Genomic DNA, 144,179 nt, shown 5'->3' with positions numbered 1-144,179 from the left:
AAAAGCTTTTGACAAGGTACAACACTCTTTTATGTGAAAACCCCAAAAAGTATAGACATAGAAATGTTTTTAATAATTCTTTAGGATTAAGTTGATTTTTAAACCTTTTTTTGTAGCCCTTCACTTAAAATAATTTTATTGCATTGTGATTAGTAAGGGATGAGTAGAATGTTTCTACTTTTCTGCATTTGTGAGTTTTATAGGTCCTAAAACATGTTCAAGTTTTGTAAAGCTTCCTTACACCACTAGGAAATTGAAATCATCTTTTTGAAAATTGAAAGCCATTCATCTTTATCATGCTCACTGAGAGTGTAACTCCATACTCTGTCCTTTGTCATTTCTCTCCAGATTCACTTAGTGACTTGATCAACTTATATTGACTTAACTAAAAAGCATCTACTTATAACCAAAAGCAAGCATCATATGCAATGAAGATACACTAGAACCTTTTCCAATAAATAAGGAGGTCAAACAAGGATGCCCACTATTATTTGGTATAGTTCTGGAAATGCTAGCAATAGCAAGGAATAAAGACAAGTAAAGAGGAGGAAAACTTATACCTGTCTCCTGATGATATGATGGTTTACTTTAGAAAATCCCATGCAGTTAGTAAAGATACTAATTGAGATAAGTTCAGCAAAGTTTTAGGTTATGAAATAAGCCTCAAAAAATCAACAACATTTCTCTATAATAATGACAAAACACAATAAACAAATAATAGAAAATAAAATTCCATTCCAAATTACTACAAAATACATAAAAGTATCTGGGGATCAACCTCCCACTACACACAGAAGACTTGTATATATTCAATTATAAAACACTACTTAAAGAAATAAAGGAAAATCTAAATTGCTGGGAAAATATTCAGTGCTTGTGGCTAGCCATGCCAATGTAACAAAAATGACAATACTATAAAAATTAATTTGCATTTTTAATGCTATACCAATCAAATTACTAGAGGAATACTTCACAGAACTTGATAAAATAATTACGAATTTCATTTGGAAAAATAGAAGATCTAGAATATCAAGGGGAATAATGAAAAAAAAGAAAGAGGAAGGAGAAATAGCACTTTCAGATCTCAAACTGTACTGTAAGCAGCAGTCATCAAAACCATTTGGTATTGGTTAGAGAATCAAGAGCTAGATCAATGGAACAGAATAGACAAAGGAGATTCAGAAACAATAGAATCCAGATCAGTTTTTGACAAAGTAGAAAACAAATTAATTACCTAGGGAAAAACCCCTTACTTGATTAAAAAAAAAAACTTCTGGGAAAACTGGAAAGTCAGGTAGCAGAAATTAGGCTTAAACTAATATCTTACACCACACTCCACATAACATTCTAATTGACATGTGACTTTAATATTAAAGATCATACTATAAAAATTAGAAGAGAAACAGATCATGTACTTCTCACATTTATGGGTGGGAGATGTATTCTTCACCAAATAAGAGAAGCAACCATTATAAAGAATAAAAGAGATAATGTTGATTGCATGAAATTAAAAAAACTTCTGCATAGACAACATTTGTGTATCTCAGATAAGGGAATTGGTCAAATGGGAAAAATGTCTTCATATAAAATGTCTCTGATAGAGGTTTGATGTCCAAAATACATTTTACATGTATGCATACATGTGTTTATCATATGTTATGCGTCTCTCTAGGATAGAGAGGTAGAGAGATGCATGGGATACTCTGGTGATATAGAAACAGAAAATATCAATAAAAACTTATCAAAATAAATAAAAAGTAGTGATTTGGAGATTTTTTAATATTGCTAGAGATAACCTGGGGTTCTTCCCTTAAGAACTAGAACTGTTTGTTCATATTTTCAGATAATTTATCAATTGAAGAATCGATCTTTTTCTTATGCATTTGAGTTACTTATGTATCTTGGACATGAGAGCTTTATCAGAGAAGCTCATTGCAAATATTTTTCCCTGTTAATTATTTCTCCTTTAGTCTTAGCTTTTCGGATTTTTTCTTTGGTATAAACTTTTAAAAAATTTTATAGAAACATTGTTATCTATGTTATCTCCTATGATCCTGTCTTACTTTCTAGTCATGACTTTTTCTCCTATCCATAACTCTGGTAGGTATTATTTTGTGTTCCTCTAATTTACTTATGATGTGACCTTTTCTACTTAGGTCACATACCCATTTGGAGCTTATCTTTGTATAAGATATGAGGTGCTAATACAAAATTCATTTCTTTCATATTGATGTCCAATTTTCCCAACAGATTTTGTGGGTTAGTGAACTCTTATCCCAATAGCTGGGATCTTTGTGTTTATTGAATGTTAGAGTATTAGACACATTTGTTTCCATATGTTGTATACCTAGTATGTTCCACTAAGGAATCTGTTTCTTAACCAGTATCATGTTATTTTAAGAATAGCTGCTATGTAATAGAGGTTGATAACTAGAACTGCTAGTTCTTTGTTCACATTTCTTTTCAATTTCTCTAGAGATTCTTGACAGTTTTTTTCTATATGACTTTCATTATTTTTTCTAGTTCTAAAAAGTAATTCTTTGGTATTTTAATTGTAATGACATGGAATACGTAAATTAATTAAGGTCATATTGCCATTTTTGTTATATTGGCTTATCTTATCCATGAAAATTTAATTTTTTTCCAATTATTTGGGTCTGTTTTTATTACTTTGAACAGTTGTTAGTAATTGTATTTATATTATTCTTGTGTCTACATTGGAGGGTAAATGCTCAAGTATTTTATACTTTGTGTGATAATTTTAAATGGATTTCTCTTTCTATTACATTTTGCTGGCATTTATTGATATTATTTCATATCCTATAAATTGTTAAAGTTATTAATTATTAAATTAATTTTAGGTGACTCCTTTGGGTTCTTTAAGTACACTATCATATCACATGCAAAAGTGATAAATTTATTTCTTCTTCATGATTATTCCCACAATTTCTTTTTCTTATCTCATAGTGACAGTGGACATCCTTGTATCACCCTTCAATTTTTTGGAAAGGATTCTAGCTTGTTTGTATTCTTAGTATACTACTATTGAATATAAATGTGTTTTATATATACAAATATAACTACAAATATACTATTTATCATTTTTTAAAAAGCCATGATGTATTTTTTCTATTTTTTTCAGAAATGTGTGTTGTATTTTGTCCACAGTTCTTTCTGCATCTATTGATATAGTAATATTATTTTTCTTATCAATATGCTTAAGTCTATAGTTTTACCAATATTAAGCCAAACTTGTATTCATGGTATAAATCCAACCTGGTCATACTGTATAATGTTTGTAATATTTTGTTTTAGCCTCTTTGTTAATATTTCATTCAAACTATGTTTATCCAAATTTATTAGGGATGCTAGTCTATAGTTTCCTTTTTCTGTTTTGATTCTCCTTGGTTTATGTATCAAGACCATATCTGTGTCATAGAAGGAATTTTATAGGATACCTTCTTTTACTATTTTTGTAATTTATGTAACATTAGAATTAATTATTTTTTACTGTTTGATGGAACTCATTTGTGAATCCATCTAGTCCTAGATTTTTTTTCTTTGAAAGCTAATTTCCAATTAACTTTCAATTTCCTAGTGGTGTATGGAAGCTTTACAAAACTTGAACATGTTTCAGGACCTCTAAATGCAGAAAGGCAGAAAAGTAGAAACATCCTATACATCCCTTAATAATCACAATGCAATAAAAGTATATTAAGGATCACAAAAAAGTCAACTGGATATTAAGATAATCCTAATGCATCATTAGAACAAAGAACAAATCCTAGAAACAATTATTCAAGATAATCGTTAAATTATTAATGGTAATCATTAAAGATAATCGTTAAATGAAAATCATTAAAAATAATGACGAAAACTGGACAACAGTCCAAAATATGGAGGTTACAGTCAAAACAATTCTCAGGGATAATTTTTATTATCTCTAAACATCATTATTTAACAACAACAAAAGAAACATCCAAATCAGCGAATTGAGAATGTAACTAAATACTAGAAAAATCATCCAACTAAAAATCCTCATTGAAATACCAAAATACAAATCTTGAAAACTATAGAAGAAATTAATGAAATTCAAAAGGGAAGAAGCAATTGAATTGATAAGCAAAACTAGGAGCTAGTTTTTTTTTAAATAAAGAGTAGTTAGTCAATTTGATTAAAAGGAAAAGAGGAAAAACAAACTTTAGTATCAAAAATTAAAAAAGAGAATTCATGACAAATGAAAAAAGAAGTACAGGATATTATTCAAAAGTATTTTTCCTCTGAGATTGCCTTGTATTTGGAATCTTTATAATGATATTGTATATTCTTATATATACTCTTATTGTCTTCCCCATTATAATGTAAGCTTCTTGTAAGAAAAAAAAGTTTCATTTATTGTATTTGTACCCTCAGAAACTAGCATAATTTCTGACACATGATAGGCATTTAATAAATACTTGTTAATTAATTTCATTACACTATTCTATTGCTTTTCTTACTACCTGTCTGACCAGTCCTACTCAGTGTCCTTACTAAACCATCACTTTATCATGTTCCCTAAGACTATACCCCATTCTCTCTAGATTCATTTAGTAACTTGATCAGCTTATATTGACTTAATTATCATCTCTATGCAAATCTTCCTCAGAAAATGTAATAACAGAAATAACCATGTTGAATGAAAAACACTAAACAAGGAATAAAACAGGGAGATATATACTTGCCAAAGGTATTTGCTACTGCAATGGGTAGAAGTCCAGGTGGAAGAGGGAACCCCTAACAATAGTGAGGTCTTCCAGATTCTTGAGATTGTGATTGAAATGTTGATTGCATCAGCCACCAAGATATAATAGAGTCTCCTAGAAGAGATCTATAATTAATTAAAGGAGTTTGATTTATCCATCCTCATAGGAAATAACAAGTAGATGAAGAATGCATATTGCCCAGATTTCGACATAAATTTTGTTGAACATACATAGGCTTTTCCAACCATATAGATAATTAGCACAGACAGCAAATAAGGATAATAATCTGTTCTCAGTTTTATAAAGGAGGAGTGAGTTGGATTGCTTTTGAGAAATTGAAATGTTCTTTTATTAACCCCAAGTTCCTCACAAAAGCAAAGGTTGATCTTCATAATCTTAGCATTTTACTAGTGTTTTTGTATGGCAGAAAGAAATCAAACATTACTGCCTCTGAAGAGCTAGACATAAGTACTACTTAAAGAGCAATGGAAAGGCACATGGTAGGTGTGAGCAGGCTACAACATATAATCCATAAAATATTCTAAAGATGAACAAGAGCCAAAGGTGTTATCAAATATTATATAACAGAAAGATAAATGTACTGGACATGTGCCAAGAGCAAGAGATAACAAGTGGGTATCCCGAGTGGCCCACTTGTACCTTCCTGATGTTGGGGAAAAGTAAGGAAGTCTCACAGCATGTTGGGTGGGTTCCTTATGGTGAATTATCATTGTGAGAATGTGTAAGAATTATACAGAAAAGGCAGACATGAATGTGTTGCAATCTCACCACTGGAGAAAACTCCCGAATTGATGAGATCATAGATCCCATTGAATATTTGTTTGTAAGAAAATTATTCCTAGATCTACATATCATCTCCAGTCTCTATGTTGAATTCCAGAACCACATTACAAACTGTCTATTAAAATTTTGAATTATATATCTCACAGACTGTAATGTACCACTTTAATAGGATAATATGAATAAATGTCAATTTAGTATAACTGATAATGTAGTGAGAAAAAGGTCTATTATCTTAATAAGATGTTCCTCAACTTAGCATAACTTAATCTATTTAGTTTGAAACCCCATTTTGTGACCCAGGTCTTAGTGTAGTGACTGGCACAGTGTAAGCACTTAATAAATACTGATTGATTGATTGATTGATTGAGCTATCTTGAGTAAGTTATTTTTCAACAATATGATAAGCACTATGTGGTATGTTGTTATAATAATGTGTATTCTTAAAAACAACTGATAACTGATACATATAATAACTGATATGTATACCTTAAGATAAGACAGACCACGTAGGTGAAAAAGTATAAATAACTTCATCAGTAATTTTGTATTAAATTATTAGTCAAATTACGTGGTAAACATTTTAGCTAAAAGCACAAAAACCCATCTGAGATTATATACATCAGTATATATTATATACATTATATACATCCTAGCTAGGTCGGGTTCTGATGTTCCCCACACTTGATACTCCGGTAAATCCATGTTGCTTGATGGTAGTGCTGATTGGTTCATGGAGATTTGGAAACTTTCCAGAAGACCATCCCTGAGAGAGATATTCAACCTTCAACTGGGCAGAGAAAGAACATTTAGTTCAGTAAAAACGAGTCTGTAAAAACCTCTAAAATGTCATTGTGGTTTGTTTTTAAAATACTTTGATTAATAAAGTTTATTGCGTGCATTAAATAGTATAAAACTAATCAGTGTTTCCATTGCACTAATTAGCATATATAACAGTAAATCAGACAGACATATACTATATGTTACACAGGCATTTCGAATTCAACATGTCCAGAACCAAACTCATTATCTTTGCTCTTAAATCTTCCTGTCTTCTTAACTGTTGAAGGCATCATGTCTAATACATGGTCAATTTTTGTAGAGGTACTATAATAGCTGAGAAATATGTATACTTTTTTCCTGTTCCCATTCAGTAATCACCAAAGAGTTATCATATCTAACTTTAAAAAATTTTTATTCAGATCCTTAACTTTTTATTGTTCATCTTTTGATTTGACTTTTCAAGGTCTAAGAGGGACAAAATGAGATTCCCAACAATTTATTTCTCCATGCAATGCAATTAACGCTTCATTTAGACATTTAGATGCTATTCCATTCAGTACATTTAGATTAAGATTTGATATTAATTCATTGCCAATGGTGCCTTTATGTATCATGTACTTTCCTTGTTTATCTCTTTTAATTGTCAATTTTTATTTTTGTGTTGTCTAAGGTCATGGTTGCTACCTTTGTCTTTTTGTTTTTAGCTCACCTATAACATAATAAATAAATAAATTGTATATTTGTTCCAGCCCCTCATTTTAAGTCCATGTGAATGTTTCTGTTTTCATTATTTCTTTTAAATAGCATATTTTACTTTCTAATCCATTCTTCTGTCACGATATGGCTCAGTTATATAATGAACACATCACAGAATGCACGAACTGATTAAGGTACTTCTCACAGGGAGATGATTAAAAGTTTGCTTGAAGGTAATCATACAGGTCATCATGTCCTCTTGAGGAGTATAAAAGCATTACTCTACTTACCATTCTTTAGCTTCTCAGACTTGAAAGGTTTCCTGGTGCCAAGTGTTCAATCGTGTTGGATTTGATTTACATTTGAAACAATAAATTTCCTCACACCTCTTTCAAATACAGCATCTCTTTTAACAAAGAATTAAAAAGAAAGAGAAAAAAGTAATTGAGACAATGGAGGTCTGTCAAGGGTTTTCTTAAGCCATCTTGTACCTGCCTATGAGAACCAATTATTAAATTTTTGATGTGAGTGTTTATACCTCAGAAATCATAAAACACTATAAATTAGGTCTAAATTTATTGTTTCATTGATTATATAGATTCAAGAAACTGATGGAAAATATTAACAATTCAGATTAAACTTTAAAATATGTCATGAATACTTTCCCCCAGAAACTGGTTGGCCAAGTCCTGACTAGACATTCTCTCTGATCCTCACAATCTCTCAAAACTCACTAAAATATGAACTGTGTGCAAAAGATATAGCACTTTCAGCTGTCTGCATAGTCTAGAACCCTAATGAAACAACAACCCAGTGAAATAATAGCAGAGAAAATCTCTAATGTGTAACTTAATCACTCAGCACCTTTTCATCCCTCTTCAAACCTCTCACATCTCCCCTACTTTTACTCTGTCATCTGAGAACCTTGCTTCCTACTTCACTGAAGAAAAAATGAAGCCATTCACCAAGAGCCACTTCTTGTATTCTCACCTCACATCACTCAGATATTTCTGCAACTCTCTCTTACTTTAGTTCTCTCTTACATGCAGAGATGGCCCATACACATGTGATCTTATTACTTCGTGTCTTCTTCAACAGATTGCCTCAACTATCACTTATCTGCAGTCTCCCCCTATCTACTGGCTGCTTGCCTATAAACATGCCTATGTTTCCTCCCATCCTTGAAGAATCCTCATGATCCACCCATTTCATTTGTTCCATTTTGTATCTCAACTCCTTTTTTATTTTTTATTTTTTTAAACACAAATTTATTTATTTTTAGTTTTCAATATTGACTTCCACAAGATTTTGAGTTCCAAATTTTCACCCCATCTCACCCCTCCCCCCCACCCCAAGATGGCATGCATTCTGAATACCTCTTTCCCTAGTCTCTCCTCTCGTCTATCTCTCCCCGCTTCTTTTATCCCCTTCCCCTTCTATTTTCCTGTAAGGCAGGATAGACTTCTGTACCCCATTTCCTGTATTTCTTATTTCCCAGTAGCATGTGAAAACATTTTTTTAAAACATATGTTTTTAAAACTTTACATTTCAAATTTTCTCCCTTCTTCCCTCCCCACCCACCCTCATTGAAAAGGCAAGCAACTCAATATAGGTTATACATGTGCAGTTATGCAAAACACTTCCATAGTAGACATGTTGTGAAAAACTAACTCTATTTCCCTTAATCCTATCCTTCCCTCCCATTCATTCTATTCTTTCTTTTGACTCTGTCCCTCCTCAGAAGTATTTGCTTCTGATTACCCCCTTTCCCAATCTGCCCTCCTCTCTATCACCCACCTGCTCTCTTCTCCCCTTCTCCCCCTATTTTCCTGTAGGGTAAGACAGATTTCCATACCCAATTGAATGTGTATGTTATTCCCTCCTTAAGCCAAATCCTATGAGAATAGGATTCACTCATACCCTCTCAACCTTCCCCTGTTTCCCCTCCACTGTAAGAGCCTTTTCTTTTCTGGTTTTTTTTTTTGTGAGATAATCTACCCCATTCTACCTCTCCCTTTCTTCTTTTCCTAGTATAATCCTCTCTCATCCCTTAATTTTATTCTCCAGATATGACCCCTTAATCTTCAACTCACCCTGTGCCCTCTATCTGTCTATCATCTATCTATCTATCTATCTATCTATCTATCTCTATCTATCTATCTATCTATCTATCTATTCATACATATATTTTTTCCCTCCAACTACCCTAATACTGACAAAGGTCTGATGAGTTATAAATATCATTTTTCCATGCTGGAATGTAAACAGTTCAACCTTAATAGGTCTCTTATGATTTCTCTTTCCTGTTTACCTCTTCATGTTCCACTTGAATCTTGTATTTGAAAGTCAGATTTTCTATTCAGCTGTGGTCTTTTCATCAAGAATGCTTGAAAGTCCTCTATTTCACTGAATGACCATTTTTTTTCCCTGAAGGATTATACTCAGTTTTGCTGGGTAGGTGATTCTTGGTTGTAATCCTATCTCCTTTGTCCTCTGGAATATTATATTCCATGCCCTGCGGTCCTTTAATGTAGAAGCTGCTAAATCTTGTGTTATCCTGATTGTGTTTCCACAGTACTTGAATTGTTTCTTTCTGGCAGCTTGTAATATTTTCTCCTTGACCTGGGAACTCTGGAATTTGTCTATAATATTCCTAGGAGTTTTCCTTTGGGGATCTCTTTCAGGAGGAGATTGGTGGATTCTTTCAATTTCTATTTTGCCCTCTGGTTCTAAAATATCAGGGCAGTTTTCCTTGATAATTTCTTGAAAGATGATATCTAGGTTCTTTTTTTTGATCATGGCTTTCAGATAGTCCAATAATTTTAGAATTCTCTCTCCTGGATTTATTTTCCAGGTTTTTCCAATGAGATACTTCACATTGTTTTCTAGTTTTTCATTCTTTTGGATTTGTTTTACAGTTGCTCTATTTTAATTTTTAAGGAAGTATTTTCTTCAGTAATCTTTTGGACTTCTTTTTCCATTTGACCAATTTTTCTTTTTAGGACATTTTTCTCCTCGTTGGCTTTTTGGACCTCTTTTGCCATTTGGGTTAGGCTATTTTTTCAACGTGTTATTTTCTTCAGTATTTTTTTGGGTGTCCTTTAGCATGCTGTTGACTTGTTTTTCATGATTTTCTTACATCTCTCTCATTTCTCTTCCCAGTTTTTCCTCTACTTCCTTTACTTACTTCTCAAAATCCCTTTTGAGCTCTTCCAAGGCCTGGGACTGATTTATATTTTTCTTGGAGGCTTTGGATGTAGGAGCTTTGACTTTGTTGTCTTCTTCTGGTTGTATATTTTGATCTTCTTTGTCACCAAAGTAAGATAATATAGTCTGACTGTTTTTGTGCTGCTTGCTTATGATCCTGGCTAATTACTTGAGTTTTAAACTCTTTGTTAAGGTACAAATCTGCTTCCAATGTGGAGAATGTACTGTCTCAAACTTTGGGGGTTTGTACAGCTGTTTTCAGAGATACTTGCAGGGACCTGTAAATTTTCAGTTCTTCCAAGGTGGTATGATAAGGGACAAGGTGTTTACTCCTCTCCTGGCCTGTGATCACAAGTACTCCTTTCTGTCCTGTAACTGTGAGGAGGGCTCCTCTCCACAGCCACTACAAGCTCCACCAGGCCAGTGCTCCTCCTCACCCCAGGACCACCGCCCAGAACTGTGACCCAGATCCAAGCACGGGCTCCTGCCTCAGTGCTCCCTGCAATCCGTCTCTGATCAGCCACTGGATTCCCCCCTCAGTCTATGGGCTGGAAGCTCAGGAGGCAGCTGCTCCCCCACGGTTATGCTCTCGGGGAACTGGATCTGAGACCCCGCATTCCTTTCTCAGAACCGCAGAAACAGACTTTTCCCACTGACCTTCTAAGTTGTCTTTGGCGTTTGTGGATTGAGGAATCTGGAAACTGCCACAGCTGCTCCAGGTTCGCTGAGGCCTGCCCGCCCACACCGCACTGAGCTCCTCTCCCAGCCAGGTGTGATATACCTCTCTGATCAATCATCTAGGTTGTCTTGGGCTGGAAATTTGTTTCACTCTGTCTTTTTGTGTGTTCTGCTGCTTTAGAATTTGTTTAGAGCCATTTTTATGAGTATTTGGAGGGGTTTGGGGGAGAGCTCAAGCAAGTCACTGCTTTCACTCTGCCATCTTGGCTCTGCTTGTATCTAAACTCCTTGAGAAGGTGATCTACAATCAATACTTCCAATTCCTTTCCTCTCTTCTTAGCTCTACTGGCTTCCAGTTTCATCGTTTAACTGAAACTGTTCTCTCCAAAGTTACCAATGATCTCTTAATTGCCAAAGCTAATGGTCTTTTCTTAATCCTCAGTCCTCCTTAACTTTTTCTTTTTAGGCAATTGAGGTTAAGTGACTTGCTCAGGGTCACACAGCTAGTAAGTGTCAAGTGTTTGGTCTGAGACTGGATTTGGACTCGGGTTCTCCTGACTTCAGTGCCAGTGCTCTATCCACTGTGCCACCTAGCTGCTCCTCTCCTTGACTTTTTAATAGCCTTTCACATGGTAGATTATCCTAATCTCTTTGTTAGTCTTCTTTCTAGTTTTTTTTTAGATACTATTGATTTTCCTCCTTCTGTCACCTCCAAGATCAAATACAAAATCCTGTTTGGCATTCAAAGCCTGACCCTCCTCCTTCCAGTCTTCTTACATCTTGTGACTCCCTACACCCTCTGTGATCCAGTGACACTGGTTTCCAAACTGTTCCTTGAACAAGACACTTTGTCACCCAACTTCAAGCATTTTCATCGGCTGTGCCCTATGCCTAGAATACTCTCCTTTCACATTTCTACTTCCTGGCTTCCCTGGTTTTCTTTGAGTCATAGCTAAAATCTTACCTTCTACTGGAAGACTTTCCTAATCCTTCTTAATTCTAGTGCTTTACCTCTGTTGATCATTTCAAATTTATCCTATGTATAGCTTATTTGTAGATAGTTGTTTGTAGGTTGTCTTCCCCATTACACTGTGAGCCCCTTGAGTTCAGGAGCTGGCTTTTGCCTTTCTTTGTGTCCCTAGTGCTTAGCACAGTGTTTGGCACATAGTAGGCATGTAATAAATGTTTAACCAACGGACTGGATAAACGTAATTAATCCAGTGACTAGAAATTATGTAAGTGACCAGGAGAAAGGCCTGTAAATACAAAGGAAAGAAAATTCTAATAACACAAGACTATTCTGTATCTACCATGTTCCACAGGAGGGAATGGAATACTGTATCCTCAATAGCAAAGGAGTTCAAGATGCAACCCAAGGACTCACACCTTGAAAATCTGAGCTTAACCATTAATGGGAAAGGATAAATGTTCAATAAAAAGGAAGCACTTGAAACATTCCTACTAAAAAGAAAAAAACAAAAACAAAAACAACCACCCAGATATGAATAGATTACTTGCTTTGTAAATACCCTAGATCAGGGCTTCTTAAATTTTTTCCACTTACTACCCCTTTTTGCTTTTCAGCAGTGTTAATTGGCATTGCATGACTTGAGGGCATATTCAGTGCAAAATGTACATGCTTTGTGTTCAGAACCAAGGCTGCAGTGAAGTCGCATGATGCAACATGGGCAAATGCTACCAGAAACATCTCAGATTCATTATGTGTTTGATTTTTAATTAATTTTTTGTAGTTGTGCTTCCAGACATCTTTTGCTGTTGCCAAATTTTTCATGACTCCATATGAGTTGTGACCCACTGTTTAAGAAGCACTGCCCTTGATAACCTAAACAAGAATGATTTTTTTAAACTACAATAACCACATAAGACATAAGCAATGAAATAAATTACTCCAGGGGAAAAAAGGGAAAATAAACTAAAAAAGTAAAGACATGAATGGAGTTAAAGAGAAAATGACACCCACAACAAAATAACAACAGAGAGACCACTAACAATTTCTTTCTAAAAGTATACAATGGTGAAATTAGAAGTCAAATATAAGTAGCAATGGTGGAGAAACAGGCTTGAAGTATCATGAATTAAACCTTACAGTACCTCTTCTACAGGTAAATCAAATTTATTTGTGGAATGAAACTGCAGAATGAGAGGATATATAAATGAGGAAGAAGAAAAAAGATAGAGAACTAAGATGTATCTTAATCAATCAATGATTAACAATGAAGGGGAAATTACCCCTATATAGTCTCTTAAGAAGAAAAGGGTTTACAAGTGAATGAGTGAGAAGGCAAAGAAAAAGACTGAAAGATTGGGGGGGGGTTGTCTTGATTTAGTGGTGGGAGGAGTTACCACTGAAAAAGGTTCCCATGAGGGAAGAGATTGTCTATAATTGGAAATGGGGCCTTTTGATGTGTATAATATGCAGGGATCTGTAATTTCAATCTCTCATCTTACCTCAGGAAAAGGAGAATTAGAACTCCTGGGGGAAAATGGCAAACAGAAAAATAGGAGGGCCTGGACCCAGGGATTATACTTCATGATAAATGGGAAATAATCATGAGCAGGACAAAAGTCAGTAAAGACCTACACCATCAAGGATACAGGAAAATACTTCCTGTTGTTGTTCAGTCATTTTCAGTCATGCCTGACTCTTCATGACCCCACTTGTTTTTTGCTTGTTTTTTTGACAAAGATACTAGAATGGTTTGTCATTTCTTTCTCCAGCTCATTTTACATATGAAGAAACTGAGGAAAATAGGTGTGACTTACCCAGGGTCATACAGCTAGTAAGTATCTGAGGCCTGATTTGAACTCAAGTCTTCCTGACTCCAGGTTCAGCAATTTATCCATTGAGCCAATTAGTTGCCCAGAAAATTTCTATCATGGGGCAACATTTCTACATTCCTTATTAACTTCAGGAATTGGTATTTCTAAGAAAGAGACACAACCAAAAAAAAAATGGAGGCAGGGGCAATATTTACAAGTCAATAGCATAAAAATAGCATAGAAGACAGAACTTGTAAGACAGCAGAGTAGCAATAAGAAGTATAGTCAAGTTCACACCACATCTATCCGTCACAAAGATCTAAAAAATGGACGAAACCAAATTCTTATTGGGAACTCGGAGGAAAAAAAAATCACACTGAATCATTTTTCAAGCCTAAGTCAGCACAGGGAGTCAGACAGAGGTCTAATGATAGTGAGGATGGGGTCTGAACAGGAGTACACAGGGCATGAGATCAGAACAGAAAGCAAGAGGTAAGTAAGAGTAAGAAAGTAAGAGGTCCCAAGGGGGTCTCTGAACTAGTGCAGGGCATGGGAAGCAGAGCTTTTTGGAGACTTGTGACTCATTATCCCACCCCAAATTATAGATTCAGGGCAAATTGAGGAAAGGGCTTGAACCTAGGGGTGCAAGAGAGGAATGAACAGTTGCTATCATGGGCCCTGGATATGTACTTCATGAGAAACAAGTTAGCAAGTAAACAGTAGCTGTGTAGCTCTAATTCCAGGAGCAGAGAAGGGACTCTGGCCTTCAGTTCAGATTGAAGCCCGTAGTGGGAAGGAATACTATGGGGGCCAAAGCAGAGGCTGCAGTTTGGTCACTGTTTTTTGTCACTGAGCCTACAGAACCTCCTAGCTGGCTACTGAAACCTCCAACCAGGGAAAATCCAACAAATGTTGACTTCAAATCCAAATCTAGGTCAGGATCTTGCAGTGCTCAGACACGAGAGAAGTGAACATATGTCTCTCTAGATCACATCACTCTGGGAGCACTCAAAGACACAGATTCCAAGTCGTAACTGTCTCTGAGATTCTGGAATGATACAATACTTAATACTTTCAATAAAGCAGGAGGACAAAAACTCTGCCCAGACATTCCCTTAGAAGTGCATAAATCCCAGAACTAACATAAAGTCCAAAATCAAGAAGTATGTTGGAAGAATGGGGGAGAGGGGAATAATCCCACAATAAAAAAGTCATAGCAACAGGGAAACTCAAGACAAACTTAGATGAAGAAAATATATGTATGTATGTATATACATATGTTCAAAGCATGTATGTACAAGAAAAGCCTCAAAGCAAAATGAAACTTGGATGCAAGTTCAACCAGAATTCCTGGAAGACAGAAAATAAGAATTTTTAAAGAGCTAAGAAATTATTTTATAAAACAAAGAAGAATGGTAAAAGAAAACAATGAGAAAGAAATGAGAACTATGAAAGGAAGATACAAAAAGAGAATTAACAGCCGAGAATAAGTACAAAATCTTACTCAGGAAAAAAAACTCACAGAAAAATTTTCATTATTGCTTATGAGTTGTTGCAGTCCAGTCTGACTCTTCCTGACCCCACATAGGGTTTTCTTGGCAAAGATATTAGAATAGTTTGCCATTTCCTTCTCCAGCTCATTTCACAGCTGAGGAACCAAAGCAAACTGGGTTAAGTGACTTGCCCAGGGTCACACAGCTAGTAAGTGTCTGAGGCCAGATTTCAACTCAGGAATATGAAATCTTCCTGACTTTAGGCTTTGCACCTCATCCACTGCATCATCTAGCTGCCCTGAAAATTAGAAATGGTCAAATAGAAGGTAACAACTGCATAAGACATCATGAAATGTTAAGACAAATTCAAAAGTCTGAAAAATAGAAGAAAATGTAAGGTATTTCACTGCAAAATCAACTGACTTGGAAAACAGATAAATGAAACATAATTTAAGACTCATTGGACTTGGGGCAGGTTGGTGGCACAGTGGATAGAGTGCTGGCCCTGAAATCAGGAGGACCTGAGTTCAAATCCGTGTTTGACACACACTAGCTGTGTAACCCTGGGCAAATCACTTAACCCCAAATTGCCCAGCCAAAAAAAAAAACATTGGGCTCCCTAAAAGCCATAAATATAAAAGAGCCTGGACATAATATTTTAAGAAATATATTTTTTAAAATTTCCCAGATCTCTTAGAACCAGAAGGCAAAGTAGAAATTGGCAAAAGCCACCAGTCATATCCTGAAAGAAAATCTCAAATGAAAACTTCCAGGAATATTAGAAGTAAAATACAAAGCTCCAGGACAAATACTACAAGGAGCCAGAAAGAAAGAATTCAAGTGGCAAGAAGTCAGTATCAGGAACACATAAGATTTAGCAACCACTGCTATAAAGAAATGAGGAGCTTGAAATAATGCAGTGTAGAAGGCAAAAGATCTAGGCTTACAAGCATCACTAACTAACTCAGCACAACAGCATATAATCCTGCAGGAGAAAAACGGATCTTAAATAAAACAGAGGATTTCCAAGCATTCTTGATGAAAAGATCAATCAGAACTGAATGAAAAATCTGACATACAAACTCAGGAGTCAAGAAAAGAATAAATACATAAACATGAGCAAGCATCCAAAAGAGACTAAAAAAGGATAAACTATTTAGATTTTTGTACAAAGTGATAAATGTATTCCCAGAGAACTCTATCATAATCAGGGATCATAATGGGAGTCTAATTAGATAGAGAGACTGGGAGTGGTTCTGAAATGATGTGATAATCTTAAAAGAAGAATGGAAAGGGAGGGGAAGAAGAATATGGTGGGCTGGGAGGAGAGGAAGTATAGGGGAACATTACTTCATATAGTATACCAGCAGAAGGAGAAGGTAGTAGGGGGAGGGGAAGGGTTTGGGCAACACTTGAACATCACTCATATAAACTGCTCAAAAGAGCAACTCTCTCTCTCTCTCTCTCTCTCTCTCTCTCTCTCTCTCTCTCACACACACACACACACACACACATACACACACACACACACACACACACACACACACAGAGTTATTAATAGAAATGCATTTCACCCACTGGGGAAAAAGGAGAAAAGAGGGCTAAGGGAAAGGAAGAAATAAGAAAGAGGGTAGATTAAGAAAGGAATTAATCATAACCAAAACAAACTCTGAAAGAAAGTGAGAGAAACAGAAAGAAAGAAAGAAAGAAAGAAAGAAAGAAAGAAAGAAAGAAAGAAAGAAAGAAAGAAAGGAACAGGAGGGGGTAATACACACAACAATCATAACTGTGTGAATGGGATTAACTCACCCATAAAACAGAAGAGGATAGCAGAATAGGTCACAAATCATAATCCTATAATATGTTGTTTACAAGAAACACACTTGAAACAGACAGATACACTTAGGGTTAAAATGAGGAGCTCTTAATATAGAACTCAGAATCTACTATACTTCAGCTTAAGAAAAAAAGCAGAGCAATAATCATGAGATCAGACAAAATAACAGCAAAAATATACCTAGTTAAAAATAATAGGGGAACTATTTTGCTGAAAAACATGAGAGAATTAATATGAAAACTAAACATATATGGAAAAATGGCATGGCTTCTAAATTCTTAAAGGGAAAGGGAAATGAATTGCAGGGACAAAGAGAATAAAACTTTAATGGGGATGGACCTCAGTGAGTGAATAACCCTCTCAAACCTAGATAATTTATATATATACATATATATATATATGTGTGTGTGTGTGTGTGTACATATACATATATAGGACCTAAACAGAATCTTAGAAAGTTAGATATGACAGACATATGGAAATTACTAAATATGAATAGAAATGAGTATGTTATTTCTCAGCTAGGCAACTTCATAAAAAAATTGACCATGAATTAGGGTATTAAAAGCCTCACAAATAGTTGCAGAAAAGCAGAACATTAAATGAATGTTTTACTGACAATGATGCAATAAAATTAAATTCAATGAAGAATCTTTGAAACAAAGATAAAACAAAGTGGAATGAAATAACTAAAGAATATGTGGGTCAAAGAACATATAATAGAAATAATCAGCAATTTCATTAAAGATAATTACAACAATGAGAAATTATACCAAAATTTTTGAGAAGGTGTCAAAGCAATAATTAGGCAAATATTTTTGTCTTTAAGTATACCAATAAAAGAAACACCAGATCAAGAAATTGGACATATAAGCTTTTTTAATGATAGTGTCAACAAGTTATAAACATCCAATTAAATTCCAAAATATAAATCCTGAAAATCAAAGAAGAGATGAGCAAACTTGAAAGAAGAGAAACCATTGAATAAATAAATAAAAACTGGGAGCTAGTTCTTTGAATAAAAACAGGAAAATAGAAAATATTATAAAGCAGCAGTCATCAAAATCATCTGGCATTGATTTTTTTAAAAAACTACAGAAGTAGGTCAATAGTACAGACTAGACAAGGGAGAATCAGAAACAATGGAACTCAGCAATAAATTGGAAAACGTAAATTACTTAGGAAAGAACTCCCTCTATTTGATAAAAATAGCTGGGAAAACTGAAAAGCAGCCTGGCAAAAGTAAGGTTTAGAAGACCACTTTATACCACATTCTACAATATATTCTAAATTGATATGTGATCTTAATATTAAAGATTATGCCATAAAAATTAGAAGAGAAATATATGCATTTCCCAGCTATTGGTAGAAAACATTCTTTTTTTAAATTAAAATTATATTTTTTCCAATTACGTGTAGAAACAATTTTTAACATTCATTTTTTAAAATTTTGAGCTCCAAATTCTCTCCCTGTCTCCCCTTCCTTCTCACTGATATGGCAACCAATTTGATATAGCTTATACATGTGCAATCATGCAAAACATATTTCCTTATTGGTCATGTTGTGAAGGAAAACACAGACCCCCAAAAAAACTTTACAAAAAATAAAGAAAATGAAAAACAGTATGCTTTAATCTGCATCCAGACTCCATCAGTTCTTTCTCTGGAGGTGGATAGCATTTTTCATCATGAGTCCTTTGGAAATGTCTTAGATCATTGCATTGCTGAGAAGAGCTAAGGCATTCATAGTTGATCATCATAGAATATTGTTGTAACTGTGTACAATGTTCTTCTGATTTGCTCACTTCACTCTGCATCAATTCATGTAAGTCTTTCTAGGCTTTTTTTTTTTTCTGAAAGCATCTTGCTCATCATTTCTTATAGCACAATAGTATTCCATTATAATATACAACATGTTTAGCCATTCCCCAATTTATGGACATCTCTTCAATTTTCAATTGTGGTTGCCCCACCAAAAAAAAAGTTGCTATAAATATTTTAATACAATTAGGTTCTTTTCTATTTTTAAACATTTCTTTGGCATACAGACCTAGCAATGGTACTGCTGAGTCAGAGGGTATGCACAGTTTTATTGCCCTTTGAGTATAGTGGTAGGAGACATTCTTAACCAAATAAGCAGTAGAGGCAATTAAAAATGATAACTTTGATTACATGAAACTGAAAACTTCTGCACAAATTACTGAATCTAGAATAAGACGGTGGTTTAATGATTTAAAAATATGTATATTAAATTTATTTGATAGAGGTTTGGTATCCAAATATATATAAACAATTGACATATGTATATATGTCGTATATCCAAAAGCCATTTTCTACTAAAGGAGAGTTCCACAGAATCTCAAAAAGATTTACTAACTATTAAGGATTATATGAAAGAATGCTCAAAAATCACTAAAAGTAATAAGACAAATGTTAATCAAAATAACCTTGAGGTTTTCCCTTATATCCTACAAATTGGCAAAGATGACAAAAGATAGGACTAGTCGATGATGGAGGGATTATGGGAAGATAAGCACACTAGTATGTTTTTTTGGTAGAGCTTTGAATCACTACAACAATTTTGGAAGGCAATTTACAATTATACAAATAAAACAATTAAAATGTCCATACATCTTAACCAAGATTCATTCTACTACTAGCTTTATACCCCAAGGAAAACATTGATAAGAATGCTATACACTAAAATATTTGTAGCAGTACTTTTTGTGACAGTAAAGAATTGGAAACAGAGAATATTGTTGTTGATTGAGAATGGCTAAACAAATTGGTATTAATTAACAATATTACTGTGATGTAATAAATTATGAATATAATAAATATAGAGAAAATGGAAAGATTTACATGAATGAATGCAGTGTGAAGTACATAGAATAGTTAACACACACTGCAGTCAGATAATCAAATAATATTTATTAATAACCTACTTTCTGCCAGGTATTGTGCTAAGGGATAATGGTATAGGGAAAGGCAAAATATATTTCCTGTTCTCAAGGAGCTCATAATCTAATGGAGTAGACAACATGCAAACAATTATGTACAGACAAGACATACATAGGATAAATTGAGGGTAGTCTCAGAGTGAGGGCACTAAGATTATAAAGGATTGGGAAAAGTCTTCTTGCAAGAAACATTTTTTACTATAATTTTTAAAAGCTATTTTAAAATATCAATCAATCACTTTCCTTCTTATCCTAGACTAATTAATTTATGAATCAGTACAACCTTTTTGGAAAGCAATTTGAATTATGCAAATAAAGTGACCAAAGTGTCTGTGTTCTTAACCCAGTGATTCATTCCACTACTAGGTTTATATTCCAAGGAAGACATCATTTAAAAAGCTATACAGTAAAATACTTATAGCAGCACTTTTTTTGTGACAGTAAAGAATTGGAAACAAAGCTGATTGCAGAACTTTAGCTGAGACTAGAAAGAATCCATACAACCAAAGAGGCAGAAATTAGGAAAGAAACCATTCTGGGCATATGGGCAACCAATGAAAATGTTCAGTCCAGAGATGGAATGCGGAGTGTGAGTAACAGCAAAGGATGCCAGTGCTATTGTACTCACAGAAAAGGGCCAGGTTATGCAAGACAGTAAAGGCCAGAAGGTTTTATATTTGATCCTGGAGGTGACAGGAAGCCACTAGAGTTTATTGAATAGGGAGGAGAGTGATACAAACTTACATTTTAAGAGATCAATTTGATAGCTACTCAGCTATCAAAGAGGATTGATCGGTTTGGGAAGAGGTGAGGCAGGAACACCAAACAAAAGGCTTTTGGAGTACTGCAGCTATGAGGCGATGTGGGACTGCCCAAGAGTGATTGCAGTGTGAGAGGAGGGAAGAGGTTGTTTACAAAATGATGAAGAGGTAGAATCAGCAGAATCCGGCAACTGGTTGGATTTGGGTGGGGTGAGAAGCAGTAAGGAGTCAAGGATGATAACTACCTACATTCTGAAACTAGGTTACTGGAAGGATGAGGGTACTTTCACTGGTAATAGGAATGTTAGAAAGAGGAGAGGGTTTGGGGGAAAAGATAATTAATTTGGTTTTGGACATGCAAGGTAACCATAAAGAACCACCACCAGAAAAAACAATCAGAAGTGTCATATCAATAGATCTCTCAAATAATAAACTAAGCTTGGAGCCCTCCTCAGTTCATAAAGTACTGTATATTTAATGAACTGGAGAAAGTGTTTTTTGCAATCCATAGTCTCACCCAGTTTGGGAGGGTCACAGTTAGCTTAACCTAGGCCAGTTTAGTTTCCCCTTCCACCAAACAGTACACACAAGACAATCACAAGTATCAAAGAAAACGTTACAGTGGGAGGTATACATATATGTATACATGTATGAAATACATGTTCAGGTTATAGAAAATAAAGAGGCTTTGTGACTGACTCTGAATTGAGATGAAATCTAAGCTCAACCAAAGGGAGAAGAAACTCACCCAGGAAGTCTGCTTTTTGGAGTCTCTAGGAAAGGCAGGAATTGGAAATCAAGGGGCATGTTGGGTTACCAAATTTCCGCATATTCATGTGACTGGCCTCCTGTTCATGCCAGCCTTTTTATACACAGTGCACAGAATGACAGTATTCTTCTTCAGGGGACTGTCAAAAATATCTGGGGTGAGAATGGGGCTGCATTCCTCTTACACAAGTATCTACTAAGCATAGTAGCAAATAGTATGCTAAGCCCATAATAGTTAGTCATCTCTCTACATATTCAATCCTTTATTCTTCAAGGACTAGAAATTTTAAAGTTGCTGAATATACAATTTATTAATAATGAAATCAATAATTAAAAACTGCATTGAGAGCAACTTTGAGAACAACTAATCACAGCCAGAGACACCTCAAATCCTCAGTATAACTGCAGGTGATTTTTTTTTCGTTTCTGGGAACAAATAAAGTATTCTGTGCAATGATCCTCTGTTTTGCAATGTAAAGGTTCAATAGTTTCATAAAGAAGAATGATATCTTCAACTTCTTTCTTTCTTCTCCAATTTATCTTGCAACATGACAGGAAAACAGTCTTAAGGTTATCTAAAGCAATCACTCACTCATAAAATTGTTTCTTCACAAAATAATAGCTGACCGATCTAAGATGAAATGTTTCTCTTCATTTTCTTTCTTCTCTCTGTTTTCTCCACAACTTCTCGCATACCCTGTAGTTCAAAGTTAAGAAAATATATACTCTTCTTGACTCTATAAGGAGAAACATCTCCCAGTCTCTTTCTTAAAGAGACATTAACATGTTTTTATTTTTTAACCAAGAATTACATATATTATTTATTCTGTCTTTACTTATCTATGAACAGTAGAATATAAGTTCTTTGAGGGCATATGCTGTCACTTTGTTGAGAGACCATGTGGTGCAGAGGAAAGAGCAATACCTCTGAAACGAAAGGAAGAATGTGTTCAAGTACCACCCCTGAAGCTTAGTACCTGTGTGCTCTTGGGCAATCCACTTAATTCCTCTGGGCCTCAGCTTCCTCATCGGTAAAATGAGGAGATTGGACTAGATGACCTCTGAGGTCCTTTCCAGATCTAAATCTATGATCCTATATTATCCTTGACACTTAGCACAGTGCTTGTTGATTGATTGAAAAAGCATCAATAAAACATTTTTAAAAAAGAAGTCACTTTATTTCTCTGGGCCTCAGTTTCCTCATCTGTAAAATTAAAGCATTGGAACAGATGGCCTGAAATGCCTTTCTGCCTCTGTATTTATGGTGATAGCTGATGGGAAGAAGGAAAGCTAGAGGATATTCCGAGATGTTTATTACTGTGAGGACCCATCTCCCACACTTTGTGTTACTCAATCAGCAGCATGGCTGCCTTCCCAATGCCACTGATGTGGGAAGTAGTGGAGAATTGGGTGAAAGGAGACATCATCTTGGAGGGTGCTACGAAACTAAAGTAGCAGCAGGCTTCCTCTATGCCTTTTCCTACAGCATATGTAATTTCGACCCAACTGTTAAAGTTAGTGTTTGGGCATGCTACAGAATCTGACAGCAACAATGCACTACCCTAGGTGACTCAAGTTGAGTCTATTCTTGGCTTGATTTGGTCCTAATATTAATGATTTCACAATGATGAGAAGGTACTGATATTCTTGAGAATCATTTTTTAGGTCAGTCAGAAGGGTTCAGACTAACACAATATTTTCAAGCATCAAGGTGGTACAATAGATCATTTTGGACTTGGAGTTAGGAAGACCTGAATTCAAAATTCTGCCTCAGACACTCACTAGCTTTGGGATTCTGAGCAAGTCATTTAACTTCTCTCAGTCTCAATTTTCTTATCTGCAAATTGGTAATGATAATAGCATCTATGTAAAATACTTTTCAAACCTTAAAATCCTCTTAAAATATTAGCCATTATTTCAATTTTCTCTCTTCTAAATGGCTTGATTCTCCTAATAAGGTTCTAGAAACTCATGGCCTTTCCTCTTCCAGTGTGGGGTCCACTTTCGTTGGGGTCCACTAAATTTCTGTCACAGTTAAGTGAAAAATTTGTCAGGAAATAAAATTTCTTATGAATGAAGTTTTGTTTGTATCTTTGTTTTACCCTCCCTCTTTCAGTTCTTTCACCATTAAAACGACCTTGGAACCTCCTTCCTTTGGCACCCCCTTCTCTATTATAGACAAAATAGATTGCTACTTCACTGTTCACAGAGTTGATAATTGGAAGGTAAGAAGTATTGGCATGGAGGAGCCATTTGCTATGAATCATGCGGAAAAACTGCTAAGATAGAAAGTATATTTCCTTTCCCTTTAAAAATAAGAGAATAATTGTGCTCTTCTGCCCCCACTCCTACCCCCACCCTAGCAATAGTACTCAGGACCGTAGGTTTTTTTCAGAGGGAAGAAAAGGGAGAATGTGTGAAGGCAAATGAAGAGTATTTAGAAATTATGAAAAAACAAGTATATTTAAAGAGTTAAGTCTTCACCACCCTGCCCTTTGAAAAGAAAGGAAATTGCAGACACCGTGAACTAAATGACAGATTGTACGGAATAATGAAAGGCTTATTTGAGAAAAGGAGGAACCTAAGTTCCCACACAAAGGGACAGAGTTCCCAGACTCTTCAGCTGCCTGGCAAATGTGGCATGTACTGCCTTGAGCTGATGGGAAGGGAGCTGCGGTCAGGGGTGGAATATACTCTGTACAGCCAATTAATGTGCCAGGAAACCCCTTGTAAAAATCCCAAACAAGGGATTTGACTGAGAGTGTGGCTTGGGGGGAAGGAGAAGGAAGGGGAAGTGGGGAATGGAGAAAGTAAAAAGGAGAGGAGGGAGAAAGGAATTTTGCGTGTTAGGTAGAAAAAAAAATCCAATCCTTTGTGCGGATTTTACACTTCCACTCAAGCAGGAGATCAAAAGGGTTACTGGACGCAGAAAGAAAAAGTTCTGCAGCAGCAATTGCCTACAAAAGGGTGGAGGGAGGGAAAGAGGGAAGAAGAAGGAAAGAGGGAGAGCTCAACTTAAAAACATACTAATAACTATATCAAGCATTCATCAAAACATCCTTGCAGGAGATGAGGTAAGCAAAGACCAGGCAATCCCGATTGGTTGCGAAATACAAAATAATCCTGAGAACACTATGATTGAAAGGAAATTGAGTTTTTCTTACCAAAATATTTTCACTTGCTCCCTCCCTTCTCTATCTCTCCACCCCTCGTCTTTCCTCTTTCTTTCCTCTCCTTTTCTCTCCCCTCGCTCTTTCTCCAATCGTCACTCTTCACCCCACCCATCCTGTTCTCTTTTTCCCCTCCTCTCTATCTGATTAAATGAGATGGGAGTGTGGGAGGGGTGGTTTTGAAGCTCTCCCTTTAAGAGGCAGCCTGCAGTGACGAATTCTTGAAATTGCCCTTGCAGGATGGCATTCCACTATAAATTCATTGTTCGACCTCCTCTCATCTTCACATTTCTCTCTTCTCTCCTTGCCTGTATCGACCAACTGGGGATAACAACAAAAATGAAAATACAGAGCCACGGGGGATAAAGTGAGGACATCTTGCCATCTCACCAAAAACGATCTGGGTTTTCCTCAGTCACCTCAGGTTCTCAAGAGACCAAATGGAACCAACAAATTAAAAAGAAAGAACTGCTGGAGCTTAGTTCGGAAAGTGATCATTCTTAGCATCGATGATCCAGGGGAAGAGAGGAAATGCTGAAAAGTTGCCTGCTTTAGACTCTGAATCTTACTTCTTGTTGTGCATCTGTTTGCTGTATATGGCTTTGGGATTTTATGCTTTCTCTACCTTTCTCCTTATGCTGACTCTCCTCTTCCAGCTTTTTCCTAGCCAAAATCCAAATGTTATTATTATTATTATTATTTTAGAAAAAAACCAGTAAAGAAAAGTTACACACTAGGACCTCAGCTTTGACCATCCATAAACTTTTGTTGGTAGCGTTTTCTGCTTCCCTCCTTCTTACACTTCATTTAACACTACAGGCAACATAGACGCACACATACATATATATTAAATATACATATGTGTGTATAGAAAGATATAGATATAAAGATATGTGGGTAGATATGTTTATTTTAATCCATGGTAATTTGCATTACTGCTTATTCTAAGGGGGGGGAAGACCCTCTCTTTCCAATTTTTTTTCTCCCTTCATCTATTCCAACGCTCTGAGAGAGCAATATGGTCTTGAAGTTGGTTTCTCTGCTCATTTTGGCTTTCGAATCGCACTTTGCTTCTGCTGGAGTCCGGGCTCCGCCAACACCTAAACATAGTCAAACCCATCAACTTCCACCAATTGCAGTAGAGACAGCTGAAGCTCATCTCCACTACCAGCAGCAGAAGGAATTGCTGCAGGAGCAGGAGCAGCAAAAATACTCTCAGCAGCCCCCCTACACTCCCCCTATCAACCGCAAGACTAGAGGTCTAGTGCAAAACATTGACCAACTTTACTCCGGAGGAGGCAAAGTGGGATACCTCATATATGCGGAGGGCAAGAAATTTCTCTTGGATTTGGAACAAGATGGATCAGTGGGCTTCCCAGAGCTTTTGTATCCTGGTTTTGACCAGAGCAGTCATCAGGGGACATTGCCTCCAGCTCAGCGCCACCGGGATCACTGCTTCTACCGAGGCACTGTGGATGGGAGCGCTAGCTCCCTGGCCCTCTTTAACCTTTGTGGGGGGATGAAGGGCTTCTTCGCTATTAAACACACTCGTTACACCGTAAAGCCGTTGTTGCTGGGGACAAGGGAGGCTGAAGAGGGGCGGCTGTTTGGGGACCAGTCTCTTCGGGTGCCGCACGTTTTCATTAAAGAGAGCTTCAGTTTCAAAACGCTGAAGCTTCGCAGCAGCTGCGAGACCCCTAGTTCTCCCAGGACAGGCCATAGACAACCAGAAGCACTCCCTACTCAGGCTAACCAAACGTCCCAGATCGTGCCATCTCCGCAGCCCTTTGCAGCACCAGCTCCCGAACCACAGAAGGGGTGGCGACGTCAGCGGCGCTCCATATCCAGGGCCAGGCAGGTGGAGCTGTTGCTGGTGGCGGATGTATCTATGGCCAAGAAGTATGGCCGGGACTTACAGCATTACCTGTTGACTTTGGCTTCCATCGCTTCGCGGCTTTACAGTCACCCAAGCATCGAGAACCACATCCGCCTAGCGGTGGTGAAGGTAGTGGTGCTGGATGACAAGGAGAAAGGCTTGGAGATAAACAAGAACGCGGCCACTACTCTCAAGAACTTTTGCAAGTGGCAACACCAACACAACCAGCTGGGAGATGACCATGAGGAGCATTATGATGCAGCTATTCTCTTTACCCGGGAGGTAAGTTTAAGGCCAAACCAGGAGAACCACTGTCAAAAAGATGATTACCCTCTGAGCATCTGTATAGTAGCCTATCTGTGGTGTAATTTGCACAGTATGCATTTTGGAAAATCTGGGGAGCTATAGGGAGGATTAACAGAGAGGCTGCGGCAGCTTACTTCTTCCTCCCCCCCAAAAAAAAAACCCAACTGTTTTGAGACTTCATGGAATTTAATCTTATTTCATTGAAGTATCAGATTTACAGCTGGGAGCAACAAATAAATACTGACCTTGGATTAGGTACTGAACCTGGAAAATCTCTGACTTTAAATAGCTGGGAAGGTGGGACCTACATTGGTAGAGCTAATTTCCACTTGCTGTAGTTCCTTGTACCAATGAGATCACTCATCTAGTTAGTCCAGTGCGATCATTATTAACCTCTCTGTCCGTACACATTCTCAACAACTTCCTGCCCTGGTGCCATCTGAGGAAATCTAGGGTATCTAGCATTTAGGGATAGCTAGAGCTAATAGCTAACTGAACTAATAGCTAGGTGTATTAGAAGCTGCATGATATCTGTATAGATGTATCTAATAGAGCTATTGCTGGATCTATTAGAAGCTGTGTATATGTATACAAGCATTTAGTTTGAAAGGAAAGATAAAAAGTTTTTAATCTTAAAATCTTTCTGCCTCTCAATAAGCCTAGAGCAACTACTTGCCTATGTGAGTGCATTAACTTGATAATTTATATATTTTTTTGTGATTGGTTACTGCATTTATCAGAGTTCTGAATTATTTCTATATTGTTTTCATTTACATTATTATGGTTCTGTAAATTGTTCATTTTGCTTACTTCACTTTTTTTTCAGTTCTCACAAATCTTCCCGAGTTGCTCAGAATTCTTCATGTCCATTATTTATTATGGTGTAGGAGGATTACATTACATTCATGTACCAACATTTGTTTGACCATTCCTCAATTGATGGACATGTAATTTCCTTCCCATTCTTTGCTGTTACAAAAAGGGCTGCTCTGTTTTTTTTTAATATCTATAATTTATATTTCTTAATCTCTTTCATTCCTCTCCACTCTTCCTTATCATCTGTCAACTAACAATTTATTAAGCACTTACTTGTGTGTCCAGAAAGGAAGGCCTGACTTCAAGAAGCTCACATTTTAATGAGGGAGAGAATACGAAAAATAACAAGGTACTTACATATACATGGACAGTAGATAGATATAAGGCCATTCAATAGAGGGAAAGGCACTAGTAGCTAAGAGGAGGAGGGACTCAGAAAGGACTCCTGCAGAAGATGGGATTTAAGCAGAAAGAAGCCAGGAAAGCTAAGAGGCAGAGGGTTGAGGATGGAGAACATTCTTGGCATGGGGGACGCCCATTGCAAAGGCATTGTTTTTTGGAAAGGCAGTAGTTTATAGTGTTATAGAAATCTGGTCTCAGAGTTTTAAAGACCTGGATTTCAAGGCCTGACTGGACAAATATTTGGCTATGACCTTGGGAAAGTTATTTAATCTTTCTGTACCCCAGGCAGTTCCCCTATACGTTGCATGAGTTACTGCTCCAGATTGGTAAGAGTACCCTCACCTTGAGTTCCCTACACTGAGGAAACATCACAGGTCTGGACCAAAAATCAAGTAAACAAAACTGTTTCCTTCTCTTCTGTCCCTTTTATACCTAGTGGTGAAGGAATTTCAGGCAGCATGATGTCCAATGCTGGGAATCCAGAGACCTGGATTCTAATCCAGGTCCTGACCCTAACCCAGCAGGGTAACTTAGGCATGGCACCTAAAATTCTTGGACCTTGTTTTTCTTATGTGTGGAATGATGGAGTTGGTCTAGAGGGACTAAATTTTTTCCTCAAATATTACCTTATATGATTCTATACCTTGTAAATGCTCTTAAATATTATGAGAATCCAACATATGGTATAATCTGTGAAGCTGTTGTCTCAGCTAAATATTTCCTGATAACAAGTCCTTCTCTTGGCAGCAAATATTCAGTTAATGTTTGTTTAATTAAAAAGGACAAATGAATATGGGAGAATTGAGATGATTAAAGAGTCATTTATTAGACATTAAAAACCCAGTCAGTGAAGGAAATAAGGATTCTAGGTATTCTAGTGTCTTTTAAAAAAACAGTTTAGTCAATACTTCATATATTTATATAATTCATCTTTGATCTCCCTTTAAGGAATATAGCTTATTTATATGGTTTTTGGTATAGTAAAAGAGTGCTTTAGAGGTTCCAATGCTGAATAGTCTTTGCATAGTCTTTACAGCTGATTTTCATTCTGGGCTTTCCTTTTTATTCTCAAATTCAAATGTAACATTCTTATTTATATTTTCAAAAGAAAAATATGTAGGGTTTTGACATTTTTGTTTCCTTTTTTTAAAAATTATAGCATTTCAGAGCATCTCCTATATTGGAGAGTTATTTGGAATGGCCATGCATTGACTGGAGATCTAATCTAGTGTCCATGTGGTATGGTAAACAGACTTGGAGTTAGAAAGACCTGTGTTCAAATCCTGCCTCATACACTTCCTAGCTCTGTGACTAAGTAAAGCGCTTAACTTCTAGAAATGTTTTCTCATTTCCAAGATGATGAAGATGGCCTTAATGACCACTGCATTCTAATCCTGGTTTGCTCACTATCTGTTTTACTTTAAATAGGCCACTTTATGTCTCTGGGCCTAGATTTCCTCATCTGTAAAGAAGAGGTTTGGACTCTTTAATAGCATCTTGGTCTTATAGTCCTTTGAGTCTGTAATAAGAAAATGAGGCTTTGGCTTCATTGGGCTTAAGGGAAAACAGCATATAAACAATATCAGAGCTCTTCATTGGAAGAAAAGCAATACAGAACTTCCTAGTGTCAATTCACAATTTGCCTGAGATTCAGGTTTTACATATATAAATTGGTGATATTATTAATATTTGACCTCAGGTGACAATTGACTTATAAGCTCATTCTTTGAATGTCTGAGGAAAACACAGGTAGAGTTTTTGTGATTGTTTTATTTATTTATTTGCTTATTTATTTAATTTATTTATTTAGATTGTTTTTAACAAAACTAAAAATAACATGCAAGGCACAGAGGAGAGAAAACAGTCATTTAGGAAACTGAATGAAGTGTTTCAGGACACTCAGAATCAGCTAACTCTACTCCTCCCGCATTCTCTCTCCTGCTCCCTCACAGGGCACCTCTGCTTTTGAAGAGAGGGATCATTGGTTGTTCAAGGGCTAGGCATAAATGTAAACCAAATGTAAACAAAGAGACAGGTGTTAAAGACAGCAGTTTTAAACGAGAATGGACAGCATATTTCTTCGTATACAATGAAAAATCTTTCCCTTAATGAAATGATCCTCTGAAATTCCTTCTTGAAGGACATCTGTTTGTGTAACACTACCACAGCAGTTCTGTGGTTATCCTTTTGAAATAAAATACTTTAAGTCTTTTTCTAGTATGGGTTCCAAGTTTGGGAAGTTCCCCCCGCCAGTCGTCTTTCAAAGTAGTTTATGACTTTTCATGAATTCTTTCTTTGCTCTATTATAGGAAGATGCACAATAAAGACATCTAAGTCAGTTGTCCTGTTGTTGCTAAACTGCTTCAGGCAGCTGATTTTCATTCTGGGCTTTCCTTTTTATTCTCAAATTCAAATGTAACATTCTTATTTATATTTTCAAAAGAAAAATATGTAGGGTTTTGACCTTTTCATTTCCTTTTTTAAAATTATCGTTTTGCTAACTGAATCTGAGTAAATTGATACAAGCTTTTGACTCTTTTTGACTCTAAATGTTTTAGACTCTAAATGTTTGACTCTAGATGTTTTAATGAGTATTAACTCTATGCTATTTTAATGAGTAATTACATTTTTTTCTGAAGCGTTGGAATATAGCACATTTTAAAAAGATGAAAACATAAAAATTATAATAATTTTATAGTATTCTTAACTTTTTCAATTTGACTTTAATTATTGAAACAATATACTGCATTTATCCACAAGTGAAAAATTCTATCAGCCCTTACTAAGCAAAAACATACTTTCAGGAGGAAATTGGTTTTCTGGCATTTATTTGCTATGTAATATGGCAAAAAAATTCAAAAACCACATGTACTTATTTGAAAACCGCATTCAAGCTACCGATGAGTTCAGTTTGTATATGGTCTAATTTTAGTGAAGAATTGAGGAAAGTACTTAAAGACTTATTAAGGCTTAATTTGGTGGGGGTGAGGGGATGTGAAGTGTAAGAAGAATGAAAAGGTGGGGAGGGGAACAGGTCATAAAGGGTTTTAAATGTCAGAGGATTTTATCTTTGATCCTGGAAATGATAGGAAGCCACTGGAGTTTATGGGGGCGACATGGTAAGACTTATGCTTTGGGAAAATCACCTTGTTACCTCAATGGAGGATGGATTGTTATGTGGAAAGACTTGTGACAGGCCTACTAACCAGCAAGCTGTTGCAGCAGTCCAATTGTGAGTTGCTACACCAGGACAGTGACAGTATCAGAGGAAAAAAAGGGGTGCATTAGAGAGATGTTGCAAAGGTGAAATCAACAGGTCTTGGCCACAGATTAGATGGGGAGTGATCAGAGGAGTCAAGGATGACATCTAGGTTGAGAGCCTGGAGTACTGGGAGGATGGTGGTGTCCTCAACAGTAATAGGGAAGTTTGGAAATGGGGAGGGTCTAAGGGAAAAGATAATGAGTTCAATTTTGGAAGTAGTGAGTTTAAGATGTTTACATCTAGTTGGAGATGTACAATAGACAGTTGCAGCTGCAAGACTGGAGTTTAATAGAAAGGTTAATACTGTATAAGTAGATTTGAAAATCATCAGCATAGAGATGGTAGTTGAATCTTTGGGAACTAATGAAATCACTAGGAAGACCTAGGACAGAGCCTGGTTAGCAGGCATGACCTGAATGAAGATTCAGCAAAGGCTATTGGGTTATATTGGTAGAAGAACCAGGAGAGAGTAATGCCCAAAAATCTGGAGAGAAGAGAGTATCAAGGAGAAGAAGATGATTGAGAATGTCAAAGGTTGCAGAGAGGTCAAGGAACATAAGGACTGAGAAAAGGCCATTGGATTTGGCAATTAAGAGATCATTGGATAGAGCAATTTCCATTAAATGATGAGGTTGGAAGCCAGATTTTAGAGATAAGAAGAAAGTGGGAGGAAAATAAGTGAAAGCACGTATCTTAGTTGGCCTTCTCAAGGAATTTAGACCCAAAGGGAAGGAGAAATAGGGGATGATAGCAGGGATGGAATGATCATGTGAGGTTTTCTTGCTTGTTTGTTTTGAGGATGGGCTGACATGGACATATTTATAGGTATTAGGGAAACAGCCAGTAGAGACTGATGATGAGTGAGAGAGTGAGGGTGCATGAGTGGACAATCTTTGGGGGAGTAAGGGATAGAGTGGCATCATTTGTACAGATAGAGGGCTTGCCTTCCCAGGCAGAAAGGATGCCTCTTCCTACGAGAGGGCTGAAGGAGAAAATAGTAGTAAAAACCCTGACCAATATGAAATGAGGGGAGAAGAGGGAGCTCTAGATCAATGTCATCAACTTTTCCAGGAAAATATAAGGCAAGTGTCTTATCTGAAGGAAGAGGGGAGGAGCCATGGGATGTTTGAAATAGGTTGCTTAGCAGTTAAGTCCATAATTTGATGGGTTGTGAATACTGCTCAAATTTGATGTTTCAGATGTCTTCTAAATGGCTTGTTTTTCAGGCATGAAATAAAATTTGAGATTATGTTTTCTATGCTTATTTACTAGATGGGGTCACTATGGATTTTCTGTCATTATGCTAATAAGAATAAAGATTAGCAATTCATCTATCAAACTAGCCCATTTCACTATTTTGAGTATTGTAGTACTTACTAAGTATCTACATTAAAAAAACATAAATATGCAATTTTCTGATTCAAAAATGTTTTCCTCCTCGAATAGTATTGTTGCTAAAATTCACATCATTTTTGCCCTAAAATAACAGAAACATGATTTCTTTAAGATTAAATTTTGCCTTCCAGAATCAGTTCTTTGCTCTTGGTTTCCACTCCTACGGCATGTTATTCATTGTTCCTAAGAAGCAAAATGTCCATCTAGACTGTTTACAAAACAGAAAATTATTCATATTTTCCCACCCTGCAAATATTGATCAAAAGCTATTTCTGCGTTATAAATATCGTAAACCAAGCCACGTGAGTAAGAGGTTAGGTAGGGTGGGAGATTAGTTAACATTCACTAATTATCATACATTTGTGCTCAAAGCTCATCAAGGTCAAAAGTGAACCTTATCAAGTCATTAGAGCCTACATTTTGGTCCCAATCTCAAAAAAGCTAGGCAGTTTAGACACAAGAAGACTGCTAACAGATTAACTAGTCATAGTTGAGAGCCTAAGGCTGAATTGTTAAGAATTTTATGAAGCAATATAATTCCCTGAAGAAAAGAATTTTATAATATAGTTTTTTGTTTCTTTTCACCATTAAGTTTCCCTAATAGTTCCATTTTTCCCCTATCAAATTTTCTTGTCCAGAGTATTTTATATATATATATATTTTTGGTGAGGCAATGGAGTGAAGTGATTTGCCCAGGGTCACATAGCTAGTAATTGTCAAATGTCTGAGATCACATTTGAACTCAGGTCTTCAAGAATCCAGGGCTAATGCTCTATGCATTGCACCATCTAGCTGCCCCAAGTATTTCATAATTTCAATGTGGTTTTATCCATCAGGATTTTTAAGACAACTATTAGTTCTGCCTAAAATTTTTCTGATGGATATACTTGTTGCATCTAAAAATGCATACCCATCTAAAAACTCAGAGGCAGCTCCAGTATTATTGTGGCAGCTAGAATAAATGTTGCAATCTTTTTATAATTCTTAGACCTATGCTACATAATTTTGATTGGTTTAAACTACATCCAATAGAATCAGAATTTGAGGGACTAATTTTTTAAAAATTAATTTAAACTTTATTGAGGAGTCCAAATCTGTTATTTCATTAGTATTCCAAAGTCCCCATATAGAACCTCTCCATTGATCATTAGGTTGTCTGTAAACTTAGAGCTTTAAAGAGTTGCCTGGTGCACTGAGAGGATAAGCAATGTGCTTATAATCACAGAACTAATATGCCAGAATCAGGACTTGAATACAGGTCTTCCTGACTCCAAGGCTGACTCTATCCACTATCCTCTTATATAAACCTTATAACAAGCAGTTTAGCACACTGGAAAGTCAGGCTCAGAGCAAAAACCCTGAATCAAGTAGGAAGTTTATGGAGAATGTTCTATAAGGACCAGAAAAGTCCATCTCTATTCCTGATGATATAATGAAGAGGAATCAGAGAAAGCTGGAATGTGAACAGAAGTCATAGCAGGTCTCCAATTCTGTCTGTTGATAGGGTATGTGTGAGAGAATGAGATGTCAACACATCTTGTTCTCCTTCAGTGGTTATCGTCAGGAATATTATTACTGAAATGTAGCATGGCAGAAGGGATAACAAACTGGAGATGGGATTTAAAAACTCTGATACTAGCTTTTGGACCTGCGGGAAAAAAAATCATTTAAACGCTCAGTGTTCCCTAGAAACTCTTTAACACAAGCTTGCAATTCTAATTATTTCTACATTGTTTATAAATATTTAACATTTTATTTTTATGAAGCTTTGCAAGTTAGTACTTTTTTTTAAAGATGAAAGCAAGAAGGAAAATAGAATAATTTCATACTGTTTTTAATATTATCAATTAGATTTTGATGCTGAACTATATTTGTCTGCATGTAGAAATATTTTATACTGTAAGTTTATTCTTTGATTATAAATTGAAAAACAGTTGTACATCTTAATTGAATTTCCTTATACTGATGAAATTTCGGGTCCAAGAGTAATAATAACAATTACAATAACACATTTGTTTGGCACCTTAAAGCTTGTACAACACTTATCTTTATTAGATAAGTAAATGTAGTGATATCTTTGTTGCCTCTAGAATGACTGTACTATGTAACACTGATTTAAATGAACTCTGTACTGAATAGGGCCTTCATAAGGTTGGAATTCTTTCTACACATATGATTTGGTTTAAACAGGTTATAAAACAAGATTGATGTGGTTATAAAATGAGGCTGATCAACAGTTAAAAACCGGTAATTTGCAATGTTGTGACTAATTGCTAACCAGTTGTTTAACTAAATAATTCAGAATACTTTGGTACTTTAAAAAATTGGTTTATGTTTATTTTCATAACCTTATACAAGAGTTGTTAACCTTAACTAGTTATCCTTCACACCATCACCAACATATAGGGTTAAATTATTTTGTGGGGGGAAGTGATGTCAAACATTCTAAAATAATGAGCTGTTATTAAATTTTAGGGAGTGCATCAGAACAATTATATTTTCATGATACCTAACTTTTTAAAATGGACTACTCAGTGATTTTAGTGTAAGGAAATGATCCTTGACAATTTACTTGTTTGGGGCTTAAGTATTTAACATTCTGGAGAAGTAATTACTAAGTTGTCTGACTCCGAGTATTGATATAGCAATTTACATGTGATGAGCTGTAGAACATTCGAGTGAATGGAGTGTGTAGTCTTCTCAAATGATTTGCATATAAAAAATTAGAGAACTTTCAGGATAATACCTGAAGAAATATGGACACAAACATCTCCACGATTATGGGACAAATGTAATGTATCTGATCAAAAACAGACTATGAAGATACGGTTGGTTGCTAAGGTGAGGTTGCAAAGAGGACCCAGCTGCAGATTATTTGTTGGAGGTGAAAGGACGGATTTAAAAACTCTTTGTTAAAGGGAAAATGTAACTCTTTCTCTGCCCTGTCACTTGTTGGGCAGTTTGGCCAATGAGAGGCTAGAGGGTTTTCTACTTCCACCTGAAGAAAGAATAGAGAAAATGTTCTCTGCTCTCTATGTTGACTCGTTGCTGAGAAGATGAAGATCGAGAAAAGAACAAAAACAACTCACAGGGGTTACTCTGAGGACCCAGAGAGAGTAGTAGCTACATGGCTATCCCTACTGGAAATCCCCCTAACGTCTGTATTGAGTGTAAGTCAGGTGAGTGAGAAACCCACAGCTGAAGAAGAAAGTGAACCTGGGAATATTTGGAGAGGAAGTCTATACCATATACAGCACATGGACAATATTAGCCAAAACAACAAAAAAATTAGAGCTGTAGGGGACCTTAGGCATAATGTAATCTAGTCCCTTTATTTTATATGTGGAGAAACTGAGGGTAAGAGAAGTAAAATGACATGTTTAAGGTCATACAACTAATTTGTGGCAGACTCAGCACCAGAACATAGGCTTTCTGATTTCCAAACTAGTGCTCTATTTGTCCACTATACAATGTTGCCTCATTATTATTTCAGAATACCATATTAACTGAATTCAGTTCAACTAACATTTATTAAGCAACTGCTGTGTATACAGCACTAGACTCAGTCCTGAGTACAAAAGTAATAAGGTACGGTTGCCTTCAAGTAGCTTGTAATCTTGTAGAGGAGAGATAGAATATAACTTTGGATTTTGATGTTCTAAAAACATGTCTGAAGACCTCAAAAAATTTGCAGTTATGAAATTGCTCTGGTCTGAGTCTGAATCAGACCAGTCCCCTGGTCTTTCAGGTTCAATATTAAGTGCCTATTGTGTGTCAGGCACAGTGTTATATGTTCTCCATAAATGGTAATCATCTTTGCTTTTATGTTTAAATTTCCCAGGTTTTAAATTTTTTAAAGGAGGCCTTCTTTTAGTGTAAATAGTTTCCCTTATTGACAATATTTTCCATATTGACATCAGTAAAAAAAAAAAGCATATGGTAATATTTAAGCAATGTTACCTTTATAATGTAATTCATAAATATTTTAAAGATCACTTAAAATACTACTGTATAATTTAATATTCTAGGTTTATAATACTGGAAGGGATCTTAAAGGTCACCCAGTTCAATCACCATTTTTATCAGTTGAAGAAATTTAGAGAAAGGATTAAATGACTCGTCCAAGGGCAAACGAGCAGCAGAACCAAGATCTGATTCCAAAGCCATACTTTTCCACTGACACTTTAAAATAGTAAAATTATTTTAAAAAAAAAGATTCTCATTAAAAATAAAAATCTGGCAGCTAAAAGTAGATTATTTTAGAATCATCAGATTAATATGATTGTAATTTAGAACCTTATGTATTTACAAAACTGACCGTCTCTGCTGCTACTATTGATTTCTAATATTTCTTTTCTCTTAAAATTCATATTTCAATAGTTTTTCTTGTGTTTTTTCCTATAGAGCCAAGATTTTTTAAACTGATATTTTGACTGAATGAAAGAGCATTTTGTTAATTTACAAACATCACCCACTTAATAATTCCCTATAAAATTACAACTTCCTTTAGAAATGGTCATTCATTGAATTGTTCTTTATAGATGCAAATTTAGAATAGATAAGGTTGGATTTTTTTTTCTAACTTACTAGAATATTTACATTCCAAGATATATTGTAATTTGTACCTGTAGTGATGAATCCTTTGACAAATTCATCAGGTTAAATACAAAATTGAATATAGAGGCCTTTCCAAAATGAAATCTAACTATTCTGTATGTTAAAGAATACATGTATTATGGCTTTACTAATGCTACTATTGTAAAATGAAAAATAGAGCTTAAGGTGCCTTTCTAAATATAATTGAACCTCATTATACAACTTCTGCGCTTCAGTAGCCCAGAATAGTTCTGAAAGCCTGATACTCTCAGATCATTCTTGGAAGACTGCCATGGAGGAACAGGTGACATATACATTTATCCAAATTCTTGCTGTTTGGGAGAGCAAGTGACTATTCATAGTGGCTTTTCCTGCATGTAAATTGATTTTGATGATTTCTTTTTTTCTCCCTTGTAGGATTTATGTGGACATCATTCATGTGATACTCTTGGAATGGCAGATGTTGGGACCATATGTTCTCCTGAGCGCAGCTGTGCAGTGATCGAGGATGATGGTCTCCATGCAGCTTTTACAGTTGCTCATGAAATTGGTATGCATTGCCTTTTATGATCATTTGCCAAATCAAACACTTGTAACAGCTGCATTAGGAACCAAAAACACTTAATAATTAATTCCAGATTTTCTCTGGTTCAGTTGTACACTTGAAGATTACGTCTATGTGGGTGTTATCTTTCTGATAAGCAATCAGAAGACAGGGGAAGGCACAGTAGATGTTTATTTTTTTTTGAAAGTATCACTTTAAATGGGTAGTTGAAGAGAAAAATCAACTAACTCTTTTATAACATTAAAATATAGCTCTTTCAGATGAAATTTGGAAGTTTTCTATGGTGTATTCCCATACACATTTTATTAATGATTTAATCAAAAGTCATATTGAACCATTACTTCATATACATCAATTGGCTAGGAAGGGCAGCAAATAAATTGTCATAGATAATGATGAGTAATCATATCAGTGAAGTAAAAACTTGTCATGCCTTGTTTTCTTATAAAAGAAGTGAGTGAAATTAAACATTTGACACAGAATTTTGATTTTAAACATCACTCAACTGATTATTTGCCATTATGATGAAATAATTTTCACAAAAATCTATGTCAATAAAAATAAATTTCTGTTCATTAGCATTATTTCCAATCTATTTGTTTTCATAGGCTACTTATGATGATAAGCTCTTGAGTTTAGCTGATGACTTGAATACTGAAGGCTTCAAACACTAACTTCATCTTTTTTCTGTATCATGAGGGGAACATTATGTTGTTTATGTTTTTCTTTTCTTTTTTTTTTTATTGCATGTATCATAATTTTAAAATGAAAAGTTAATCATAAAATCCCAGACTTAGAAGTGACAGTGGATTGTCTAGTGACTGGCTATAAATTAATCTCTTATTCACAGTCCCAAAAATAAAATTTTCTGGGTTCACCTTATTAATGATGCATTTTTTTTTCTATTTAGATTGTTTATACATTTAGAATGTATTGTGGTGTATGGTTTAAGTGATGGTATAAACACATTCTTTGTCATTTTATCCTGTTTTTCCAGTAGCTCCCCCCCAATACTTTGTCTTCTTGAATTAATCAAAGATTAGACTGCTGTATGCTTTTCCCAATAGGTCTTGTTTATCTAATCTCTTCAATTGATTAACTTTTCTATTTCTTATCTGGTACCAGGAAATACCAAATGATTATGCAGTTAGTAAATCCTCACCTGCTAATAGATAAAACTTATTGTACGTTGTAAGTACAAGGACGTGGAGTGAAACGAGCGCTCCCACAGCAGTTCAGAGTAAATGTGTACAGCTTCACCCCACTCTTCCAGGGGTACTTAGTGAAGCTGTAGAATAAATTTGTCTGATGATGGTGAAAATGGCATAGGCATGATAGAAAGAGAAGGAAATTACTCACTCTAACTCAAATGTGAGGTGACTAAACAGGAGTTTCCATTCAAAGTTTGTTTTTTTAAGAAAAGATAGATTTTACTTTAAGGGACTTTTTGCTGTACGTATTGGGTATATAAGGCTGTGGTCCTAATTCACATAATAATAGCAGCTAGTGTGAGTATACATATATACATACGTGTATGTATGTATACCATTAAGTGGGCTCAAATTCATATATATATAAAATACATACATACATACATATAGTGCTGTAAGACTTGGAAAGCATTTTAAATGTATTTCATTCGATCTGCACAACTCTAAGGCAAGTGCCATTTAGTACCCTCATTTTACAAAAGAGAGGCTGAGAAAGGTTAAGTGACTTGCTTAGGGTCATATTGCTATGGCAGGATTCAAATTCAAAGTCTTCCTGACTCCAAGTCCAGTGATTTATCCACTGTACCATGTTGCTGCCTCTCATGAGACCTAAAATAGCCTGAGGTATGGGATAGCTTCAAATAGTAGAACATCATTTTGCCCTCCTTGTCAGGGAAAAGCTATCTAGCCTTGGTAGCTCAGTGACAAAACAACTTAGCATCCTTTGAAGGCTGAAAGGTGTTCCAGCTAGGATGTGAATGAGAGCATGAATTGTCTGGGAAGGAGAGTCTACTCTCTCTCTCTCTCTCTGGCTAGGCAATGGGGTTAAGTGACTTGCCCAGGGTCACACAGCTAGGAGGTGTTATGTGTCTGAGGCCAGATTTGAACTCAGGTCCTCCTGAATCCAGGGCCGGTGCTCTATCCACTGCACCACCTAACTGCCCCCTCCTTTCTCATTTTTGACGTGTACCTTGTATACATTGGGTGTTGTGAGGCAGGGAAAATCTTACTTAGTATTTACTTTGTTATTCTATTTTATATAATTAATTTTTGCTTTGAATTAATGTATAATCTGATTTTATCTGTTAGAGCAGCACATTATGTGGATTTGAATAGGTGCTGACCTAATGAGTATTTGAATTATAGCATACATTTTGTGGAGGAAGGGATCATATTGTGAGGACCCTATAATAATAAAACATATAATATTATACATCTTAATCACAACCCCCATTACTTTTCCTGTCAACAGCAGAGACAGAGAGATCCTGGGACTCCACTTCTACTGGTATAATTTTTTTCTTTTCTCTCACAGTCAAGGATGTTATGGGAATCACTCACTCTTCTCACCTTCTTTAAGATTCATTTGTGTCCCCCATTTTAGGATAAATTATTTTAATCCACCTTGCTTTCTCTTCATTCTTCCATATGATCAAGTCTTGCTTGTTCACTTTCTGAATCTCTTCCTTAAATTCCCTCTGTATTTAAACTGACTTAGAGTAGGTATGATATTAAGGCTACAGTAGGTATGATATTAAGCTTAAAGTAGATTTGTCACTTCCCTATAACAAGAAAACATTAAATCATCTTTTAATTTCCATTGCATTCAAGTCTAAATTAACCTAAGTTTTATGTATTTCATATATAACATGCATGACATGCATGTCAAATGCTCGCTATGGGTCAGGAGAGATCGATTAACTCCCCAACAAACAAGGTGATTATATTGTCTTTGAAAGTCTCTGAGTACTCTCCTTACTATCTTAATTGGCACATTGCCAAGTCTTTAAACGACTTCATATGGGATGAATATATTGAACTCTTCATTGGCTAATGCTGCTACACATTCCTGGCAGATCATATCAAGCTTGGCACTGGTCAAAATGTAGGTCAATGGGTAGTTGTCTGTCCTTACTTTAAATCTGGCTTCATATGTGTAGTCTTTGAACTTCTCATTAATAACCCAATTCAAAGCCAAGGACTCTAGCTTTTATTCTATTATATTGAGTCTTATTGTCCATAAATCCTCCATTAGAAAATTGTGTAGGTTCCTGATTACATTCATGCTTCAAGTATAAGATTGTTCCCAAGTATTTTGGGCTAGTTATGCCTATATAGGACAAAGGGTTTGCTCAGGTCCACATGGGTCAACATTGGTTCATGAGTGAAGCAGTTAACAAAATCTTTGGAAGTTTGTTCATCCTCCTAACCCCAGTGATCTCCAAATGGTACTGAAAGGGTCAAGCCAATTTGATCTTTCTTGCCTTTCTGCCATTGGTTCTTCCCAACTACATGTGGACAAGTGAAATTGAGTGTCATAGCAAAGATAGCAAAATTCTTCTAATTTTTTTTTCTAGCAATTATACCCTCAAAAAACATAGTTCATAGTAAGCCCTTCTCTGGATCTGTACTCACTCCCTATTAAGACACTGATGCATATACCAGACAGAGGCTTTGCCAAACTAGCATTTGCTAATTGACAGTTTCAGACCAGCTTCCTCTAGCCAACCAGACACTTTGATTAGTTTTTCCTCGTGTTCTTCCAAGGTCTTTCAATAGACAATGGGAACTTCTGGCTGATATGGTTGCCTGAGTGAAGACAGATGATGTGACTGCCACATACCAACTCCAGGAGAAAGTTGAAATTCACATCAGATCGAATAATGAGTAAGATATTCTATTGAGAAACTAGAGTATATGACTTCTTCTAACCCAAAACTGCACAAAAAGTTAGCCAGAAGCTATTGAGCAAAAAGAAAGGGTGTCACAGCAAAGACTCTGTAAGCCTCTGTGACTACAGGAAGCAAAAACAGAGGGACCCCAGAGAAAGCCCAGACAGCAATCAGAGCCACATGGCAGCACTCAATCAAGAACTGCCCAGGTTCCCAGGGGATATGAAGTCCCTGGCCATTTGTATTAAGATGCTGTAGAAGAAAGACCCAATGCTCTGAACATCAAAGATCCAGAAGGGTCTAACCTTGGGAGGTGGAAGTTAATCCAAAACCCCAGGGAACCCAGGGTGAGACCAATAGGACCAAAGTTCAATAGGGAGTGGATCCCCATTCTGATAAAAAAAAAACAAACAAACAAACCAAAATCTCAATTTAGAAGCTAAAGCAAAAAATTTGTAAATTCAAGAAAACACCAACCAATATAAACAAATTATTGTAGATGTTGAGACTCTTAAATCAAAATTAAAAAAAAAATCAACTGCATTACATAGTAAGAAGTCCTTGCACAAAATCAAAAGATTATAAAGAACAAAAATATAAAATATCTGATATTTTTAAAAATTAGCCTAGAAAATAGATCAAGAAGAAATAATTTTAAAACTACTGGACTTCTGAAAGCAATTTAAAAAACCTATACACAAATGAAAACTATTAGAAACAAAGAGCGAAGTGAAGATACAAAGAATTTGCTGATTCTTTTCACCTTAAAAAAAAAAAAAGAACTAGCAACATAAAGGCCAAAGTCCAGAGGCCTCATGTCAAAGAAAAAATACTGCAATCCCAGAAAAAAGTAGTTTGAATACCAAGGAATCACAGTAAGTATTGTGCTGCTTTGGCAGAAAAACTGGCAGTATCTACAGTGAATGAAAGGAGATCCTGGAATACAGTAGTTTGAAGTGCAAAAGATATGGGCTCACAATCATGAATAACTTACCTGGCAAAGCTCTGTGTGTGTGTGTGTGTGTGTGCACGTGCCTGCACACACACACACACACACACACACACACACACACATAAACCTTTAATGGAAAAAAGGACATTCAAGCATTTCTGAAGAAAAGACCAGAACTAAGATATTGAAATGCAAACTCAGGAGTCAAGGAAAACCTAGCAAGGTAAATTTATCTGAGAATTTGCCAAGGGTTGTGAGGTGTAGAATGAAAAATATATTTTTGACATAGCTTCTCTATTTATTTATTATAAGTTTGTTTTGCTTTCTTTCAGTTTTTAATTGCAGGGGGAAATATTTAAGGATATGAATGGATTAGACATAATGATGTTAGAAAAAAAGAGTAATTAAGACATTTTAAAAATTCACAGAAAGGAACAGAAGGAAATTCAGAGGGAAACACAAATCAACATCTTTCTTAATATCTGATATTTAGAACTGAACAGAATGTTCAAAGTGTCTAATTGCTAATACTGATATTGCATTAACTGTTTTGGCTACCATAAGACTTCTGAATCTGCCTCCAATTTATCCTTCCATGCTTATAGAATATTAATCTCCTTCATTTTCTAGGTCAAATTTTCAGAGGGACAGGTTTGAAAGTAATGTAAGAACTCCTTATATATCTTTTATTTTTAAAAGTAAGTGTTAGGAAATGAAGATATACAGTTTCATACACAATCTTCTTTCTTGTGTTCTGCTGTGTACATAAAATGCTTCATAATAAAAGTAAAGTCAAATATACAAGCATTTAGTAAGCACCTACTGTATGTCAGGCATGGTACCAAGCACTGAAGATACACAGAAAGGCAAAAAAAAATAGTCCCTGCCTTCAAAGAGCTCACATTCTAATGGGAGAGACAATATGCAAACATCTGTGTACAACAAGGATATGTACAGAATAAATTGGAGATGATCTCATTAAAGAGGACCAGTAAAGACTTCTTACAGAAAGTAGGATTTTAACTAAGAATTTAGGGAAGCCAAGTGGAGGAAATAATGAAGAAGAAAGTTCAGGCATAGAAAATAGGCAGTACAAATGAAGTCAAGGGTTGGAGTGTCTCATATGAGGAACTGTGAGTAGACCAGTGTCATTGGACCACAGAGTATGTGGGTGGGAGGGTAAAAAGTAAGAAGACTGAAGAGATAGGAAGGGGTCAGGTTATCAAAGGATTTGAACACCAATCATAGGATTTTATATTTGGTCCTGGAAGTAGCGAGGAGCCACTGGAGTTTATTGAATAGACTTGAATAAAGGAGGCTAACTAAAAGGTTATTGCAGTAATCCATGCATTATACGTTAAGAATCTTTATCATGATGAGGAAGCTAAGTGGCGCAGTGGATAGAGCACCGGCCCTGAATTCCGAAGGACTTGAGTTTAAATCCAGCCTCAGACCAAACACATGACACTTACTAGCTGTGTGACCCTGGGCAAATCACTTAACCCCGACTGCCTAACAAACAAACAAAAAAAACCCCTTTATCATGACAGTGACTGTGTGAGTGGAGAGAAAAGACATATATTAAAATGTTTCAAAGATAGAAATGGTAGGACTGGGCAACAGATTGGATTGAGGAGTGAATAGGAGTAAAGGACAGAGGATGACAGCATCACATCATAACCTTGGGATTGTGAGCTTTGGTAACTTGGAAGATAGTGATGTCATGGATAGTAATGAGAAGTAGGGAAGAAAGGAGGATTGGGGAGGAAAGATAATGAGTTCCATTTGGAACATGTAAAATTGAAGATTTCTTTAGGACATTCAGTCTGAGATAGCTAATAAGCAGTTCATGATATGAAATCGAAGGTCGGGCTGGATAATAGATTTGAGGATAATCTGCATAGAGATAATCATTGAATCCATGGGAGCTGATGAGCTCACCAAGCAAAATAGTGTGAAGGAAGAAGAGAAAAGGGCCTAGGAGAGAGCCTTGGGCTTTCTTTTCTTTTCTTTTTTTTTTTTTTAAATCATTTACTACTATGAATGGCTTGCTGCAGAGGAGTGGGAGAAGAGATATATTTGGAATTAAAGGTGATAAAGAAACAAAAAGTATCAATAAAAATAAGATTTTTTAAAAAAATGAAATATTAGTTGGGAAGCTGACAAATGCCAATTTTTGTTATTACAATTTTAATCACTAAAAATCCTATTATGTAGAGCCTATTATATATCTTTAGCTGGACATGACCTGGATGAAGATCTAGCCAAGGAGACTTGGAAGTGCCTTTCATAATTCTGTTTTCCTTCCTCTGGGCACCATTCAATCTATCAATGTCCTTCCTAATATCTGATATTTAGAACAGAACAGAATGTTCCAAGTGTCTAATTACTGGCATTCTGATATCGCATTAACTGTTTTGGCTACCATAGCCCTTCCAAATCTGCCTCCAATTTTTCCTTCCATGCTTATAGAGCATTAATCTCCTTCATTCACTCTATTTTTTCAGTTAAACTGGACTACTTGTTTTTCTCCATACATAATATTTCATTTCTGTCTCTGAGCCTTCGTACAAAATCTTCCTCATGCTTACAGTAAGGTATAGTAGAACTAGAAAAGTAGGAGAGGGCCAGATCATGAAAGGTTTTAAAAAGTCAAACAGAGGATTTTATATTTGATCCTAGAGGTAATAGGGAGTCACCAGAGTTTATTGAATGGGGACAAGAGTGACATAATACCTGCATTTTAGGAAGATAAGTTTTATAGCTGAGTGGAGAGAGGATTAAATCAGGGAGACCAGTCAGAAGGTTTCTGAAATAGTCTAGGAGTAAAGTATGAGGACCTGCAGCAGGGTGGTGGCAGTGTTAGAGGAGAGAAGGTAATGTATACAAGAGATTGGAATAAGAAAATTTTGAGGGGCAACTAGGTGGTGCAGTGGATAGAGCATTGACCATGGAATCAGGAGGACCTGAGTTCAAATGTGACCTCAGACACGTAACACTCACTAGCTGTGTGACTCTGGGCAAGTCACTTAACCCCAATTGCCTCACCAAAGGAAAAAAAAATTGAAAAGATAGTGCAGTTATCTAGATACATTTAAATAGTTCATGTCTCCTACCACTTTCTCTATAAGCAATTGAAATGTGTTTGGTACCTTTGAGATTCCTTACGGCATACACTCAAACTGGAAGAACCAGACCAGGCAGGCTGTCTTTACTTTGTGTTCTTCTATTCTTAAAATGTGGTAAGACTGTGCAGGTCCAGTACTGGAAAGTACTGTCTGGGTAGTACTTGATCCAAACAGATCCTGGGAAAATAGCTCAGGGCATCTTGGAATCATGGCATGATATACTGGACCATTCTAGTTGTTAGATTTCTTTAGTAAAACCACTAAGGGTGACATGGACTTTTCAACTCTGATGCTGCCATTTACTAACACTTTCAAATAATTTCTGAGGTCTTCTGTATCTGAGAAGTCTATCTTCTGAGATTACTCTTGAATGGGCTAGGAATTTTTGAACAGGATTTTGTGTCACTACTCAGGCATACCTCACATCCCACTATACAGTGACAACACACTACTCTTCAAACTATGCCTCACATATAGCAGATAGGGCATTGGGCTTGAGGTGGGGAAGACATGGGTTCAAATCCAGTTTCAGACACTAGATGCATGATGCTGGGCAAATTGCTTAACCATTGTGTGTCTTGGTTTCTTCATCTATAAAATGAAGGAGTTGGACTCAATAAACTTCTAAGATCCCCTTTCCAACTCTAGATGTAGAAATATCTGATTCTCTTCCTTAGCCATTGGAGACTGGTCAAACTCACACATTTATGGATCCACTGTTGAGATGGAGGAGCCAGTGTGTCCAGTGTTCTCTGTAATCATTAGTTTCTATCTTCCTATAGGCTTCTACCCAGAAAGAATGTATGGGTTATAAAGTGTCTAGATGCTGGATCTAAGTTTGCTGCCTGCAGCATTCTGCTAGTACTGTGAAGAGACTGGATTTGGTTCCAGTAAATGTTTATGTGCCAGAGATATTTTCTGGCTCTGCACACATTGGAGCCACTGTGTCCATCTTCTCTCTGACTCAGATGTCTTCCTTAGAGAACTCAAAGTTCATACCGGTATAGCCCTAAAGTGGGTAGTCCTTCTTATACAACCTGAAGAATTCCAGCCCCTACATAGACTGAAAAATGATCTTTTGTGAAGGTTTCTTATAGAGGTACTGAAATGCCACCATCACTTGTGATCCACTCCAACACAGCAGAATACTATGTTTTCAGTTCCCAAAGTCAGCACTTTACAGGGTCCCACAAGCCAGAGTAGGTAGGATGTCGCTTGGCTTTGACAAGGTCTAGGAGTGCCCTTTATCCTCAACCATTCAGATTTCCTGATGCTCTTTCAATGATGTTTGGTTTCAGATATATTAATTCTAGATTACCCACTAAAGTAATTCACCATATTTATTAGGTGTCTACTATTTGCCAGGTACTGTGCTAAACACTGGGTATATTGAAAGGGAGCAAAAAAAAATTTTTGCCCTTTTATAACTGAATGGGGGAGACAACATGTAAATAAATAAATACAAAGCAAGTTATATGTAGGATAAATAGGAAGCAATTAACAGAAGGAAAGCACTAGAATTAAGAGGGATTGGACAAGACCTCCAGTAAAAGAAGAGATTTTATTTAGGGCTTAAAGGAAATCAAGGAGGTCAGTAGTCAAAGATGAGGAGGGAGAGTGTTCCAGGTGGGGGACAGAAGCAACAACAACAACAACAACCAACAACCCAGAGCCAAGAAATGGAGTGTGTTGTTTGTTGAACTGCTAGGAGGCCAGTGTCACTATATCAGAGTATGTATCTAGGAGTAAAGCATAAGAAAACTGGAAAGGTAGGAGGGGACTAGATTATGAAATGCTTTGAATGCTAAACAGAACTTTTTGTATTTGATACTGAAAGCAATAGGGAGCCATGTGACTTTGTTAAGTAGGGTGGGGTGACTTGGTCAGACCTGTGCTACAGGAAAGTCACTTTAGTGGCTGAATGGAGGATGGATTGCAGGCTCACCAGCAAGTTATTACAATAGTCCATGTAGGAGATGAAGAGGGCTTGCACTAGAGAGGTGGCAGTGTCACAGTAAAGAAGGGGATATATTCAACAGATGTTACATAGGTGAAATCCATGGGCCTCGGCAATAAATTTTTTATGGAGGATGAGAGATAGTAAGGAGTCCAAGATGATGCCTAGATTAGGAGCCTGAAGAACTGGGAGGATATTGTTGCCCTCTACAATAACAGGGAAATTAGGAGGGGAAGATAGTTTATGGAGAAAAATAATGAGTTCCATTTTGGACATGTTAAGTTTCAGATTTCTACTGGACCTCCAGTTTAAGATGTCTGAAAGGCAGTTGGAGATTGGATATTGCAGAGAGATTCAGGTGGGATAGGTCAATTTGAGATTCATCAACTTAGAGATGGTAATTAGATCTATGGGAGTTGATGAGATCACCAAGCAAAGTAGTATAGAGGGAGAAGAGAAAAACAGCCCTGGACAGAACTCTGAGGGACCCCTGTGGTTAGAGGACATGATATAGAATCTAGGATCCAGCAAAAGAGGTAGAAAAGTAGTGGTCAGATAGATAGGAAAAGAACCAGGAGACAATGATGTCCTGAAAACCTAGAGAGAAGAGAATACCAAGGAGTAGAAAGTGACTGACACTCAAGGAGACTGTGATAAAGAAAAGGCCATTGGATTTGGCAAGCTAATAGATTATTAGTAATCTTGAAGAAAGCAATTTTGATGAAATGATAAGGTCAGAAGCCGTATTGTAAGGTGTTAAGAAGAGAGTGAAAAGTGGTGGCACCTATTGTAGACAGTCTTTTTGAGGAGTTAAGCTACAAAGGACAGAAGAAATCTAAGATAATAGTCAAAAGGGATGGAAAGATCAAGTGAGGATAGGGAAGATGTAGGCAAGAGGGAATGAATCAGTAGACAGGAAGAGGTTGAAAATAAGTGAAAGATTATCCCGCCTGAATCTCTTTGTTGACCTCCAGTCTTGCATCTCCAGCTGCCTTTCAGACATCTTGAACTGGAGTTCCAGCAGAAATCTTCAACTTAACATAGAGGGGTTAGCTTTGTTGAGGAGTAAGGCCACTTCATCTTGTGAGAAAGGGGCAAAGTAGGATAAAGTAGCAAAAGGCACCTGAGTGATAGGAGATGAAGAAATGAGAGCTCATTTTTTCTGTAAAGCATGAGGCAAGAGATGAAAAGGTTTGGAAAAGCCACTGTGGAGAATTAGAATAGTGAGTTGATAAGGGAGCTATACTGGGATTGCCTAGCAGCAGTGAGAGCCCAGTCAAGGATGCGTAATATGTTGTGACTATCCAGTTCACCTGTGTAACCAACCAAAGGTAGTTCTTTTATGGGCTCTGAAATAGTTCTTTCAGCATCAGGCTGCTTTGACCTCAACTTCCAAGCCTGTTTCCCATTTCAGGAGGGAGGATTTGCCCACTAGTCCATTTCACAGAAGACTTGAATAAATCTCCTGAAGTGGAGCCTGGATGATCAGGGTCCTTTCTCACTTGACCTCAGTGGCTCATACTTAGGAAGTTGTCTAGGAACACTGTAAGATTATTTTCTATTGCTTCATCATGATCCCCTTGTTACAGATTCTTCTCTCTGCCAAATAAGTTGTTCAGTTATTTTACCTATGGGATTGATTCTTCATTTGATAAAGCTTTAGCTGCATTGGTAACAAGATATTGTGGGGGTAAAGTACTCAGTATTTTGAAGCTAGAAGTCCATCAGAGACAAGCATCTCTACTCAGAAAGAAAAAGGATCAAAGGGACAGAAATCTGTTCTGTTTTTGAAACTTTCTTTGATCCAAGCCATTGTCTACCAATAATTCATATGGCTCAAAAACAAAGATAAAATTTCACAATCAAAATTTTAAAAGGGTGCAAAGTTAGATAACAGTTTAGATTCGTCAAACAGAAAAATTGAAACATCTGGTTCACTCTAAAGAATTATTTTCCTAAAATTATTCAATCTGGTCAATGTTGGGGAAAATCAACCAATAAACATTTATTAAGTGCTTACTATGTGGCAGGCACAATGCTAAGTGCTAGGGATACAAAAAGAGGCAAAAGACAGTCCCTGTCCTCAAGAAGCTCACAAATTTAATGGGGGAGACAATAAGCAAACAAATATGTACAAACAAGCCATATGCAGGAAAAAGTTAAATAATTAAATTAGGAGAGGCACTTGAATGAAGAGAGGTAGGGAAAGGCTTCCTGTAGAAGACAGGATTTTAATTAGGATTTAAAGGAAGTCAGGGAAGCCAGGAGTTAGAGATGAGGAGGGAGAGAATTCCAGCCAGAGAGAATGCTCAAAACTGAGAGCTGGAGAGTCTTGTTCATGGGACAACAAGGAGTTCCATGTTACTGGATTGAAGAGTATGTAGCAAAGAAAGGACAACTGCTCTTTATTAGATTAACTTAGGGCAGTTGCAAGGATGGGTTCCTGGACTGATCAAGCCTCTTCTGGTTAGGCTTTCAATAAGAATGAAGCAAAAAGACTTCAGTGTAGGGCATTGTCTCTTCAGAATTTTAAAGTAAAGATGTTTTTTATTCACATGACATCAAAGACTTTATTCAAAGCCACTGAGAAAATATGATTTATCAATACTTATGAAAAAGGAAATTGGTGAAGGGGGAGAGTAGGGAACGATCTTTACTGTGCTTCCAGTATCATATGCCATAATACACAGTCTCCATGAATACTTGAGCCACCCTGACATGGTACATGCCCTCCACATGCACTGTACCCCTCTTCATTTTCCTTTGTAGTAGCTTCTCCAATCTTAACATAAAGTCAAAGATCATCACTCCCGCCTACTCATAGGTGCTTTCTTTATTGCCAAACTGGCTATCCAGCACTTTTAAACATTAAAAAAAATAATTATCACTGGACATTGTATTTCCAATGTATATAACCAGCCTCTAAGGGTCTCCATAATCACTCACATTTCTCATCCTTGATGCTTTGTCATCTCTGTAACTCAACAGTGGAAGGAAATCATTAATCAGGAAACAAAAGGTTTCTTATTCAGCAGATAGAATTTTTCCCCTGGAAAGGACAACAGTTTTCCATATTAGTATTGGTACGTTTACATCCTGTTTGTTGTTGAGCTGTTCCAATCACATCTAACTCCCTGTGACCTCATTTGGTTTTTTTTTTTTTGGCAAAGATACTGAAGCATTTTGCCATTCCTTCCTAGCTCATTTTACAGATGAGGATCTGAGGCAAACAAAGATTCAGTAACTTGCTCAGGGTCACGTAGCTGGTAAATGTCCGAGGCCATATTTGAACTCAGATCCTTCTGATTCCAGGCCTAGCACTTTATCCACTGTGCCACCTAACTGCCCTAATATCCCGTACTCTTCTTAAATGATGATATTCATCTAGAGCTACCAGGGTTGATGCTGTCCCTATACCTTGATCCGCTGAAGATGATATGTAAGTTTATATAGGTGATATGCTATTTAGTAATAACTTCCCTTACTTTTTCCTCTTTCTTTTGCCAGGAATGCCTCCAACTTTCTCATTTTCTGGTTATCAGCAGCAGCAGAGATTCATTAATTAAATTGATTAACTGATTTACTAATTAAAATGATTAACAGTTGCTTCTTTGTAAATGTTAGATTGTATCACTATTTTAGGCAGCATAGACAATATATATAATATAATAAATTGTTCCTCTATCCGTGGCCTATACATCACATACCTCAACATATTTTCAGCATGGTGCAAAGCCTACATTATACCATCTTGCCCAGTCACAAGGTATTTCCACAACTTTGGAGTCAATCATTCTTGTGAAGGAGCACCAAAGCCATGGTTGTTAGAAAACCCAACACTCAATCATGATGTACAGCCTAGACATTATGTCTCAATAAATTATAAAAGAGAAATACCCAGATCTCTTAAAATCAGAGGGCAAAGTAATAATTGACAGAAGCTACTGATCACCTCCTGAAAGAACCTGTAAAATGAAAACTTTCAGAAATATTATCGGCAAAAGCCAGAGCTTCTAAGTCAAAGATAAAATATTGCAGGCAGGCAGAAAGAAAGAATTCACATACCTAAAAGCCACAGCCAGAATCACACACAATTTAGCCGTCCCCAGCGTAAGAGGAGTAGAGAGCTTATTGGAGAGTTTTTAACCTTCAAAAGGTAAAAGATATAGGCTTACAGCAAAAACTCACTTACCCAGTAAAACTAAGCATAATCCTACAGGGTAAAAATGGACTTTTAATGAAATAAACTTCCAAGCATTCCTACTGAAAAGACCAGAGCTGCATAGATTCTTTGAAATAGAAATAGAAACAGAAGAAGCATAAAAAAGGTAAACATGAGTGAGCATGTAAACATAAGGGACTAAATAAGGATGAACTATTTACATTCTAATATGGACAGATGAAATATATGTCTCTTCAGAATCCTATTATATTAGGCATCTCATCCAACTTGCCTGGAAGTAGTTCTGTTATATCCTGGTGCTCTTAAAAGAAAAATTGAAAGAGAGGGGAAGTGGAATACATTGGGAGGAAAGTAAGAGAAAGGAAGGATAGGGAAAGTTTTTTTTTTTCACAAGTAGAAGTCAAAGACGAGAGGATAAGAGGAGTGAGCAAAACTTGAATCTCATAAATATACAGAGTTGGATGTGGAAATACATTTAATCTAATAGGAAACAAGGGGGAAAGGGAAAGATAAGAGGGAGGGTTAAGGTTAAGGGAGGAATTAGTCAGAAGCAAAACAAACTCTCAAACAAAGAGAAATAATTGGAGGGGAAATACATAATTAACAATTATAACTGTGAATAGGATGAGCTCACTCATAAAACGGAAGATGATAGCAGAATGAATTGTAAACCAGAATCCAGCAATATTGTTGCTTACAAGAAGCAGACTTGAAACAGGAACATTCACACAGGAATAAAATGAGGGGCTCAAGCCAAAAATAATGTTTTTTATGCTGTAACTGAAGTTTTTTTTAAAGGCTAGGGTAGCAATTATGACTTCAGACAAAGAAACAGCAAAAATAGACCTAATTAAAAAATATAAATGAGGAGACTATATTTTTCTGAAAAGCATCATATAAAGTAAATTAATATCCACAGTAAACATGGAAAACAAATGGCTTAAATTTTTTAAAGGAAAATTTAAATGAATTACAGGGAGAAATAGATAGTAAAACTAATGTAGTTGGAGACTTCAATTTACCCTCTCTGAGACCTAGATAAATGTAACTAAAAATCAAGAAATAAGTACTTCAATAGAATTTTTTTAAAGTTAGATATGATAGACCTCTGGAAAATATTGCATGAGAATTAAAAACAATATATCTATTTTTCACCTGTGCCTGGCACCTTCACATAAATTGACCATATATTAAGTCATAAAAACTTCACAAACAAATGCAGAAAACAGAAATATTAAGCATATCAATAATCCATATCAAATTGCTTGCTTTCTCAGAGTTGGGGGAGGGAAGGGAAGGAAGAAAGGAGAGAATTTGGAACTCAAATTTTTAACAAATGCTTTTACATGTAACTGGGAAAATATTTTAAAATATTAAGCATATCAAAAGATATGAAAAACAGTTTTTAGAGGAAAACATCAAGGTATCAACAACTCTTTTTTAAAATACCCTATATCACTAATAATTAGAGAAATAAAAATTTACCTAGTCATAATTGATTATAATTCCAAATTCTTTTGTTGTTGTTGTTCAGTAGTTTCAGGTGTATCTGACTCTTCATGACCCTATGTGGGATTTTCTTGGCAAAGATACCACAGTAGTTTGCCATTTTCTTCTCCAGCTCATTTTGCAGATGAAGAACTGAAGGAAACAATGTTATGTGACTTGCCGATACAGTTAGTAAGTGTCTGGGACCGCATTTGAACTTGGGAAGATACATATACATATGTGCACACACACACATATATCTTCGTATATGTTATATATGTACATACATAGTGGGGAAGGAGAACACATGGTCAATAGGGAAATTTGTTTTGCTTGACTATATATGTTTGTATTGTTTTTTGTTTTTCTTAATTTCTCAATGGCAGAGGTGGCAGGTGAAAGAAAGAATTTGGACCAGAGAATAAAATAAAATCGAATAAAATAAAACAAAGTCAGTTATTTCTTGGTTGATGAGTTTAAGCTAGTTCCTTTAAGCAATCAACCTGATAAGTATACCAAGAAATAGTACCAACAGTTCAACTACCATTTGAAAATGCAAATGTAAACTGTACAATATTTATTATAATTATGATAACAGCTATAACTTGCATCTTGAAATTGTGGTCTTGACTTGTTCAGTTATATTTAGATTGAGTTACAATGATAACTCTTTCAGTCCCAGATTGACTAAATTAACTTTAAGGTCCTTTGGACTCTGGGATGAGTGCTTACTGATATTGGACAATTTTCCAATTTGCTATGTAGAAATGGAGGAAAAAAATATGATGATTCATATATCCTCATATGTGATTATATTTAACAAGTCTGTAAATTTCAAAGGTTCTTGAAATATCCTATACTGAAAGCCAGATTTGTAGAATCAAATATCAAAACTCAGCCCATTTAAAGCAAAGAGAGAATGGACCTGAATTTTTGTTTTTCATTTAGGAGAGTGTTTTCCTTTTCCCCTAACACTACTGTTTTAATTAACATGCATTAAATTTTGGGAGAATACACTATTTCTTGGTACAAAAATTTAAAAATATATAGATTAGGCTTTCTTTTATCTTTAGAGGACTATTTGGAAATATAACCTGTGTCTGTTGTTATTTTTTCTAAATGGAGCTTTTAGCAATATTAAAAGCAACATACAATTTAATGGAAATTCTAATTGTGACTGGAAACTTTCTACAGGCTTGAAGAGAGTATACAAAATGTGAAGAAACACAAGGCAGGAAGGAGAAATGTATATATCAGATACTAGTTTCAGTGATTACAAAATAAAGATAATCATTCCTCAGACCTCCTACCTCTCCAAAGAATATTAGAAAATAGAGGACAGTATGGTACAGTCCAAGCAATTTGGATTTAGGGTCAAAGACTTGCATTTGATGCCAGCTTTGCCACTTAATACATTTGTGACTTGGGGTTTGTCCCTCCATCAGCCTCGGGACCTCAACTTCTTCATCTTAAAATGGGCTTCTTCTGGATTCAAATGATATGATACTCTGCTATCAGAATTTTTTCAAGATTAACAATGACTTAAATGAGTGTTCTTGGGGTATGAGAAACAATAACAACTGGAATATTGGGTGGGATCTCAACCTTTATCTCATCAGGAGTCTCTTCTACAGCTTCCCAACAGACTTCATAGCAGTTTTTACCTAAAGACTTTTCTAAAAGGAGACCCCCTATCTCTAGAGGGAGTCATTTTACTTTTAGATTGCTAAAATATCAAGCCTAAATCTGCCTCTCTATAACTTCCACTCACTACTCCTAGCCCCCAAGGGCCAATCTACATGGGCCTTTCCCCACATGATAGCTTTTAGTATATGCTTCTCCTCTTCAAGCTAAAGAATTTCCAAATCTTTTAAAAAATTTCCCAACTCTGTAGCATAGTTTGGCTGTCCTCTTCCATCAAGGTCTTGAACAAACCTGGCTTTAGATGCCAAGTGAGCTACTGACTCACTGTGCAACCCTGCAAGGCTTTATCTTTTTGTATCTTTAATACTAGCTGGAAAACATGTGCATGGGAGCATGCATGTGTTGGGGAAGGATGAGAGGAAAGAGACATGACCTTATTGAAAAAAAGAGTTCATATGAGGTATATCCCCCTAAATAAACAATTAACAGAATTTCTTGTTTTTAGGATGTTTGCCAATGTCCATGTCTAATTCTTGATTTAGGTTCATAAATACAAACCTAGAATTCTGTTTCCAGGCCAATGTTTTAAATAATAGGTTACTTTCTTGAGTCTAAAACTTAGTCCTAAATATAATGTTATTTCACCCAAATTAAATCTGTCATTGTGGTTTCTATAATCCTATCATAAATTACTTTCCAATAATTGGTTGTTTATCAGAATATGCACTATCAAACACTACCAGGTATATTTTCATCTTTGCATTAAAACAGCAGAGTTAACAGTATTTTGTGAATTCTAAGTAAGGTATGAAATTTGTTAACAACAAAGGATTTTTTCCCATTTTCATATGTTAGTTGTTTAATTTTTTTTAAGAAAGAACTAGAAATTTCAAGAGATCTAGATCCTACATACCACAGTGACATTTTTACTTTTTGTTGTTCTGTCATTCAGTTATATCCAATTCTTTGTGACTCCGTGAACTTGTCCATGGGGTTTTCTTGGCAAAGATACTGGAATGGTATGCCATTTCTTTCTCCAGTGTGTCCCTGTTTTTCAGATGAGGAACTGAGGCAAACAGGGGTTAAATTACTTGCCCAGGGTCACACAGCTAGTAAGTGTCTGAGGCCATATTTGAACTAAGATTTTCCTGACTCCAGGTCCCATGCTCTATCCATGGTACCACCTTGCTGCTGACATGTTTACTATTCAGTGCATTAATTTATCTAATTAAATTCAATCCTCTTTTTATTTATATTTTTTGGACACCTTAGCAGAACTATCAACATCAAAAAATTATTTTACTTGATGAAAGAACTTATCAAATTAAATCTTAATTAGCTATCTGTTAAATCTCAAATTTGTTATAGTAGCATATAAAGTTAACCTTTGAGCATTCACTTGTTATCAAGAACAAATTAAACCAAACTTCAACATTGTAGTCAGCACCACTTAATAACTATATTATGCTACTTATATGATTTCTTATGTTTATTTCTTTGCCTATTGAAAACATTTTTAAAAATACATGTAGATAAAAGCTTTTAGTCTTTCATGGCTATCAGCAGTCACCCTACAACAAGTCACTATCTTTGATATTGTCATTGGGCATGTTCCATCTATTGGTGCAATAGCATTCCATCCCTACCCATTTATGGGTCTCTTTTCCTTGTTCTTGCATAAATCCCACATAGGGCACCACACAACATGTGGGAACACCGTTAGGTCTTTTAACATCATGTGAGTACCAGTTCAGCACACAGGCTGTCTGTTATCATTTGTTCTAGCTACAGGATTAGCCCACCTCCTTTTCAGATGCTGCATTTCATGAGTGATAAGATGCTAAATCCTATCTGTGTACTCTTCTCCTTTGTCCCACAGTTTTGATTCCTCAGGAATTACATAATTCTTTGTTTTTATAAATTTTATATCCTTTTAAAAATATTAACCATAATTTATCCCAGTATCCCTTTCTCTACCCCTCCTAGAGAGCATCACATATTACAAATAATATCTTTTCTTTTAATAAAAGATAAATTTGTTATTTTTTAAACATTTTTTCTCTTTAAAAATTGAATTCCAAATTCCTTCTCTCCTTCCCACCCTTCCCATAACTACTGAGAAGGCAATCAAAATTATATCAATTATAAATGTAAAATTATGTAAAACATATGTCCATATTAGCTATATGGCAAAAAACACAACACAAATAAAGAAAGTGAGAAAATTATATTTCAATTTGCATTCATAGTTCTCTCTCTGGAGGTAGATAGCATGGGTCATTTGGGTCGCTGTATTGATCAGAGCAGCCAAGTCTTTCACATTTGGCCATCATTACAATATTGCTGTTACTGTGCACAATGATCTCCCATTTCTTCTCACTTCACTTGGCATCAGTCCATGTAGGTCTCATCAGATTTTTTCTAAAATCCTCCCCACATCATTTCTTATAATGCAATAGTGCTTGATCACAATCATATGACACAACTCGTTCAACTCTTTCCTAGTGGATGAACATCTTCTCAATTTCTAATTCTTTACCACCATAAAAAAACTGTTACAAATATTTTTTACACATAGGTTCTTTTCCTTTTCCTTTGATCTCTTTGGGGTACAGACCTAGTAGTGGCATTACTGAATTAGAGAATGTGCACAATTCTATGTAGTCCTTTGGGCATAGTCCAAATTGCTCTCCAGAATGGTTGTATCAGTTCACAACTCCACCAACAGTACATTAGTGTCTCAACTTTTCCACATGCCCTCCAACATTTGTCACTTTCCTTTTCTGTCATATTAGGCAGTCTGATAGGTGTCAGGTGGTATCTCAGATTTATTTCAGCTTGTGTTTCTCTAATCAATAATGATTTAGAGCAATTTTTTCCTATGACTATAGATAGCTTTGATTTCTTCTTCTGAAAACTGCCTTTGATCATTTATCAGTTGGGGAATGTCTCTTATTTTTATATATTTGAACCAGTTTCCTATATATTTGAGAAAAGAGACCTTTATCAGGGAAGCTTGTAAAAATTTTTGGATGTTATTTCTTTGTCTATGGTACCTCTTAGCAAAGTGTAGTTTCAATTATTATCTCTTTTAATTAGGTTTATTTTTGCTTTTGTTTTATCTGAGGTCATGTTTACTACCCCTGCCCTTTTTTTAATTTCAGCTGAAGCGCACTAGATCCTGCTCCAAACCTTTATTTTAACACTATATGTGTCTTTCTATTTCAAGTGTATCTCTTGAAAACAACATACTGTTGGATTCTGGTTGCTAATCCATTCTGCTGTCTGCATCCTTTTTATCGGTGAGCTCATCCTATTCACATTCATAGTTAGGATTATTAACTGCACATTTCCTTCTATCCTATTATATTTATCTTTCTCTCTTTTTTTATTCTATCCATCCTCAAAAGTCTGTTTTGTGTCTGATCATAACCTTCTTTGATCCTCCTTCCATTTTATCACCCCCCATATCTCTTATCCCTTCCCCTCCTATTTCTCTATTGAGTCAAATAGATTTCTATACCCAATTGAGTATATGTGTTCTTCCCTTTTTGAACCAATTCAATGAGAATGAAGTTCAAGCACTGCTCACTCCCCCATTTTCCTCTCCACCATAAAAGCTCTTCTTTGCATGCCTCTTTTACGTGAGAAAAAAATATCCCATTCTACCTCTCCCTTCCCCCTCTCCAGTATATCCTTCTTTCTCACTCTTCCATTTTTTTTTGAAAACTATCCCAACATAATCAACTCACACTCATGCCATCTGTTTATGTAGACCCCTAATATGGGTAAAGTTCTTAGGTGTTTTAAGTATCATTGTTCCATACAGGAATGTAAACAGTTTAAACATATTAAGTTCCTTATGATTTCTCTTTCATGTGTACCTTTATATGTTTCTCTTGAATCTTGTGTTTGAATGTCAAATTTTAGTCTCTTCATCACGACTGCTTGAAAGTCTGATATTGCATTAAATATCCATTCCCATCCCCCCTCCCAAAAGGATTATACTCAGTTTTGCTAGATAGGTTATTCTTGATTACAATCCTAGCTCCTTGCTTTCTGGAATATCATATTCTAAGCCTTCTATTCCTTTAATGTGGAAGCTGCTACATATTTTGTGATCCTGACTATATCTCAGCAGTATTTGAATGACTTTTTCTGGCTGCTTGAAGTATTTTCTCCTTGACCTAGGAGCTCTGGAATTTGACTATAATATTCCTGGGAGTTTTCATTTTGAGATTGCTTTCAGGAGGTGATCAGTGGATTCTTTCCATTTCTATTTTATCTTCTGCATCTAAGAAATTAGGGCAGTTTTCCTTGATAATTTCTTGAAATATGATGTCTAAGCTCTTTTTTTTTTTTGCTTATGGTTTCAATAATCCTCAAATTATCTCTCCTTAATCCATTTTCCAGGTCAGTTGTTTTTCCAATGAGGTATTTCACATTTTCTTCTATTTCTTCCATTCTTTTGAATTTGTTTTATTGTTTCTTAATGTCTTATGGAGTCATTAGCTTCCACTTGAACAATTCTAATTTTTAAGGAATTATTTTCTTCATTGAGCTTTTGTACCTCTTCTTCCATTTGGCCAATTCTCTCTTGGAGGAATTCTTTTCTTGAGTGAATTTTGGTACTTCCTTTTCTATTTGGCCTATTCTGGTTTTTTTGTTTTGTTTTGTTTTTTAGGCAATTGGGGTTAAGTGACTTGCCCAGGGTCACACAGCTAGTAAGTGTCAAGTCTGAGGCTGGATTTGAACTCAGGTCCTCCTGACTTCAGAGCCAGTGCTCTATGCACTGTGCCACCAAGCTGCCCCTTGCCTATTTGGTTTTTTAAGGAGTTCTTTTCTTCAATGAAACAAAAATGACCATTAGGCCAATTCTATTTTTTAAGGTGTTATTTTCTTCAGTATTTTTGTGCCTCTTTTACCAAACTATTAGTTCTCTTTTCATAATTTTCTTGCACCAGTCTCATTTCTTTTCTCAATACTTCTTCTACCACTCATCTCTTCCATTAACTCTTCCAGAAATTCTTATTGGGCTGGAGTCCAATTAGCATTTTCCCCTGCTGCTTTGGTTGTAGTTGTTTTCATGTTGTTATTTTAGGAGTTTATGTCTTGGTCTTTCCTGCCACCATGGTAGCTTTTTGTGGTCAAGTTCTTTTTGTGTTGTTGTTGTTTGCTCATTTTTTCCAGTCTATTTACTGACTTTGAACTTTTTGTTAAGGTTGGGCTTTGTGTACCTGGTGGTGGGGAGGCATGTGCCAAGCTTCAGGCTTTTTTGTACTGCTGTTTTCAAAGCTAGACCTGAGAGTCTGCAAGTTTTCAGTGCTTGTGGTGGTGTGATGTGGAGAGAGCTGTACTCACTGCTTTCCTTATCTGTCTTCTGGTCTTTACCCAAGAAGGGCTCCTAGTCCCCTGTAGCCACAAGTGCTAGTGCTCCTCTTTGCCTTGGAACTTTGACCAGTGTCCTTGCTTCCTTGTGAATGACCCTAAGCACTCCTCTCCACACTGGAACTATGACCTAGAACTGCTTATGGGCAATAGAGATGCCAATCAGTGCCAGCTACACCTAGTGCCAATGAAGGGTTACTTGTAACCTTTTTGTGACCAGTTGTCCAACCTCCTTACCATCTGTAGGCTGAGAGCCCCAAAGCTGCTACTGTTGCTGCAGGTGCCTTCAAAGCCTATTGCTGTTGCTGCTGCTGCATGCATGTGCTCCAGATAGACCTCTACCTTGGTGTCATAGACCTCTCTTGCCAACCTCCTAAATTGTCTTACACTAGAAAAACGTCTCACCCCAATCTTTTATTGGCTCTGCCAATTCTATTATGATTTGAGTTGTTATTTTAAAGGTTTTTTGGTGGGGAATGTTGGGAGAGTTCAGCTGAGTTTCTGCTTGTACTCCACCATCTTGGCTTTGCCCCAACAAATAATATTTTTTTAAGGAAAAAGATCAGCATAACTGATCAATACATCAGAAAAGTCTGAAAAAATGTATGCAATGTACCAGTCCTGTGAACTCCCCACCTCTGCAAGGGGATGCTATTGGGAATTTTTCTCATTTTTCTTCTTCGGAGCCATGAATCTTCTTTGCAATTTTGTAATATTCACTTTTGATTTGTGTATGTTTCTTTCTATTTCCATTGTTGTTAAGTTATTGTGTATGTTATTTTCTTGGCTCTGGTTTCTTTACTCTGCATCAATTCACATAGGTCTCTTTATGCTTCTCCATATTCACCACATTCATAATTTCTTACAGCATAGCAATATTCTAAAGGAATTAGTGGAATTCATATAATTTTTGACCATTCCCCAATCAGTGGGTATCTACTTTGTTTCCAATTCTTTACTACAAGGTAAAATGTTGCTATAAATATTCTAGTGTATATGGGAGTATGAGTTGTGTAGTAGAGACTCAGTCAAATTTTATGGACATTTTGATCACTTTTTTGAAAGAATTATAAATTGCTTTCCAAAATGGTTGTACCAATTTGCAACTTCACCAACAATGCACTAGTGTACATATTTTCCCACAATCACTTCAGCATGAATGGTTTTTTATGCTTTCCTTATATATCCCTGATTTCATCAATTGATGGTACCAGTTCCACTGCCCCATATTTCTTCTCCCTTTCTAAGTTGTGCTCCATGATCAAGTCAAGTCAGTAAACTTTAATTAATTGCCTACTATGTGCTAAACACTGGAGACACGAAGAAGGACAAAGACAGTCCACGTCCTCAAGAACTTTACAATCTAATGGTGGTAGCAGAAAAACAAAAAGCTGTCTTATACTAGGTACCTTTATTTCCTCTCCACTTTGTCATCTAAATCAGGAGTTCTTCATCTGGAGTTCATGAACTCGGTTTTCTTTTTAACATTTTGATGACTTTCTCAATGTAATTAGAAATTCTTATAATCCTAAATATTTCATTTTATGCATTTAAAAACATTATTTTGTGAAGGTGTCCATAGGTTTCATAGCTAAAGGCATCCATGACACAAAAAAAGTTTAAGGACTCTCATTATAAACCCTCTGCAATCTGACTTCCAACCTCATTATTCAAATGAAATTGATCTCTCCAAAATTACCCAAAATCTCTTAATTACCAAATCTAAGGACCTTTTGTCAATCCTACCCTTGACCTGTCTGAAGCATTTGATAAAGTTGATCACCTTCTTCCGGAAACTCTTTCTAGGTTTTTTGTGATACAATCCTCTATTTGTTCTCCTATCTCTTTGCCTTCTTAGTCTCCTTTACTGAATCTTCATTGATGTCATAACCACTAACCATATGTGTCTCCCAAGGCTTTGTCCTGGGTTCTCTTCTCTTTTTGCTCTATTTTAATTCACTTTGTGATCTCATCAGCTCCAGTGGGTTCAACAGATCTCTGTATCCATCTATGTGTAAATATGTATGCACAAACACATATGCATCTATATGTATATGGAACTAAAATCCTAAATCACCAATTGCTACTTAGACATCTTAAAACATGTCCCATAAACATCTCAAACTTAATATGTCTAAAACGGAACTCATCATCTCCACACACACCCAATTTTCCCCTCTTCCAAACCTCTGTATTATTGTTGAGGGCACCACCATCTTACTGCTCACCCAAGATGTTAAGTTGGTGCCATCCTCTGCTCTGTATTCTCACCCCACATGTCCAATCCATTGCCAAATCTTGTTATTTCTACCTTTATAACATCTCTCTTATATATACACCCTTCCATTTACACACCTACCACCTACTTCAAGCCTTCATCACCTCTCATCTCAGCTATCATAATGCCCTAACAGTTAATCTCCCTGCCACAAGTATCTCCTTCCTCCAAACCATCTTCCAATCTGCTGCCATGGTGGTATTCCAAAAGCATAGATCTGACTACATCACTCTTGTGGTATGACAGCAGTGTCCTGATGCAGCTCCCTTTACCCTGATGCAGCTTTCTTACCATACACAAACCCCACACGACTTCTTTTGGTTCCATCTTCCCTAATAACTTCTCTGGTAAAGCTTCCTTCCCGCACAAAATCTGACTGGCTCCAGCTTCTCTGATGTGGCTTCCTGACTTAGGGCCAATAAAAAGCTTAAGCCATGTGGGCTCTTGGCCTCTCAAATGTGGCCCAGTATTATGCAAGTCACTATACCTGATGACTGACTGATCAGATGGGTTTCCAGATACAGCTGAGGGGGGACTGTGTCCAGAGAAGCTATGTGCCACAGTATCCTTGTTGAATATCCTTGCTATGTTAGGGCTAAAGAAACTTCCTCTGTTCTTAAATGTTCACTGACTCATTTCTTCACAACATCAAAGCTGAACTAAGAGCCATGCCTACAACTCCTCTACTCAATTAACTCCAGTAGCTCCCCATTGCCCTCAAATATAAAGTCCTCAGTTTGACATTTAAAGCTCTTAATGATCTAGGGCCCTCCTACCTTTTCTGCTTTCTTATTTTTCTCTCCTTCACATATTCTAAAATCCAGGTACAGTGGCCTATTTGCTGCTCTCAGCACAATACTCCATCTTTCATCTGTATGCATTGGCTGCCTTCCCCCTCCCCCAGCCAACACTTAAAAAGCTCTCTTTCTTTACCTATGCCTTTTGCCTTTTAGTTTCCCTAACTTCCCTCAAGTCTCAGTTCAAATCTTGTGTTCTACATTAGGCTTTTCCCAGTTTCTTCAACTGCTAATGTCTTCCTCTTTGAGAATATCTACATAATACATAATAACATCTACTGTGTAAATTTCTTGCATGTACCTAGTTATTTACACATTATCTACCCCATTGGTTTGTAAGCTCCTTAAGAGCAGGGACTGTTTTTTATCTTTCTTTATATCCCCACTGTTTAGTATGGTGGCTGGAACAAAGACTTAATAATTATTTTTTGTTGAGTTATAGCCTAATTTTATATCCAGATATTTTTAGGTTTGACCTTTATAATTATACTATTTATGATTTGTGAATGAATGAAAAAGCATTTATTAAGCACTTTCTATGAAGAATCAACATTTTCAAATTGTGGTACTAGAGAAGACTTTTGAGAGTCCCTTCAACAACAAGGAAATCAAATCAGTCAATACTTAAAAAAATTAATTCAGGCTATTAACTGTTAACAGAATTTTAAATGTAGTCCTGACAGAACCAACCTCTAACCTGTAAATAGCTGGAGCTGCACAAAGCAGGCTAGAGACAGGAATGCCAGAAATCAAGTAGTGATTTAATTAATTACTTCCATACTGGAGAATGTAGTATGCAGACTTTTATAGTTCTCCTGAGAAGGAGGGCTCCACATACTGGAATGAAGGCACAGTTTATATACATAAATCACAAGTGAGAAAGGAGGGGAAGGTAGATTACCACACAATCATTTCTAGGGCCTGAGTGGTTTCCCATGACAAGCCCACAAATACAGGACAATGCAAGTGTTCTTGAATCTTGTGGGAACAATTCTCAAGTTCATCATTTCAAGTCTTATGGGTCGTTACTTGGTGGGGTACAGAACCAGAGTTCTGTGATGGGAACAGGTTCTACATTCTTTGATTCACTTCACTTAACATTCACAGGCACAGTACAAGCACAGGAATGTGAGAGTGATTAATAATTCTAAGTTGCATTGTGAATCTCTGACTCCCAAGTGAGAATCTGCTGGTGAAATAGTGGCTCTGAAAAATCTAAATTATTATTATATTCATAACACATATCATACCGATTAATATGAAAATAATAAATCCCTTCATATCACTGAAAAGTCAAATACTGAAGCTGAAGCTTAAATACTTTGGCCATATGATGAGAAGATGGGACTCACTGGAAAAGACCCTGATATTGGGAAAGATTGAAGGCAAAAGGAAAAGGGGACAGCTGGAAACAAACGAACATGAACTTGAAAAGACTTTGAGAGATAGTGGTAGATAGAAGGGCCTGGTATGCTATGGTCCATGGGGATACAAAGAATTCTTCAAGACTGAACAGCTAAACAGCAAATGTACCAAGCCCTATGTTAAATACCAGGGATACAAATAAAAATGAACATCAGTCCCTGCTCTCAAGAAAGTTGCCTCCTAATGGGAGAGGACACTTATAGGAGAATCATGCCTAGGGAAGGGTATTTTGATCAAGAAAGTTATAAGTATACTGAGTAGCACAATAAGACATTCAATTGTTGCACCCTTTCTGGAAGCAATGGTAGTATTGATATGTTCACTGTCTTCAGAGCAAGAGGTAGAAAATAGGAAAGAGGGTGCTATGAACATGGCAGCATAGCAGAGAGATGATCAGGGTGAAGCATGATAAGGGGTCTAGAGGTGGCTAGCTAGAGTGGGCAGCCCCCAGTGTTAATAGTGTAGATAAGATCCTCTATTTAACAGGTTTTAGACAAAGTTGTTTTAGAGGACCTTATAATAGAAGTTGAATACACATAGTGCTAATATCAAATGAGTTTAAGTATTTGCTAAAGGAGGCCCTTCACAGAACTTCATGTCTTTAAAAAACATTTTCATTAATTTGTATAGGACTTCCCTCCAAATAATAAGATTTTAATGGAAAATACTTTAGAGGAAAAATATAATACTGTATATTAAAATTTTAATGGCATAATTATTGTTTTACATTTGTATTATAGAACACCTTTTCCCCATACCACCGATGGTAATGGGTTTTGTTTGATGGGAAGGGGAGGCATTACTATTGGAGTTAAATCCTTAAAGGTAAATTGTATCTGGGCAAGTGACTATAATTGACCTATGGTATTTAGACACTATGCCACCAGGTGGTTTGGTTGAATTAAAACTACTTTGGGGAGAGGGAAGGGAGGATGGGTGTAGGTGGTCCATGTACCTCAATCAGTTGATGAATTGATTCCCTGCTGCCCCACCTCCAAGCCCAGTTGATATACTAACAGAAAATATAACAAAGACAATGATGTGTTAAAGTTTTAAACAGAGTATGCAGGAGGACTCATATTCTTTATTATCCCTTGATGAGATATACATTTGTATTCAAGTCTGATGGTTTTAGAAGGGTAGCTTGCTATTGGCTGGCCCAAGATCAGCCTGTCCTTGTGTGGCCCTTAAATAGCCAGCTTGCCAGCTGTGGAGACAGAAGGAGGTGCAAGAAGTGTGATCACTGGCAGTCTATAGGAGAATCAGGAAGGAAGGAAGGAAGGAAGGAAGGAAGGAAGGAAGGAAGGAAGGAAGGAAGGAAGGAAGGAAGGAAGGAAGGAAGGAAACAGGCATTTATTAAGTGCCTACTATGTGCCAGGCACTGTGCTAAAGGTTTCATAAATATTATCTCATTTGATCCTCACAAAAACTTAGGGAGGTAGGTGCTATTATTATTCCCATTTTTACAGTTGAGAAAACTAAAGTAAAGAAGTAACTTGCCCTGCATCTCATAGCTAGTACCTCGAATCTTCCTTAGTGTTCTAGCCTGGCACTCTATCCACTGTACCATCTAACTGCCTGAAAAGAATAACCCCTATAGGCAGTGAGTCAACTATGGATTCAAGGGAAAAGTCCTGGAAGATGGGAAGCAAGCCCAGATGTTCCAGCTGAGTAACCCACCCAGCCTGAGGACACTACAAAAAGAGAGAGGACATCAGAGTACTGAAATGCCAGAGGCAAGAGTGGACTTGACCACGTGTATTCTCTCCACATGTGCTTCACAACCAGTGTACTAAAGTTTGTGCCTGTTGTTCCCACTGTCACTATTTGTATTTATGGGACAGCAAGCCCAGGGCTTTTAGGGGGAATGTCTTGTTGGTGCTATTATTATTATTCTGTCTTAGGAAATGTGTGCCTGTTTTAAGCTATAGCTTGAGGAGTAAGGACCCACAGAATTACTTTGAGTCTGGCACCCCGATCTATAACCTTTTAGCATGCACACTGGTGGCATGGAATCTTCAGAGGCAGTGCTACACTAGCTGCCAGCCATCCAGTAGGAGTTGAAAAAGTTTAGCATAAGGTGATGATGATTTAACAAGTTAAAGAAACAATTTGTATACTATTTTTTTAATTTTTAAGAATTGCAGGGTTTTTTTTAAACTTGTGGTTCCTTTCAGCCATTGAGTCCATTGCTTTGCCACTCATGTACATAAACATGAGAGCTCAGACCAAAGTATTTTCTTCCTTTTCAGTGAACAATGGTAAGAATCTGAGTTAGTTAAGATTTTCAGGAAAGTCAATCTATTGCTATAGCAATGGATGCTGTATATTTTTAGATTTTTATCAAGTCTACTATCCAGGTTATTGATTAGAATTGGGTTATTTTTATAGCATTTTAATTCCTTGAAATATCAGAATCTGTGTTGAATTATTTTTTATATTCTCATAAGATTGTGTTATTATACTGGCTCTTTGTACCTTCTGCATCATGGAAAACCAGTAATAAGAGCTTACCTTTGCAAAGTGCTTCAAATACAGTATTTTGGTTCATTTTTATTGACTAATCTATAAGTGAGGTAGTCCTAATATTATTAGTCTCAGTTTTCCAGATGAGTTAATTGAGAATCAGAATGCTTGTGAACTTCCTAAGGTCACAAAACTGATAAGTGCAGAGCTTGGATTTGTACCTAGGCCTTCTAACTCAAGTGCTCAAGTATTTTTAAAATTATTATTATTTCATACTTTCAGCATCTACAAATTGAATTTTTTTTTATTCTCATAGGACATCTACTGGGACTATCTCATGATGATTCTAAATTTTGTGAAGAAAACTATGGCTCCATGGAAGATAAACGCTTAATGTCTTCCATCCTAACTAGCATTGATGCTTCCAAACCCTGGTCCAAATGTACGTCAGCAACCATTACGGAATTCCTGGATGATGGTCATGGTATGTATTGTTTCAGTTCAAACTGTATATAAGATCAACCCATTTAGTTTCTCATAAGCATTGTATTATTTTATATCCATGTAATTTGAAATTTTCAATAAATCCAATTTGAGTTAATCATTACAATAAATGATAATGGAGGAAACATAAAATACTAACCTCACTAGTTATATAATGATGATAATTTTACTTTTAAAGTGGAAAATTTGAATGGAATCAGTAAATACCTCAATATTCCTTTGAAAGCCAGGATTTTATTCTCATCTTCACCACTGTCTTCCTTTGAGAGTTTTTACAGATACCAGAGAATCACATAAACTAAAAGTTGTTAGGAACCTTAAAGACTGTGTAGCTCTACTCATATCTAAGCAATAATTAATTTTATAGCATCACAGGTAAGTGGTCATTCAGTGTCTGTTTGAAGAGTTCCTATGAGGTACTTAATATATATATATATATATATATATATATACACACACACACACACACATATAGATATAGATATACATATAATATATATATATTCATTAAATTAAACTGAAGTCTAAATAAGCCCATCAGTAACTTTGTTTTGGATATGGTGTGTCAACAGTTCTGGTACTTGTCACTTAGCCCACATCTATCCATTGCAACACATGCCCTGAAGCTACTATCCCAACTCCTACCCACAGTAATGAACAGAGTCTCAAAAGTGTGGCTATTAGGTCCCCTCATTACTCAAGGGGTGCCTTTGAAAGGTTGTAGGGTATTTTTTTTCTAATGCCATGTAGCTCAAGTTCCCACCTGTGTACTTCCATCTATAATCATCATTCAATATCAATTAGTCAACCAGATTTAATTAGATTTTAGAAAGAGGTATTTACTAAGTTGTTAGTAAGTGAATTACTAAGTAAGTTACTAAGAGCATCAGTAAAAAAAAATATTCACCTACATTTCCTTAAAAAAAAAAGTCTGTAACATACTCTCCCACAAATACATAACAAGTCCAGGAGAAAGAAGAATCAAGCTTAGAGTACACATGGAGCAAAAGGGTAACGCAGCTCCTGGAAGTCCTTTTCCTGGATTCCACAAGATATTCCCCTGTGTGTGGTGTAGATCTTCTGTATCAGCTCTTTGTAGAGCCTTGAATCTACATCCAGCATGTCCTTGGCTCCTGATGTAGCCACCACTATCTGCTGATCTGGTCCAGTGACTGCCAGGACACCAATGGAAAGATGAGGCATTCTCCAGATGACCAGAGTTTACAAGGGCCTATTCTAGTCAAGAAAGTAGGGAGGGAGTGAGGAGGAGCTAAACATCAAGATAGAGCCTGGGGCTCTGAGAGGAGTCAGTTCTTTCTCAGGGATTAAGTAGAAATACATCTTCACTTGCTTAAGTCTCTAAGCTTACTAAATTAGAATAGACTTACTCTCTTACCTATGTTTTATTTTTATTTATTCAAAGAAGTGGGGAGGGGGAAGGGATTGTTCACACCTAGTGAACAAAAAAGATAAGTTCTCACCTAACAAGTGTATCAGGAATAGCATTTTCTCATTTCCTTTAAGTGAGGTTGGGGAACTGATGTTCAGTAGCTTTCCTTTTTTTATACCACCCAGTCCATGATAATGGCACTTTGAAAACATCCAAGCATACTATCTAAAATCTAAGCATACACTGTTACTGATGTGACTTAGAGCTATTTGTCACATATATTATAGTGAACAGATAGAAAACAATTTTGCTTCTCTGACCCAACTGTTGTTAGCTATCAGAATGGTTTAACTCTAGTATGGAAGTCATTTATGGGTATGCCTGTAGGTTGCTAAATTAGCTTCTTTCCTGCCCTCTCCCTAAGAAAAATAAAATGGAAGATTTGCTTTTCAAAATGACTTACAAGAAAGTTTTGTGGGCTTCAAAGAATAGAAATGGAAAAAAAAAAAGAAGCCAACACATAGTTTGAATGATTGCAAACACTTCAAGTTTTCTCAATGAATTTTAGGTTTATCTTGTTGAGTACAAAGGCAGAACAAACCACAGATCTAGAATTGAACAAACCATAAATAAATAAAGAAAAACACAGATCGTTCTCAAGTTCAACTAGAATTTCTGAAAGAGATGAAGCAAGAGATTTTTTTAAGAGCTAAAAAGTATTTAAAAATCAAAGGAGAATTAATGGATCAAAAAATGGGAAGAGAAATTGGAGCTATGGAAAAAAGATATGTAAAGAGAATTAACAACTTGGCATAAGAAGTACAAAACCCTCTTCAAACAACAAAAGTATGAGGGGATGATAGAGAGGAAGACCCAATTAGCAATAATTACTGTGAATACTAATGGAATGACCTTACCTCTGAAACAGAAGAGGATATCAGAATGAATTAGAAACCAGAATCCAACAATATGTAGTTTAAAGAAAAACATTTGAAACATAAAGATTTAGATGGAGTTAAAACAAAAGCCTGGAGCAAAATCTGCCATGCTTCAACTTAATTTTTTAAAAAGCAGAGGAAGCAATCATGATCTCAGGCAAAGAAAAAGCAAAAATAGAGTTAAAAAAAAAGATAAATGGGGGAATTACATTTTCCTGAAAGGTACCATAGACAAGGAATTAATATCAACATTGGACATTTGTAAATCAAATAACATAGCATTTCGATTCTTAAAGGAAAAGCTAAATGAGTTATAGGGAAACTACAATAGTGAAGATCCTAAACATACACCTTTTGGAGCTAGATAGATCTAACAAAGAAATGAACAAGATAAAAGAAAAAATTGAATAGAATTTTTGAAAAGTTAAATATGACAAACCTATAAAAATTGAATGTGAATAAAAGCTTTATGCCTATTTATCAGCTATGCATGATGCCTTCACAAAACTGACCATATATTAGGACATAAAAAACTCATGACAGTGCTATCGCAAGTAGAAAATTTTAAAATATTTTGTAGATCATAATGTATTAAAATTATATTCAATGAAGGATTACTAAAGCAAAGATTTAAAATTAACTAGAGAATAAAACTTGATCCTAAAGAATGGGTGGGTAAAAAAAATCATGGAAACAATAATTTCATTAAAGATAATAACAATAATGAGAAAATATACTAAATTTTTGGGGATATTGCCAAAGCAATCTTAAATGTGTACACCACTAAACATTTTCATCAGTGAAAGAAAGAACAGATTAGTAAACTGTATGAAACTGAAAAAAAAAAGAAAGCCAACAAATTAAAAACCAAAATAGAAATACTGAAAATTCAAAGAAGTGATAAAATGGAAAGCCAAAAAAACCCCAACACATTGAATTAATAAAACTAGGAGCTGTTTGGTTGGGTTTTTTTACCTCAATAAAGTAGATAACCATTGGCTAATTTGATTAAAAAAGGAAGGAAGAAAATAAAATTACCAGGATCGAAAATGAAAAAGATGAATTCACAAACAATAAAAAAGAAATAAAAGGAACAATCAGAGACTATCTTGGCCAATTATATGTCAATTAAAATAACAATCTAAATGAAAAGGATGAATATTAATGAAAATATAAAATGTCAAAGTTAGCAGAACAAAAAAATAGAAAACAACCCAATCTCAGAAAAAGAAATTGAACAAACCATAAATAAAGCCCTATTTTTTAATTTTTTTCTTTCCCCCCCTCAAAAAAATTCTGTTACTGGGTGAATTTACAAGGGAATTCTATCGAACATTCAAAGAACATTTAATTTCAATATTATATCAATTGCTTGAAAAAAGAGGAACAGGTGTAATGCCAAATTCCTTCTATAATACAAATATAGACTTGATACCTAAAACAGGGAGACTCAAAGCAGAGAAAGAAAACTACAGATCAATATATCTAATGAAAATTAATGCAAAAATTTCATGTAAACTATTGGCACAGAAACTACAGCAACATAGCAGAATTATACACTATGACCAGGTCAGAATTATATAAGGAATACAAAGTTGATTCGATAGCAGAGAAACAAATATAATTGAACATATTAGTAACAAAAAAACCAAACATCAACAGAGGCCAAAAAAAATGCTTTTGAGAAAAAGTACCCATTCCTGTTTTAAAAAAAATTACAAGACAGAAGAACAAATTGATTTTTTCTTATTATTATTATGAGTAAAGAATCTTTAGCATGCACAGCTACCATACTCCAGTAAAAACCATCTTGGCAGACAGGCCAAATCAGGTTGAGAGTAACTAGCAGGCCTCAAACCCATCAGTGAGTTAGGGTAGACTGTCTATCTCAAGCATGTGAAGACTTCCCCTGGTGGAATGGGCAGATGAGAACAATTTGTTCCAATGGCCATGAAGGCAGCTAAAGCAGACCCTGTGGAACACTTACAGCTTGGTCAGACATTGAAGATACCAAGGTAATCCATTGTATCCTGGGCCATCACAAGTCATTTTGACTTTTGTCTTACAACTGGATTTTGATGACTCTGGAAGAGGGTGTGAGGCTGATGACTTTGTGCAACTCTGGCTCACTTTATTTCAATTCATGCTCAAGTGAAGACATTACCTCAAGATGCTATTGGTCCCCTTTGAAAACTTATCTAAAATTAAGAGCCTGCATTCTATGTAATAAGGATAAATTAGAGGCTTTTACAGTAAAATTAGGCATAAAGCAAAAGTGATCATTATCACCATTACTATTCAATAGAGAGATAGTAGTGCTAGCTCTAGAAATAAGACAAGAAAAAGAATTTGTGGTACAAAATGACAATTTTTTGCTGATTATACAATGGTTTATTTTGAGAACTGTAGAGAGTCAACTACTAAACACTAAACAACTTCAATAAAATTGCAAGATCTAAAATAAACGCAAAAATCATCAGTACTTGTGTATATGCATTTAACGAATGTTTATTGGATGATTGCATATAACCAACAAAATTCAGCTAGCAGTAATAGAATTTAAATTTCATTTAAAATAATTATAGGAAGTATAATATACTTGAGTGTCTACCTGCCAAGACACCAGGAATGCAATTACAAATTACCCATTTCAAAAATTCAGACATTAAATAACTGGAGAAATATGAATTGCTTATGCAAAGACTGAACCAGCTTAATAAAAATGACAACATTACCTAAATTAGCTATTTCAATGCCATACCAATGAAACTATTAAATTACTACTTTATAGAGCTAGAAAAAATAATAAAATTCAACTGGATGAATACAAGGTTAAGATTCTCAAGGAAAATAATTTTTGTTTTTAAAAAGTGGTAAGGAAGAGGTCCTAGTACCACCAGACCTTAAACTCTACCACAAAGCAGTAATTATCAAAACAATTTGGTATTGGTTGAGAAATAAGAAGTTTGATTAGTGGAGCATATATTTGGTACACATTTTACAGAATCAAATCAGCAGAGAAGCCTTGTGTTGGATAAACCCAGAGATTCCAGCTATTGATGTAAGAATTCACCATTTAATAACTGTTGAGAAAACTGGATAGCAATCCGGCAGAAACTAGGTATAGACCAACATCTCAACTGTATACCAAGATAAGCTCCAAATGGGTACTTGACTTAGACATGAGAGGTGATATAACAATCAAATTAGAGGAGCAACAAAGAAATTACCTGTCTGATCTATGGATAAGAAAAAAGTCCATGACCAAACAAGAGATAAGGAAGTACACAGGAAATAAAATGGATAGTTTTGATTAGATAAAATTAGTTTTTGTTTAAACCGCAGGTATGAAATTAAAATTAAAAGAGAAGTGGATAAATGGGGGCAAACTTTTGTAGCAAGTTTCTCAGATAAAGGTCTCATTTCTAAAATATATAGGGAACTAGTTCAATTTATAAAAATAAGAGCCATTCTCCAATTGATAGACGGTCAAAGATGTGAATAGGCAGTTATCAGAGGAAGAAATCCAAACTATCAATAGCCATATGGAAAAAAGTTCCAAATTACGAATATATAAAGAAATGCATATTAGAATGATTCTGAGGTTCTTCCTCATACTCCTCCAATTGTCATGGATGACAAAATGGTAGATGACAAATCTGGAGAAAAACAAGTACATTAATATACTGTTGGAGCTGTGAGCTGATCCAGACATTCTGGAAAGCATTCTGAAAAGTTGGAACTATGACCAAAATGATATTAAACTGTGAACACCTTTTGACCCCATGATACCACAACTAAATCTATACCCCGGAGAGATGAAAAAAAAGAGGAAAAGGAACTATGTGTGTTAAAAAAAAAACAGTTATAGCAGCTCTTTTTTCCCCCAGTAGCAAAGACTTAGAAACTAAGGGCTGTTCATTATTGGGCATTGAGAAATAGATGAATGAGTTGTCATATATGAGTATGAATGAACATGGGCTGTAAGAAATGATGACAGGGAAGTGAGCAGAACCAGGAGACAAATAACTTTGAAGTCTTAGGAACTCTGATCAATGCAATGACCAACCAGAATTCCAGATGATTCATGATGAAATGTGGTAACTGCTAATAGAGAGGTAGTTGAGGCAAACAGATTAAGTGTAGATTAAGATGTATTTTTTTGGACATAAGAAATGCAGGAATTTTTTTTTTCAACTACACAAGGTTGTAACAGGAATTTTGTTTTTCTTCCTATTTCAGTGTGGGGTATGAGAAGGAAGAAAAGGTGAACTTTCATGATTAAAAATTGAAATCAAATTTAATTCAAAAGCTTATTTAAAAATAAAACATATGGAGGGAGAAAAAGTAAAATGAAATATCAGAAAAAAAGATCAAATGGAGGAGGAGATTCCCTACGGGGATCCCCTGGGATCAGTGATGAAATCTTCTAGATGTTATTTTCAGATAACGTTATAATGATTCCATAAAGCCCTGAATCACTACCCACCCCCCTGAGATCTATTTTTTTAAAAAGCATCTTTCAGTTGACGTGTTCAAGGAGATAACCCTTTATTCCTTGGCATTGATAAAATTTCAAGAATCCAAATATCTATTTTGTTAATCATAATATATCTATAATATTTAAATAGCTGGTTACCAAATTAACTGTATAGACAATTTTTTCTAGTTTTAAAAATTCAGATTCTATAATTCTTCCTTGTTTTGGTTGTGGTAATTGCAAGGAGATAGTCTTCTACTCTTTTATCTTTTGCTTTGTGTATATTTTTATTCATGTCTTAATTTTGAAGACTATTTCATGAGATTAATTCAGAATGACTTCTGAGAGTAGGGATTCTGGAATGTAACAGATTCTATTTTAAACAAGATATATTTCCACAACACAATGTTCTTAAATTTTAAAGTGACAGAAGTATTCCTGATGCTATTATTCACAATTTTCTTCAATTAATTTCTAAAATGGAACAAAAATATTCTATTTTATGGATCAAGTTACATGTAAGAACAATTATGCTCTTAGGTACATTAAAACAATTTTGATGATAAATGAACCTCAGCTAGGATTTTAACAGGTCATAATATCCATGAACTAAGGTTCATCTACCTTATTCAAACAAAACCCTCTAGACTCTCACTCATAACTTACTTTTTATCACAAATTAACTTGAGGAAACAACAGCCAATATCTGAGCAATTGAAAAGCCAATAATTTGATATTGAAAAGCCAATAATTTGATACTGGAGACAATATAATGAAATATAACTCCCTACTCTTTAGAGAGAAGGGAGACTTTTAGGTCAGAATTTTGTTTACATTGTCAAGCTTGGTGACCATATGGGATATAGTTCTACTTAATAGGTTTTTATTGGTTATAAGTTCAGTTCAGAAGAAGAAAAAGGTCTCTGAAAGCTCTATGGTTAAAAAGAAAAAGCTATAAAGATGAAACATTAGTACCTTAATATGAAACTGTTCAGACAAATTGATGCAAACTCATGTCAAGTCACTTCACTGGGACCTAGTAAACCACTGCATTTTGCATATGCTGATTTTACCAGGTTTCAGCTCCAAGGAATAAAATTGCCCCTCCCAGGATAAACGCATCACTTCCAATCTCATCACCATGCTGATAACACAAACCTTAACTGACACTACTTCCCTCAGCCTCCTCTCCCCTCGCATCACAGAACTGAAGGGTAGAGTACCAGATTCCTCCCAATGCCTTTTTTTTTAAATTTGAGGGTAGATATTGGACTCCGCCTACTACAATGGCTGAGTCTGGCAGGTTATAAAAAATCCTGCTCTAGTAGTCCCATTTGTTCTACTGGGATTAGGGAAATGTATTTCATTATATAATCTCCAGGACCATTAATATTTTTTGGTCGCTTGGAGTTTGACTTCCTTTTAATGATCTGATCTTTTAATTCACGTAGTTGTTCTTTTGTATATTATTCTTTTGGTTTCACTTTTTTTATCCTATGTTAGTTCATATGAATCTTCCCATGTTTCAGTTATTCAGGGATCATTTCCTCCTACTCAGTAGCATTTCCTTGCATTCATATACCAATGATTTCCAATCATTTCCCAATTGATGGGAAGCCAATTTGTTTCCAGTTCTTTGCTACCCCAAAAAGTGCTACTATGAATATTTTATTTCTGTCTTTGACTTCTTTGAGATATAGGCCCAGTAATGGGATCACTGAGTCAAATGACATCAATAGTCATTTTTATTGCATAATTCTAAATTGATAACCAGAATAATTGGACCAATTCATTGGAGCAAAAAAATATATTAGTGTGGCTATTCCAATAGTTCCCACAACCTCTGAGAGATTAACTATTCTCATTTTTTAGTCATCTTTGTCAACTCGTGGAATCTGAAGTAAAATCCAAAAAATTATTTTTTTCTTTCACTATTAATGATTTCAGAAAGTCAGTCAATGAACAATTATTAAGTGCCTCCTATGTGCCAGGCACAGGGCTAAATGCTAAAGATGGAAGAAGAGACATAATAGTCCCTGCTTTCAAGAACTTCATAGTCTAATGGGAGAGACAACTTACTACATGCAAATAATTATGCACAAACAAGATAAATACTAGATAAATTAAAATAATGGACAAAGGGAAGACATTAGAGTTAATGGGGACCAGATCTAGGCTTCCTGTAGAAAGTAGAATTTTAGCTGGGACCTGAAGGAACCCAGGGAATCCAAGAGATGGAGATGAGAAAGGATCACTTTCCAAACACAGGGAACAACCAGCAGAAATCTCCAGAGCTGGGAGATAAGAATATCTTGTGTGAGGGAAGAGCAAGGAAGCCAACATCACTGAATCATAGAATACATGGGAATGTGTAAAGTGTGTAAAGACTAGGAAGGCAGGCTATATGAGAGATGTCAAATACCAAATAGAGGATTTAATTTTTGATCGTGGAGGTGTTAGGGAGCCACTGGAGTTTATTGAACAGGAGGGGTGACATGGTCAGACCTATGCTTTAGGAAGATCACTTTGACAGGTGGGTCAGACCAATCAGCATGCTATTGCAATAGTCCAAACATGAAATGATGAGGGCTTGAATTTCTTCATTTCCCTCTTGGATGTGCCCCCTGAGACTTGGACTTCTTCCTCTTCCCTCCTCCCCCACCCTTTTGTGAGTTGTCTTTCCCCATTAGATTTTAAGAGTCTTTAAACACGGGGATTATCTTTCTTTTTCCAATTTGAATCTCCAGCACTTAGCATACTATGCCTCGCACGTACCAGGCACTTAATAAAGGTTTACTGACTGACTGATTTTACCAGGGTAGCAGTGGTGTCAAGAGAGAGAAGGAGAGTATATGTGAAATATGTTATAAAGGAAAAATAAACAGGCCATGGAAACCATTGGAAATGGGGGTGAGAGAGTGAAGAGTCAAATGGACAACACCTAGGTTGTGAGCCTAGGTGATTGGGAGGATAATAGTACCCTCAATAATAATAGGAAAGTTAGAAAAAGGGTAAGGTTTGGTAGAAAAGATAATGAGTTTAGTTTTGAATGTATTAAGTTTTAGATATCTATGGGACATCCAGTTTGAGATTTGGAGTGTATTTTCATACTATCATTTATAGTTTGCAATTCTTCTTTTAAAAACTGCCTATTCATATCCTTTGATCACTTAAGTGTTGAAGAAGAGAATATACAGGGTGTTCCAAAAGTCTGAGTGCAATTTAAGCTATTAAAAACTTAAGCTAAAACTGGAATGCTCTATATTTGTGTCAATTATGTATCTATTTTGTATAACAGATTTTTATCAGTGATATTTAACACAAAGATTTGTTTTCCCACTCAACTATCTTGATTTTTGTTAGTATAAAAGCTTTTTAATTTATATAATCTAAATTATCTAATCTAGCATTTATTGTTATATCTATCCCTTGTTTTGTTGGGAATTCTTTCCCTAGCCACAGTTGTGAAAGGTACCTTCTTCCTAACTCCACCTTTTACAATGATGTCACCTTTTACATTCAGGTTATGAATTAATTTGGAGTTCAGTATGATAATTGGTATTAGATACTAGACTAGAACTAATTTCTATCAAATTGTTTTCTATTTTTCCCAGTAATTCTTGTCAAATAGGCAATCCTTCCCCAAAGTAATTTATGATATCAGATTTCTCAACTGCTGGATTATTGTTTTCATTTTTATTCTAGTTCTTGCTTATATATTCTTTTCCACTGGTTTGCCTTTTTACTTTTTAACCTATAATAAATAATCTTAACCATTGCTACTTTATAATATAATATAATATAATATTATAGTAATGATATAGCTCTTTCAATATTTCCCTTGAAATTCTGTTCCTTCATTTTTCTAAATGAATTATATTACTAATTTATCTAGTTCTGTAAAGCATCTCATTGGTCATTTGACTGCCAGAAATCCATAAATCTGTTTAAGTAGTATTGTTGCTTTATTATATTGACACAGTATTTATCTTCCTTTACATCTGCAAAGAGTATGTTGTAGTTGTCTTTCATTCATCTTAGAGGGTTAACTCCCAGATATTTTATCAATTTTGGAGTATTGGGAATGCAGTTTCTCTTATTTTGTTTTCTCCTTCCTGATGTTTACATATATTTAATTTTGTAATGTCTTGTTTCTTTTTCTTATCTTTTCTAATTTCTATTTCTATAGCTTACATTCTGGATTTTCTAGAACTATGTTATATATTAACGGAGAGAAGGGAAATCCTTTCTTTATCCTTTTTTGTAGAAGGAAAACAACTAGTGTTTCTCCATTGCAAATAATGCTAGCCCTTGGTTTGAGATACTTACTTTTGATCATATTAGACATTTACATGGCATCACACATATGCGTACTGGGTTTGGAGCCAGTAACATTTCAGTTCAAATCCTCCCTCAGACACCTACTAGCTATGTGACCATGAGCAAGTCAATCAGCCTTTCAGCCTCAGTTCTTTTCTCTGAAAAATAGGAATAATAATAACATCTACCTCATAGAATTGTTATTAGAATCATATGAGAAAAATGTGAAGTTCTTTTCAAATCTTAAAGCACTTATATAAATACTATCACCATCATCATTGTTATTATCATCATTATATGAAGGAGTGGCCCTTATAGGATGATATTTTTCAAGGTTTTTTTTTTTAAAGATAAAGACTGGTTTTCCCTGGGCAAGTCTCTTAACCCCAATTGCCTCACCAAAAAAAAGAAAAGCAAGAAAAAAAAATAAAAAACAAAAAGACTGGTTTCTAAAATATATGTTTGTTCGTTAAAATTCTCATTTAGATGTCACCACAAGGTCACTCAAATCGGACTTGTTAAACAGTCAACATATTCAATGCTGTATTTTCCTTCTTGTTTATTTTTATGTTAGATTTATGCATCCCTGAGAGAGGAACATTAATATCTTCTAATATTATTATGTTTTCATATATTGGGTTTTTTCTTATATTAATTATTATGAAGGTTTTCCTAAACATTTCCCCCTGTTTTACCAACCTTGGTATGAATTCTAATTGGTGGTAGTGAATTATTTTCTGGGTATATTGCTGCAATCCCCTTACAATGATTTTGTTTACATATTTCAATTTTTTTTGGTCTATAGTTTTCTTTCCTTTGCTTTTTCTTGGTTTGGAAATCAGAATGATATTTCTTTCATAAAGAAGTTTGGGTAAGTGCCTTCTGTCTCAATATTAAGGTAGCTAGATGGCTCAGTGCATAAAGTACTGGGCCTAGAATCAGAAGGACCTGAGTTCAAACGCAGCCTCAGACACTTACTAGTTGTGTGACCATGGGTAAGTCACTTAGCCTCTGCTTGCCTTGGAGGCAGCTAGGTGGCTCAGTGGATAGAAGACCTGAGTTCAAATCTGGACTCAGACACTCATTAGCTGTGTACCCTGGGCAAGCCCTTTGACCTCTGTTTGCCTTAATTCACTGGAGAAGGAAATGGCAAACCACTCCAGTATCTTTGCCAACAAAACCCCATATGGGGCCACGACTGAATGACTGAATAACAACTATGTGCCAGGCACATTGTGCCAGGCTAAGCAGTAGAAATGCAAAAACAAATTTTAAAAATCCCTTGCCTTCATATTCTACAGGGGAGTAGTAATGTATCCACAGAAAATTAAATAAACAATACATACAAAGCAGATTCAAAGTAATTTGGGGAAGGAAAGATTAGAAACCAAGAGCACCAAGATATAAGCTTCCTGTTGGAAATGATACTTGATCTAAGCCTGAAGGAATGCCAAGGTTTCCATGAGACAGAGCCAAGGAGGCAGAGCACTCCAGGCAAGGGGCACAGCCTGTGCAGGTTGGCGGTAGAACATGCAGTGTTTTGTTCTAGGAGCAGAAAATAGGACAATTTGTCTGGAAGGTATATGGGTGAAGGGGATTAAAGCAGAATAAATCTGAAAAGAAGGGCTGGTGCCAAATATAAAGGGTTTTAAAAGCCAACGCAAAGAGTTTATATTTTATCCTAGATGGAAGAGAAAGCCACTGGAGCTTCCTGAGCAGGAAAGTGACGTGGCAGCTGTGTGGAGCATAGACTAGATGGAGAGGGAGAGAAAGTGGATGTAGGGAGAATTGGCCTGAAAAAAAAGTGGTTACTCTGCAAATAGAGAGAAGGGAACAATTGGGAAGGACAACCAAGCAAGATTTGACCATTGATTGGATATGATTGGTGAGGAAGACAGAATAGTTAAAGATTGTTTACAAACCTGAATGCTCAAAAGCATAGTAATGCCCCCAACAGAAACAGAGAAGTTAGAGATTTTTGACATGGGATTGTGGGTATAGATAACGAGTTCTATTTGAGACATGTCAAATTTGAGATGCCTCTGAGGCATTTGGTTAGAAATATCCAATAGACAGTTGCTAATACTGTACTGGAATGCAGATGAGATACTTGGGCTGGACATAAACATCTGCAAACCATGGGATCCATCCAGTCGAATCCATGGGAGTTGATGTTATCCAGAGAGAGGTTTCAATAAAGAAGAAGGTCCAGGACAGAGACCTGGATAATTATCCAGCAAAGGAAACTGAGGAGTGTCCAGACAGGCAAGAGGTCAGTTAGGAGAAAGGAGTGTCATGAAAAGCCAGGGAGAAGAAAGTGCTTAATAAGAATGGGTGGTCAACAGTATTAAATGCAGCAAAGACCAGATGAAGAGTGAGACACTCTTTAAATACTGGTAAAATTTAACTGCAAATCCATCTGGCTCAGGATTTTCCCCCACCTTTGCTTGATTGATTTATTTTTCTGACATTGCTCAAGACCTCTACTTATTGGTCAATTTTGATATTTTAGATTTTATTAATATGTCTCTACTTCATTTGAATTCCAATTGTTATTGGCACATGTTTGCCTATCTTTTTTTTTGTCAGTCAACAAGCATTTCAGTGCTTAAAATGTGCAAGGCATTGTGCCTGATAATTCTTCATGTTTTCTGTCTACTTGCTATGAATTTATCTTTTCATATTTTATTTGGATAATTTGATGTTCTCTCTTTTTCTTCATCAGATTAACTAATGGTTTATTGGTTTTGGTTTTCTTTGGAAATTTTAGTTTTGTTTGTCAGTTCTATCACATTTTGATTTTATAATTTCTCTCTTTAATTTTGCATATTTTTTTATATTTGTTTTAGGAATTTTAACTTCACTGTTACTAGTCTTTATGATTGAATGTTAAGTTCATTGATCTCTTTTTCTACTTCATTAATTTTTTCAGAGATAAATTTTCATCCAACTGCTTTAGTTGCAACTTTGCTTTGCTGTCTCACTGTTATTATTTTCTCAACATAATTGTTTATTGTTTCTATAGTTTATACATTGTTATGATTCCCTTAAGCCATAGTATTTGTTCATTTAAAAATAATAAAGCTGCCATTGAATTCTGAGATATAAGTGTATTCTTTAAAAATCCCTTTTAGAAGTCACCACAAGTCATTCAAATCTAATTTGTTCAGTGGTTTGCAATGCCATATTGTCCTTCTTGTATAGCTTTATGTTGGATTTATGGAGTTCTAGGAAAGGAGCATTGATGTCTTTTAATGTTGTGTTATAATCAATCTTTTTGCAACTTAATCTTTTCTGTTATTTTCTTTTTAATCTGCTTATTATTTGTATAATTTTTACATTAACTTGATTTCAAAATATATGTCTTTCCCTTATCCTACCCACTGAGCCATCCATTATGACAAAGAACAACAAAAAAGAGAAAAAAATCAGTTCAGCAAAACCAACCAACACTTCAACTGTGTGACATTAAGAGTAGTATGGACTTACTAAATGTTTCTTAGTTGATTCATTAACATAGGGATTATTCAACACTCATAACTGTCCACCTTTGTGGCACAAAAAAGAAAATAAAGGAAGTATGTGCATTTTAGAATGTCTTCTCTAGGGCCATGCTTGGTCATTATAATTACACAGTCAATAAACATTTAATAAGAACCTACTATGTGTCAGACACTGTGCTTTGTGCTAGGGAGTTGTGTCTGCCTTCAAGGAGCTCACAGCCTATGAGGGTAGACAACATATAAAATGAAGCTAAAAAGAAAGGAGGGAAAAGAGTACTTTGGAGTGTGGGGGGAGAACAGGCAGGGAAAAATAAAGACCTGCATCTGGGCGAGAAAGGATGAGGTGGCTGTGGTGGGCTGCTTCCTTAAGCTGAGATATCTGGGAAGCATTCTCTGCTGCTCACCCTCCACTCTCTCCCATCAGAGGGAAGGGTCCCAGGGCCAGGGGGTGCTGAGGAGGTTTGAGTGTCAGAGTTGATTCAAACTTGCAGGAAGATGATTTATCAGAGATAATGATAAAATCAGGACATCAGTCTAGTGGGAAATGATTTTTCAGTTTCATTGTTGTTCTTTCCATTTACAATGTTGTAGTTATTTTTTATATTGTTTCCTTGGTTCTTCTTATTTCAGTCTATAAAATTTGCATAAACCTTCTCTTGTGTTAGAGGTGACTCTAATGCCAGCACTCTCTTAGTTTAGATTTGATGTTGGGCCAAAAGGATGTTCTAACAAAGCAAGGATATACAACAAAAATTGCAGTGGTATTTAGCTTCTTTGGACCTGTCTCACTCTCTCCCTCTGCGCCCCATCTCTCATCACCATACAGAAACAAGTCTGGTCATCATGTTCAGCTATGGTGAAGAACATGATAACTCAGTCTTTAAAAATGGTTGGGATTTTTATGCATTTCAGTGACCAGGAAGCTGTGTCAGGAAGCCAGAAACAATCAGTACCTGAGGACAGCTTTGTCTTCTTTTAGGGAGAGATGATCCCTAAGGATTAAGGAAGGAGGAGGGAACTTAGCCTCCCATATTGTTGGTGTGGGGAAGGAAATTGAATCAGGGAAATGTTGGTAAACGGTAGCCTTGCCACACCATGTTCCTCTGAGTTCATCATAGTCGTTATTTCTTATGGCACAATAAAATTCCATTACATTCATACACTGTACCTTCTTCAGCTATTCCATTTTGTGAACTTCTCTTTTGTTTTCTGTTGTTAGATACCACATAGAATGGTGCTATGAATATTTTGATGAATATTCTATTTTTTTTCCTTTAAGTCTTTAGTGTTTATACCTAGCATTAAGATGTCTGGATCAAAGGACATAGATATTCTCCTCTTTCTTTTTCTGTTTTTTAAAACACAATGCCAAATTGATTTCCAGAAAAACTAGATTAAAAAGTAACTTAGATCCCATGAGCTATGACATTTCATGCACGTGTCATTAGTGCTTTAAGAGTTTCTATACACCTTGAGAAGAAAAACTATTGCACCTATATAAGACATCAGCAAGTGAGAAGAGCCATGAGCCTAGAGGGATTGTTAATACATACTGTCCATACCACACTTTACCTCTTGAGGGGAGAAGTCATCCAAAAAGAATGATAATTTTATTTCTTCTTTTTCTGTGCTTATTTTCTCAGTTTTTTTTTCTTGTTTTACTGATTGCTTTGCCATTAATCTTATTGGAAAGGACTCTTCCCATGCTTCTCTGAATTAAACATGTTCATCATTTCTCATATCATAATATTATTCATTCACATTCATGAACCACAGTTTGTCTATCCATTTCCCAATTAATGGGTATCCATTTTATTTCTGTTTTTTTTCCCATCATAAAAGTGCTAGTATAAATATCTGGTATATATTGATGTGCCTTTTTTTTTGTCAACTTCCTTGGAGTAAATCTCTTGGTCAAAAGGCATGGACATTTTAGTCACTTTATTTAGATAATTCCAAATTGTTTTGTAGAATAGTTCCACCAATTCACAACTCTACCAGTAATGAATAAGTGAGACTGTCTTTCCAGCACCCCTCCAATATTAGTCACTTCCATCTTTTGTCACACTTGTAAATTTGCCAGATGTGATATGAAACCTCAGGGTTATTTTTATTTCTCTTGTTATTTGTGATTTAGACTTGGCATATTCTTTCATATAGCTGTTAATGATTTGCAAATTTTCTTTTGATAACTTCATAAGTGAATGCCTTTTGGTCATGTATATTTTCTATTGTCTATATACATTATATGTAGGAAAACACCTTATAAGAAATACTTGAAACAAATGTGTTTTCCCTTCTTATTTTCTATTTTAGTTTGTTTTTCCCTTCTTGTTACACTAATTTTGTTCATAAATTTTTTTTTCCAATTTTGTGTTCTCAAAATTATCTCTTATCTTGCCTCCATCTCTTCTTTGGATAAGAATTCGTTCTTTATTTATTGCTGTGAAAAGGTATGTGATTTGCTACTCTTCTAAATTTTTATGGTATGCTCTTTAATGTTTAGGTCACATAACCATTTTGAATTCATTATGGAATATTGTTTAAGATATTGATATAAATCTAATTTCTGCCAGACTGCTTTCCAATTTCCCCATAAGTTCTTGTCAAATAGGGAGTGCTTTCCCAGGTATTTTTTGTTTTAAATATATTAAACATGGAGTTATTGAGGTCAAGTATTATCTGATTCTTCCTTGGCTAATGAATTGTGTTCACCTAATTTTCTAGTTTTTTTTAATAAGTACCAAAAGGTTTTGTTAATTGCTGCTTTATAATATAGTTTGAGATCTGGAAGTACTCCCCTTTCTAATTTCTTTTTTTCATTTTTCTCCTTGATATTCTAGATCTTTTTCTCCAAATAAATCTCATCATAATTTTGTATAATTCTGTAAAGTATCCATTAGGTATTCACAATAGTACAAAATTAAAGTAACTTCGGTATTGTTGCTATTTTTATTATACTGACATGGTCCAGTTATGTGAGCACTGAATTTTCTTCCCACTATTTAAGTTGCTCTTTCTTTCTATAAGAAGTATTTTCTAATTGAATCTGTGCAAATATTGACTTCCAAATTTTTTTTTGAATTAGGCTTCCTCTTCTATTATTGCCTCCTAGATTTTGTCATTACTATGTAGAAATGCTATTTATTTATTTATGTATTTATTTTGTAGCCTACAACTTTATTGAAGCTATTAACTGAATCAACTAATTTCTTTGCTAATTTCCTAGGATTTTCTAAGTAAAACATCATATTAACAGAAAATGTTATTTCATTTTGTCTTCTTTACCTGTGCTTGTGCTTTTAATTTCTTTCTCTTTTCTTACTGTTATTGCTAGCATTTCAAGACTCATATCAAACAATAATAGTAGGACAAAGAGTTATCATTACTTTATATCTACATTTGCTGAGAAGTGTATAGTGTTTCCTAATGCATACAAAGCTAGCTTTTGATTTCAGCTATCTACTTTTTATCATATTTTAAAAAGTGCCTATACTCTGTAGGATTTTTAGCATAAAGGAGTGTTGTATTTTGTCAGCAGCCTTTTTTTCATCCATTAATGTAATCATGTCATTTTGAATAGTTTGGTTTTTAGTAGTTAATTATTTTCCTAATATTGAATCATTCTTGTATTCCTGGTACAAATCCAACTTGATCACATCATTTTTTATCAATTGCTATAGTCTGTTTGACATGATTTTATTTTAAAATTTGATTCAACATTTATTAAAGATTTTGGTCTACGTATTTTTTCTTTAGTCTGTCAGTAAGCGTTTATTAAGTACTTGTTATGTGATAGGCATAATGTTAAGTGTTGATAATACAAATACAAATAGAAAAAAAGATGAAGGTCTCTACCCTTAAAGAGTTTACATTCTAATGGGGGAGAGCAACACATAAAAGGAAGCTGAAACATAGGAATGGGAGAGGAAAAAAAAATCCAGGAAGTCTGGAGTGGAGCCTAAAGGGTAATGGTCACATTACTGGCCTGGTCACTTTTCTTAAAAGGGAGGCTCTGGGAAGAACTGACTATTCAGAGGAAAAGGCCACAGGGGAGGAGTTTATTTTACTGTGAGAAGCCCAGGGTCAGAGTGAAGTGCTGAGAAAGCCTCAGGGGCAGAATGAACTTCCTGAATATACTAAAATGCTTTCTTTCTCAATTTTTAGGAATTTTAAAAAATATATCATATGGCTATTGACTGTTTAAATGTTTGATAGAATTCTTCTACAAATCTCTGGACTCCAAATCTTTTTCTTTGGTAGCTCCTTTACAGTTAAATCAATTTCCTTTTCTGAGATTGCATTATTTAAGATCTTTAATTGCTGTTCTGTTAATTTCAGTAGTTTATGGTTTCTTTTGTGATCCACTTCTACCCCCTCCCAATGATCATTCTCTGCCCCATTTGCCAAGGCATCTATCTCATTTCTGAGTCCAAATCTCTCCCACCCTTTTGGGTACCAGCTGTATCTAAGACAGGTTATCATCCATGAAGGCACAATACCCTCTCTAAAACCCATTAAAAAATCTCCATCTTCCATCACATGCATTCACATCTTCCCCCATGGCAGTATTCTTCAGTGGGACTCCTTCTCCCAAAAACTCTTCCTCTAATTCCACCATTTTCAACTCTCCCTTGTGCTGATGAGGATGGGATCTGAACCCCTAAAAGGAAAAGACCATGTCTTTGGAATCTGGACCCCCCCCAAAAAAAAAACCCTGGACTTTCCCACATGGCCAAATCTCTCGCATTTACCTGAGGCTATAATCCCATCAACTGGCCTTTCTTTATCATCTATGCCCAGTCTCCCAATTCTCTGTTACCCTAAACCTAGCCTAGCCCTCCAGTGTCCATTACCTCCTGATGGCTGCTGGCCACTTCTCACCCTTAATCCTTTCTAGGCTCCATTCTGCCTTGGCCACCTGGTCCAGGTCCCTGGTTCTGTTACCTCACAGTTACCCCAGCTTATTGGCCACTCCCATCCAGATCCTCCTTAGACCCCTCCTCCAGTCACCCCAGACTACTTGGCCATTCCTAGATCCCTCCCACAGTCTTTCTGTATATATGGTCCATCTGGCCTTCAAACTGCTCAGATTTCTTAAGAATCTAGCCAAGGGCTCAGATTCTTAAGATCTAGCCTGTGCTTAGATTCCTTAAAAAAAAACTCTGTTTTTGACTGAAAGAAGGCTTGGGTTGAATTCATTAGGGCAGGACCCACATCTCTTACTCTCAATATTTTGGGGTCACAGCACCCCTAAACCTCAATATTGCCACTTCTCCTATTATCCTATAACTCCTTTCTTGTTGAGAGACTATAGAAGTTAACAATGTTTTCACTGTTCACCCATTCTTCTCTCTCATATATGCATCCTTTCCATCTATAATTCCATCCCACTTGATACATTGATCCACCTGAAGTGGGGTTGTGGAATTTAGACCCTGTTGCTTCCATTTTAGTCTATACTTTTACCTCTCTATTTCTTTATATTCCACTTACAACTTAATTGCCTCGTATATTTTATGATCTGATTTTTATCTACTTTGTTTTTTATTTTACCCTGTAAATCATTCTTTCTCTTAAAAAAATCCTATAAATTTGGGATGATGTATTCCATTGATGACTGTTTCCTTAGTAATTGTGTAACTGTATTTGACTTATTTGCAAGTGACTATTCTGCTCAAATATGTTGCTGGATTGTTGTCCCCCCCCCCAAGAAATGTCTCTCTTTTGTTGAATGTCCATCATATTTCTTTACTAGATAGGCTCAGATTTACAGTGTGTATGATTTTTAAAATTATTTATTTTATTTTTAATTTATGAAATAAAATAAGCATTTCCATAACATAGTAGAATAAAAAACGATTGCCCATGAAACTGCAAATCTATTTTGTACAACTTGCTATTCCTTTCAAATATATAATAAAATTATCATGTAATTTTCTTTTTTCCTTTTTTCTTCCCTCCCCATTCCCACTCTAGAGATGGCTACCATTAGACACAAATGTGTGTATGTGTGTGTGTGTGTGTGTGTATACACAAATGTGTGTGTATATATATATATGTAAAATAATTCTATACATGCTTCTATTTATCAATTCTTTCTCTGGATGCATATAGGATCTTCCTTTATAGGTACTTTGTAGTTCATTTAGGTAATTATAATAGTCAAAATGACTTAGCTGCTCAAAGTTGTTCTTAAATCAATATGATGTTAGTCTATACAATGTTCTCTTGGTTCTGCTCGTTTTGGATTTCATATTGAGCTCCTTTATTTTAGAAAATGTTATTTTATTCCCTTCTGTATTTTTAGTGAGGTTGGAAGTCTTGGGTTGTTTGAATTTTCTTTCCTATATTGAGATCTTTCTCCTAGGTACTTATAGAATTTGTTATTTCTCATTGGAATTGTTAAATTTAATTATGGTGTATCTTGTAGTTGGATGTATAAGGTATTTTTCAAGGCAATTAATGGATTCTTTCCATTGATGCTTCATTTTCTACATGCAGAAGTTCTAGAAGGTCTTTTATTACTCTTTATAATATCAAAGTTTTTTTTATTTATCATTTTTTTCTGGAAAAACTATAATTCTTAAGTTGTCTCTGCATATCCTGTCTTTGAGGTCAATGGATTTTGTTTGTATAAAAATCATTTGTTCCATTAATATTGTTGCCTTTTGTTTCTCTTTTGCAAGATTTTCCTCCACTTTACTATTTTTAAATCTGCTATTAATTACCTTTTTGCTCCAGTGAACTCTCCACAGCAGAATAATTTGTTTTCCTGATCTGCTAATTGAGTCTTTTATTTCTGCTTTGAGGCTTATAAATTCTTTAACATTTGCTCATTCCTAAATTCTTCTCCTACAGATTTAAACAATTCTAGAATTTCTTTTTGTTGTTCCAAGCTCTGTTAAAATCATTCAGGTTTTTGTGTTTCATGAGGTATTGGTTTATTTTTCTTTGTCTGATAATCTTGTAGTATTTGTTAAGTGAGCTTTATGATCTCCTTGAGGACTTAGTACCCATCTTTCTTCCTACTTTTCTCATTCTCTCTGTTAATTTAACTACCTATGCTCTGGATTTTTATTGAATATTCTTCCTTTTGAAATTTTTGATGTCTTTGTATTTTTCTTTATATTTCCATATATCTTACTTTTTGGTGGTTATACCTCCTGGTTTGTAATGAAAAATTGCCTCAAACTCCATCTGTTGGGGGATTTATGGCTCATTGACCAGTACCCTTGCCCTAAGTAGCCTGAGGGGAGGTGCAGAGAAAACTATCCCCAGTTATGTTTCAGTCTTTCTTTTAGACATGATACATCTATTCATGCTGGTCACCTGCCCCAATTTTCCTCTGGTAGTTTTTTTTTCTTTCTCTGGATGGAGTGAATCAGCATTTGTTATGTTTTGTAAGGCTAAGGAAATATAATAAGGATATCTTGGAAGAATCTTTACAGCCTTGGGAATCTGTATGCTAGGGGCTACCCCAGGCATAAGGCAACATGCTTATTCTCCCTACTTCTCACATAGTTGGGCCTTCTGAGTGGGAGGCAGGTGCCAGTGAAAATATGCAAGCAAAGTCTTTATAGCATGTGAAGATACCATGTGGCCTCTAAGCAAATGCCCATGAGTTAGTCTATGTATCCCTTTTGAGAGTGAGGAGTCTGGTGGGGAACTGGTGTTGAATCAACTCATATGGCTTCTAGATAACAGAGTTTCTCTCTTTCACATCCTATGAATTAAGCTGTAATTGCTCTGAATCTGGTATATGATTCCTCTTTGAGAGTCCTTTTTAGAGTTAGTAGGGACCTGGAGGAAAGCCCAATCCTTCATTTTATTCTACATATCCATTTTAAATACTTTTCCTGGTATTTCTTAAGAACCTATACCACTTCAAACACTTTGGCTCAGTACATAAAAAATAATTGGGCTCTCTTTATCCATTTTTTTTATATTGCTATAATTATAGTTTGATAAATACATGGATATGTGATTTGAAGAAACTTGAATAAAGTTAAAACATTTCAAATCAACTCAAGTCAAAAAGCACCTATTAAGTATTTACTATGTATCATGCATTAGTACTTGAGGAAAAAGAAAGGCAAAAAATAAATAAAACCAAAAATACAATACAAAAAAAAAAGATACATATAGGTTAAACATAGATAACCAACAGAGGGAAGGTATTAGCATTAAGAGGGATTTGTAAAGGTTTCTTGTAGATGGTGGGATGAGACCTGAAGGAAGCCAGGGAAGCTAGGTAGAGGAAATGAGGAGGGAGATAATTCCATGATGGGGAACACTCAGTACAAATGTACAGAGTAAAGAGATTGGAGTTATTTGAGGAATATAAGGAGGCCAATGTAACTGGATAGCAGAGTGTTTTGGAAGGGAGTGGTAGGGAGAAATGTAAGGAATAAGAATATTGGAAAGGTAGGAAGGGGCTAGGTTATGGAGAGCTTTAAAAGCCAAGCCATGGATTTTATATTTGACCCTGGAGGGGAAAAGGAATCATTGGATTTAATCGAATAGAAGAGTGACAGATCAATTTGACAGCTGAGTAGAGAATGGGCTGGAGTGGTGAAAGACTTGAGGTAGGGAGACAAAGCATCAGGCTGTTGCAATAGTTCAGGAATGAGGTGGTGGTAGAGGCAGAGGAAAGAAGGTGGAGTAAATAAGAGATGTTGTGAGGGTAGAAACAACAGGACCTGGCAACTGATTGGATATAGGGGAAGGGGGAGGTTTGAGACTGAGGAGTGAAGGACAATGCCTAAGTTGTTTGTGACCCTGGATGAGTGGGAGGATGGTGGTAGGTTATAGACTAATAGGAAAGTTAGGAAAAAGGGATAATGGGGAAAAAATAATAAGTTCCATTTTGGACATGTTGAATTTATATGTCTTATACAGTTTGAAATATCCAATAAGGAACTAGAAATTTGAGACTGGAGGTCAGGAGAGATGTTAGGGCTGAAAAAAACAAATCTGAGAATCATCTGCTTAAACATGATAGTAGAAACCATGGAAACTGATGAAATCAACCAGTGATATGAGAAGAAAAGAGTCCAACACAGAATCTTAGTTGATACCTGCAGTTAATGGGTATGACATAGATGAAGATCCAGCAAAAGGAAATGTCAGACCGGTAGGAAAAACAAGAGAGAACAGTGTCACAAAAACCTAGAGTTATAAGGAGAAGAGGGTGATTGGCAGTGTCAAGAAGATTGAGAATCTCTGAGATAAGGCCATTCGATCTGGCGTTTGAGAGATTATTGGTAACTTTGGGTAGAGCAGTTTTAATTGAGGGATGAGGTCAAAAGCCAGACCTTGGAGAGTTAAAAAAGGAGTAAGAAGAAAGGAAATTGGAAGTATCAATTGCCTTCTCTGGGATTTTAGCCAGAAAAGTCTTTGATAGTATCAGAGGGTGCAGAGAGTTCAAGAATGAAAATTAAGAAAAGATCATGAAATTTGACAATTAAGAAATCACTGGTGACTTTGGAGAGTTATTTTAGTTGACTAATGAGATTGGAAGCCAGGTTGTAGAGAGTTGGGAAGTGGTGAGAGGAAAGGGACTGCAGTCACCACTTGTAGATGCCTTCATCAAGAAGTTTATCTGGGAAATAGAGGAGAGCTATAGGATGATAGGCAGTGCAAATTAACAGATCAAATTAAGGTTTTGAGGATTTTTGGGTTTGTTTTTTGATGGGAGAGATATGATAACATATGTAGTCAGTACAGAATCAGCTAGTAGGGAGATAATGAAAGTAAACAAAATGGCAAAGATGTTAGCGGAGGGGGTCCCAAAATGCGCAGTCTACAACAAAAGAAATTGAGCTGGAGTTCTGAGCCAATGACCATTTATTAAAGGGACCTGGCCACCTTTAATGAATAGAACCTCGTATCTTCCTCACTATCTGAGATGCCTCCTGTCTCCAGGGCTTTACTTTTATAGTGCTTGATAACCAGACACACGGAAGAGGCAAAGTAAAACTTTGGAGTCTCATTGGTGGCTCTTGACCCTCTAGGAGGGCCAGAAATGATGCATCAGCATGGGTCATCACAGAATAGGCAAGGCAAAGATCATCTCCACTGACTAAGTGGTCATAAGATGGGCCTCGCCTCATGTTGGGCAAGAGAGGGTGGTCTGGAGGTACAAAAATAGGTTGGGGAACTTTCCATATCACGTCAAGACATCCACACAGGACATGGTCAAGGTAATTAATCAAAAGAGGGTGGAGGTCCAAAGTCCTACTCTCTTCACACCCATGTTGGCCTTGCTCCTACAGGCCAAAGGGTGGAGGTACCCTAGCCAGCATTCTTGTGGTTAAGCAAGTGAACTTTACAACAAGTGTACTTCTAGCTTGTAGTTTAAAGTGATCTTACAGAAAGAACCAATCTTATCTAATTATCCCTAAATATATGTAAAATATGAATTAATAGAGTTAATTCATATACTAGCATTAGTTGACTAGACTGACTAAATGTATATTAATAGATAAGCATATCACTATAATTACTACCACTGTGGAATAACACCAAACTGATTAATACTGATTGGAGTAAAATAGGAAAAAATAGGGGTCTGATTAAAATCATCTATCTCAAGAGGAGTCAATCTGATGGAGAAGATGGGATGGAATGGGATTACTTGTGTAAGCAGAGGGGTTTTGCCTTACCTAGGAGAAGCTCCATCTCTTCCTGAGAGAAAGGGGTAAAGAAGGAGACAGTGATCAAAAAAAATCTGAGTGATGTGAGATGAGGAGGAGAGGAGAAAATGGAGCTCTTGATGAATAACCTCATTTTTTCAGTCAAATATGGAGTTGAAATTCTTGCCTGAGAGGGTAGAGGAAGTGAGCCATGGGAGATTTGAAGAGGGGTAAAAAGGTACGGAAAAGCTTCTGATGAGTGGGATAGTGAATTGATGAAGGACGTCAGGATTGCTGAAGCGAGAACCTAGTTGATGATATATAACAAGGCTGTAGTGGACCCAGCCTATGCAGTTTTTTGGTTTTGGGCTTTTAAAAAAATTTTTTCTTTCATTCAGCAGCAAGTGAATGGAAGTTTAAACAGTAGATGGTGAGAATAATCTGAGGTTGAGGTTTGGCAGAGCAAGGCAGAATCAGGGTCAATATGGGGAAGGGAGGAAAATACAGCTAGCCCAGGGGTGAAAGCCTGGCAAAGAACTGAGGGTGGATATCAGAGGTTACAGTGAAGACAAAGAATAGAGTCAGAGGGTACAAGGCAGGAGGAGACGTGGAAGGGCAACAGATTATGATCAGCTAAAGGAATTCCAGGGTTTCCAAATCTGGTAGTGAAACAGTTGTTAGATGATGGTATGACCATTTCAGTGAATGGCTGAGGTGGAGTGGAGGAAAATGGAAAATGAGTCAATGGAGGAACTGGGAGGTTAGGGTATTTGAGAGAATATTAATATTGAAGTTCCTTAGTACATACATGGAGAGGAGAAGACTGTGAGCCAGGCACTGGACTCATTAAGGAAGAAAGGAGTTTCCGGGAAGTTGGTAGATAACAGCTACCAGAATCCTTGTTGGGTGACTGAATAACCCCAAAGAAGGAGACATGATGGTTACAGGAGACCCTGGAAGTGGTACTAGGGGACAAAGAGTATTCCAGCTCCTCTACCATGAACAGTAACTTGTCAGGGGACGTGAGTGAAACTTTCCACTGGTACCGGAAAGGGTGGTCAGGGAAGCTGTGTCATCAGGAAGGAACCAGGTCTCATTGAGTAGAAGAAGATGGAAAGAGTAAGGAAGGAAAAAAAGGTTTAAGGTGAAAGCAAACTATGGAACAGGCATTCCAGAGAACACAGTGGAAGGAGAGGGGAGCTTTAAAGTGGGATGTTGGAGGGGTTGGATTGAGGGAGATGAGAATAAGGGAGTGGGGAATGGATAACAAGTTTTGAGCCATAGGATAGGGAGGATTTAATGGGATGGGAGTATATTAATCATTGAGGAATAAGTTCAGTCATGTTGTAGTATCTAAGGATTTGGCTTTTGTAGCTGGAAAGAGGAGGTGGAAGGAGACAAAGCAACCAGTGTGGAATCTGCTGGAGAAGATGCGTGGAGTTCAATGGAATGGCTGTCCCAGAAAGCCTATGATGTTGACCTTCTTCCCCAGCAATGCATGAACAATTCCTGAATTTTACTGTATTTAAACATGAAAATGATGATTTTTTAACCTATTTTGGCTTGCTGTATGTGTGAACATCACTAGTGTAGTGAGTTCCCTGTCAAAGGACAAATCCAAGTAGACACTGGATGACCAAGGGTCAGGGATCCTGCAGAAGGGATTCATTCATTGATTAGGGATTTGGACTAGATAAGCTGTCAGGTCCTTCACATTCTTAGAATTGTGTCATTTTTAATTGGGTCATCAGTAATTTACTACTAACTTATTAACACTAAATGATAACTTCATCAATTTTATTAATAATTGTTTACTAACACATTACTAATTGAATAGTTGTAATCTACCACATGAATGGTAATTTTATCTTTCTCCTGAATATTTAACATTTATTTTATCCTCAAAATATTTCAGGAAAGTAAGAATAGCCATTATTATATAGGTGGGGAAACTAAAGCACATAGTGGTTGAGAGGTAGCTAGGGTAACTCAGCAGACATATATCCAAGATTATAATCCAGCCCTTGCTATTTTTGCAATAATGTGTAACAAGTACAAGTTCCTGTAAAAGCTGAATCCAAAGGATATTGAAATAAGAGAAAGAGTAAACAAGGTCAGGCTTATGAGTAGGCAGTACCCACTCAGTCTGATGGCTCCAAACCAAGCCTACCTTTGCCCCCAAATACTGACTCTTCTCTCATCCCTTTGAATCTTGAAGACTTTTTGTATAAGTATCTTATTAAAATTCATATGTTCCTGAATATATAGAGATACAGAAGCTTACATCTAGAGAGGGACTTCAGATATTTTCTCCAATTCCTTTATTTTACAAGTAAGGAAACTGAGGCCCAGAGAAACTAAATGACTTTTTGACACAGTTGAGGATACAAGAGCATGCTCAGAGAAGCCACACCCCTTAGCCATTTTCTCTAGGCTGCTTCTCCTGCCAGGTGCAAAATATGATTATTGGTTCATAATAATACTTCAGTTCAGCTGTTGCCTGTGTATTTATTTTTGAGGTCATAATTTAACTTAGTCTGAAGCCTAGAAACAAAGTAATAACGAAACCTGGATTATCCCTTCAGGTAACTGTTTGCTGGACTTACCAAGAAAGCAGATCCTGGGCCCTGAAGAGCTCCCAGGACAGACATATGATGCTATCCATCAATGCAAGCTGGCATTTGGGCCTGAGTACACAGTATGTCCTGGCATGGATGTCTGTGTTCGCCTGTGGTGTGCAGTTGTTCGACAGGGCCAAATGGTGTGTCTGACCAAGAAGCTGCCAGCTGTGGAAGGGACGCCATGTGGGAAAAGCAGGATTTGCCTTCAGGGCAAGTGCGTCGACAAAACCAAGAAAAAATATTATTTGGTACATTATTTCTATATTGTACACCATCCAGAAATTCAAATATGATGTTGATTTATTTGGCATGTGCTAGGACTGCCATAAGAAATCTTCAAAAATATTCAGTGAAGAAAGTGTTTTCCATTTGGAAATTTGTATTCTACCTCCGACTGCTCATTTTAACCATAGTGGTCATTTATTTATATGCCTAATGCCTAGCATAGTGTCTTGCACATAGTAAGTGCTTAGCAAATGCTTGTTGAAGGAAATCGACTGCTGGGGAAATGGGGTAGACACTTAATATTACATGGAAACCTATGTTGTGTATACTTCAGCATTCTGATATTACTAGCATTTCAAAGAATTTTAGAATTTGAAGAGACGGTAAATATCCTAAAGTCCAACTCCCTAATTTTTAAAATGAAGAAATTGATTGAGTTCTTGAGAAGTTAAATGGCTTGCCCTGGGTCATGCAGTTAGAGGCAGACTAAAAGCCAGATCCAGAACAGAACTAAATTCACTTGAGGACATTATACCAGAGCTGCCACTAAGAGACCAGAATCACAGAATGTTAAAGCTAGAAGGAAATCATCTATTCCAGCCCCTCTTGTTTTACGGATTAAGAAACTGAGGCCCAGAGGAGAGAGGTGACATGTCCAGGGTCACACGGCTGATGTAGTCTGACAGGACTAGGGCTCAAATCTAGTGCTTTTCTTTCTAAAAATTTTACACCACTCTACAAATCATGGTAGCACCAGTGTGGGTGCTCTTGTTTATTTTTTTTCTAAGTAGTCATTTGTCCTTACCACAGAGTCTAGGGCAGAGGTTCTTATTTAACCTGTGGCTCATGAACCCCTTAGGGGTCCATAAATAGATTTCAAGGGCTGTGTGAACTTGGATGGGAAAAAAATGTGTATTTTCACTGACCTCTAACTAAAAGCATTTCTTTCCATTATGAATGTAAGCCACAAAAGATACTTAGGAGTCCATAAGCTTAACCAGACTTCCAGAAGCATCCATGACACCTAAGCAGTTAAAGACCCCTAGTCTAGAGTAACTCTACAACTCCTAATTTCAAGCCAACACTTACTACCCTTGGTTGCAGAGATAGAGCAAAATATTCTATTTCTCACTTCTAATCCTTCTCAGGTCCTCAGTACAGCAGGATCGGAGCATCACTTTTTGTTTTTCGTTTTTGTTTTATTTTACAAGGCAGTCACACAACCTCCATATATGCCCTTCCTAGTAGTATTTAGAAACACTCTGGGTTGTTTCTATAGTCATTACAAGTCTTCCACAAAATTCACTAACCAAAGGAATTTGGATCATTGCCAGACTTTGTTACAGGGCAAAAGAAAACCAAAATTGTTACATAGGGTCTCTTTCTTTTTGTCTGCATTTTTGACTCTCCATGAAAGTCCTGATATTATGCTATATCTCATGCACAAATTATGAGAGTAGAACACATCTTACTGAGCTAGAATTCCTAAGAACAGCCTGTCAACATTTGATATCCAGCAGTCATTCAAAGAACAGCCTGGCTAAGTGTGGACAGGCTTATCACTAGCAGATTGACTACCAGGGCAAATACTGAAGATGAAGGGGCTTTGATCTGTTATAGTGGTGGTGAGATTCATACTGATGAAATTACTAATTTTTCAATGTATCACTATACAGGTAGACATTGTATTCTTTGTCTTCATGTCTTCATTGTCCTCAGCTCTAATATTCTGTAATTATGAACGGATGTATGACTCACAAGAAAAAGCAGCATACATATAATGGAAAGAATACCTTGCTTAGTACCAGTAGAGACATGGCCGCAATCCCATCACTGACAGTGTACTCTAGTTGTATGACCATGGGTAACTTAGCATCTTTGAGACAGTTACCTCATCTGTGAAATGGAGACAGCAATTATATCGATATAGATGTGATGTAGATGTAGATATAGACATAGATATATGCATATCTCTCTATATATACATATATATCTTAGAATATTATGTGAATCAAATGAAATAATATATTTAAAAAGCCTAGCATCCTAAAGTTATTATTATGAATCAATTTTTGGACCTAATTATCAGATTCTTTAGATTTCCCTGCTACAGAATAAATTCATTATCAATAGCAGGGCTTTGCTTACAGTTATTGCATAGAAAATCTGGTGAGAGAAAAAAAAATCAATACTTGTAAAAGAATAGAGGACAACCCAGGGTAATAGTAGGTAACAAGATGGCTCTGAGCCTGCTCTGTTTGAAACAAATGCTATATTAAAATCCACAGTCAGGTACTGTGAGGTGATGCCTTCCTTTTACTGGGCACTTAGATAATAAAAACCACTTGGATCCTGCTGTGCTAGGAAAGGATCAAGTGACTGTTTAGTTAACTCTTTGTATATAATCACTGTATCCATTCTGGACTCTGCAGTCTCTGCAACATCTCATAGTTTGACATGGTGAAATGGTATGGTAGAAAGCAAACAGAATTTGAAGTCCAAAACCCTATTTGAATCCCGGCCTGGTTGCTCACTACCTGTGTGACCTTGAATATGTGACTAGCCCTATGCTGGCCTCAGTTTCCCTATCCATAGAATGAGGTAGGGTTTACTAGATTATCCTTAAGTTCCCACTCAGCCACAAATCCTATGACTACTATGAAAATTGAAATCAAAACAGTAATTTCCCAACGTCTCCCCAAAGGATATTATAGATCGTAGCAAGATGTTTATTTCCATTTGAAACATCTTCTATTTTGCATTTCAGACATCAAACCATGGCAACTGGGGTTCCTGGGGTTCCTGGGGCCAATGTTCCCGTTCATGTGGGGGAGGAGTTCAGTTTGCTTTTCGCCATTGTAATAACCCAGCACCTAGAAACAATGGACGATACTGCACTGGAAAGAGAGCCATCTACCGCTCCTGCAGCGTCACAGCATGTCCAACATATGGTATGTTCCATGATACTTGTCTTGTATTCTCATTTTAATAGTTGTAGACATTAGCAGACAGGGCTTAATCTTACAGGATAAGGTGACCTGCCTCATTGGCAAGATTACTCATATTGATGATACCACATAAAAAAAGTTGTAGAAGTGGAAGAACACTTTTAGGAAATGCCATTCTAGGACCTCCTGGCTCCTATATAAAAAGTGCAATTATATACTGTTCTGTAATTGAGAAGTATAAAAAAATAACTTAATAATGATAAAAATTCAGTAGCATGGCATTAAAGATGATGATGATGATGATGGCCAAAGTTCTGGGAGAAAACTTCATTCTTAGCTCTAAGTAAAGTATATGAATATTTAGTGAAGAGAAAAAGAAAGAAATCAGGGCTGATGTTTACATCTTGTCCTTAAAATAAAATCTCCAAATGTTAAGGCTTAACAGGAAAGTCCTAATATCTTGGCCCCTACATCAAATATAGATACAAATATATGAACGCTAAAATGTTTGTTTTCTAGCTAAAGCCTTTCGTCAGGAACAATGTGAAGCTAAAAATGGATTTCAATCAGATATAAAAGGGATCAAGACATTTGTGGAGTGGGTCCCCAAATATGCAGGAGTTCTGCCCGCAGATGTGTGCAAGCTGACCTGTAGAGCCAAAGGAACAGGCTACTATGTGGTATTTTCCCCAAAGGTAATTACATTTACTTATTCTATTTTTTTTGTTTTGTCAAGGCAGATGGGGTTGTCCAGGGTCACACAGCTAGCAAGTTTCAAATATCTGATCTGTGACCAGATTTGAACTCAGGTCCTCCTGACTGCAGGGCCAGTGCTCTATCCACTGCACCACCTAGCTGTCTCCATTTACTTATTCTTTATGTTTAAATTGTTTGGTAATACAAACTTCATGACAGAAAGAGTGATTGGGTACTCAAATTTCACAACAGCAAATACTTCAAACACCAAACAATACCTTCTTTAGGATTATTAGGTTAACTAAACCTAGTTACTAAGGAATACATATAAGAAGATACATATACCTATTTTCCAAGGATTTTCACAGTAATTAATATAAAACAGCCTTCCTCCTTTATACGTTTACTGAATTAAGTGCTACTATTTATTGTATATTTTCCCAAAGATTTTCTTAATGAATAACATAAAAGAGCTTTACTTGTTTTTATTTCTACCTTCACTTCTATGCCTTTAACCAAATATATCATTAAATATTGGGTATATAATAAATATTAGGTAAATAAAATAAAATATCATATTTTGGATAAGGGTTATGCATGCAAAAAGAAAATTGAGGACTTTAGATATCCTAATAAGATTTCTAGTTTTATAAAACTAAAGCCTTGCCTTGAATCTCCTAACAAAACACCTAACAAAACAATTCAGTTCATTGTTTTTAGGAACTATATGCTTTGACTACAGTTTCCAGCCATCCTTCTAAGAAAACTAAAATGACAAAGCAGAAATTACAGGTATACCAAACGAACCAGAGAGGTATTCAGTCTTGAAATTCTAAATTAACATATTCTCAATAACCTCCATGAAGGACAGAGTTAAATGTAGACCATTCAGTAATTCAATCTGTATTCAAGGGAAGTTTGTGACAGCATTATTGATTAAGAGCTTATCTCTAATTCTCTTTCTCTTATCTCTATCTCTTTCTCCTTTTTTTTTTAAATTTTTTGGGGGGGCTTTTAGGCAATTGGGGTTAAGTGACTTGCCCAGGGTCACACAGCTAGTAAGTGTCAAGTGTTTGGTCTGAGGTCGGATTTGAACTCACGTCCTCCTGACTTCAGGGCCGGTGCTGTATCCACTGCGCCACCTACTGCCCCTCTTTCTCCTTAAGAAGCAGTTTTTTGTAGTTGTTAAGAGCACTAGATGTGCACTCATGAAGAACTGGATTCTAACCACAATTCTAACATTTACTAGCTATAAATCCATGGGCATATGCCAATCTCTCTGAACCATAGGCAATTATAACATTTATCTACTAAATGATAGATTGTAACCTACGTTTGTTGGAGGGCATTCCTACACAATTACACTATGGATCTTTGATGTAGTCCTATGATAACTATACATACACATACATATATGGTAACACAGCTACTTCACAAGGCCCTAAATCCTTCATAAGTAAAAGTTTGACAATAAACATATACCTTTTTGGTTAACTTGGTTAAACTTCATAGCAATCTAATATTCTTTTTATGATTTAGATTTTTTTACAGATAAAAAATCACAGTTTTCAAAATTATAAAATTGATAAATCAGTTGTACCTGAGTTGAAGCCCTCCTGTTTCTGCTATTATATTAGCTGTGGACAGTGAGCAAGTCACCTAGACTCTTACCCTCCAAGCTATTCTCTTTAAAACATCAAGTTGCCTTTTGTCTTTATACTACAATCATTTCTAGAGGAAAAAAAATCCTTTGAGATTGAATCCTTTCTCATAACAAATAAAATCAGCTAAGCAGAAACATCTCATGTAGTGACCACATACAGACCAAATAGTCCTCAACCTCTTTGTGCTGGGAAGAGAGGCAAATTTCATTAATTTGCCCATAAGCAAATACTGCCTCCATGCCTGTAGGCAACTCTCTCAGACTCTAAGTTCTAGATGAGTTTCTGATCTAAAAGGAAGGAGCTTCTACCCTAAGAGTAGGAACATATGTTAAAAGTCCAAACCAAACAAGTAAGTGCTCCATGGGAATAATTATGAAAATCTGTCTCAAAAGTTTTTATTTTCTAAATGGTAAATAACCTAATGGAACTTAAATTAGTTCATCCCTAACAAATTTTCTTCAATTTTAAATTGAATTTTTAAATTCTTTCTGTCTCTCTTTCTGTCTCTTTCTCTCTCTTTTCAACCACATATCTATAAAACCACTGTTTCTGGAGTTTATGAATCAAAACAAAAATGCAATAAATGGACATTATCAGATGAAAATGGTTAATGAATCTTGTCAATGTGCACCAAAGCAAATTCTCCTGAGTCTGTTGATCAGATCACAATCAGTCTGTCTTTTGAGTTACTTCCTCAGACTGACCAAGAATGTCTTCATCTGTTCATCTCCATCGTGATTTGGTACCATTAACTAGAAAATGTTGAATCCTTCTAAATTGAGATATTAGTTTTAACTTTGAGATGATTATTTTTAAATTAATAATGATGATACACTAACATCTCAGCTTTCCTAGTGGCACCAGAGTAATGCTGGAGCCACTTCAAACATGCTCCAGTCAATTATTAAACATTTGCTAGCACATCCCTAGCTAATCCGTCCCCCACCCCCTACACTGACTAGCTGCTAAACAATATTCCCCACCACTAGCTGAAGAAGGTTTCATAGTAACCACAATGAAAGAGAAAATATTAATTTTGGAAAGGGTTGCATATACAAAAAGGGAATTAAGGACTTTGGATCACTTGATAAATAAGATCTCTAGATTTACAAAACTAAAGGTTTGCCTGGAATCACCCAACAAAATGCCCACGACCATTCAGTTCATTGCTTTGGGAACTACGTGCTTTGAGGGCTCACCATCCTTCAAAGCAAACTTTTTAAAATTACAAAGTAGAAATTATAGGTGCACCAAATGAACCAAGTTATTGAAATTCTAAGTTGTTTTTTTTTTCTTAATTACCTAGGTGAAGGATGGCACTGAATGTAGACCATACAGTAATTCAATCTGTGTTCAAGGGAAATGTGTAAGAACTGGTTGTGACAACATTATTGGTTCAAAGCTCCAATATGATAAGTGTGGTGTATGCGGAGGAGATAATTCCAGCTGTACAAAGGTCATGGGAACATTTACTAAAAAAAGGTAATGTGAAATTAATTATTATAATTAAGCTTGGTATTCAAAATTTTAAATTTCCAAATGGATATAGTGAGTAACATATTTTACATATGCTTATGAGTAAAGAAGTATGAATCCATAGAGGTTAGGTGGCAATGTATTGTGTTGCTCTGATAGCAAATTGTGAGTATGAAGTCAAAAGAGAAGTGGTGCAAAGCTCTGGGATCTGTGAATGTGGAGCCATGCCATCTTCAAGCTATGAGGGATGTTCTCTGGCCTTGAGGACGCAAGTAAAATAGTCATCAAGAACTGAAATAGATTCTTAAGTTAGGAAGGTCTTTCAAATGCTCCGTAGTAATAATAACTCACAGCTTGTATTAATTATATGGGATCAATGATCTCATATCTTTAAAATGCACACATAATCTTAACAGGTCCCTTCCAATTCTATACACCTCTATTGCCTTTTAGTTCATATATGTATAGCAGTGGTGCAGACAAGGTTTGCCTGGGTATCCAGGTTACATTGGGGGTGCCAACCATGGAACAGAAAAATGAGAAGTAAAATCTCTGATATCAGCAAAAAATTCATAATAGAAAAAAAACCCTGAGCTGGACAAATAAAAATATGCATGACTGAGGCTATGATAATAAAATATACTCTTATCACAACACTATTGTTATTATATGGGAGTTGGTATAAGAAGTTTGTCTTGATTATTATCTACATTCATTTCATTTCAATAAATATGAAATATTTTCTACGTGCTGGGCATTGAGGATAAGAACTCTTAAAATGAGACAATCCCTTCCCTCAAAGAGATTCTATTCAGGGTAGGAGTATTAGAATTTACACAAATACCCTTTTCTCAGAAAGTCTCTACGTTTCTATAGAGTTTAATATTTATAATATATACATCTTCACAAAACCATGCAAGGTACTTAATACAAGTTTTATTATTTCTACTATACAGGGGCACAGAAATAAAATGACTTGGCCATAGTCACATAGCTAGGTATTGTTAGAGAAAGGATTTAAACTCAGATTTTCTGAACCTAAGTCCATTGTTCTTGCTACTATAGTCTTACTACTATCCCAATACGATGGACCTTAAGAAAGGAATTGTAGCTAAGAAAATATGGTAAAAGTAAAAATGAGAAACACAAAAATTACTTTATCTAAACTATTGCTATTTTGACAGCTCATAGCAAAATGATGAGTAAGTTATTACATTTTATCATTACCAACACTGCATGCTGTCCCTGTTATATTGACAGTATTGTCCATTGACAAAGTGAAGGACTAAAAATTGGGGTAGGTTCTGTTTTCATCTTTTTATAGTTGTGGTTTGGAGAAAAACATTTCATCCACTTATATTTTTGTTTACTCAGCTATAAAATAGAGCATTCATCTCTATTTACCTTCCTGAAATTGTAAGAATGAATCTGTTTAGATTCTTTAAGATTCAAAAAGAAAAGTGGAAACTAAATATATGGAATTATTGTATATCATCATGTCATTTGATACTTCAAAGTATTTGTGATTTTGTTAGTATATCTATTCCTTCTACAGATGGTTTCATGAATTGCTATAGAAAAACAAAAGCATTATTTCCTGGCCACCTGTCTGGTGATGAGACACTCCAGTCTTAGCTAAACCAATTCTCAGATAACCTGTTTCAGTCTGTTATAAGATCTCTATTCAAAGCCATCCTAGGTTTGTAGGAGCTAACAGAACTTTTATATAGATATGGTATTTAAGAATCTAGGGTTAGCCCTATACGGCCTCCACCTCTGACTACCAAAAGCACACATAGAAGCCCCAATTGCAGGATCAATAGTCCTAGCAGCCATCTTACTAAAACTTGGTGGCTATGGCATCATACAAATTACAGTTTTCACCGAACCCCTAACTACAAATCTTTCCTACCCCTTCATTATCTTATCATCATGAGGTTTAGTCATAACAAGTTCTATCTGCCTACGTCAAACAGACCTAAAATCCCTAATTGCCTACTCTTCAGTAAGCCGCATAGGCTTAGTAATCGTCGCCACCCTCATACAATCACCACTAAGCTCATAGGTGCCACAGCCCTAATAATCGCCCACGGTTTAACATCTTCCATACCATTCTGCCTTGCCAACACAAATTATGAACACATCCATAGCCGAACCATAATCTTAGCCTGAGGACTACAAACTATCCTTCCCCTAACATGCACCTGATGACTCCTAGCCAGCTTAGCCAATCTAGCTCTCCCACCAACCATTAACCTCCTGGGCGAATTACTAGTAATTACCTCATCCTTCTCTTGATCCAATTTTTCCATCATTCTACTAGGTACCAACACTACCATTACAGCACTTTATTCACTTCACATACTAACAACTTCATAACGAGGAAAACTTACACACCACACATACCCAGTTAAACCCACCTCTACACGAGAACATATTCTAATAATCCTATACCTAATCCCATTATTAACCATTTCATTAATACACCATATTATAAAATTGAATTTTTAAATAAAAATTGATATGATAATGGAGCATGTTCTAACTAATATTTTATTGAAATGAGGAAATTTTAAAAGAAACAGTTTCTAATTTTATAAAAAGACATCATGGTTTAGTGGATAGAGTCTGACACTTGGCTATGTGACCCTACACAAGGCAACTTTCTAAGTCTAAGACTATATATTTCAGGAAAGGAGCCAACCTCTTCACAGAGAGGTCTCTAAATCAATGAAGTACCAATCCTTATCCTTTCTGGTTTTATAGAAATTTGCTTTAAAGAAAGCTATGTTTGGGTGTGGTGGAAAGAGTGCCGTACTAGGGTTCACAATATCTAAATTCAAATCCCAACCTTGGTACTTGGTAATCTTAGATGAATTTTTGAGCTTTGAGAATCTCCATTTACTTTTCTATAAAGTGAAAAGTTTGACTAAATTACCCTAGACTACAAATCATGACAAAATTGAAATGCAATGCCAAGTTAAAATGGGACTTTCAAAGAATATCCATTTGTTTCATCAGTTACTTACCTATTCTGTTTCTTTGTCTCTGTGCCTGTTTGTCTTTGTCTCTCCCTCTCTGCCTCCATCTCTCTATCTCTCCTTTTCTGTCCATCTCTCTGTCTCTCTTTGTCTCTGTCTCTTTGTCTCTTAGTAAGGGTTACACAGATGTAGTAAGGATACCTGAAGGTGCCACTCACATCAAAGTTCGACAATTCAAGGCAAAAGACCAGAACAGATTCACTGCTTACTTAGCCCTGAAAAAGAAAAATGGTGAGTACTTGATCAATGGAAAGTATATGATATCTACATCAGAGACCATTATTGACATCAATGGGACTGTCATGAACTACAGTGGTTGGAGCCACAAGGATGACTTCTTGCATGGGATGGGGTATTCAGCTACAAAAGAGATTCTTATAGTTCAGATTCTTGCAACAGACCCAAGCAAAGCAGTAGATGTCCGCTATAGCTTCTTCGTTCCCAAAAAGTCAACATCCAAATCAAACTCAGTCAGTCATCATGGAAGCAATAAAATGGGATCACAGACCTCACAGCTACAGTGGGTTACTGGCCCGTGGCTTTCCTGTTCTAGAACATGTGACACAGGCTGGCACACCAGGACTGTGCAGTGCCAAGATGGACACAAAAAATTAGCAAAAGGATGTCTACTGTCACAGAGACCCTCGGCATTCAAGCAGTGTTTTCTAAAGAAATGCTAGCACATGGTTATGATTTTGTTTAGAAAAACAATTGAGCAAGACACCACTGACATACCTTGGGTGGAAAAATCTAAACTTCATTGTAATTATTTTCTTGATTCAAATTATGGGCAGAATCTGCTTTTCAAACCTTGGAATATAACAAAGAAATCCTTGAAAATTAAGTCCTCTAGGCCTAAAAGGAGTAGAAAAATAAATGAATGTAAGCTCATAAGGTATTTGAAGAGTACAAACCTATTTCCCCTTGATCACCTACCTCTTAAAAATGCCTTTGAAGACATCATAATAATTTTTGATCATGATTTATTTTTGCTGTTTGTAAATATATAATTTTATATAACTTGATTCTATTAAAAATAATTCATTCTATACATAAAGTGATTGACCAAAGTAGGTCTGCAGCTGTTTTCAGTTTCACCCATTTTCCAGAAAGAGCTGTGGATATTTTACTGGAAAATATAAGCTTGTTGTTGATAGTAGACAATATATTTTTTAAAAGACTAACACCATGACAAAACGTAATTTTAAAAACTGTTGAGCAGAGATTATCAGAATACTTATCAACATATATAGAGGTTCTCTGATATATTAGTACCTGTATTTTTCAGGTTGCCAGCCAAATTGATTAGAACACATTTTGTATGTATGTATGTCTATAGAATTTGGATTTTTTCAAACTTCAGTGGGGGGGTGTGCTGAAATTTAGTATTTACAAAAAAAATCAAATATTTACAATATTGTCAACTATATATTCTTGACTGTTTTCTTCCTGTGGTTTGCAAGTGAAATTTGGAGTTTCATGTGCCTAAAAATAGCTGTTGGAGAGGCTATATTTTCCTTAATAAGGAAAGACACCCAACAAATAGTATTGTAGCTCTACTTAAAACTCTATATCCTGGAATCCCTCTTACCAGAAAATATGTAATGTGCTGTTTGTCTATTTTGTTTTGTTAAAAACTATATTACATAAGGAATTAGTGTTTTGATTACCTTAAATACTCGGTTTTACTAAAACATATTGTGTCACTCAGAAATTAACCACATCCAGATGTGGTTGCTATCAATGTCAGTAAGGCTTTTTCCATGTAGAAGTTAATAATTTATTTTTTTAAAAGAGAAAAATAATTGGTATATCAAACATACTTCACATACTAAAGACTTCTTTCCCAAATGAAAAGCATATTATTGTAGTAGTAATATGCTAGAAAAAAAAAAACTATTGTATTAACCATAAACATGCAGGCTTCTCTCCTCCTCAACCAAATTTTTGTTACATGAGTTTAAAGTCTGAAAACATGTAGCCTTTTACAATTTTTAGACCACTAATGCCATTTAGACCATATTATAATTTTTAAAAGAGAATCACAGAGAGCTAAACTTGGAGAAATTTCAGAGTATCCTTTTATCTTAGTTTTATAATAGTCGTAACCACATATATTTGATGTTATAGTACTAGTAGACATGACATATCTTATGGAAGCATGGATTTTTATGTATTATGTTTTCATAAAGCAAAGAATGCTTATAATCCATTGATTTAAATGGTTATTTAGAAGTATTTAACTTCAAAGATACTCAATATTTGGCAGAAGAAAAAAATTATTTGATTTAAGTCATTCAACTCATACCAATCCAGCTGACAGGCTTCCTGACACAGACTGTGATGGCTGTGTTTAAATTCTGTGTTTTAATTTATGTCTTTTCACTGAACAGTCTTTTTGTATATTCCAACTGCCTAGAGTGTGTTACTTCATTTGCAATGTATTTTAGCATAACACCGGCTTTGTAATCCTGGCAGTCTCGGAGACCAACTGATACAATATCCAATGTATTTATTTACACCATTTTTCTTGATTTCGCTCTTATGTGACATATCCTCTTCACACAATCAAAACACATTGTACATGGTTCTGTAAGAAAAAAAATCAGTTGAAGTCATTCACTTGTATCACCAAAACTCATATTTCAGCTGATTGGATACTTTGTAGGTTTATCCTCAACCCATAATTTTGCACCATTTGATTGGGATCATGCTGAAGATGGATATTGAGTTCATCATTGCAGGCAAATAGGAGGATATAAATGAGGTGACCTCTTCCAATTCTCAGCTTGTGATCCTATAAATATGCCTGAAAAATTCTAGGGTCCTAGAAGTACAGGGCTACCTCCTCCTAACAAACCTGAGTTGAGTCAAAAATCATTACATGCATTCCTGTTTCTCTGTGATGGAGCCATAAAATATTGTAGATATAAAAAACAAGTGGTGCTTTTCATTTTCTTTCTGAAGAAAATATTCCTCTTGAATATTAATCTACAGTGTTAGTATTTATTACTCAAATGACCTAGAGAGTTAACAACAAACCACTATATCTAACTGCTCTATTTAAAGGACCCTGTTTCTTTTGCCCAAGCAGTATCTGCTGCTATTATTGGTGGATAAGGATAGAATGACTCTAGGAATGTATGTACAAAGGATGGAATGACTAAGACTGGATAATGCAGTTCAGAGAAATGGACACTTCCATATCTCTAAAGAATAAAGAATGTGTGTTAGGGAAAAAGAGAGCAATTCAGTCTTCTGAGGTCCCTTCCTGCTCTAGATCTATGGTCCTGTAGATTAATTTTCTGCTTAGCAGTGGGAGGCAGCATGATGCATTGAAAAAGTGCTGGTTTTGGAGTCAGAGAACCTAAGTTCAAATCCCTTCTTTGTTAGTTACAATTTTTAAAAAAATCTCAGTGTCTTGGTATCATAATCTGTAAAATGGGAGGGTTTACAGGAGATTACCTTTAAGGCATCTTCCAATTCTGATCCTGTGATCCTATAAACATGCCTTATTTTCATTCATGCCTGAAAAATCCTAGGGTCCTTAAAGCTCAGGAGTGCTTCCTCCTAACAAACTTCAGTTGAAGTGAAATGCTCAGGTTTGATGACAATGAAATTTCACCCACAAAAGTTAGTAACTTCTAGAATTTCTTTCCTTATGAAGAAAAAAGGATGAGAGAAAATAGCTTCTTTTTCTGATTACATGATTTAATTTTGCCTCCGTGTTTAAAAGTACTTGATAGGACAGTCTTATGGATTTGGCAGATTCAAGCCTTTTTTACCCTTCTTGCTAAATAATTTTGTCCCAGTTTAGAAAAGAGAATTCAATCACAAAGATAAAAAAGAAATATTGCACTGAGAAAGAATTTACTGTTTTTGCACCTGGTATGTGAACTTGTGTGATGAAATTATTTATTTTTATTTAATAAAAATGTCAATTTTACAAATTCTTATATATAATATATATTTTATACATATATTATATGTATATATTATATATACATGCACATGTATATATAACATTATATACATAATGTTTTTCTAGATGTACTCCTTTTTTTTTAAAAAAAGTTATGCTTCCTATGTGTATTGTGAAGTCCATTTTTGTGAGTTTGCACTGATTGCCTTTGTATCTTTAATAGAAAAGCTTTCCTTGTTTTATTACACATATATAGATATATGTATTTGCATATCTTTTAAAATATCTACATCTAAAGACAGGAAAGGCAATGCAATATAATTGAGACCTGGTCCTAGAGTCAGGAAGACCTTGTGTGACACACTAGGCAAATTGCTGGTATGCACTTAGAAGGAATTTCCACACCAAGTCTTCTTTGATGAAATCACAAGTCTAAATAACAACAACAAAAATTATACATGGATACACATGTATATCCATACACATATGCATATCCAGATTCTGATACTATGTCTTTCCTTTTTAAAGAAGTTTCTGATTTGAAGTTCCACTATTGATAGTATTCATCTCTTCTTTCTACCATGATGATCTTTTTAAGACAGGGCTTGGGGCTTTCCTCTTAAATGAGCCTCAGATTAGGATGCAATGCCTATTCACCAAATGTTGTCCTTGCATTGATATGATGCAAGAAATTCATTGCAGTTCTACAGACATTAAATACCTATTATGTTCAGAGCACTGTTGCAAGTATTAAGGGATTAAAGAAAGTTTTTGAGCCTTTCCAGGTAGAGCTCATAACTGTGCTCAAATCATATAGATTACTATAATTTAGATAGTGATTACATTCACTATGTATGAGTGTTGGATGCCCATTACTGGGGGGGGGCAGGGTCCTTGTGGTAGAAGTGCCAAGTAGAACTCTTCCACAGACCGCAGTGGTTAGCATCAGGAACAGTGGAATATACTTCCTGGCTATGATGCCCTACAAATACAGTGACCCTTGTGGGGGTGATTTGTGTCAGACTGAAAAACAAAAACAAAAACAAATTGCTTCATATCAAAATTGACAAATACATTCTTCAGATCTGAGAAATTCACACTAGGTCTTTGCTCATTATCAATATGGATGTAATGAGATAGCTCATAATAGCTTTTCAGTATTTTTAGAAGTATTGTACTAGTGGTATAAGTAATTTTGTTAATTCTCTAGTTCCTTTCTAGTTCCCCTCTCTATAGTCCTTTGTGGTTCACAAAACGCTTTCTTCACCACACCCCTGGGAGGTAGATAATGAAAATAGTACAGTATTTCCCATTTTAGGAAAGAGGTATAAGCCAGATCTGCTTTATGGATTCAAAGCCACTTCTACTTTTTATGGCTTTATGGCCATATTTATTAAGATGAATTACTCTTATGTCTAAGTAAGAGTGAACAAAATATTATTAACTACGTAGGTTATTACTATAGGTATACTAATCCAAAAGCCAAAGTGGACTGGACATATAAATAGAAACATGTAAAGCTTTACTATTTTTCAAAAAATTTACCATCTTAGACTATGTTCACATTGCTCAAACAAATTACTTAACTGAACTGACCATTAAAGTCAATTAAATTGTCCATTTAGTAGCCTTATATTGTCATTAATTATGAAAATGATTTATCTGTAGTCATTTTAAATAATCCTGTCAATATCAACAGATTGTATACCATGCAATTAAGTACATATGAAAATTTGACTAGGAATCCATAAAGAAACCAAAAACAGTTTTGTAGAAATCTATATTCAGTTTGGGAAAGTAGTTAATATTATATGGTGTAGGACTCAATGAGAATCTAGGTATAAGTTAATAACTATTTCATAAAAGGAGGTCAGAGCTGAATTTTTTAAATAAGTCAGTTCAATTCCTTGATCACTGGCTTGATATCATAGTTGCAACAAAGCAAGATTGATGCTTGTGGCCTTAATCTTATGGTTTCACTAACTATATGGAAAAGCCATGCCATGCCCAAAACAAAGCCAACAAACAAAAAACCATAACTAATTCTTTGATCCAGTCTTCATTACCCATGGTTATATAAGGTTCATCAGAATAAACAAAAGTTTAACACTGTGATGGAAGATCGTGATCATAAACAAAGAAACCTTAAGCTTTATAGGGGCATTATCTGACTCCTCCTATGATAATGTCCAAAAGTTGGCATTTCAACACAATATAAACATGTGAGTCTATGTGTGTAGGGGCATATGTATTTTTTTCTAATGATTTCTCAATAAAAGCAAATAACACTATTATTTTGGGTAACAATAAATGTGAGTATGATACTATAAAAATTTGAAAACATAATTAATCAAAGTTCATTCTTTTCAACTATGATTGGTGCCCTTAAGGCTATCCTGGTATATACATAGCTGAAGATTTTCTCTTGTTTATTTGAAGAATGAGACAAATGGTGTTGTAGCTATACACATCTATGATGAATGAAAAATTTAAGAGGATCAAATTGGAAAAGCAGAATACTCAGTGAGTAAAATTTAAGTATTTATCCATACATTCCATATTACCTTTAAGTGACAACAATGGATTTGTTGGCCTACTTTGTTTTGTCTTCTGTGGTGTTGTACAGTACACAGCTATTATGTCTTAAACATACTTTGTTATCATTCACAATATATATCAGAATATTAAAAGTATTCCTACCCACTTTGGAAATACAATGTAGATTTAGAATTGAACATCAGTTTCTTGTGTGACTGCAACAATTGACTCTGTAATTATATATGTTTATATGTACAAATATATACACACATATCTCCATACTCACTATGAAAGGATATTTATCAAGCATGGCAGAAAAGTTATTGGTCTATAATTCTAGAAATTAGTATTAAAAATATTTCTTATATGTTATAAACACTACTTAATGGAAATTATGTATGTGCTTTGTAAGTATACTTTGTCAAAATCTAAACAAATAGAAAAAATGATAGGTTCAATTTGAAGATTTAAGCAATGATATAAACTGTTATTTTATTTTTGTATCAAATAATACAGAATTATCAGAAAATCACCAGGCAAGAAACACAAATTGAGTATTAAAAAGATGAGAGGGAAAAAAGGTATCTTGAAAGTTATTTGCATAGAAGATTGAAGCCTTACATACTGTACTTGAGCAATCAATAGTAATAGTCCATTATCTGCTACTCTCAGAAGGTTGTATTTCTTTGTGGATTTGTGATTTGTGTATTATAATTAATACAAAAAAAAGAACCCAACAACAAAATTCTTTGGAAAATTAAGAGGTACATAATTTTAAATGGATTTTGAACTATTTAAATTTGTTCCATATGAATAATTATTAAAGCACTATCAGGTAGTTTACACTATTCAACAGTCAGTTTTTCAGGTAAGAACTATTTCAACTGAGCCATTTGAGACATATTATTTTACCTTCTTAACGAAAGTTTAGTTTACATATTAATGATTAGTGATTATTTAATGATATATTATTTTGCTCCATAACATTAAATACTTGGTACATACCAATTGCTATATATCAGCTTACATGGAAATAATAAATATAAACTGTATATTAGGTCACTTAGAAAACCACATGTGATATGCCTGTGGGTTGTGATTCTACTTTTGTATACTAAATTCAAGAATGTACACTGAAAGAGTTAAATCTCCTGAAGACATGGTACTCAGTACTCTCTACACATGTTATTTTTTTTAAAAAAGAATATTCTAAATATGAGATTAATGATACAAGACAATGATCAAAGCACACTTACTCATAAAAGAACTAGATAGCAAAAAAGTAAAGAAGATATTTTTCCCAATAACATTTGTACTATTTGACTTTCCAAAAACAATGTTTTTAAACATGTAAAGTTATTATGATTCACTTTATACCCAAAATGGTGCTTTCCTCCCCCACATACATCCTAAGCTTGAAATCATGACACATTATAAATTGTCACTTCACTGAGATGGCCAAAATGGCACTTATATTGCTAGAAATAGAGTTAGCCAGATGATTAAGCCAACATCCTAAAAGTACTAATAAATTTAATTATGAAATTTGACTTTCAAAAAACTGAATTGACTAAACATTTCATCAAATTGGCCATTTATTTTGGCATCATAAAAACTATACCAATAAGTGGTCATTACATACATAGATTTTATATCTACTAAGTGTTGAGAATTGGATTCATGTTCATAGGACAAAATTCATATGAAATAACTAGGGAAGGGGAGACAGACATATGGACTGGAGTTGTCAAGGGAGGCTTCATAGACAAACTGAGCCTTGAAAGATGGGTAAAATTGGGTGAAGAAAAAGCAGTTTTATGCAGTGGAATAATATGGTGTTAGGGTGTAGAGAAATCTGCAGGCCAAGGAGAGGTTCCTGCTCATTTTGGTGCAGGAGCTACCTTCCTTTGCATTGTATATAGTGGACACTTGTAATTATTTGCATTTTGCCTCACCCATTAGAATGTGAGCTCCTTGAGGGCAGGGACTGCCTTTCTTTGTATCACCAGCACTTAGCACAGTAGGTGCCTAATAAATGTTTCTTGGCTGGGTTTATTTGCCCTTGCACAAATCTCTTAGCATGCATAGTGCAGTGGCAACATTTTTTGCAAGTACATAAGTTTACGTCCTAAAAGTTTACATAAAGCAGTCTATCCCTCTACTACTGAAATATATTACTAACAAATACTGTGCATTTCTATTGCCTATGCATTCATTTTATTTCCCTGCTGCTATTTCATAACGAATAAACATTCCTTTCTATAACTAATCTTCTATAGGAGGTCAAATTAAAGGCTGGTTATCTGGTCTCCTTGTTCATACAAACTTTTAATTTGTACTGTTATACAAATTATTGTACATATAATGGACTATTGGAAAAGGGCTTATGGAATTCACTGTCTAATTAGTTCACTTTTGTTGTACATCCATTCTTTTCCTATGAAGTAAGAATGAATTACTAAGCAGGCAATCTCCCTTATTCTCCATTTTATGTTCTCATTCCTTTGTAATGTATATTTTATGGTTAGGGACAATGAGAATGCTAACCTTATTGAATTAAGTAATAATGGAAATTACTGGATAGATAAGAGAAACAATCATGGCTTCTTGATCAGGAGCATGATGTGATGCAGCTGCAGAAAGTTAACATGGCAGGAGTAAGATGTTTTGGATGAGACAAAGCAGAACAAGTGGGGGAACTGGAGGCATGGAGTTGAATTAGAAGACTATTATAGTTATCCATGCAAGAGGTTATGAAGCCTCAATAATGTCATAAAAATTGAGACTAGGGGCAGGTAGTGGTGCAGTGGATAGAGCACCGGCCCTGGAATCAGGAGGGCCCAAGTTTAAATCTGGCCTCAGACACATAACACTTAATAGCTGTGTGACCCTAGGCAAGTCACTTAACCCCATTGCCTAGCCAAAAAAAAAGAATACAAAGAAACCAGTTTCATATTTTTCTAGCATATTGGGAGGGACGGGGGCGGGATGTAGTAGGTTAACTTGCTCTGATCTACATTTGGTTGTGTTAAAACATGGGACTGATGAGATAAGGTATATGTGATTCAAACACAAAGTGGGGCTGCTATTAAAATAGGACAAGGTAAGGCCCAGTACAAGTGCAGACAGGCTTAACTCCAAAATACAAGGCAATTTAATGTCCAGATGAAAGTAACTGAGAAGCCAGAGAAGTAAGAGTGCAGAGTTGAGAGCTATGTAGAAGCTGGTTGCTCAGAATTTGAACAGGAAAGTTTAAGTTAAAACAAGTTACAACTACTAAGTAGTTTGGATGTATTATTGCAGTATATACTTGAAATCCACCTCTTGAAAACTAACTTCCATATCTTTGGGCAGGGCCAAAGCCTGAGGAAAACTAACAATTTTTCTTTTAAATTGAAAAGATTTTACAATAAGTTTTATGGCAATTAAGTAATACAATATGCCCTGTGTAATCAATTGTGTTTGACCTATTCCACGTGGTATTGAGATGTTTCAATATCTTGAAAGTGAAATTAACTAATTTTTGTTTTAAATAAATTATTATATTTCTTTATTAAAACATTGGTGAAAGAGCGATATCTCTGCTTTTCCATGTCTGAAGAAAATCTAAACTATCAAATTAATTAATGAAGCTTCATTAACCAGCAAATAAGAGGTACCAGAAGTAAAAGCAAAATACTAGGAAGTAGTGAATAGCCTTGAAGATAAGGATGTGATAGGACCACTGGGCTAGGAGCTATGAGTTCTAACTTTGCTGCTAATTAACTATCAAGTCACAACACATCTGACAACAAATGACAAATTTGAATGAAAATCTCTGTTATGTCTCTTCCAGTTCTTCAAAACTATATAACTGGGAGAATGGCACATATTATCACTTCTACCTTCACACTACCTCTACTATATGCCCCTTTCTCTCTACACGCACAGCCACATCCCATGTCACATACCCCTCCCCCTCTTAATAAATTAGTGGCTATTACCTCTAGGATCAAATATAAAGTCCTTTGTTTGGCATTTAAAGCTCTTCATAACCTAGTTTCTACCTACCTTTCCAGTCTTCTTACTATTTCCCTCCACATACTCACTTTTGAATTCTGATTTAGTTGTCAACTATATTAACTATCTTATGATGGCTATGGACCATTTCTTTTTTACCTTGGTAAAAATATTTAGTATCATAGGGTCAGTGACACTAGAATCCTCCTTCTATGTAGATATCAACAGATTAATGATTACTTCTGGGGTTTGGTCATTCAACTAATTCTTAATTCAACTAATTACACTATCATCTAGTCCAGTGGTTTACATTTAGTGGTTTGCAGACCCTCTCAGGTTTGCAATGGCGGTTGAAGATGCTGGTGCTAAAAATTCTTTATGAAACCTTAAGCAATATATAATCAGTCAGTTATGTTACAAACACATTTTTCCTCTGTGACAACAATCATGTATATATGTTTGAAGCATTCAAGTTTGATTCTGCAGTGATTTGAAACCATGATCATGAGACACATCCACAATGATTTTGATGTTTCTGCAGTGGTTACATCAAAGTGACTGCTTTGGACTGCAATATGTTTTTGCAGTTTTTTGACATGGCATCAAATTGTTTTCAAAGCACTACAAGGGTTCAACATTCAGCCTCAAATTGGTTCACAACAGATGATCAGATACAAACATATAACCTCATTTGCATTCTGTACAGTGTACTAGATTGCCTCCTTCATTCTCCTCTGTTACGAATGTTTGCATTCTTCTAGGACAAAAAACAGGTTGTTTGAAAACCCTTATCTCTGGGCATGTGCATTATCTTGAAACCATGCCCTATCATAAATGTTCTGCAGAAACAAATCTTGTTTTTCCTGTCATTGAAGTGTTGAAGCAGTTTTGAAATTTAGACTTATCTTCTGCTTGTATTATTATTCTTTCTAGCAAATTATCAAATGAACTGGTTGGCAACACTGGTCTGTTTGTTCAGTAGATCTCTGTGAGACGATAGCTGATTTGCCAGTGGTAGAAGAGAAGAAAGTCATGTCTGAAAAGATTCTTTCCTTATAAACATTAGTTTATGTATCGACATTGTTTTAAAGCAAAATTTGCACTTAAATGTTAAGTACATTTATCATTTAATAACAGCACTTGTCATTAGCCACTAGAAAAGTGAAAATTTTATATCATAATTAGCTATTTATTTTCATTGATTGGTTAGATGGTCAAAACTAAAAAAAATAATAATTTTAATCTCAGCAAGACAGCTTGTAAAATTCTCCTACCATCTTCTATGACATATTTGTGTACCTAAGCATTTTCACATTATTCTTGTTTTAAATCAAAATACATAAATAAATTCAATGTGGGACCAGATTTAAGACTGTGTTTGTCTAGTGTTGAACTAAATATTACAAACTTTTGTTCAAATAAAAGAGTGCATAATAAAAATTAAGTTTACATATGATTGTTATATTATGTTAAAGGCTCTTCCTTCCAAGTTGTAACTTATTTCATTAAAATGTTATTTATATTCAATAAAATTTGTAAAAATAAAAAAATTATATGTAGGCTTACAGGTAATAGTAAGCATATGATTTTGACCTTACTGGATTACTTCTTTTAATTCTTGCAGAATGTCCCACATAAAATATTTAGAATTATTTTATAATTGGAGTTTTCTAATTTTTCTACTTGGAGTTTTCATAATAAAATTTGAATAGAAATTTGTATTTTACAGTTATAATCGTATGATATAAATTTATCTTGGAGGCAAAAGTTACTTATAATTACTTAAATCTAAAAGAATATTTTGGGTAGGTATATTAAGTTATGCTGAGTATTCACAACACATTTTTTGGTGGTTATTAAAAGGAATAAATGGAACCAAAAACATTAGGAATCACTGATCCCTTAGATCAATGACCTATATTCCACATAGGTCACTATTAGACTATAGATTAGATAGATCACTACACAGAGACATATAACTATATCTCTCATTGTCCAGAAGGAGAGCACGACAGACTTTTTTGCTTTGCTGAAATTTAGGCAAACTATTAATTCCCCTAATCCAGTCTAATTACTCTGTTGAAGTTAGTCTGCTGACAATGGGGTCATGCCGGCTATTAGTGATTCTTGTGTTTTCCAAATGTTCACAAACCGACCCTTTCATAATATGGTCTAAAATTTTTCCAGCTTCACCAGCGTATAGTTTGCAGCATCTACTTTCTTTGCCTTTTGGAATATAAGGACAGCATTAACACAACTCCAATCCCATGGCACCTCTTCTATTGTCCAAGATCTTTCCAAAGTCACCAACAGTAGCTAAACAATGGCATCTTTCAGTTCTTTCATTACCCTCTGATTTAGTCCCTTCAGATTTGATGATTTGAATTCTTTAAAAAATAAAGTTACTCCTTACCATTTCCTCAGTCACATTAGATTTCAACTCCACATAACAGTGCTGGTCCCTTCCAGAAGCCTACAAGGATTGGAGATCTGATGGCTAGACAGAGCAGGGATACTTTATTCTGGAATGTCTCCTGGTTCCCACTGATTTGGGGAAGTGATGAGTTAGCCTTCCTTCCAGAGATTGCCTTGACCTTAAATGGTGGCCACTGTAGAACTTGCTGGTGGCTGAGAGGAGTTGTAACCTGGCTCCTTATGTTGAACTTTACCAGTCCTGAGTCAAGCCATAGTTCGACTGGCCATGTTCTGCCTGGAACAAAAACATCCATAAGCAGTAGGGGCACGTGCTGCAAAGGAGCAAGTGCAGAGATTCCTAGTGTCAATAAGGCATTATACAAGGCGGAATCTTGATGAGACTAACTTAGGATCCTCCTGGACTAACTGCACATTCATCTGCTTCCTCATCTTACCCATCCCAACAAAGAACAGAGTGAAAAAGAAAACAAACTGAAGGACTGACATTAGACCTATCATCTCTTTAAGTATTCTTTTTGAGTTTTCCTGTTATGGATTTGAAACGGTATTAAGAACAGATTACTATCATATCTGTACTAAGTCTGCCTACTTTAATACAGGGGAAACTTAAAAGAAAGGGACACAATCTGGAGGAGGGAAGATTTATATTCTTGAGATGTTGCAAAAAAATTTTTGTCAGTGCAAACTGGGAGTTTGAGCCACATATTTAACAGAGTTGAGAGATCACGTGAGATAGAGAAACAATAATTTCTGGGAAAATACTTCCAGAAACATGAGTCAGTAGCCACAGAGGCAGGTGAGTGACCTGAGGCCCCAGTCACTTTCCTGCCTTTCTCTCCTAAAAGACAGTATACAGGTTTTAAAAGGAAAGCCATACTCTAGAAAAATATGAGCTGCTAAGGAAACTCTACATGTGAAGGGAGAGGGAGAGAGCTCCTAGAGCAGACAGGGCCTAAAGGTCAAGGATGATTGACAGCTCTTTCTGCCTTGTTCACTGGAAGCTCCTAGTGGATATGTCCTTATTAGCCCATTTTGTTCTATCCTTTCTAATCCAAATTTTGTTCTCCTTGATGGACAAAACAAAAACAAAATAAGAGCCCAATTGTTTTACCTGCTCTGTCATTTGTTACAATTGCTTAATCCATTCTCCAAAACTCATTTCAAGTCTTCTCCATAGGAAAGACCTGAACTTGACTGACAGTTCAATCATTTATGACTAATTATGTTACTTTGGTCAAAAAACCCACCCGCTTCAGCTTTTTCTCATTTGTAAAATGGGGATATCTGTCCTATCTTAGTTAAATGAACATTTTTAATGATGGTACCTGCCCATTGAAATACACAATGCAATTTGCCTTGCTGTGTACTACTGTAGGAGTTTCTATGATGACTAGCACGTAAAAATATAAATTTTTTTTTTAGGCAACTGGAGCCAAGTGACTTGCCCAGGGTCACATAGCTAGTAAGTGTCAAATGTTTGACCTGAGGCTGGATTTTAACTCAGGTCCTCCTGACTTCCGGGCCAGTGCTGTATCCACTGTGCCACCTAGCTGCCCCTTAAAATATTAATTTCTAAAGAACATAATATAAGTTGAAATCTACATTTTAAAAGTTACATTGTTAGTGATTTTAATGTTTAAAATATCAAATCTGAAGGTTTAAAAAAATCTATAGAATTGCATCCAAAGTCACAAAATCTCTAAAGAATCTGCCTTTTCCATAGCATGGCAGTGTAAAAGCGTGCTTGACTTGGAGCCAAGAGAAACTTGTGTTGGAGTCTTACCACCAACACACTCCCTCAAATAAATGCATTTCCCAGTTTGTCAATCTACCCATTTCTTACTCCATCTCAGCTACACAGAGAGGTGGTCAGACACTTGATTTTGCCATCACCTGGAAATGTTCCATTTCCAAGGCCATGAACTCCCAAATTCCTTTATCTGATCACAACCTTTTTATCATTCCACCTTTCCCAATGCCATATGACCCATATAACATTTACCATGACCTTCAAGATCCTTCAGAGAATGTCTCTTTCTTCTTGAACTTTCTGCAGCCTTTGACACTATTGATCATCCTTTTTCTAGATACTATTTCCTCTCTAGATTTTCATGACATTGCTCGTGGTTCTCCTCCTACCTCTTTGTTCCTAATCAGTCTCCTTTTCTGGATCTTCATGAAGTCATGCCCACTGTCCATAGATGCCATGCATGTCCCCAGAAATTTAGGCCTCTTCTTCCTATATGCTATTTCTCTTGATAATTTCATCAGCTCTCAGTGGTTCAAAGATGATTTCAAAATCTTCATAGGCTGTCCCAAAAGTTTTAGTGTGGCTTGGCACTAAGTTTATATCTTCCTGATTCCAGGCCCATTGCTCAACTGTCCATCAAACTTCCTAGGCTCTCTTCCCTTCTCCCACTATACCTAGAAATAGTTTTATTTTGACAGTACTGAAAGATGAAACAAAAAGGAAGAGGATAAACCAAAGAAGGAAATGGCAAGAAGGATGAGGAACTTATAATCTCACAGAGTCAGGGTATACAAGTAGAAATATATGCAGACTTGAAAAAAGTGGGGAAAATGGGTATCACCTGAATTTCACTTTCATCTAAACTGGCCAACAGAAGGCAAAAAATATGCATAAATAAACACACCCACACACAACAATTTTATAGAGGAATATATTCAAATCAATAAGGAAACAAAAAGAAATAGGAAGAGGGAGAAAAGATATTATAAGATAGAGAGAGTAGATTCAGGGAAAAAGCATAAAACAAACCGTAAGCTGCTAAGGAGATAGTGACTTTAAGTTCAAAAGAAGGAAAGAGTAAAACCTGCAATGAAAACAAAGAGAAAAAAAGGTGTAAAAGAATAGGATGTAGGAAAAGATAAAATTAATTACTGTAATTGTGAATGTGATTAATTCATCCATTATAGCAGAATGGATTAGAAAGCAAAATACCACAATAGCTTGTTTATAACAAACATACTTAAAATAGAAAAAACTATCACAGAGTTAAAATAGATTGGAACAAAGTCTATTTTGCTTCAGTTGAATGCAAAAAAAGATCAGGAGTAGCAAATATAATTTCAGATAAAGCAAAAGCAAAAAAAAAACAAGGAAGAAAAATAAAGGTAATTTTAAATTGTTAAAATTTGTTAAAAAGTAATTTTATCAAAATATAGTTACCCTCTTTGTTTCATAGACATTCATTCATAGACAATGAATTAATTTTAATACATGTACTGAATGACATTGCACCTTAAGACTTAAAAGAAAAACTAAGTAAAATTGTAATAGTAGAAGACCTCACTGTACCCCTTTCAGTCCCAAAATAAACCAAAAATAATAGAATTAGAAATAGAATAACAGAATAATAGAATTATAGAAAATTTTGATATTTCTGGTTATTATTAAATGAGAATAGAAAGATGCGTACAGGACTTCCAGCTCATATAACCAACAAAATGGAATACTAGACATTTTGTCCAATCTTACTATATCTCCAACCACTCTAAAAATAGAATTATACACCAAAGATAAAGCAGTTCCAGCTGTCCCCTCAATATAGGACACCAAGACACAAACAAGGTAAAAAGTCAATGAACTAAAAGCAGAGAAAGCAAATAATTCCTCACCTCTAACTCCTACTCACTCAGAGATCCCTATCCTACCATGCACCACATTCCCAGACGCTGGACTGCACAAGCCAACCCACACACATACAACGGAAGTCAGCAGAATTCAACTCTATGCCCTCACTCACTCCTCTCAGTGCTGTGGGAGATTCAGAGTAGAAATTTACTCAAGTAGCAGTAGCAGCAGTAGTGCCACAAAAGAGCTCAGTCAGAACAGAGGGAACAGAGCAGGCAGGATCTACACCCTGATCCCCAACCTGCACCTCCTCCTAATGCTGAAGAGATCTAAACTCCAACAACATAATTTTGCTCAGGCTGCTATAACAGCATGGTAACACTCTGAACCACTGGGTCAGAGAACTGAGGAACAGAGGGAACAGGAAAAGAATATCTGTGGCTCTATGGCACTCCATTAAACCTGAGGGAAAATGCCAAGTATCCAACTGAGACCAGTTTTGTCCCCTGAGAAATCAATAGCTTCAGAGACTGAGGCTGGTGAACTGTGAACTGACTGCCAAGCATTAGAGGAGGCTGAGGCTCTTTGAGATCCAGCGCTCAGGGAAACTGCCATCTAAGATTATACAGTCAAAAAGTAAACAATAGGGGAAAATAAGAGGGAAAAAGACTGAAATTATCAAAGATCTCAGGAGGAAGAAAACTTAAAGACAAAAGCAGATATATTAACAAAGAAGATAATTTCAGAAAGAAAAATGGCTTCCAGATCAAGTAAAAGATCTCAGGCACTTTATGAATAAATATTACAAGACAAAAGAAAATGAATAAACACTTGATGAAATAGAAGACTCAGTGGATTACCAGTAGAGTTTGGAACCATAGCAGGATGTGTCTGAATAGTTTAAAAGAGAAATAAGAATTATGAAAGCAAAATGTATGGCCTACAAGAAGAAATGATTGGCAGAAGAAGATAGACTTGAATTATATATGTGACAAATCTCAGCAAAGAAACAAAATAGAAGATAACTTGTCAGAAATGTAAATACATAGAAGTGAAGTATAATCTAGGAGAAATCAAGTATTCAAAGAAAACATGATCTATATACAGTCAGAATATATTGACCTCAAAGACAAGATCTGCAGAAATAACTTAGGGATCATAAGTCTCCTAAAAGAAAGTGACAAGTCAAAAAATCTTGAACACCAGTGCAAGAAATAGTATAAGAAAATTTCCCAGAACTTTTAAGCACAGAGGAAAATGTGCCAATCAAAAGAATTCACAGATCACTCGGGGGGGGGGGGAAATAAAACTGTACTGCAGACTCCAAGACCCATAGCAGTTAAATTTCCATTTACAATTCAACTGACAAACAACAAATTCTGGGTCAGGAGAAATATCTTTAAATATGAAGGAAAGGCAATTCAAATACCACAAAACTATTCTGCACCCAACAGAAACTGTAGGAGGGCTACAGAATAATGTGTGCTGACAAGCAATGGAACTCAAGCTGCAACGGAAGGTGACCTTCCCTGTAACTCTGAACCTAACCACAAATGAAAAAAAGATGTGCAATAAAAAAGAGGCATTTAAAATATTTCCTAAAAGAAAAGCAGACCTAAAGAAATTATTTGCTTTTAAAACAGTCTAAGGAGGCAGCTAGTGGATAGAACCCTGGCCCTGAAGTCAGGAGGACCTGAATTCAAATCCAGCCTCAGATCAAAGAATTGACATTTACCAGGTGTGTGACCCTGGGCAAGTCACTTAACCCCCCCAAAAAACCCCAAAACCAACAACACTCTAGACAACAGATATTCAAGATGGGTAATAAATAAGACAACAATGAAAGACAGCAGCAAAATAAGAAGTAAGAGAGGGTATTGAGAGATTCCTTTATGAAAACACAAAATGTTAAAATAGAAATAAAATAGAAGTGATTATAGAAGCAGGCCTGAAACATCGTGGACTAAACTCACAACATTTCCTCTACAAACGAATCAATTTTTTAAGGAGGACTAAATTACAGAATGGGAGGGCACATAAAAAGGAGGAGGAAGAAGAAGGAGGGGGAAATGCAATGTTCCCTAATCAAATTTTTTTTTAAAAAACTAGCAATGAAGATAATTTAACTCCTAAAGCATCTTTCCAGAGAATGGGTAAGGAGGCAGAGGGAAGGATTGAAAAGGGAGGGGGAAGGGCAGCTAGGTGATGTAGTGGATAGAGCACCGGTCATGAAGTCAGGAGGACCTGAGTTCAAATCTCACCTCAGACCAAACACTTGACACTTACTAGCTGTGTGACCCTGGGCAAGCCACTTAACCCCAATTGCTTAAAAAAAAAAGGAAAAGAAAGAAAGAGAAAAGGGAGCGGGCAAAGGTAGCATAAATGTCATTTCAGTTGGGGGAAGGGATATCACTCATGAATCATCCTATAGGAAAAGAGAGATATCCTATAAAGGGAGATGGAGACTTTACAATGAGTATTAGCTGCAGAGATTAAAGGACAACATGGAGAGTTAGAAGGCATGGACCTAGGGAAGAGATTTACAAGGCAATAACAAAAACTGTTTAGAAGGGGTATCCAAAATAGGTACCTCAAAAGTTTTAATTCCATGAGGAATACAGAAAATAAAGGAAGCCTAAATAAACATAAAAACATGAATTTTTAAAAAGTAGAATAGACAGAAAGAGAAGGTAAAGAGTAAAGAAAATGAGAAAAAGAAACCATTCTTAGAAAAAAGCATAAAAAAGACATTAAAAGACTAATGAAGAAAACAAAGTCACAGTTTCAGGGCCAAGAGGAACACTGGTACTTGTGGCTGCAAGAGAGCAGGAGCCCTTCTTGGGTAAAGATAAGAGTGTAGACTAAGAGAGCAGTGACCATACCTCTCCCAGGATAACTGTACCTTGGAAGCACCAAAAATTTACAGAACTCCAGAACTAGCACTGAAAACAATAACACAAAAAGCCTGAAGCTTGGGACACCACAAGGGGTGAACAGAGCCAAATTTTAACATAAAGTTCAAAGTCAAGAAATAGCCTGAGGAAAAGAGCAAACAACAAAAGAGAACTTGACAATAAAAACTTACTACAGTGGCAAGGAAGATCAAGACATAAAGTTAGAAGAAGACAACAATGTGAGAACATCTACAAGCAAAGCCTCAAAGAAAAATGCTAATTAAACCCCAAACAAAAAATAAAAAAGAATTCCTAGAAGAGTTAAGAGATTGGTAGAGGAAAAACTAGGCAAAGAAATGAGTAATGTAAGAAAATTATGAAAAGAGAATTAATAGCTTGGTAAAAGAGGCACAAAAATACTGAAGAAAATATCACCTTAAAAAACAGAATTGTCCTAATGGCAAAAGAGGCACAAAAGCTCACTGAAGAAAAGAATTCCTTAAGAATTAGAATTGGGCAAGTAGAAGCTAATGGCTGCTTCAGATGTCAAGAAAAAATAAAACAAAGAATGAAAAAATAGAAGACAATGTGAAATACTCATTGGAAAAATAACTGACCTGGTAAATAGATTGAGGAGAAATTATTTAAGAATTATTGGACTATCTGAAAGCATGATAAAAAAGAGCCTAGACATCACATTTCAATAAATTACATATCAAAATTGCCCCAATATCTTACATCCAGAGGATAAAATAGAAATTGAAAGAATCCACCAATCACCTCCTGAAAAAGATCCCAAAATGAAAATGCTCAGGAATATTATAGTCAAATTCCAGAGCTTCCAGGTCAAGGAGAAAATACTGTAAGCAGTAAAAAAGAAACAATTCAAATATCATGCAACTACACCCAGAGAAAGAATTGTGGAGTGTGAATGCTGATTGAAGCACATTATCTTCACTCATTGTTTTTTGTTTTCAGTGGCTTTCCTCTTTTATTCTGTTTCTTCTTCACAACATGACCAGTCTGGAAATATGTTTCCATGATTGCACATGTATAACCTCTCAGATTGCTTACCATCTTGGGGAGGGGAAAAGGAAGGGAGGGAGAAAAAATTTGGAACTCAAAATCTTATTAAAAATGAATATTGAAAACTCTCTTTACATATAATTGGAAAAAGTGAGATACTGTTAAAAAAGAAAAATTGAAAAGTTATTCCTCTCTAAAAGAAGCAAATTTTAAAGCTTAATTCAAATCTAAACTCAAAGTTATGAAGGAAAAAGTAATTAACCTTAAAATTAAATCAAAATTTTAAAAATCAAAATTAAAATGTTATAGTACAGTTATTTCCCAGTAAAATTTAATAATAAAGGAAATTCTACTTAGAAGTAATAAGAAAGAATTAAAATAATATTTAAGCTCAAAGCTGAAAATAAAACAAAACTTTCCCCCTCCCCACAAAAAAATTATCCCAGACAAAATTCCCATGCATAACCAAAGTGCCTGTTTGGGTTGATCCTATACAGGGAATAGGAAGCTAGGTATTCCCTCCCATCTGCTCCTCACCTTGACAATTTTAGCATAGCTTTCCCTATTCTAGCCACTTCTTTTCTTCTCCCATTGGGCTCAACTTTCTATTTACTGTCCTCAACTCCACCCATCCAGGAGAATGTCTTCTGAAAATGTATGTAGGGAAACAATAGAATCACGAGCCATGTTAGTCAGCTGCACTAGATATCCATTGTTCTTTTTAGCTCCTGGGGCAGAAGACCTGTATCCATACTTACTCACCTTTGGAAAGTTCACAAAATACAAAATTAATATCAATAATATTGTCTCTCATTTACTTAAGTACCCAGCCAAAATCAAATCTCAACATTTAAACAGAAGTTTTGAACACCTGCCCCTTTCATCATCATCTGTGTATTTTATCCTCACTGCCCTTGTCTCTTTTTACCTTCCTCTATTCAAGATAATATAACAAATAGATTAAAAAGTAATGATCAATCAGACTTTAGCCAGAATTCAAACTAATTAAACAAAAATTTTAGCTGTATTTTTGAAGGACAGAAATAAGCATTGGAATAAGAACTCTTCCCTGGCAGAGAGAGGGAAAGTGAAGACAAGATGGGGTCACAGAAAGGGTCATTTATTATCTACAACCTTAAGTAGTTACAGTCTCTCTATTCTCTGCCCCAGAAGTTATATACGTAGTTTAAGCCCCTCAGTCGTGATAGCGGCAGCAACTACTTTGGTAGCAAAATTCTCCCTCCATATCTCTGGTTCCTTAGTCAAACTGGGCACTTGACCCCTCCTCCTAACTCTGTGTCCTAGTGTACACGCTCCCTCTCAAAAGAGCCTCTCAGTCTCTTTCAGGGCAGGGAGAAAATTAATACTATCTTATTATTACACAAACTTTCCTTGTTCCAAAAATTAAAACAAGCCAAAAGATTCTGTTCCAGACAGTCGAACTTCATCTTCTAGTATGCACTTCTGTATATTCAAAGAGGCGTCCAGAATTACAAAATCATAGACAGTAAATTTATCAAAATTTTAGATGACACAAAGCTGAGAGGGATAGGCAACATATAAATGACAATATTCAAAGAACTTGATAGGTTAAAGTATGATGAAACAAGATGAAATTTAATAGAGATAGCAGTGGTCATAAAAAATTATGTTGAGTTAAAAATTATAAGCAAGTTGTGAAAGTCCTTTGAACTGACCCCTGACCAGATCCCACCTTTGCCTTAAAAGAAGGCACAGAGTGCACCAGACCATATGAGCCCTTGCCTAACTTCAGCTAACCTCTTGCCCAGATCCCACCAGGATAACCACTCCCCACCACCTTTATAACAACTTCTTTTCCCCTTTTCTCCTTCCCAAACAGATGCTGACCTACACATTCCCACCCTCAATGGGGGAGTACCACTCTACCCTCACCCTCAGTCTCATTCTCTTCTTTCCAAAGGTTATGGGACCAAGCACTTCTAGGTCCCTCCTCCATACTCCCCACCCTACAGGATAAAAATGGCTTTGATGAGCAAAGGAAAAAAAACTACAGTCCTTCCAGTAAGATGGCAGATCATTGGTCTTTTCAGTTAGTCTTGCAGCTGAACCCTACTATATGTGTTGTCTCTACCAATTAGAGTACAAGCTTCTGTAGAATAGGGACTATCTCACTTTTCTATTTGTATGCCCAGCACTTAGGATAGTGCTTGATACAAGCAAGTCCTTAAATGCTTTTTTCATTCATTCAAGTAAAAGATATGGGATGTATGGCTAGATGGCAATTTATCTGAAAAAGTGTTGAGGGTTTTAATGGATTGCAAGTTCTGTAAGGATACATTAGTATAGAGGGAATAATTCTGCTGCACCCTATGCCAGTCTGATCATAGAGTTCTGAACACCACATTTTAGGAAGGATGCTCAATGTATCCAAAGAAGGGCAACCAGGGTGGGGAAGGTCCTTAAGTGCTTGCCGTATAAATATGTGTTTGAGGATCCTGGACTTTTTTTTCTCATGAAAAAGAGAGATTTAGGAAAAAGACAACTATCTTTAACAATTTAAAGCACTGTCAGAAGTATTTGAGTTGCTATACCTTGGCCCTGGTGAACAAAACAAGGAGCAATGAGTGGAAGTTAAAAAGAGGCAAACATGGCTTGATATGAGGGAGAAAATTCCTGATTAGAGATATTTAAAATTGAAACAGACTGTCTGAGAGAAAATGGGTAACCCCTCTTCCAAGCAAAGCCTAGATAACATTTTAGAGGGAATATCAGGTATAGATTAAACTAAATGGCCACTAAGGTCCTTTTTAACTCTGAAAAATTATGATTGTGCTGTCATCCAGTTTTCACAATATTAATTTACCCTTTTTTATGTGTTTGTGTGCTAAAGAGGCAACATAATTTAGTGGAAAGAGCACTGAACTTGGACTAAGCCTGAGTTAAAATCCCAGCTCTCTCACTTTATAAACCTCTGGGCATAACAAATGAGGGCCTAAGTGTCTTTATCTATAATAACTCACGAGGTTATCCTGAGGGAAGTGCTTTGTAAACTCTGAAATGTTACTTAAGCTATGTTTGTCTCAAAAGATATTTGGATGAAGGATGACTTTTTTTTAGGCAAAGCATTTTGATCCACTATGGAATACTTCCTAGAAATAAAAAAAAAGGAAATAATTTATTTTCTGTATCTAAAGGCACATTTTTATGACAAAAGGTTTTTTTAAAATTTAATCCTAAAGTGGTTTTTAAAGCATTTAAAAGTAATTATAGTGTTTTTCAACACAAAAACTTGTCATCAAAATAATCACATTTTTATAGTACTCTCTTTATATAGTTTTTAAGGTCTGCAAAGAGCTTTTCTGTGTAAGGATTATGGTGTCTTATTATCCTCATTTTAGAGATGAGAAAACTGAGATTGAAATGTTAGGTGACTTGCTTATAAGTATCTGGTGCAGAATTGAAACCCAGGCCTTCTTACTCCAGCATTTGTTCCATTATGATCTGCTGCTTAAGCAGTTTTCATGGAGAATATGTACCTGACATCACTTACTCATTTAAAAAAAATTCCTGTCTCTTCAATTAAATTATAACTATATCAAAGACACAGATCTTATTTATTTTCTTTTAACCTTCTCATATCCGCCTAGGTCAGGAGTAGGGAATCTGTGGCCTCGAGGCCATATGTGGCCCTTTAGGTCCTCAAGTGTGACCCTTTGACTGATTCCAAACTTCACAGAACAAATCCCCTTAATAAAATGATTTATTCTGTAAAACTTGGACTCAGCCAAAAGGCCGGTGACCTTAGGTCCTGAGTCAATGTTCTGCCTTCAGTGAGTATTCAATAAACTGTTGATTAATGAGAATGAACTTTAAACCCATTAGGCTACTATCCAGCCCTACAACACTGTCCTTTTGATATGATAAACATTCTTAGAAAAATATTTCCAGTACTGTCCCAACTTTTTAGGAAAATTTTACATACTTGCAACATATACTTGCAACATATTTTGGTCTGTCTTTGCTACAGCAGTAGCAAAGTATCTAGAAGTTATTACCCTGAACACTGTTGCTTTGTGTGTTTTTAGACAATCAAGACAACTCTGGTGGAAATGACCTCATATACCACATGTGCCTGTGGATACATTATCATATTGAATGAACCCTGAGTATTAATGGGACAATTAAAGGATTATGCAGCAAGCAAGGCACACACACAGATGATTATAATAAGGCACCTAGATTCCTGCTTTCAGTCACATGTGAATCACTTTTTTAAAATATGCAAATTAGGCTCATTCTTTTTAGGTCATTAGTTTTGTGCATAGAGCCAGGTTTGCACATTCTCTTCCTGAGCTGGATGGAACATTTTCCATATAGCCAAATAAAAACCATAGAGGATAATGAAATCTCTGTTCCACCTATGTTTTTAAAATAATATTTTACTTTTGGTGGTGGACAATGTGTATTTCCAAAATGTTAACATTAACTAGAAGACTTCTAAGGAATTCAAAAGTTCACTGGTACTTGTGGAGAATTCAGATTCAATCTAAAACATGAACAATTAGTTGTGGATACAGTTTCTTTTGTTTTAGAATGTGACATACTAAAAGGATCATGGTGAAAATACCAACCAGACTTATACCCAATCCAATGCCAAAATATACATTCATAAACTTGGCCCTTCAGATGAGCTCTAATGCTCTGCTATTTGACTTCAAAGGATGGGGAAATTGTGGGAGGTTTTTCTTTCTATTTTGTTTGGGTTTTGACCAATTACAGTCTCCTAATTCAGAGAGAAAATCACCAATAACAAAAAAAAAGGCTGCAAGTCTGGTTAAAACCAAAAATGGGACCACAATATCTTACGACTCTATAGGGCACTAGATTTGGAGTCATGAAGACCTAGATTCAAATCCCACTATCTGTGTACCCTCGGCAAGTTACTAAACCTCTCTGGGTCTCAGTATCCTCATCTGTAAAATGAGAACCTCTCCACTGTAAAATATAAAGATTTCTATAAATACTTTAAACTATTATCATTTTTATTGCTATATTCAGCTTTTAAAAATTATTTACTTTATTCATTTCTTTTTGTTTGTTTTTTGTTTGTTTTTGTGTGTGTCTGTATGTATGAGACAATTGGGGTTAAGTGACTTGCCCAGAGTCACACAGCTAGTGAGTATTATATGTGTGAGGTCAGATTTGAACTCAGGTCCTCCTGACTCCAGGACCAGTGCTTTATCCACTGTGCCAACTAGCTGCCCCTTTTATTAATTTCTTTTGCAGATGTATGGATCTATAGCTTCAGTTTTTGTACTTTACCAATATAGGTATCAACTCTCCTGTGCCTTCAGTGAAGTCATTTGTGACTTACTTTGGGCTATAAGTTTATTACTCTGAAGCAAAATTTCTGAGGATAAACTTCTTCAAACTTAGCCAAGCTGATCTTCAGAAGTCAAATACCGTCCACGTCCAGAACTTTATTAAAAGAATTTTCATTTGGAGAGGAACTTCTAACATTTATGATATGTACTGGCATAACCTTTAAAGACCCAAGAAATAATGACACATCAGAAAATGTTAATGCATAAGTAGTATGGAATCTAAGAGTTATTTATATGGCTCTACACAATTTCAGAGTGTAGACTAGTCCTAATACAGATGATCATAATCAGACAACACCTATTTGGAGATGGAGCCTTTGCTTGACTGGTGAGATTGGATATCCCAACCCCAGGGACTGCTGAGTCCTTTCTCCCATGAGAAACTTCTTGTTCTTGAGTACCTTATTACTTTTCCCTGAGTCACTACAACAATGTTGTAGGTCTATGTTACGCCCATAAACTGTGGCCTCTAGTACCAAACTAAGGGTTTACATCAACCAATCTTTATTTCAGGCATGGTCCAAAATTATAACTCTTTAGCTTTTTATGCCCTTATCTACAGTTTACACTAAAGAAAATCTTGAAATATATCTCTAATATGGTTCATGTCTAAGGTTAAAGGGTCTCCAGATCCTGGCATTAGAATTCAGGCTAACACACTACAAATAACAGGCATACGTCAACCTTTATTTTACCTCATATAAAATGTAAAAACATAAAATATCCACAAACAATACAGCAAAACATATAAAGGATTCATAGTATCTATAAAGAATCTACACAATTTCCCTCTCTCTCCACTGAGTCCCATTTTCCACATGGTTCTAAAGTTCTCCACACTCATAACCTCTCCTCAAAAAAGTAATACATTTGGAGTTTCTAGGGGGGCAAACACTCAAGATTCCAGCAAGAACTGTTTTCCATCAAGATTCACGGCACTACTCTGTAGTTTGGGATCCCTCTAGAAGAGAAATAAAGCAAATTGTAAATAAGGTTTGGCTCATTCTTATCCCCAGTGCCTAGCATGGTTCCTTTCACATAGTTCTCACTTAATGTATTTGTTGATTGATTGATTGAGGCTTGTAGATGGTCAGCTCCCTGACATTCATGTGATCTCATTTCACCCTAGAGACACATGCTGGCATCCAGTCTTTGAGGACTTGGTCTTGCCTAGAAGAGAAATGCATTTGGGGCTGCTAGACAAGCAAACCTATTTTCATTAGACCTATTGCATCCAAATAACAGTGACACTGTTATTTGACACTGCTACTCTCCTCAAGTTTCAGACATATAATATGTGACAAATTCTGGAACTCTCCTCTTTGATCATATTGCTTCTTTCCTTCAGTGTCATCTCTAAGACTAGGACTAGTGACTATAGATACTCCACCACAGACTTGCTTGTTAATGTTTCAGGTGGAAAGGTTGTCATCTCTGGGGCACTTGGCATTGTGGTTCCTCTTTCCACAGCTTCCATGTGGATAAGAGCATGTGGTTTCTATGTGCCTTGCCCCAAGATAGCCATTATGAACTCTGCTATATTCTCCTGGCTTTTCTAGAGGAAAGATTGGGGTGTATATGTAATGAGAGGAGACAGAGAAAAGAGATTGAGTAGGTCTTTTGGCTCTTTTTATAGGCCAGCACAAGTAGGAGTTGCTCTTATAAAAACATATCCCACTAGAGTCCATGCCAGCCAATTTGACCAGCATCAGTGAAACCTATCCTCCAGGAAATTCCAAGGGAGATGTCTTCTTTCTCCATAAGAAAATGCAACCAACATTCTAAAGTCTTGAAACTGTGTATAGTTCATCCAGTTGACCAGGGAACTCCTTTGACCAACCACCTACACCATAAAGAAAGTTGATGTCTGTTAACACCAAGGCTCTTAGCCCACCATCTAACTTTTCCTTGGACAATACCATATTCCTCTGTGTATCATTTAGCCTCTAGACAGATGGAGACTCCTTTCCCAGTTTCAGCTTCTTTTTTCTCTACCACTAATCCTAGAAAGAGTGGAGCCATGCTCTTCATTACAATGTGTAGGCCATCCACTTGTTCACACTTCACTGAACTATATACAAATACCTCAGACTTCTGTAGCAATGAGCACTCAGACACCAAGCGTCTCACCATCAGGACCTACATGGCAACTGAATCTCAGACATAAGGCTTTCTTGTTGCTGGGAGTAAGGTCTCAGATAACAGGCTTGACTAGGAGTCAAGCACACTCTCCACATGCAGGGTATCTTCTCTTGGCAAAATACACAAGTAAGCAATGACCTCATCCTGAGGTCATTTAAGAATGAAGTAGAAGAAGGATCACAAATAGAACAATGGAAAAGATCTGCAAAGATTTTTATAACAAACTATTTTTGCCATCTAAAACAGCACTACGACCACACTTAAACTCTAGTCTCACAGTCACAGATGTACTCCTTCTTATGGAGAAATGACACTAAAGAGAACAAAGATGGGAAATCATATAGAAGATAAATATATCTACATATTATATCACATATATCATGAAGGAAATCCATGCTAGAGGTGACCCAAATGAGGCACTGAGGGATGAATTTACAAGATGTGAAGGAAGAAATAATAACAAAATTATGGGAAAATCCCAGACTGTAATAATATAAAATAAAGGTGACAAAAGTTATTAATAAATGCTGATATCTATATAAAATCTTAATGAGAATTATCTAAGACATGCATCAAGGGCATTTTCAATGAATATGTCAGTAGGGAATAGGCAGGTTTCTGCAAGCTATATTCAACAATAGACTACACCTTTACTATCTCACAAATGACTGAAAAATGTAGAGAATTTAGGATCCTGCTATGCTTATTTATTGATTCTGTGGTAGGGGAGAGAGATACTTTTTTGGGTGGAGAGCAAAACATTGTCTTAAAGACTTTCTCACAACAAAATTTCTTTAATCAATATATATTCATCATTAAAGATTCTTTGAAAGATATAACAACAGAAATAACCTTTGTCAATAACCAAAGGTGTGCCATCGTGATGGAGAAGAACAAGCATAGAATCCAAGTTGAAGTAAATTCACATATATGTATAACCTGAGATTGTCTGGGCATGCCCAGTTCTCCTAACATGGAGACAACCTGAGGGTTCTTTAGGGCATGTCCAGATTGCCCACTATGGAGGCCTCTGTGTCTCCTACCTAGTTTAAAGCTGGTGAAATTGAGCCAGTCACTCTCTTTTCCACTACTTTTTATGCTGCGCTTTTTCCTGTACTCATCCAGAGGGTGAAAAATGCACAGCACAGATGCCACAAACTGAAATGGTGAGAGGAAAGTTCCCCTGTTCCTTCTCTGACCCTGGCTCCAAGAAATGGGCCTGGGGTCATTTAAGGGACACAGAGGAAATTTCCTAGGCTTCTATGGGGATCACCAACACTAGATCAATACAATGATCCATGGCAATTCTCAAGGGCTCATGATGAAAAATGCTATCCACTTGCAGAGAGAGAACTCATGAACTCTGAGCTCAAATTAAAGATTATTTTTCTTGCTTTTTTTTTTTTGCACTGTGGCTAATGAAGAAATACGTTTTGCATGGCTTTATGTATATAATGAATATTGTATTTCTTGCCTTCCCATGGGTGGAGAGAAGGAAAGAATTTGGAACTGAAAATTAAAATTACGTATTTGGAAAAAAACATATATTTCCCTCTCACCCACCCCTAAAATTGAACAGTAAATTTTTTTTCAAATAAAACCTTCAAAACAAATATGCATGGACTAGCAAAACAAATTCCTATGTTTAGACCATGTTCAAAAAGCATGTCCCATTCTACATTTTAAGTCCATCATTTTTCTGGCAGGAGATGGGTGGCATATTTCATTTTTAGACCTCTGGATTCATGGTTTATTGATCAGAGTTCTAGTCTTTCAAAATCACTTTTCTTTATAATATTATTATAAATGTAGGAATTGTTCTCTTGGTACTGCTCACAAAACTCTGGATCAGTTCACTGAGGTCTTCACAGGTATGTAAAAGGGTACAGTGGATGAGTGCTGGACCTAGAGTCAGGAAGATCTGAGTTCAAATCCAGCCTCAGACATTACTGGCTATGTGACCCCAGACAAATCACTTAATCCCTGTCTCATTTTCCTCAACTTCAAATTGAGGATAATAATAGCACCTACCTCACAGGGTTGTTATAAGGATCAAATGAGATAATATTTATAAAGATTTGCCTTATTCTCTTCTCATCACCTAGTTTTCTCTGAAACTGTTTCATCATTTTTTATGGCATCCATATCACATCCTATCATTTGTTCAGTTATTTCCCAATTGATGGGTACCCCACTCCAGTTTCCATTTCTTTTCAACTACAAAAAGAGCTGCTCTAAATATTTTGTTATTATAAGTCCTTTTCCTCTTTCAGAGAAATTGACAGAGGAAACTGTAGGGGGGGGAAGGCTCCTCCTGAGACATACTTGAACATATCTATTAAGTAGCCTATTAAAAGAAGAGAAAACTCCAACTTCTTCCAGCTACTGTCTACTATTCCTCCACCCCCTGAAACTGAGTATAATCTTTCAGGGGAAATGGGTATTCAGTGGAATAGAGGATTTTAAAGGATTCTTGATGAAAAGGCCAGAGCTGAGCAGAAAATTTGACTTTCAAAGACAAGACTCAAGAGAACCTTAAAAAGTAAACAGGAAAGAGAAAACATAAGATTTCACAAAAAATTAAGGTTGAACTGTTTACATCCCTACATGTATCTCTTTAGAACTTTATCACTACTGGGATAGTTAGAAGGAATATACATAGAGGGCATGGGTATAAGTTGATTATAATGGAATGATATTCAAAAAACAAAATTAAGAGGTGAGGAAGAGGGTGACATCAGGAAAAGAGGGGATGAGGAGGTAGAATGGGATTAAATTATCTCACACGAAGAGGCATGAAAGAGCTATTACAGTGGAAGGAAAGGTGGAGGTGGTGGCAACACTTGAACCTTACTCTCATCAGGAATTGGCTCAAAGAGGGAATAACATACACACTCAGGTATAGAAATCTATCTTACCCTAGAGAGAAGTAGAACAGGAAATGGATAAGGGGTGTGTGTGTGTGGGGGTGGAACTGAGAGAAGAGAGAGCAGAGTGGGGGAAGAGGTAATCAGAAGCAAAACAGATATTTGAGGAGGGACAGGATGAAAGGAGATAGAAAGAGAAAGAGAAAGAAGGGAAAAACAGGAGGGAGAGAAATACACAGTAATTACAACCGAACATAAATGGGATGAACTCACCCATAAAATGGAAGAGAATAGCAGAGTGGATTAAAAAACAGAATCCTACAATATGTTGTTTACAGGAAACACATTTGAAGCAGAGACACACACAGAGTAAAAGGGCTGGAGTAGAATCCAATATGCTCCAGTAGAAGTTAAAAAAAAAAAAGCAGGGGTAGCAATCACAACCTCAGGCAAAGCAAAAGCAAAAATAGATCTAATTAAAAGAGATAAGAAAGGAAACTATATCTTGCAAAAAGGTACCATAAACAATGAAGTAATATCAATACTAAACATATATGCACTAAATAGTATAGCATCTAAATTTTTAAAGAAGTTAAATGACATTGGAAGAATAAACAATAAACTATACTAGTGGGAGACCTCAGCTTTCCCCTGTCAGAATTAAATAAATCTAACCAAAAAATAAATAAGAAACTTAAAGAAGTTACAGTGATTAATAGAATTTTAGAAAAGTTAGACATGATAGACCTATGGAGAAAAGTGAGTGGAAATAGAAAGGAATATACCTTTTCCTGAGCAGTATGTGGCACCTTCACAAAAACTGACCATGTATTAGGGCATAAAAACCTCACAATCAAATGCAGAAAAACAGAAACATTAAAGGCATCCTTTTCAGATCATAATGCAATAAAAATTACATTCAATAAAAGGAGACATAGATTAAAAATTAATTGAAGGAGTTAGGTCATGCACTGGATAGAATACTGGCCTTGAAGTCAGGATGACCTGAGTTCAAATCCTCTCAGACATGTACTAGTTGACCCTGGGCAAATCACTTAACCCCTTCCAAAATAAATTTTTAAAAAATTATTGGAAACTAAATAATATAATCCTAAAGAATGAGTGGGTCAAAGAACAAATTATAGAGACAATCAATAATCTCATTAAACAGAATGACAACAACGAGACAACATACCAAAATTTATGGGATGCAGCCAAAGCTGCATGGAAAATCTATACCTCTTAACTCTTACATCAATAAAACAAAAAAAGAGCAGATCAAGGAATTGTGCATACAACTATTGTTGTTGTTTGTACAACATTCTTGAAGAGGACCATGGCATCAGGAAGGTGATGCCATCACTTGCAAGTGAATTGGATTTAAGTGAGAGAGTACTGTGCAAAGTTGCCAGTCTTACTTTCTCCTCTGGAGCCATCTGGATCCAGTGGCAAGATATAAATTAGGATAACTGGAGATGGTCCCTCAGCATGCAACTAAAAAAAGCTAGAAAAAGAACAAATTAAAAATCGCCAATTAAACACCAAATTGGAAGTCCTGAAAATCAAAGGAGAGATTAATAATTTTTAAAATAAGAAAACCATCAGGCTGATAAATAAAACTAGAAGCTCATTTTATGAAAAAATCAATAAAATAGACAAACCATTGGTTAATCTGATTCTTAAAAGGACAAAAGAAAATCAAATTACTAGTATCAAAAATGAAAGGAATGAGTTCACCACCAATGAAGAGGAAATTAAAATGATTGTTAGAAGCTATTTTGACCAGTTATGTACCAATAAATTTGACAATCTAAATAAACATGAATATCTACAAAAATGTAAATTACCCAGATTAACAGAAGAAATGAAATAAATAACCCAATCTTAGAAAAAGAAATTGAACAAGTTATCAATGAGCTTTCTAAGAAAAAAACCCTCAGGAATAGATGGAATCACAAGTGAATTCTACCAAACATTTAAAGAATAATTAATCCCATATTATATAAACTATTTGGAAAAATGGGCAAGGAAGGAGTCTTACCAAATTCTTTTTTATGCCACAAGTTCTTCCTAAACCAGTAAGAGCCAAAAGAAAGAAAACTACAGACCAATTTCCCCAATGAATATTGATGCAAAATTTTTAAATAAAATACTGGCAGTGAATTACAGCAATATATCATCAGTATCATACACTATGAACCGGGTGGGATTTATACCAGGAATACAGGGCTGGTTCAGAATTAGGAAAACTATCAGCATAATTGACCATATCAATAACAAAACCAACAGAAATCATATGATTTTCTCAATAGATGCTAAAAAAGCTTTTGACAAAATATAGCACCTATTCCTATTACAAATACTAAAAAAGAGAAATAAAGGGAACTTTACTCAAAATGATAGGTAATATCTATCTAAAACCATCAGCAAGCATTTTCTGTAAGGGGAATGAGCTGAAAGCATTCCCAATAAGGTAATGGTAAAGCAAGGATGCCCATTATCATCACTATTATTCAATATTGTACTAGAAATGTTAGCTTTAGCAATGAGAGTGAAAAAGAATTGAAGGAATTAGAATAGGCAATGAGGAAACAAAACTATCACTCTTTGCAGATGATATGATGATATACCTAGAGAATCCTAGAGAATCAACTAAAAGTCTAGTTGAAATAATTAATACTTCATCAAAGAAGCAGGATACAAAATAAACCCACATAAGTCACCAGAATTTCTATATATTACCAACAAAGTCCAGTAGCAAGAGATAGAAAGAGAAATTCCTTTTAAAATGACCGTAGAAGATATAAAATACTTAGCAGTCTATCTGCCAAGACAAACCCAGGAACTATATGAAAACAGTTCTAAAATAATTTTAACACAAATAATCAGATCTAAGCAATTGGAAAAATATTAATTGCTTATGCATAGGCTGAGCAAATATAATAAAGAAGAGAATTCTACCTAAATTTATTTATTTAGTGGCATACCTATCAAATTACTCCCCAAAAAAGTATTTTATAGAGCTAGAAAAAAATCATACCAAAAGTCATTTGGAAGAAAAAAAGGTCAAGAATATCAAAGGAATTAATGAAAAAAAAATGTGAAGGAAAGCAGCCTAATTATATCAGATATCCAACTATATTATAAAGCAATAATCATGAAAACAATCTGGTATTGGCTAAGAAATAGAGTGGTGGGGGCAGGTAGTCAAATGTGGCTTCAGACGCTTGACACTTACTAGCTTTGTGAGCCTGGGCAAGTCCCTTAACCCCAATTGCCTCACGAAAAAGGAAAGAAAGAAAGAAGGAAAGAAAGAAAGAAAGAAAGAAAGAAAGAAAGAAAGAAAGAAAGAAAGAAAGAAAGAAAGAAAGAAAGAAAGGAAGGAAGGAAGGAAGGAAGGAAGGAAGGAAGGAAGGAAGGAAGGAAAGAAAGAAAGAAAGAAAGAAAGAAAGAAAGAAAGAAAGAAAGAAAGAAAGAAAGAAAGAAAGAAAGAAAGAAAGAAAGAAAGAAAGAGAGAGAGAGTGGTGGATCAGTAGAATAGATTAGGTACATAATACACAATAGTACATGAAATAGTAATCTAGTTAGAACTCACTATTTTACAAAAACTTCTGGGGAAACTGGAAAACAGCATGGCAGAAATGAGCTATAGTCCAATATCTTACACCATATATCAAAATAAGGTCAAAATGAGTACATAATTTAAATAGATACAAAGGGTGATACCATAAGTAAATTAGGGGAACATGGTATAGTTTATCTGTCAGATCTATACAGCAGGGAAGAATGTATGAACAAATGTGGGGGGGGGGGCAGAGAGGAGGGAAGAGAGAGAAAGAAAGAAAGAAAGAAAGAAAGAAAGAAAGAAAGAAAGAAAGAAAGAAAGAAAGAAAGAAAGAAAGAAAGAAAGAAAGAAAGGAAGGAAGGAAGAAAGAGAGAAAGAAAGAAAGAAAGAAAGGGAGGAAGAAAGAAAGAGAAAGAAAGAAATTTACAGGATGTAAAATGGATTATTTTTATTATATTAAGTTAAAAAGATTTTGCACAAACAAAACCAGTGCAGCCCAGATTACACAGAAAGCGGAAAGCGGGGGGGGGGGGGGGGGCAGAAATCTTAATAGCAAGTATCTCTGATAAAGGCTTAGGCTTCCAAAATGGGCGATACTGCCCCCTAGGGGGCACTGGACTAATCCAGGGGGTGGTACTAGCCTCGGGTGCAATTGGAGACATTGAATAAAAATAAGGGGACAGTGGAAGCATAAGGAAAAAAGAGAAGATAAAAATATTTTGAAAGACTATTAATACATTTCATTTATTGTATAACAGAGTTAAAGTCATAGCGATTACATTATTTTTCAAATAAACACACAAAATACAAGTTATAACCCATCAGTGGTCAAGTCTGCTGCCAGGTCTTAACAAGCAAGTGTTGGCAGGAGAGCATGTCATGCATTGTCAGGAAGTCCAGCATACATCAGCAGGAATATATGCATGTGATGACTTGTTTACAATATGATACTATATGGTTACATGATGCAATTTTGCATCATCAAGATTTCAATGAAGGAAAAAATGTAATTTATAATAAATTATGAAATTTAAGATGTGTCATTTTAAAATATATTTTTGTATCTTTTTTGAAATGATGCAAATTTCAAAAAAAAAATGCCAAAAGGGTGAAAAAGTAGATTTCCAGTGGGGCACTGAGTAATTTTTTTTTGAAAAGGGGACAGTAGGCCAAATAAGTTTGAGACCCTGTGGATAAAGGCCTCATTTCTCAAATATATAGAGAGTCAAATTTATAAGAATACAAGTCATTCCCCAACTGATAAAAGGTCAAAGGAAGTTTTCAGATGAAGAATCTATAGTCACATGAAAAAAATGCTCTAAATCACTACTGATTAGAGAAATGTAAATTAAAACAACTCTGAAGTACCACCTCAGATGTACCAAATTGCTTAATATGATAGAAAAGGAAACTGATAAGTGTTGGAGGGGACATGGGAAAATTAGGACATTAATGCATTGTTGGTGGAGTTATGAACTGATCTAACCATTCTGGAGAGCAATTTGGAACTCTGCCCAAAGGGCTATACTGCGTGGACCCTTCAATTCAGTGATACTATATCCCAAAGAGATTAAAAAGAGAGAGAAAGATTAAAGAAAATGACCTATGTGTACAAAAATATTTATAACAGTTCTTTTTGTGGTAGCAAAGAATTAGAAAGAATTAGAAATCCATCAATTAGGGAATGGCTAAACAAGTTACGTTATATGATTGTAATGGAATACTATTGTGCTCTAAGAAATAATAAGCAGGAGGATTTCAGAAAAACCTGGAAAGGCTTGTTTCAACTGATGCAAAGTAAAGTGAGCAGAACCAGGAGAACATCGTACACAATAAAAGCAATATGGTATGATGAACAACTGTGAATGACTTAACTATTCTCAGCAATATAATGATCCAAGACAATTCCAAGGGAATCATAATGAAAAATGCCATCCACCTCCATAGCAAGAAGTGATGAAGCCTGAATACAGATCAAGGCGTACTATTTTTTACCTTTATTTATTTTTCTCATGGTGTTTTCTGTATGTTTTCTTTCACAATATTACTAATATAGAACTATGTTTTGCATGATTACACATATATAACCTATATCAAATTGCTTACCATCTCAAGAAGGAGAGAGGGAATTTGTAACTCAAAATTTTTAAAAATGAATATTAAAAATGGTTTTTACATGTAATTGGAAAAAATATTCTAAGTTAGAAAAACTAAAATAATATAGCACATGTTCTGTAATTTGTAGTCTTAAAAGAGTTGCCTTTAGGCATTCTAATTTTAAGTGACTTGTCTTTGGTTCACAAAATCCCTGTGTCAGATAACATGCTTTAACTGAGATCTTCTCGATTTTGAGAGTACTTCTCTGCTGCCTCTTGTAGAAAGAGTTGCTTTCCAAAATCTATTTACTTTGACAAACCTCAAAATCCTTCAAAATCTCCAGACAGACATTGGATTTGTTTTTTAAACAAGGTATTTGTGTTAAGGAAAAGCCTGGGATCATTTAAAGACCTTCACAGTCTCCTGAAGGCAATCCAGCCACTTTCCACTTTCTGTTCAATTCTGAGCCTAACTCATTGTTCGTTTGCAGTGTCTAAGACACTACATGTATATGTGTATATACACACATACATGTATGTATGTACACACACATATATGTATGTATATACATATATGTACTTATACATACATATATGTATATGTATACATATACTTATATATATGCAGTTTTATGAGTTATCCTGATAACTATCCTACAGATGGATAGATACACACACACATATTTGTCTGTATGTGTATCCATATGTATTTATATAAATATATATATATAAAGAGAGAGTAATGATTGCTTACATGTGGCCACATTAATAAACAAATATCAATGAAATTAATAAACTGCAGTATTATAGCAACAACTATCTATTGCATTTGTATACTATGTTTAAAAAATGCAATACTTCTCCATTAGTGTACGTATGAGTATAGATATAGCTATGTCACACACATATACAAATAGACAAGCTGTACAATTGGGACAGTTGTTCAGCATAATGCGTCCAACTGCATAATATGGTCTGACTCATAGGCATTTTCCATTTATTTGGGTCAAAGGACAAACTCTTTGGCTGGTGTCAAAAGAACTCAAAGAAGGCCCTGAGAATGTTGAGTAGACACCCAATAGGGTAACCAATGAAGGACATGGCCAAAAGTCACATAATATCTTATATTACCTTATAAGAGGTACAGATGAGTTGCAATCTGCATCATTAAAAGGTATATCCTTGTCAGTGAGATCAGAGATCCACTGCAGTATAACTTAACATGCTTCTACTTTATAGGTAGTTTTCTTTACCTTTGTAAAACGTGTACAGCACTTTTCACTGGAACTTTTTTCTTAACTGCCAATTGAAGGAACCTGGTAATGTGCAATATTCTCATGGAAGGATGTAAATTACCCATAATGTTACTTTATTGCCAGCATGTTCCTTCTTGACCATTTGACTATTTTTAACCATTTAAACAAAAGAACTAAGGGTCAAAAATAGTGCCGTTAAAATTTTATCATTTTGTAAAAAATGTTTTTAAACTACCTATCTACCTAATTGAAATTACAATTTCAATATAAACTGCTAGTTCCTTTGACCATAGACATATTTAAAAGCTAATAAAATTATTTTTAGAACATACTGTGGTCAAAAAAGTTTTGCAATGAATTGTCATAAAGCAAGACCATAAAGTATTTGTTGGGGAATATCACCACCTAGTGGCCTAAATATGTTGATTTAGATTATTGATAAATTTGAGGAAGTAATACCATCATCAAAAACCACTAAAAATTAAAATGGAAATAAAGAATAAAACTACCAACAGAAATTGTTCTCTCTAAGGTCACCAATGATCTC

General features: G+C 35.6%; 1 protein-coding gene across 1 annotated transcript; it reads left to right on the top strand.

Moving 5' to 3' along the window:
- Nucleotides 1-24,772: 24,772 nt before the first annotated feature.
- On the top strand, nt 24,773-117,845 carry ADAMTS5 (ADAM metallopeptidase with thrombospondin type 1 motif 5). Its single transcript, XM_020996009.2, has 8 exons — nt 24,773-26,838; nt 37,751-37,883; nt 67,804-67,971; nt 95,845-96,128; nt 98,873-99,056; nt 99,573-99,748; nt 102,720-102,895; nt 106,043-117,845. The coding sequence occupies exons 1-8, from the start codon at nt 25,699-25,701 to the stop codon at nt 106,608-106,610; spliced, it is 2,829 nt and encodes a 942-aa protein (XP_020851668.1). The 5' UTR covers nt 24,773-25,698; the 3' UTR covers nt 106,611-117,845.
- The last annotated feature ends 26,334 nt before the right edge of the window (nt 117,846-144,179 follow it).

Source organism: Phascolarctos cinereus, unplaced genomic scaffold (assembly GCF_003287225.1).
Source record: "Phascolarctos cinereus isolate Bilbo 61053 unplaced genomic scaffold, phaCin_HiC Scaffold_726;HRSCAF=1367, whole genome shotgun sequence".
NCBI classification, from domain to species: Eukaryota; Metazoa; Chordata; class Mammalia; order Diprotodontia; family Phascolarctidae; genus Phascolarctos; species Phascolarctos cinereus.
Note: the sequence above shows the minus strand (reverse complement) of the source record. Positions and strands in the feature narration are given on the sequence as shown.

Excerpts from the sequence above, each read along its gene's own strand:
- ADAMTS5 (XM_020996009.2), top strand. The coding sequence starts at position 25,699 with ATGGTCTTGAAGTTGGTTTCTCTGCTCATTTTGGCTTTCGAATCGCAC. Across the intron at positions 37,884-67,803 it reads TACAGTTGCTCATGAAATTG|GACATCTACTGGGACTATCT; the intron begins GTATGCATTGCC and ends TTATTCTCATAG. Across the intron at positions 102,896-106,042 it reads GGAACATTTACTAAAAAAAG|TAAGGGTTACACAGATGTAG; the intron begins GTAATGTGAAAT and ends TTTGTCTCTTAG.